The sequence below is a fragment of the Tenrec ecaudatus genome, chromosome 17 (genome assembly GCF_050624435.1).
Source record: "Tenrec ecaudatus isolate mTenEca1 chromosome 17, mTenEca1.hap1, whole genome shotgun sequence".
Lineage (NCBI taxonomy): Eukaryota > Metazoa > Chordata > Mammalia > Afrosoricida > Tenrecidae > Tenrec > Tenrec ecaudatus.
Window position 1 is genome coordinate 23,499,298 of NC_134546.1, and position 110,407 is coordinate 23,609,704.

Below are 110,407 nucleotides of genomic sequence, written 5' to 3' on the forward strand. Positions count from 1 at the left end.
CACCAACACTCCTCCCACTGTGGCCATCTTATGCAAGATCCAATACCTCTCCTCTGCCGATTCTGCCGCTGCCCCTTATCCACTCACGTTGTGCTGTCCCTGTCTCAAAAGCCCCTTCTATTTACCCATTCATTCCACGTTCACTCCCTGCTCCCGTTCTTCCTTTCCGTGAGGTCGCAGGAGTAGAGAGTCTGGTTAACGTCCATATTCCTTTCTCTCTCTATGATTTATCTGCTCTCAAGAAACATTTAGGATGCCTTCCTTCTGATCCAGACACTTATGTGTTGAAGAATTCATATATCTCACTCAGTCTTACGCTGTCACCTGCAATGACATTTATATATTCTCACCATTACTCTGTCCCCAGAAGACAGGGAGAGAGTCTGGGTAGCAACACAGCAGAGAGCCAATGAGATTCATGCCCCAAACTGGGGCAGACCCATGGGCTGTAATGCAGGCCCCCAACAGGACCCTAAGTGGAATTATCAAATCAGTCATGCGGACCACAAGCTTTGAGATGACAAGGTTTTGCATTTCATTGAGGGTTTGCAAACGGCAACTAATCAGGCAGATAGTTGTAACAGAATTAGATAAATCATTTAAAATCATAATGAAAATCCTGCCCAATTCCTATCACGTCTTTCAAAGACGCTTCTTAAATATACCAGAGTTGACCCTTCAACACCAGCTGGGACTACTTTAATTCAGTCACACTTCATTTCAGAGTCAGCTCCTGACTGTAAACGAAAGCTTAAAAGGTCGGAGCATGGTCCTCAGACCTCACAGCGAGACCTTCTAAACACAGCCTTCAAGGTTTTCAATAACAGGAAAGAACAAGCGAAAGTAGACAAGTTACAAACTTACAAAGCTAAATAGCAGATGCTAGCCAATGCCATACAGGGCAAAATGAGTGTATTCAAACCAATTCACATAGGTGAGCCACCTGGACCCTGTTTTAAATGTTCCCAAGGGGCACATTGGGCAGGAAAATGTCCCAATCCTCACAGCACACACCTCTCCGCCGAAGCCATGCCTACATTGCAGACAAGAAAGACTGACTGCCCCATCGGACAGAAAGTGGGTGAAACAGTCTCTCCTACAAGACCTCTGGAGCAACCTGCTCAAGACACCTTGTTATCAGGGCTCCTAGGCTTGGTGATGTATCAGGGGAAGCCAGCCCCTAACACATCATTAAAGGTCCGGTAGGCGCAATTGTACAGCAATAATAAGTCAAGATCATAGTAAAGTTACAGAGAGCATGAGAGATAGAAGTATTGAAATAAATGGAGTCAGACACGATTCATGGTTGTATGCTCACCTCAGCCCCGCTTGGTGGTCCACGTGGGGGGAAGAGAGCAATCTTTAATGCTAGCCCAGGATTTTTATATTATCTGGGGTCATGCAAGTCCCCTAATTACAGGTGAGTACAAACGTCACAGAAAGGGGTTGTGCTATAGGTAATACAGTAATGAGATGGGGTGGTCTAGGGACATACATGTAATAGGGAGAGGAGGGATTGGGGGCATACATGTGACAAGATGGGCGGATCATAGATATAGGATAGCAACTTAACTTTGGATGTCACAGAGTCAGTTTGGCCTGTTCCCTGACTCAACTGATAGAGACCATTATTGGTAGGGTGAGAACTCCGCTTGGTCGCAGGCCTCAGGGAGGAATAGTTTATTGTCCCCAGTAGCAGGGAGTGAGGCCTACCCTGTAGTCTATTGACTAACTGCCCTAGAGGACGACCCTGTAGTCTGGTGACTAACTGCCCTCGGGGAGGATGTCTGTAAGCATCTGACCTGTCCCCACAGTGATGGAAGACTGATGGTTCATAGGGTCTAAGCCCTCCACGGAGATCCCCAGCTCATGCCCAGGGTAACAATCACTGTCTCAGGTAAGCCCTTTTAGACACAGGGCCCACTTATTCTACGCTACCTGAACATTCAGGACAGGCTCCTTTAGCACCCAGCACTGTTGTGGTGGGTGGAGTGTCTCAACCCCTCATTACACAACCACGCTTAGGTCGCCTTGACAACGTCCAGGTCTCACTTCAGTTTCTAGTTATCCCAAAGTGTCCCATACCTCTACTGGGCAGAAATATTCTTATTAAATTAAAACCATTGATAACTTTGCATTTGTCAGGAGCCTCGCAGGTTCCACACTTGTTATTTCTCTTACAAATGGCAGCAGACACTGCCGCCTGTCTCTATCCGCCCCCCAAATGACTCTTAGTGTCCCAACACCCAACCCCAATTCCTTTCCTTTACCACCTGCTGTGGTTAATCAGTGTTTGGGATTCACCCAACCCTCAGTTGGTAGGCATCACAAGCCTAGTTCCTTTCTTACTATCCCTGTCAATAAAGGATCGCAAGATTTTTTTTAACCTTAATTTGGATAGCCTAATCAATTCCCTTACATTAATGTGAAGCTTAACTTCCTGGAGAATGCTCCTCCTTTGTTGAAAACAGTGTGGCAGATAGGCAGAGCTGTGGGTTGTGTCAAGTGTAACTTGAATTCTGCGCTTCGGGCCTTGTCTCATTGTTAGAAGAATGCAAACACGCATCAGAGTGCCAGGAAAAGGAAAAGGAGGGATCTGCTTATCCTTCTGGATCCCCATTCAATCTCCGCCAGAGGTGGCAGCCCGATCCATAAGAAAGAAATTCCGATGTGAAGAAAAAGCTGCCAAGTGCAAACCAATTTCCCGCCCCCTCCCCCCCCAGCCAGGGACAGCTAACACTGATAAAGCACCGAGCACTTACGTTTCTAGCGATGATTTCAATTACATTTGTCACCACTGACATGCTCATTGGGTTCCTATTTCTCATCTGCCCCTGCTAGAAACAGGTCCTGTCACATTTGGGAATGATTCTGTATGGAACCCCAGGCCCTTGGGGAAATGGGGTAGCCACGCATCCCAAGGAGGAAGGCGGAGAATTTCATTTCACCTTGGGCTTTGACGTGTTACATTTATGTGCAGGTGCCAGCCGTAGCTGTCTAACTCTTAGACCATGTGCTTGGAATAACTGGTTAAAGGTTAACAGCACTGACCATGGCTTCAATATGGTAGTTGGAAATGCATTTGCAGAAGATGAGAACTCCACCACCATGGAGGGAAAAGGAGATGTGGAAACCTGTAAAATCATGAGTAACAGATATTTTGAGGCCATTACACTCAAAAGGCTCAAATGTCAGGGACCACATGGAAAAGTTTTAAGACATGAGAGTGTCAGTGTCGCGGTCATTGATTGGGGGCCTCGTGGAAGATTTCTAACAATATGTTTTGAAGAATCTGATTTTGGATCATGTGAGAAAGTCAATAATTGCAAAGGGCGCAAATCACCTGATGATATTGTCACCATTGGGTCCAACTGATGGCGGGCCACAGGGAGGCCTTGCACCTCCTCGTCCTCATTTGTTAAAACCCAAAAAGGACCTGAACAGTGGGACCTATACTCCCGCTGCCAAACCTTTATTTAGTAGGATCTATAGGAAGCTTTGCTTCAGTGACCAGTCTAGTTATATATATACTTACCATAAAAACAAGACATGGTACGTAGTTTCCTGCGTAAGGCTGCCTTGTGTGTTCACTTGCATAATAGATGAAAATACGCTCACTGTCACGTGTTCTGATTGTAGATTGTGCAAAGCAGTTTCATTCCATCATAACTAAAACCGACTCCTTGATGATTCTATTCTAATCTATGATGACACCATAGGACAAAGTAAACTTCCTCCACAGTGGTTCTGAGACTGAAAATCTTCACGGAAGCAGCCTAAACCCTCTTCTATGGAGCAGCTGGTGGAGTAGAAAAGACAGTGTCGTTATCAGATCAATGATTAGCCCACCGCACCATCCATCCCATCAAACCAAAGTCTTCTGAGTCTGAATTCCAACATGGGGGAAAATTCCTCAAAAAAAATTTTTTTAAAGGAAGAAAAAAATTCCTCTTCCTCTGTGAACCTAAAATGCAAGTTATCCTCTTCCAAAGTACAGTGATGGAACAGGCAAAAAGTGCACATTTCGGGATAATAGACACCAGGTGAATGAAAAACCCACAAGAACAATTTACATTCAATCGCAAAGCTTGAGGATAACTCTCTCTTCTTTGTGATCATAGAACTTGTTACCATGCAGTCAATATGGCCTCATTGTGACCATTTAGGACTAACTCTTCACAGGAGTGGAAAGCCCCCTTCCTCCTGCAGGAGGCCACCTAAGGCCCACCTTACTATTTACCGAGCCATTAAGGTTATGTTAACCTATGGATTCCTTACTGTTTAACAATTTTGAGTCGGGACTTCTGTTAGTGGATCAAAGGCACACTAACCAAGACATTTACTCCATATTTATGCAGAGTCAGAACACAACCCTTGGAGTGATGTGGATGGGGATTGAAATGTCAACTTGTCACATAATAGTTATAGGACATTGTATATGTAGCGATACTCATATTTCTGAATTTAAATGTTCTATTCTTTTGTGTGTGTGGATAAGAAAGAGCTTTATATAGAGTAATTGTACATTAAGAAAGCATCCCAACCTAGTCCAGAGCAAGTCCGTAAGTCCAATATTAGCCCATATATCTGATACCAATCTATAAAGTCCTCTTTAGACTCATGAAACCCATACAATGATGCCGAATTCAGGAATATCACAAACCAGTGGGTTCAAAGTTTTGTGGATCCAGTGGTGGTGTAAGCATCTCAGCACTGGCAGGGGTCTCCACATGGCTTCTCTAGCTCCAAGGCTCTGGCTGCCATCAGCTTGTCTCCATGTCTCTTGTCAGCTGCAATGGCTCTCAGGGAGTGAGGAGAGGATTTTAAAGAAGTCCTTGTGGTGCTATTGGCTAAGTGCTGAACTGTTAGCCATAAAATCAGCAGTTCAAACCCACCAGCTGCAGGCAAGAAAGATGAAGCAATCCGCTCTTGTCAAGGTTTGCACTTCAGAAATCCTACACGTTGTCATGAGTCAGAACTGACTCAGTGGGACTCGATTTGGTTTAGAATCTGGATACCTTGCAAGGGTATTAAAGTATTAGGTGGTATAATAAGTAAATTACTTTACAATGTACCGAGGCATAGGCGAACTTCTAATTCATTTCCCTCCTGCAATTCCATATATACAAAGGTAAGTCAAAAAGTCTTACTACAAAATCATAGAAACCTTTATTAACAAAAATAATAAAACGCAAAGATTTTTTAAATGGACATTTATCCATCTAGGTCTCTACACTTCTGAAAGGAGTGTTTCCATTTCCTTAACCCTTAGTTTTTGATTCACACAACAGGAAATGGCAGCTTTGATCATCCCTGAGGACCTCAAATTGTGGGCCTTATCAATGTTCTTTCAGTTTGAGGAACAAGAAGTCTGAAAGGGCAAGATCAGGGTTGTAGGGTGGATGGGATAAGGTTTCCTTGGGGAATTATTGTAGTCTAACTACAGTCACCCTGTGTCCTTCAAGAAAATCTATCACATGACCCCAAATTTGGATTCCAATAAAAACAGATGGCATAGCCTGTGAGCTGACTTCACTACGATGAGTCTAACTGATTCAGCAAATGTCCCTAGTAACCACTGTCTTGATTGACCTTTTATCCAAAAGGCACTCTAATCAGACTGAGGCAAGTGTATTACTGAGAGAACTTGTCTACTGCCTGTCACTGGTCACACAAAAATGTTTGATCATGATTTATCGGGAATAAATCCATGCGTGTATTAACCGAAACACTAATAGCAAAAAATGTTACTTACTCTTCTAAATGAACAGTTAGATCCCAAGACCAATTCTGATTGTGTACAGCTGATAACAATTTCACCATTAAGGGTACTCAAACCAACTTGGTCACACACACACACACACACACACACACACACACACACACACACACACACACCTTGCCAGATGGCCAATTTTTACATTTCAAAGGATTTCAAATTATAACTGGTCGTATCAACAATTGTCATTAACCCCTAACTTTCCTTTGTTTTCCTATGCATAAAAGCTTATAACATGATAGAGACTATGCGACGCTGCTTAGTATATCCGTAACTGTGTTTTCCTGATTCAATTAAAAAAGAAATCTTCAATAAAATGTTTTGCTTTAATTTTGGCAGAGACTCCAATTGGCTCTTTGGTATTTATTGATATGAGAAGTGCAATTAAAAAGGATCTTTTTCAAATAACCTAGAAAAGTTGAGGACCCAGAATTCTAGTGCTTAGAGGAGCCCCTCAAAGCTTATCCGGATCCATGGACTCTGTCTTCCTGACGTAATAAGCTCTCTCAAATTCACACTCCATTGCTTTGCATAGAGTTCATTGAGATTTATTGAAAGGTCTAGTTTAGTTTTCTTTCAATAATTACCATCTTCTGCTCCACAGGAGAAAGATGAGGTTTTCTGCTCCTGTAAAGAGCTCCAGTCTCAGAAGCCCACAAGGGGCAGGTCTACCCTGTTCTGTAGGTCACGATGAGTCAGAATTAACTGGATGGCAGTGGATTTGGAATTTCTGATTTGGGGGCTCCATAAGGCATAAGAAGCCAAATGTTAGGAGTCAGTAAGTGAAAAGCCACGAGGCTGGCCGCCAGCCACAGAATGCAGTAAAAGACACCCATTACAAGGATAAGCCAGGTCAGAGGAAGCGGCAGGCTGGCCACCAATCATAAGACTACGCCTCCCACTACGCTTAGGCACAGCGGTTTAAGCAGTACAGTGTCCAAGTCCAATAGCATTCCATGTCAGCAATTTTTCAAGTTCAAGAGTCCTCCACTTTGAAAAATCCCAAACCTTCTCTGTAAATGGTAAATGTCAGATCTGGGAGAGTAAAATTTTTTGCAAATGTTTACTTGTGTGGGATATTAATAATATCGTTCTATAATTTCTGCGTCCTGTTGAGTCACTGTTCTTGGAATGGGCACCAGTCTGCTGGCCAGGTGGATGTCTTCTAAATTTGTGGGCATCGACGCGTGAGCATTTCCAGTGCTGCACTCCTTTGCTGAAACACTACAATTGATGTTTCCTCAAGTCCTGAAGTCTTGTTGCTACTCTGCAAATGTCCTCATTCCAGCTTGGACTTCTTTCTTTCACAACAGTGGTTCTGGATCACATGCTATTGGTTGACTGTCAACCAATAATTTTGCGATCAGTGACTGTGTATGCCGTTCTTCTTTTAATTCTTCCTGTATCAGTCGGTATTTTAACCACCGAATCCAATATTGTATTACAACTGGGGGCTTGAATTCTTTCCTCAAACTTTCCAGCTTGAAATATGCTGATTGGGTTCTCCCCTTTTGTTTTTCTAACTTTAGGTTTTCACACATTTCATTATATTGCTTTATGTTGTCTTCCTGAGCATCCCTTTGGAATTTTGTCTCTTGCTTCATCATTTCTTTCACTTGCTGATGTTATCCTTCTTTCTTTGTGTTTGTTTTGAGATGAACTTGTCTTTAGAGACTCCAAGCACATTTCAAATTTATTTTTCATCTTCTTTTTTTTAACAAGCAAACAAAAAATACCCAGACCACTATTTAGGTTTGAGGAATAAGGAATCTATATGGAATTAAAAAAGAAAAAAGAAACATGTATTTTACAAAGCCCATATAAAGAAATGAAATCAACAATAATATCCTATTAAATCTCCTATGTGTGGTTCATTTTCTTCTCCATGCCCTTCCTTCCTTCCTTCTCCTTCAACAACCCATTCCTCCACTCTTACCTCCTCACCCTGTCCCTGGCCTCTGTGTACATTTTATCGTTTGTTTGTTTGTTAAGAGGCTACATTTTCAAGAGCACGTTTCAGAGTCTCTTTTGACATCCACCGTGGTCTTTCTTTCCTGGCTTTTAAATGATCTTTTGATTTCTACATGTATGATGTCCTTGATCTCTGCCCACAACCCATCTGGTTGTATTTTGCTTCTTGTGGACTTGTTTGAAATGTTTGCAGTTTCAACCTGAACTTGCATATGAGAAATTGATGTCCATTTCATTCAATCCCTGATCTTGTTTGGTAAATCAAGTGAAACCATAATTGAATAATATTCTTGTTAGGTGCCATGTGATTGGTTTCAACTTTTGGGGACCATTTTCACAAGTTCTATGAGTGTACCCATTTTCCAGCCACTGTGTGCCTCGTTAGTACTGGCTCTCTATTAGGCACAATGTCCTTTGCTAGGTACTGGTTCCTTCTGATAATGTGTCTGAAGTAGGTGAAAGGGAGTCTTATGACCTCAATGCACATTAAAAAAAAGACTAATCTTTTATGGTTATGTATTTTTAGTACAACCATAGGACAAATGTTCCTTAATTTGTTAACTCTACTACCTTTTTCCTTCATTTCAACCATGCCCTTTAACTTGTTTATTTTTCATTTTGTCTTTTTTTTTAAGCAGTCATTTCCTCCTGTCAGTTCTAGGTATGCCACTTTATTTACTTTAATGAAAATAATTCTTTAATATCTGTCATCAGTTCCTAGGTTAAATATTTCATCTCACAATCTGAAGATTTGGTGGATTTCTTTTCTTTTTTTTTTGGTGACTCTGGCGGGACACGAATGGTGGATTTCTTAGAAGGGTGAAATAGCCAATGAAAACCAGGTGCTTTGCTATATAAATCAATGGGTTAAAGTGCTAAAGTGACTGGGTGTCCTGAGTTAGCACAGTACTCAGCTACTGCTTTTTGTCCTAGTGAAACTAGTCCAGATTCCACTCAAGATTAAGTGTCCTGGAAGTTTTTACAATTTAAAAAACTGGGAGGCTGTTACCCTACAGGTTAAATGGTTAAGAAGTTGAGAATCTTCAGTCCAGGCCCATTAGAAGGCCAGGTACTATTTTTTTAGACAAATTTAGAAAGCTGTTAATCCAGAAAATGAACTTGAGACTGGAATATAGTTCCGTGGGGCAGAAGATTGGATGAGAAGTATTGAGGTTTGTGTGTCCACAGAGTCTTAACTGGAATGGTGTTGCAGAAACATTATTTATTAAATTCCGTGGTGTTGCAGATGTTGGTTTGATGCACACTATTTCGTTATACATTATGTGTAGTTTACGTCTTATTCCATCATTTTCCAGAGGCATGAAGTATTTTTAAAAACTTGCTCCTATAACACAGCTAGCAAGCCTAAGGTGTATGTAAATGATAGACGGTAAGCAATGAGAGAATTCTTATCAGTTAGAATTTTGTAGTTTTAAGGAGCAGGAAACAATTGTGGCTACCTCAAATAGAAAAAGAAGGAGATATACATCCACGGAGAAGGCAAGAGAGGAAGGGAGAATGGAAGAAAAAGAAAGTGAGGGCCAGAAAATGGGAAGGAGGGAAAATATAATAGTAGTGACCAAGAACGCAGGCAGCTCCCAGCATCTCAGTGGGATGAATTTATGTGTCAGTTTTGTAGACTACTTAATGCTCCTCTACCTCCTATCCCAGTTCATTTTCACCAGAGGCCAATTCCTCGCAAAATCTGCCTGGCCCTATGTTTCCACTTCTGTGATCTGGATGGCAGACACCTGAGCATGAGGCTCATTAAAATACAGGGAGCAGAGGAGAGTAGACAGTTCCCCAGAAGGATAACTAACCGAGATTTTTTTTTAAGTCTGCATTCTTAAAGTATATCATGAACAAATAAGAATCCTTGTATTCCAACAGTAAGACTTTGGAAAAGATATATCTGACACCACCACCTCTCCTCCCCGCAGGGGGACAAACAACATAACGTGGGTGAAAGGAGACAGTGGACAGTGTAAGATATGAAAATAATAATAATTTATAATTTACCAGAGGTCCATGAGGGTGGGAGGGAAAAAGAGTAGCTGATACCAAGGGCTCAAGCAGCAAGAAAATATTTTGAAAATGATGATGGCAAAAAAAAAAAGGAAAGAAAATTTTGATGGCAACATATATGCAAATGTGTTTTATACAATTGAGGTATAGATTGTTTTAAGAGCTGTAAGAGCCCCCAATAAAATGATTTATTAAATATATGCATATTTCAAAGCAGCCAAAAATATCTGAACACGTACTAATTTAAACTTTCGGGATTCGTGACTTCATCCCACTGAAATATCTTCTTTGGTTTCGTTGACTTCAAATTTGCTTTTCTTAACAGAGATTGCAGAAGTATGTGTCCCATAACACTTTAATGTTCATTTGAAGTGTGTTTAAAATAAATCAATAAATTAAAAAACTTGCTTTTCTTTACTATTACTTTTCCTCGCAGGTAATATTTCTAATTCCCAGATTGATACGCATTGCTTCTTAGATGGCACTCAAAATAACGATGAAAGAAATACTAGTGAAGAAAACGATGACGTCGCGGGAGTATGAGCCCTAAGGACTTCAATAGCAGTGCCACCTTCCCTGGACCGGGAGCCAACGACCTGCGAAACGTGAGAGGTCCTACGAAAAGACACAGCCCCAAGGGCGTCGGAGTGCGAACTGCATGCTGGGAACTGCAGTTCGGCGGGGGACGGGCCGTGCCGCAGGCACTGCACACGCGCGTTAGAGGAAGCCCGGCCAACAAAGACGGCGGCGTGCGCGCGCGCGCGCGCCGGAGGCAGCCTAGAAAAAGCGTGCGCGTGCGTGGTAGCCGCGCTGCGCTACCAGGCGGCGGAGAGTACAGCGGGAGGGAGGGGCTGGCGTCAGACCGGCCGCTGGAGAAGAGGTTGTGCTCTTGGCCTAGGAAGGACGAGGGGGCGGAGCCGCGCGTGTGCAGGTGCCGAGCTCCAGGGACCGGCGGGCTCGCGGGCGTCCGTGGCCGTCGCTTCGGCCGCTGCCGTCGCCTGGTCGCCGTGGGTCTGCGGGAGGCGGGTTATGGCGGCGGCGGCAGTGGGGGCTGTGAATGAATTCTCCGGGCGGACGAGAGAAGAAAGGCTCCGGCGGCCGCAGCAGCCCGGTGCCTTCCAGGCCTCCGCCTCCCTGCCTGGCCCCCGCCCCTTCCGCCGCCCGGCCGGCCCCTTCGCCCCGGTCGCCGCATAAGCGAAACCTGTACTACTTCTCCTATCCGCTCTTCGTGGCGTTCGCCCTGCTGCGCTTGGTCGCCTTCCACCTGGGGCTCCTCGTCGTGTGGCTCTGCCAGCGCTTCTCCCGCGCCCTCATGGCCGCCAAGAGGAGCTCCAGGGCCCCGCCGGCGCCGGCCCCGGCCTCGCCCCCAGCGCCCGTCCCGGGCGGGGAGGCCGAGCGCGTCCGAGCCCTTCACAAGCAAGCCTTCGAGTACATCTCCCTGGCCTTGCGCATCGACGAGGACGAGAAAGGTAACGGGGCCGTGGGGAGGCTCGTGGGGAGGAGGCCGCGGAGCCAACGAGCGCGTCTCGGAGGGAGGGTCACACCTGCGTCCCTTTCCCGCGGGCGGGGGCGGTGGACCCGCCGATGGCTCTGCCCCTGGAGAGTGCTCTCCCGAAAGCCAGACCCGGGGCTTTCAGAATTCCCCGTCTCTCCCGCCCCGCTCGGGACGCCCCCAGCTGCCCACTTTGTCTCAGACACCCGCCTTCCCCACGCCTCTCTTCGAGACAGCCAGGCGTGCAGGTGACAAGTGACAGTTGTCCTAGAGTGACCACGCGGGTCGCTGTAAACAGCGGGCGGCCTCGGCAGGGCCAGGTTTCCAAAAGGCTTCGATAGCGAAGAAACCGTGCCTCGCTACGGGCTTTTCGTGGACACACTACTGAAGTTAAGTTTCAGTGAAGTCGACGACAAATGGTGACTTCATTTGGAAAGGAGCGACTGCTTACGACCCCGGCCGGCTTTGTTTGCATTATTTTTTTAAAGTTTCATGGCATTTTGTCAGTATAATTACATTGATCAAGTTGTAATTTAGCATGAAATTTTCTGCCTCTGCTTTTGTTGAGTTCAGTTGCATTCCACGGTGGCCTTCCTAAGTTTGGAAGCTCGAATGTTAACGGAATGGATAGGATAAACTTACGCACATACTAAATGATAGTAAAATTTCAAAAATACGTATTGTGGAGGCATCCATGGCTTAGTTACCTGGTGCTCTAACAGACATACTACAAGGGACTGATTTTTTAACAAGTAGCTTTGTTTTCTCACAGTGTAGGCAGCTGGCAATCCGAATTCAGGGCACATTAGGGAAAAGCTCTTTTACAGGTCAGTAAAAGCTCTTTTAGGTGAAGGTCCTTGTCTCTTCAGACTCTCTTCTGGCTTCACACTCTCCTTGTGCCAATGTGTCGATCTTCCCCGTTTCTTTTTTCTTTTGCTTTTTTAATCTCAAATCTGTCAAGAGATGGATTTAAAATATATCCTACACTAATCTTCCGTAGCATAACAAAGACAGCCCATTCCCAAACAGGAGCATAACACAGGCAGAGAGAGAGGTAAGATTTGCAGCACGTGTTTTTGAGCGACACCATTCAGTCTATAACAGTTACTCAGCTTTTCTTTATGATTAATAATTCACATTTTAGCTAGCCTGTGTGGCAGCAATGGTGCTATATTAGTTTTGCATGTACTTACTGTCTCATTTAATGCCCACAGTAACCTTGTGTGGTAAAGATGCTGTTACTATCAGCGTTTTATAGATGAAGAAACAGGCTGGAATGGTTAGAGCAGGTCTTTCCAAATATAGGCTAATAATTGCCAATGAAGTTTTTTTTTAATGGAAGTTGATAAGTGATGTTAGAAGAGTCAAAATACATAAAAAAAAAAAAAACACCTTTTAGTCTTCCCACCACTGTGGTGAGACTATGCTTTCCCACTAATTAAAAAAAAATCCTACTTTCCCACTTAGTCTGCCTCAATTAAGGAGCCCTGGTGTTACTCTGGATGGGATATTATAAGGTTGGTGGTTCAAACCTATCAGCTGCACCCGGGAGAAAGGTGGGGTTATCTGCTGCTTTCGAAAATCTGTACAAGGTTGCTGTGAGTCGGAATTGAAATAAGGGCAATGGGTTTTGGGTTTTAGTGACACTGTGGGTTAAACGGGAATTCTGGTGGCATACTGGTTATGCACTGGGCTGCTACCCTCCAGGCCAGTGGTTCAAAACCATCATCACCCTCTCCTTGGGCAAAAGTTCTTTAAAATGAGTTACAGTCTTGGAGACCTACCAGGGCAGGTCTACCCTGCCCTATGGGGTCACCATGAGTCAGAATTGACTTGGCAGTGAGTTTGATTTTTTTTTTTTGGAGTGGGTTAGGCACTGGTCTGCTAACCATTAAGTCAGCAGTTCAAACCCACTAGCCACTCTGAAGGAAAAAGTGAGGCTCTCTGCTCCTAGAAAGGTTTACATTCTCAAAAAACCCATTATAGGGTCACTGTGAGTCACAACGGGCTTGATGACCATGGAATTTGGCTTTTGGATTGTATGTTATAGTGACAAGAAGCCTTCTGCAGTTCATTTGTAGTGTGCCTCTACATTACCAGCTCTAGAAACTGTTTTGTTGCTGAAACCTATTTTCCTTTGGGGACCTAGGAGTGAGAAGTCAGTATAGGGAAAGAAGTGGACAGCCATCGTCATGTTGGAATTTAAAGGCAAACCTGAAGGTTTAGTATTAAAAGATGGAGATGTATTTAAGAATGGACGGTCTGCATTTATGGTTACGTATCTACGGAAGGAAGTTTGTTAATGGCTTTGTTCTCTGGGGATCTGGAACACTGGGGGATCTCTTGGGGAGGATTGAGAGGGACACCCCATTTCTTCCTGAGAGAAGCATTGTTTCAGTAGAGTTCTTGGAAGTTAATCCAGATAGTCGAGGGAATCCATTTTAATTGTGGATCCTTTTAATGGTTATTTTTGGAAGAGAAGGAACCGTGGGCAGTGTACGCTTTGGGCTGCTAATCAAGAAGTTAGCAATTTGACCTCACAGGCCGCTCAATGGAACAACGATGAGGCTTTCTGCTCCTGTGAAGATTTGCAGCCTTGAAAATCCAGAGGCAGTTCTGCTCTCTCCTAGAAGGAGAAGATCACTGTGAATTGGAATCTACTTTGATGACAGTGGGTTTAATCTTAGTTGATGAGAGTTGGGGTTGGGATGAGAGGTGAGCTCCAGGAAAATGTAGGTATTAAAAAATAATCCTGGGCTCGCTCTTGAAAGAAAAAGTTCCATGTGAAGAATACAAGACCAAAGTCGGATGCAGACCTTGATTTCATGTAGTATATATGATTTCACTTTTCTTTGAGTTGCGGTTAAATCCTCTTTAAGATATGTATATATATATATAAAACTTAACTGTTTTATTGACACATAATTCACATATCATACAATTCATTGGATTTTTTCATGATTAAGGGTTTATTAAGGAAGTTAATAGATTATTAGTTCAGGTAGAAATTCTCAAGACAAAGTTCCGTCAGTATATGTAAATAAGTTTTCAGGGCTGCTAATAAATACTCCAAGGGCATACCACTCTGCTGTAAGCCCAACCCAGAGACCCTCAGCTCCACTTCCATGGGTCAGCATGTCAAACTCCCCCATGTAAGTCCCTAGACTCTGGCCTAGAGGCTTCCATGCCACAAGTCAGCCTCCTGCACTTAGCTGTACTTGCTCCGTGGACTGGGAAGTCCACTACTCTGTCTCATGTATTTGATTCATGGTCCTGCTGTTGATGCTGATGTTCCTCTCCCATTCCTCTGAGGCCATGGCTTTGTTCTGGATCAAGGAGGTCCACAGTGCTAGGCTCTGGTGGTCTTTGCTAAAAATATTCACAGGTTCCCCACAGTAGTAGACAGAGTTCTCACCGTGATCTCCAAGACCTTCCAAGGTCCAATTTATTGGTTTTAATGCATTAAAAGAGTTGCTCAATCATCACAATTTTAAAATAAAATATATGTTTTTGAGTATAACTATTTTCAGTGAATTGTATTCCAAGTAGGAGGTTTCAAAAAGTTTTAGGAAAAACTCGTTATTTTTTTATTCCAATTTTTCCACTAACTTCTTGAAATCCCCTTGTATTTCACTCTTTTTTGACTGATGTTTATATTCACAGATACTTGTTTCTAAAATGAACATCAGAGTGAATTAGGACAGCTCTTTAGTTTTAATTCTAGAACTGGTGCCTTCTTATGCCAGATTAAATTAGTTCATACTGAAACAATTTACTCACTGCCATCAAGTCAATCTTGACAGGATGGAACGGCCCCTGTGAGTTTCTGAGACTAATCTTTACAGGAATAGAAAGTCCCATCCATCTTTGTCTTGAGGAAGCTACTCACTGGTGGTTTTAAAATGCTGACCTTGCAACACAGGGTTTCTAAACTGAAACAAATGAATCACTTATTTATAATTCTTTTAAAATGTAGTAAAACTGAGTTTACCTAGTCATAGGTTTCTTCCTATCACTTTTTAAAAATTCCCTTTAGCACATTGAAACTCTTTGTACTTTAGCCTTAATCTAGAACAGCGGTTCTCAACCTGTGGGTCGTGCCCCAAACAACTCTTTCACAGGGGTTGTGGATTCATAACAGTAGCAAATTACAGTGATAAACTAGCAATGAAAATAATTTTATGCTTGGGGGTCCCCCACAACATGAGGAACTGTATTAAAGGGTCGCGGCATTGAGAAGGTTGAAACCACTGATCTAGAAAGAGAGTGTTCTCATTTGAGGTCTGTTTATCTTTCAGCTATCCTTGACAATGCAGAATTTCATTCCAAGAGAATTAAATTCCTCCAATCTCACTTTATCCAAGTACATCTGAACAAATCAAATAAATTGTCCAGACCATTTTCAAAATTTTCCTAACTGGCAAGCCATTAGGCTCTAAGTTAAGGACTAGTGACATAGCTGCTCGCCTGACCTAGCCAAGAGCGCCCTGTAAACATTACAGCCTGGAAAACTCCATGGGACACTCTCACATTGTTTCTTGAAGTTGCTCTAAGTAGAATGATTGCATGGCATGTAACAGCATCCCTTGCGCTTGGCGTGGCTGATAAACGTACTGAAGCTTTCTCAGGTGAATAGGGCTACTTGAGGCTCTCAAGAAGCCCAACAAACCTCTGACACTGAGTCAGTTCTGACTCATAGCAACCTGACAACCCTATGGGACAGAGTAGAATGGCCTCCGTGGGTTTCTGAGACTGTGAATCTTAATGAGAGTAGAAAGCCTCATCTTTTCTCCTGTGGAGTTGTTGGTGAGTTCAAACTGCTGACCTTCTGGTTAGCAGCCCACTGGCACCAGGACTCCTAATTAATGGAAACAACTGATGCCTTGAAATGATGAAAACAGAATAAAGAATTAAGTCTTATTAAATAAAGTACCGTATAAATGTAGTTCATATAGTGACTTTATTTTGAATTCCATTGTTTATCATGACTCATCTTTGGCAGTGAATTTTTTGAAATGTCTTAATTTGTGTGAAACCAAGCTGTTTTAAATACAGAAGAATAGCACTGCAAATTCTGTTTACTTAAGTATATGAGGTCTATTATTAAAACAAATACTTTAGATAACAGGTGATGTGAACAGCTTTGTATTCTAGGTTTTATTTGTAAAATTAAAAAAAAATCAACCTTTTATCTGTTTTACTTTGTTAACCTTGTTAGTTTTCTGTTGTTTGTTTTTTCCTCTGTATGAAATCCAGGATAGGTAAATCTATAAAGACAGTAACTGGATTAATGGCCCCTTGGGGGTATGACAGGGAATGTTGGTGGGGGGAGTGGGGAGCGAGTAATGATGAGTACAATCTTGAAGCAAAAGTTTGAAAGTGGATTGTGGTGGTGACTGTACAACTCTTGATAAAATTGAACTACTGAATTGAACGATATGTGAATTGTATGCCAGCAAAATTTGGGGTGAGTGGACTTCCCCAGTGAGATGTGTTCTGACCCTTAAGTGACTAATGAATGTGTAGCATCAACCCTCTGTATCTACGGGTTCAAGGGTGGAGAATTCCACGAACCGCAGATGGAAAATGTTGGAGAGGTGGGCAGTGATGAAGCATTTAAGGATAAGACGCCAGACACCCAGACCTGCTGCAGTGGAGTAGATTGCAATTCCTGGTGGCCTCGTGTGTAGGGTTAGAAGTGCGACCTTGTGGAAGAAGCAGGTCATCAGGGTATGTTTGAGCCATCAACCTTTTTTGCCACCAATTTAAAATTAAAATTTTTTTGCCACCAATTTAAAATTTCTGGTTTTGGAAATGTAATCTGCAGCAATCCTATTGAGTACTGAATTAAATCGAATTTAAATTGCTCTACTATTTGATCCTTTTTGCAGTAAGGGTTGAGAATAGTCATGTCTTTTGCTGGCAGTCCACATACTACTTGCCTGAGTACATGCCAGGCAGCAGGCTATTTTACATGGCTTTCATTTAATCCTCACAACTATTTTTAGGTGAGGAAGCAGGGCTTTGATTAATTTAGGAGGTAGCAAATTATGGACAAGGATTTAAACCCAGCTTGTTTGGGTTTAAACACAGTTTGTGTAACTCAAAGTCATTGCCTTGGAGAAAGTGCAGACTTCTAGTCACCTCTGGCCCTTGTGGTTTTCCAAGACCAGGTATTTATGGGAATAGAAAGCCCAGTATTTTAGGAGCGAAGCTGCTGGTGGTTTTGAACTGTTGGCCATGCAGATTGTAGCCCAATGCATAACCACTACACCACCCTGTTTTTTTGTAGAAGACTGACTCATGGCAACCCATGTGTTACAGAGTAGAACCATTCTCCAGTTTTCTTCTTAAAGTGAATTTGTTGTGGTTGATAAGACTATAGCAGAACATACACTGATTGAACAATTTCTCCATGTAAAATTTGATGACATCAATTACATTCTTGAAGCTGTGCAATATTTTCACACTCCTTTTCTGAATTGTTCCTCCCCAGTTAACATGTCTTACTTAGTCTTTTGAGTTGCTCTTGTCAGTTTGATTCCCCGAGAGGGCTTTTAAGGGGTGATGTGTCTCATTATATCTCCAGGCCTTTCTTCCAAGGTGCTTCCTGGTGCACTGGAACTTTTAATCTTAGGTTTAACATCTCAGTGTATTCTCTGTGTTTGCACTATTTAGGGACATCTATTTGTGTAGGCATTCTGCTTCCTGTAGTATTGCCTTTAGGCTGTTTGTGAGATTTCGGTCTGCCCTCAGTGGCTAGTAATTTGGAGCCCATGCAAAGCATACCTGAGAGTGCCCCAGGGCTCCTCATGCAGAGGCTAAGAGGGAGTGTAAAGGGCCATTTACACGACATTACATTGCATTAGGTATTATCAGTTATCTAGAGATGAGTTAAAGTATGTGGAAGTATGTCAGATGCAAATACTATGCATTTTAGGTAACACATTTTCGGATTTTAGTGTCTGGTAGAGGTCCTGGAATCAACCTTCCACTGATACTGAGGAATAACTATATTCATGTTCATTTTCTATTTTTTCTTGTTTTCAAGGAGTTAACTAATTTTGTGGATTTTAATTTTGACTGCGAATATCCTTTGGAGATCGATCATTTATGGTAATTGATTTTTTTGAGGAGAAACAAATTGAAAGAGTGAACTCATGGTAGCTGAAGCAGGAAGACAAGTGAACAGACTCATAATTCTGTAACTTTTATTTTAAATATAGCTGGTTCTTTTTTATGATCTGGTAATGAGCCTTTTGTAGTATTTGGAGGAAAAATAGGAGTTTTTGTTTTTTTGTTAATAGCTGACTTTTTGAAAGAAATTAATGTGGTTTCTTATAGATAATAACATTCAATAATTCAATTATATCAAGCATATTTGTACAATTACTACCACAATCAATTTCAAAGCATTTCTTCTTGAACTCTTTGATATCAGCTCCCTTTTATTCTCTCTCCCTCCCACCCTCCCCCTCCGGAATCCTTATTATTCTTATTTATACATGATTGTTGTTGTTTGCCGTATCTTACCCCATCCAATATATTCATTCCCTACAATTCTGTTACCTGCTTCCCTTGAGTGGGGTTATCCAGTCATCCTTGCTATCAGCCCCCCTCCCCCACCTTTCCCGTATCCTCAGGAAATCATTACTCCCTGAACTGTTTCTCAAGGGTTATCTATCTTGGCTTTCATGCATTCAACGATCTTACTTATACTGAAAAGGAGGTTTTAACAGTGGTTCTTTGAGTTATCTGCAACTTGTCCTAACGTGTTTTGCATGGTTCCCGCAGCAAGACAAACCTGGGATATCCTGAGCTACTGGATATGGGGCAAGTTCTATAGGTGTGGTTCAGTGTTTGGGACTTGACAGTTACAGCTCGTATGTTGTATGAAAGAGAGCCAGCATCTCAGGATGTTGTAAGTTTTAGGATGGTTGGTTTCTTTTGTGTTGTTTCAGCTTATGAAAGGTTTCATAGGAATTTTCACTGTTAGATAGTGGAGCAAATCTATATCTATAACATATGACCCAACCAAATCCACTGCTGCCAAGTCTGTTCTGATAGAGTATTATAGGCTCCCGTAGTTTCTAAGGCTATACCTCTTTATGGAAACAGACTGCATTTTTCTTCTTCTGAGCAGCGGATGGATTCAAATTGCCAACCTTTTGGTTGACCTGCTTAGTGCTTAACCACTGCACGACCAGGATCCTTGAACATTTTAAATATATGTGCATATAATTATGTATAATATAAAATTTCAAACGGGTTAAAAATATTGCCATGTAATTTTTATACCTATATGATCAAACTCTTATTTAAACACAGTCAAGATTCTTGTGTGTAAACATCTATTTTCAGCAGATAGAAGATATCAGTACTATCAAATTTGTTATATTTTCTTTTGGTCTTATAAACACAGTTACCTGCCATGTAAAAATGATTTATTCCAGTTTTAATTTTCTTGGGTTTAAGGATTTTGTTCTAAAGTGTCTATGGTTAGTATAAGGAAGGAAAAACTCTACAGAATGGACATTTAAGTGATATTAAACTTTTCTAAAAGGATAACAATAAATACAAAACATACATTTTCAGATTTCCCCTAAAAAATACTCATTATAAGGGCACTACAGAGGCAAAAGGAGCTACTATTAAAGATTTTATTCTTCTGTTTCTAATTTTCTTAATTGCAGTATATATTTTAAATAATGTGGAATAAAGCTTAACCTTATAATCCCATTTGGTGATACCCCTCCCCCCCTGACCTATAATACTACAGCCAAGCCTGTGAAGATATTAATATGTTGATGAAGCCCCCTCCATTATTTTCTTTTTGAATATTATTTTTTTAATTTCTTCTTTTTATTTTTCTTTCTTTTTTTATTTGTTTTGATTTTGTTTCTTTCTTTCTTTTTTTTTTTTTTACAAACTCTTGTGTCGAGGGCCTTTTTGAATATTCTTAACTGCTTACATTAGCCACCTGTAGGATAAAACATCTTTTGCACTCTCAACATATCAACAGTTCATTCTGGTAAAAAAGGAAAGAAAAATGTCAAACCCAATGATTTTCTTGGGAGATGTGTAAGTGTTTTGCAGCAACATATATACAAATATATGTATATACATAAATTTATGCTGCTTCTGGATATTATTGTTGATTCGAACTCAGCAACACCAGAGTAGAACTGCCACATGGGGTTTTCTTGTCTGTAATCTTGTATTGGTGAAAGTTTGCACAGCAAATTCGGTTTTCTTTTATCCATTTATACGAACTGTTCTGTGACATTATTTACAACTTTCGTAGTGTGTCAGCATTTACAAGCTAATCTAGTATTTGGTTGAAAGGTGACTTGCAAAATTCCAAGTTGAAAGGTTATTTCTTTAGTTTCTGTTGGCCCGAAAGGTCTGGCCGTTTTAGGCATTTTCATGTTGTTCTGCATTGTTCTCCCATTCTGCATAGGACTTTGTACTGTGTCCCTGGTCAGAATGGTGGTCGTGGTAGCTGAAGAGGAGCTGAAGAGAGGTTCTAGCTCATGTGGACTACTCGTCTTCAGTGGACTAGTTTATTTCTCTGAGTCTTTGACTTACTTCATTCTCTTTTGTTTTATAAGAGTAGAGATTTATAGTTGTATCTTTGATGGCCACTTGAAAGCCTTTAAAAAATAATTTTATTGAGGGCTCTTAACAGCTCTTATAACAATCCATATATCAGTTATATCAAACGTATTTGTACATATGTTGCCATCATAATTTGAAAAACTTTTTCTTTCTGCTTCAGCCTTTGGTTTAGCTCCTCTTTTTTCCCCTCCCCGCCTCCCACCACATGGACCCCTGATAAATTCTAAGTTATTATTTTCATATCTTACACCATCCACTGTCTTCTTTCGCCTACATTTCTGTTGTTCATACCCCTAGGAGGTGGGTTATATATTGATCATTGTAGACAGTTCCCCTTTTCTCCTCCTCCCCCTCCCCACTCTTTCCCCACACCCTCACTACTCCCATTACTGTTCCTGTAGGGTTTATCTTTCCTGGATTATGTATGTCAAGAGCTCTTACCTGTACCATTGTACATGTTCCGGTCTTCCCGGATTTGTAAGGTAGAACTGTAGTAATGATAGTGGAGGGTGGGGGGAGCATTAAAGAACTAGATGAATGTATGTTCGGTTGGTGCGATGTTGCATCCTGGCTGACTTCTTTCTTCCTTGTAACCCTGCTGTGAGGGATGTCCCCTTGTTGACAGATGGGCTTTGAGTCTCCTGTTTGATGCCCATCATTTGCATCAATATATTTGTTTGTTTTGGGTCCTCTGATGCCTGTTACTTGATCCCATTGACACGTCATGATCACACAGGCTCATATGCTTCTTTCTTTTTTTAAATTTATTTTTAAGTTTTATTGTTTAAAAAAATTTTTTTTTATTCAGACTAATAGTGACCCTCTAGGACAGAGAAGAATTGTCCCTCTGTGCTTCTGAGGTTGTAACTTTTTTTTTTTTAGGGGCTCATACAACTCTTATCACAGTCCATGCATACATCAGTTGTGTAAAGCACATTTGTACATTCATTGCCCTCATCATTCTCAAACATTCGCTCTCCACTTAAGCTCCTGGCATCAGGTCCTCATTTTCCCCCTCCCTCCCCACTCTCCCTCCCTCATGAACTCTTTGATAATTTATAAATTATTATTTTGTCATATCTTGGATCATGTGCTTCTTTCATGTGGGCTTGTTGCTTCCCTGCTAGATGGCCACTTGTTTAACTTCAAGCCTTTAAGACCCCAGATGCGCTATCTTTTAATTTCCGGCCACCATCAGCATTCTTTACCATGTTTGCCTCTGCACCCATTTTGATTTCAGCAATTGTCTTGGGAAGGCGAGCCTCACAGAATGCCAGGTTATTAGAACAAAGTGTTCTTGCGTTGAGGGAGTACTTGAGTAGACAGCCAATGCCCGTCTGGTACCTTAATACTTAACATTTAAATATATGTGCATAGACCTATATCCCTATTAATATATTTATATATTTACATATATGCATTCCTATATTTGTACCTTTATAAATGTCTTTCTTTTACCTCCTAGCTCTCACTTGAAAACTTTTAAGGTCCCAAGACACTATTCAGCAAATAAGTTGTAGAACATTACCATGGTGAATGAAGGGGGAAATGCAGAGTGGAGGCCCAAAACCCATTTGTTGGCCATTGGAGACTCCCTCAGAGAGGGGTCTAGGGGAGGAGATGAGTCAGTCAGGGTACGGTGTGGCACCGATGAAGAATGCAGCTTTCCCCCAGATCCTGGATGCTTCCTCCCCCCAACTACCATGATCTGAATTCTACCTTGCAAGTCTGGATAGAGCAGAGGTTGTACACTGTTGCACGTGGGAACTGGAGGCACAGGTGGATGATACCTTCAGAACCAGGGGGTGAGGGGCGATACTGGGAGAGTAGAGGGTGAGTGGGTTGGAAAGGGGGAACTGATTACAAGGATCTACATGTGACTACCTTTCTGGGGGACAGACAACAGAGAAGGAGGTGAAGGGAGACGCCAGATAGGGCAAGATATGACAAAATAATAATCTATAAATTATCAAGGGCTCATGAGGGAGGGGGAAGAAAAAAAGAGGACCTGATGCAGGGGGCATAAGTGGAGAACAAATGCTTTGAAAATTATTAGGGCAAAGAATGTACAGATGTGCTTTATACAATTGATGTATGTATATGTATGGATTGTGATAAGAGTTGTATGAGCCCCTAATAAAATGTTAAAAAAATGTAGAACATTATTTTTATGATGAATTGTGTTGTGCTAGTTGATTAAGTTTCCCCAGAGATTGTTCCTAAGTGGTTTAGCTCAGTAAAGCAACCCTGCAAGTTGTTTGCATATGTCTGGGAATCCTTCATAAATGCATCCTTTCTCCTTTGGGCTTTGTTTTATTTATATGGATATACATATACATCCAATGCAAAAAATTCAATGAACAATTCCATTATCTCTTAATTTCCACCCCCACAAACTGTTTGAAACATCCTTTTATATGTAGCACAGGCAAGTATGTATATATACCTATTCCTACAAATATACATGCACATTTTACTCACATAGCCCTGTTTACACACATTTATGCATCCATATCTATCATGCTCTCTCTCACACATACCTACCCCAAAACATATTTGTTTTTGTTGTTGGAAAATTATGTATGTTACAGCATTTATGAAAATTATTTTAGTTTATCTCAGGTTGGACTGACTTCACCTATGTTCATATTTGACATTATCTTTCCCAAATAACAAATGTATGCTGTTTAGAAATTGAGTCTCTCCCTACCATCCCAGGTAACCATCAAAGAGCATAGTTTTCTGTTTGTTTATTCTTGACTTTTTATATCAGTGGGACTATGCAGTATTTGTAATTTTGTGATTGACTTATGTTTAAGTTAGCATAATGTGCTTCAGATTCATCCCTGATGTGGTTTTCAGACTCCTCATTATTCTCTATAGGGCAGAGTATCCCAACATGTTTTTTTAAAGATGGGATTTAAAGCCTTCCAAGTCAAACAGGAAAATAAGTCTTTATTTAGTTTTTTTTTTAAACTTAGTGCTAATTTTGATAGTTGGAAGTTGTTAGCAGAAAATTGTATGGGAAACGAGTTATATGTGGTTAAGGGACACTAAAGAGTGACTAAATAGTAAAGGCAGTAAGCCTTCTGACTGAAATCAACACAACTCAAGAGTGTAACGGCTGGAGGGATCAAACTTAGCCACCAAGGAGTCCACTGCATTCTTCCGTAACAAAGGTAATGTTGTAAAGCATTGCCTCATGCTCTGGTGCTGTCAGGTGCTAATGAGTGCATCGCAGCTCACAGGGTCTTCAGGTAACAAAATTGAACTGCCCCCTTTCCCCATTTTTTTCACTTTTTATTATGAATTGGGTGACATTTTGCAAATTTGCGGTACAATTCAGTTTTCCAGTCAGTAATTCATACACATTTTGTTTTATGTCATTGATTTTAATCTTCACGACGTAACACCACATTCTTATCCTTTTCCTTGTTTCTTCTTCCATTCTTCTTTCCCAACCCTTCCTGCCGCCTTATCGTTGTCCTTGGGTAAGTGCTGTGCACTTCATCTCAGATGGCTGCTTATTCTAAAAGGATGTGCCACTCGCCATGCACCGTATACTTCTGTCCCTCTTGGGTTTTGACTGCAATTTTTATGGGAGATTTCCAGATCTTCTCTTACAGCCATCTGAGTTCAAACTGACGTGCGCGCACACACACACACACACACACACATATATATATATAAAAGAATAGGTTTTTACAATGAGAAGGAAGATAACAGCTAATTAATCCACACAGCAGTAGAGAGGGCTCAGTTCAACTTAACATTCCTTGAACAGTTAATATACTGAAGGTCCTTCAACTCACAGGGGTTACCTGTCCAAGGTCAAGGAAGCAGACAGCAAAGTCTGCCCACAGGTAAGACAGGTAAAGTCCAGCAGGGCGGAGCTACAACAGTCAGTATCTAAAGAGCATAGCGAAACAGACCCTGATGAGGTCTTAAGCCAGTGGTTCTCAGCTGTGGGTCGAGACCCCTTTGGAGGTCTAACGACCCTTTCATAAGGGTCATCTGATTCATAACAGCAAAATTACAGTTATGAAGTATCAACTAAAGTAATTTTGTGTTTTGGGGTCACCACAGCATGAGGACCTGTATTAAAGGGCTGCAGCACTAGGAAGGTTGAGAACCACTGTCTCAAGCTCTAGAGATGGACAGGATCCACCAGCAGCGTGGTGAAGCAGGTCTCCAAGGAGCCTCAAGCTCTAGTGATGCAGAGCAAGGGACATGATCCACTGGTTGGCTTGGTCCACAGATAGCGCAGCACATGTTGGAGTCAAAGAACTAGCTCAAGCAGCAGCACGCTGGTCTGATCACCAGGGGGAAACAGAGACGGTGCTAGCCTTGGAAAGCATTTATCTTGGTCGCTCTCCATTCAGACTGCAACCTGATTGAACTCATGTTCCTCTGGAGGCCTAGTTGGCACAGTAAACCGTACTATCACAAGCCTCCTGAACACTGGGAGTTGAATTCCACTGGATGGTAGTGAGTTTGAGTTTTTTTGCCCCTGTAGCCACTAATAAATGCTGCTCTCTATACATTTGTCTGTTTCATATACAGTTGATACCTTGGTTGACGAGCTCAATTCGTGCAATATTACTTTTCAAATACGAAAAAGTTTGAGAACTGAACATATTTTTCCCATAAGAAATAATGGAAAACCAAAAAGTTGCTTCTGGGGCCCCAAACTTACACTTATAAATTAACTTTTCCCTGACTTTAAGTCACTGTGGTGCTCTTAGCCTCACACATCACACATACACCACTGCCATGGAGTTTCTGATTTAACCAAATTAACAGTAACTTTTAACTTCTTCTATGGACTGGGTTCTTTGTTTCTTTTTTCTCTTTGTTTCATAGTTACCAGTTTCACACTTTTCACTATGTTACACTCTGTAATCACATTTACCCCCCAAAATGTTGATAATGTCAACTTAGCCATGTTGTATTTTGCCACCAAATCACACAAGCGGTGACCTGATGCAAATTTTGCAATGATTTCTTTCCTTAACTCTATGATGGTTCTCAGTTTCCCCCCCTAGCATTACTGCTGGTCCTCATTATTTTCTTTGGAGTCATGGTTAGGATATTTTATACAAATAAAGTGCAACACATCCCAAAAAACTAACAAAAACCCTCCACCACAATGACTAATGTTTTAATGCAAACACTGTACCAGGGGAATTGTGCTGGGCAGAGTGGAGCTTTTGTAGTGTGCATTTTTTTTCCCACTAGGCAAGCATGGAGCAGTGCACCCAGTGGTGTAACCTGAGAAGGTTTTCTCTGGTCACAGTGAATTTTTCTTTAAAGTCTGTTTCATTTGAATCTGGTTTTTGTGATGACCGCTTTAAGAGAACAGCGTGCAGCTGTGGCATTTTTGCTGGGGGAAAATGCTGCAGAAACTGTTGTGATGTTGAACATAGCTTACAATGACAGCACTATGGGAAAAACTCAAGTGTATGAGTGGTTTTCTCATTTCAAAAAAGGTGAAATGTTCATTGATGACAACCTTGTTTTAGAGTCCATTAACTTCCTGAACAGACGAAAATGTCAACTTCTAGTGCATTTGGAGTTTGTTCCACCGATCAGCCTGTTAATCAAGCTTTCTATATAGAGGTTATGAAAAGATTGTGTAACAGTGTGCGACAAAAAACATGCCTGTTTTGTGGCAGACGAGGGACTGGTTTTGTCACCACCATAATGCATCTACCCACGTAAGCCATCTCAGTGAGCCAGTTTTGGCAAAAAAAACAGCATGCCTCTCTTACCCCACACGCCTTACTCACCTGACCTCACTCCTTGGGACTTCCTTTTGTTTCCATGAATGCAGAGGGACATGAAAAAACAGTGACTTGACAATGTAGAAGAGATGAAGAAAAAAAAAAAAAGGGAGATGCTGTCAGCCATCAAAACAGATGAATTTGAAAAATGTTACCAAGACTGGGATTGCAGATTTGACAAATGTTTTAAGTGTAATGGGGAATACGTTGAAGTTGATAAGGTTGTTTTGTAAAAAATTTAAATACATAGCTTTGAAAAAATTGTGTTTTTCATTTGTGTACCCCTGCGAATGATGGCTGAGTGAGTATATGCTTTGACTGAAGTGTCACCCTTTTTGTGTGTCTGCAATGAGAAGAGACAAGACACATGACTCACTCAGCCCACATGGGATTTTTTCAAGTCTACTTTTCATTTGATAGCGAGCAAAGTTGGAAACATGGAGCAGATATTTTTAAACTTTGCTGTTGGAGTAATGGAAAGTTTGGGCTTGGAGCTGTTTGACAGCCAAGGTGTCGCTGTAAATGGATTACACAGTATTTTCCCTTTTGGAATTGACTAATTAATTTAGTATGTTTTCAAGGTTTATTCGTGTTGGAGTATTTATTTATTGGATTTCATTTTTTTATGGCTGAATAGTATTTCATCATGGCTATTACACATTTTGTCTTGTTTGATAGACATTTTGGTTATTTCCACTTTGGGGGTATTTTGAATAGTGAACATTGGTGTATATAAGTGTCTGCTTGCACATCCACTTTCACATCTTCTGGGTATACACTTGGAGTTGAGATTGCTGGATCATATTGGTAGTTCTATTTTCACCTTTTTTAGAAACTACCAAATTTGTTTTCCACAGTAGTTGTACCATTTTGCATTTTCCATCTGCAGTGGATGAGGGTTTCGGTTTCTTCACATCCTCATACATACATACCTATTATTATGGTTTTTTGATCATAGCATCCTCGTGGGGGTGAAGTGGTATTTCATTATGGGTTTGATTTGTATCTCCCTCATCATTGGAAATAGAAGCTCTGGTGGTATAGTAGGCTGCTCATCACAAGGTCAGCAGTTTGAAACCACCAGCTGCTCTGAGGGAGAAAGACTAGTCTTTCTATTCTTCTATTAGAAACCCACAGGAGCAGTTCTGCCCTGCCCTGTGGGGTCACTAGGAGTCAGAACTGACTCAGTGGCAGTGAATTTTTTGAGTTAATGATTGGGAGGAACCTTGAGAATTAATGGTTAAATTCTTGGTTGCTGACTGGATGACTGGTAACTCGAACCTACCAACACTCTGGGAAAAAGATGTGGCAATCTACTTTTGTAAAGATTTACAGTCTCAGAAACCATAGGGGCAGTTCTGTAACATCAGTATGAGCCAGGATTTGACTGACAGCAGTGGGTTGTATTTTGGAGTGATTAAGGATTCTGGCCATCTTTTTTTTTTTTTCCAGCTTATACATTTAATCGGAGGATTTAGGTAGCTTCAGGGCTTTCTTTTCATGCATGATCTTCCCTGTAAGTAGTGCTCTCTCTGGGCTGAGGTGGCAGCATCTGTCGTGAGTCCCGGTTCCATTTGCAAAGGGAAAGCTCTCCTTCTGCCTGTGGTGTGACCTCAGAGGTTTATCTCCGCCAAGCTTCGGAGTCTTCCTCCACAGCATGCCGGCCCAATCCTTGACCACAGGGCTTCGAAGAAGTTGCCTGTTCCGTCCGGTTCCTTGTACCTCATCGATCGGAGTTAGGAGACAGAGCCGCCTGCAGTGTCCCAAATGACCTCTCAATGCCAAGGTCCCAAAAGGGAAGCAGATCTGGCCATCTTTTTGCATCTGTGTGTTGGCCATTTGTATGTCTTCTTTGGTGAAATATGCATTCAAATACTTTTTCCATTTTTGTTAATGCTCGTCTTTTAAGTGTTTGTTTAATCTTTGAATTATAAGAATTCTTAGTATTCTGCCTAGAAGACCTTTATCTAACATATTGTTTTGTAAATATTTTTTTCTGATCTTAGGCATGTCTTTCAATTTTCTTAATGCTCTTGAAGAGCATTTTTAATTTCAATTAAGTCTAATTTATTACATTTTGTCTCACAGTTTTGTAATTTTTATGTTCTATTTATAGAATTTCCATCTAATCCAAGATCACAAAATGTTGCCTATATTATTTTCTAGAAATTTTATATTGATCTGTTTTACATTTAGATCTCTGATGCATTTTAAGTTAATTTGCGTCTTCCTACTGATTAATGACATCAGTGCCATTTTCCATTGTTCTGTATAGTGGGGCTCCTGTTTGGTTGTTTGCTTGTGCATGTGTAGTTGATCTGTCATTTTTTGAAATGGCTATTCTTTTGTCCTTGCCTGGTTACTTTTGTAAAATCAGTTGACATTGTGTAGGTTTCATTGATCAATGTGTATTCTTTCTCCACATTGTAGTTTTAGGTAAGATTTATTGTGCCTTTTCTACTGACATACTATAACTTATAAGATTCTCATAATGCATTAACAACCTACACTTTAGTTACTTGATTAATTGCTGAGGCTGTGAATTTATTTTGTTACCAGGCACTCTGTTTGCCTACAGATACTGTACTAACTTTCTTCCAAACAGTTTTGTTCTATTAAAATATGTCAACCTACCTACCACTTTTTCATTTCACTTTTTATTAGAAAACACTAACAATTTTATTGTACAGATATAGTCAACTAATATATTTAAGTAACTGTATGAATCATAGAATCATACACTGCTGCTAGACATAGAAACTGATACAAACTCTTATTATTTTTGATATTTTAAATGGTTTATCTGTGACAATAATATTAACTTAAGATAATTTGAAGATCTAATGGAGAAATGTGGCATAAGTTTTTATCATGACAGATGCATAGGAATATGTTGTATATTTTGAGTTTTGAAGTGAAACCTCTCCCAGCCCATAGTTCAGAAAAAAAGTCCACCTGAAGTTTACTAATTCCCATGAAGCAAATTTAGTAACAGAGAGGTGAACTTGTCAGACTCCATTGTTTGGGATAGTGTGATGTGTGTGATGTGTGTCTGTTGGAAGGCTCTTCATACCTAGCTTAAGAACACTCACCTGTGCCTCTCCTATAGGCCAGAAGTGCCTGCCACTCTCAACCCCTCCAAACTCAGGACAAAGAGATGAAGTGTAAATTCCTTGGAATTAAGACAGTTTGGGGTCATCATTCTATATATCATATTTTTTTCTCTCTTCTGAGGTAATATTGTGGTGGGCAGTTTCAAGATTTAGTTCAAATTCACCTGAAATCTGCTACTCATATTTTGCAGACCAATTAAAAAAAAACAGGTATTTTTAAAAAATCATTTTATGAGGGGCTCACACAACTCTTGTCACAATCCACACATGCATCATTTGTGTAAAGCATATTTGTATATTCATTACCCTCATCATTCTCAAAATATTTGCTTTCCACTTATACCCCTGGCATCAGCTCCTCATTTTTACCCCTCCCTTCCTGCTCCCCCTCCCTCATGAACCCTTGATAATTTATAAATTATTATTCTGTCATATTTTTCCCTGTCCAACGTCTCCCTTCAGCAACTTTTCTGTTGTCCGTCCCCCAGGGAGGAGGTCACGTGTAGATCCTTGTAATCGGTTCCCCCTTTCCAACCCACCCTCCCTCTACCCTCCCAGTATGCCACTCACACCACTGGTCCTGAAGGGATCATCCGCCCTGGATTCCCTGTGTTTCCAGTTCCTATCTGTACCAGTGTACATGCTCTGGTCTAGTCAGATACTTTTTTTTAACTCTGAAACTAGCCCTTGTGCTGCAAAAGCATTGAAGACCATTCCATTAATTTTCTTCCATTTGTAACCCCTCGGACCAGTGTTCCTTCTGATAGGGCAGGAGGGAGACACCCACAGGGAAAAGCACAGTTGCAAGATATGACAAAATAATTTCCTGGTATGACGATGAATTTGGCTACAGCAACAGAGTGGTGGGCCTCATGGGCCACATGGCCTCCAAGGAGTAAGAGCCCCCTGAACCAGCAGCCCTAGCAACAGCACTGAAAGAAGGGAGCCCCTCAGCTGCTGGGGAGTCTTTGCCCCCAATTCAATCCCCCAACACACTGAGAATATTCCATCCAGACCCCCTGAAGGAAGGGGAGGGGCTTAGAGAGCTCAACCTTGTCATATACCATCAATAAAGTACACTGTACCCCCTCCCCCCAAAAAGAAAATCTTCACAACTGGACCCTTAGGTAACATTATGGATAAATAGAAAAAATTGAAGTTTTTAAGGATTTTGTCTTTCTTGGAATCATAGTCAATGTTCATGGAAGCAGTAGTCAAGAGATCAAACAATGCACTGTGTTAGGTAAATCTGCTGCACCAGACCTCTTTAAAGTATTGAAAAGCAAGGGTGTTACTGTGAAGACTAGGGTGCACCTGACCGATGACTCACAGGCATGTGAAAGTTGGACATTAAATAAGGAAGACTAAAGAATCGAGGCATTTGAATTGTGCTGGAGAAGGATATTGATAGTACCATGGACTGCTCAAAAGACAAACTGAACTATCTTGGAAGAAGTTCGGCTAGAGCGCTCCTTAGAGGTGAGAATGATGACCATATTGTCAGGACAGACCAGTCCCTGGAGACGGACATCATGTGTAGTCCGTGGAGGGCAGCGAAAAAGAGGCAGGCCCTCAGCAAGATGACACCATGGCTGGAAGAATGGGCTTAGGCATAGGAACAGTTTGGAGGATGGGCAAGACTGGGCTGTGCTTTGTTCTGTTGTGCATTGGGTGGCTGTGGGTCAGAACTAACAATGGCAACAGCATTGAATACTTATTCTGGACCAGGTATTGTGTAAATACTGGTGGTAAAAAATACTGATGACTTGAAACTAGTTTAATGATGACTTTTGGGGTGGGAAAATGCAGGAAGGAGTAGTATATACTTAAGAGATAGAGGACAAAAAATAAAAAGAGGACAGCGTGTTTTTTAATAATTTATTAGAGGCTCATAAAACTCTTATTACCATACATACATGAGTTGTGTCCAGCACATTCGTATATATGTTGCCATCATCTTCAAAACATCTGCCTTCTACTTGAGCCCTTAGTATCCACTCCGCATTTTCCCCCTCCCTCTCTGCTCCCCCTCCCCCCTGAACCCTTGATAATTTATAAATTATTATTTTGTCATTATCTCACACCATCCAATGTCTCTCTCACCCACTTCTCCACTGTCCATCTCCCGGGGAGGAGGTTATATGTAGACCTTATAATCTGTTCCTCCTTTCTCCCTCACCTTCCCTCCACCCTCCCTATATCACCACTCTCTCCACTGGTCCTGAGGGGTTCATCTGTCCTGGATTCCCTGTATTTCCAGTTCCTATCTGTGCCAGTGAACATCCTCCGGTTCAGCCGGATATGTAAGGTAGAATTGGGATTATGATAGTGGGGGGGAGGGGGGAGCATTCAAGAACTAGAGGGAAATTACATATTTCATCATTGCTATACTGCACCCTTACTGGCTTGTCTCCTTCCCTCAGCCCTTCTGCAAGGGGATGTCCAATTTCCCACAGATGGGCCCTGGGTCCTCACTCCGCACTCCCACTCATTCACAGTGCTATGATTTTTTTTTTGGTCTTTTGATGCCTGATATCTGATCCCTTCGATGCCTTGTGATCTCATAGGCTGGTATGCTTCTTCCATGTGGGCTTTGATGTTTCTCAGTTAGATAACCCCTTGTTTATCTTCCAGCCTATAGGACCCCAGATTCTATATATTTTGACAGCCGGGCACCGTCAGCTTTCTTCACCACATTTGCTTGTGCACCTGCTTGAGGACAGCATTTTTTAATTGTTCAGTGTGTTGTATTGATTTATTACAAGTCTTTCTAATCTGTTATCAAGAGACACAGTATTTTATTGGATTTGAAATTTCAAAGAAGAACATAGTCATTTTTATTTGACAGAATGGGCACATGAATTGGGAAGCAATGAAAAAATTCTTATCGATTATGTTTAATTTTTATATCCTTTTTTAACTTAGCGTGGATTGAGAATTAATGTTATACACCAGGCATTTGGTTCAAGGAAAATGTGTTACTAAATGTCACACTTGTAATCTCATGTACCAGTTCTCATGATGTAATAATCTGTTAAATAAAAGCTTACTATAGAAAGGCACCCAACAATGAACATATACATCAGATTTGAATACAATTAAACAGTGCCTCATCTCAGTGTTACTGAAATCATGTTAATACTTTAATTTTTAATTAGTAAATTATTTTCTTGGGGGCTCTTATAGATCTTATAACAATCCATACATCAATTGTATCAAACTAATTTGTATATATATTGAATACATTAATTTTCAGACCATTATTTCAAGATAAATTTCACCTAAGTAAACTTTCTTTCCCTAGCACAGCATTTCATTGGTTACAGATACCAATTTTGAGAGATGATAACCAAATAAAACCAAGTAAAGGGTCCACAACCCTAAAATTTAGGGAACTAACCCATGAAGACTGCATTTCCCCTCTTGGGGATGCTCAGCCTATGTTAAGATTGTAAAGACACTGAGAGATCCTACTACATTGTTTCTCAAACTTGTTTGGGGACAGCTCTACTTTTTATGTGCCACCTATCAACAGTAGACTTTGGGAAATAGTATACTTTCTACACTTGTGATATGTGCAATTAATTATTTCTGTTTTAAAGCAGGTCAGAAGGAGCAAGCCGTGGAATGGTATAAGAAAGGTATTGAGGAACTAGAAAAAGGAATAGCTGTCATAGTTACAGGACAAGGTAAGGTTATATTTGCTTAGCCATCTAAAATTATATTCACATGGGTGCCCTGAATTCAGATTAATTTGTCTTAATTAGTTTGTAATATTTTATTTTTCATTTATATTAAATATAGATTTTTTTCAATGTTATGTTTGTAGATTTACAAATAATGCTTTGTCACCTATAAAATGAAGGTGTAACCATATGTGCCCAAACTTGATTTGCTGTTGCAGATAATGGACTATTTCCATAAATTTGTGAATGTGTGTTAGAATTAGACCTGTCAGTTACTTACTTTGATACATATTTGGCGTAAAATTTATTTTTTATCATTTTATTAGGGGCTTATACAACTCTTACTACAATCCATACCTAGATCAATTGTGTAAAGCACATTTGTACATTCATTGCCCTCATCATTCTCAAAACATTTGTTCTCCACTTAAGTCCCTGGCATCACCTCCTCATTCCCCCCCCCCTCCCTGCTCTCCCCTAACCTCTTGAACCCTTGATAATTTATAAATTATTATTTTGTCATATCTTGCCCTGTTCGATGTCTCCCGTCACTTACTTTTCTGTTGTCCGACTCCCAGGGAGGAGGTCACATGTAGATCCTTGAAATCAATTCCTCCTTTCCAACCCACTCTCCTTCTACCCTCCCAGTATCACCACTCACACTACTGGTCCTGAAGGGATCATCCGCCCTGGATTCCCTGTGTTTCCAGTTCCTATCTGTACCAGTGTACATCCTTTGGTCTAGCCATATTTATAAGGTATAATTGGGATCATGATAGTGCGGGGGGAGGAAGCATTTAGGAACTAGAGGAAAGTTGTATGTTTCATCATTGCTACATCGCACCCCTGGCTGACTCATCTCCTCCCCGAGACATACTTGGCTTTTTAAAACCCCACACAGTTTTTCTTCATTTTTAGCTTTCTATTACTCAAAGTAAAAATTGAGTCTAATTTTACCTGGACATATAACACTAACACTTGATGCATGCTTTTGGCGCTCCTAAACATCATTGTAAGTACTTCATAAGTGTTGTATTCAATTTTTCCTGCAGTTTCATGTTCTGTAGAGGTTGTTGTTATACTTTCTTTTCAGTTAATTTGCTAAGTTACTAACTTATTTAGTAACTTCCTGGTTAACAAATGATTGAGTTAGGATTGGAGTCTAACTGTACTCTTGCTAAATCCTTATATATTAAGTTATGGATAATGTATACTTGGATACCACTTCAATTTACCATAGCAAGAATAAATTCAGAAGCAAAATTATATTATTTGAGATATAATATAATTATATTATTTAGGATTGTAGATATTTGTTGGCTGGATGACCACTTACTATCAGCTAATCTACAAAAATTAAATGTGCCCGATACTTACCCTCCTGCTTTTCTCTTTTCTTTTTATTTTGACTATTTGTTGAATCTTTTTAGCAGTATCACTAGTAGCATCATCAGAACCTGTACAGCTTTCAGAATAATAATGACAAGGATCAAGTTCTTGCTTCCCATGAGGTGGGAGAGAGGTTAGACATACCTCCACTCTCCAACCTTTAAGCAATTATGATACAAGCTTTCGTTCCCACCGTACTCTACTAGGTCTCAGTGGTCACAAAGAACTCACACAACACACTTTTAGTTAAGTGGTTTATTAAGAAATAGGGTGCAATTCAGGATCAGTCCTAATACACTACAGCTTAGAATCACAGATCAGACAGGCAAACACAGCTCTCTCAGCTCCTCTTGGACCTTGCAGCCCTTGTCTGAGTGTCATCAGGACGGGCTCTTCTTGGCTTTCTCAGGAGAAACTCCTGACTGGGCTTTGGTCTCTGTTACTAGAGGCTGCCTCTCCCATGGGGCCCTTTCCTGGCTTTTTGCCATTGGCTCTCTCTATCTCTTTTTTCCATCCTCAAGGCATGGCCATCCTACCAGGACCCAAACTGACCACTTTCCTCTTCATAGGTCACGGATACTTTATTTGCATAATAGGTGCTTTGGGGTTACAATTCACCTGGTTTACATAACCTGCTGACCAATCCCTATTAGATACATTTCAATCACAGGCCAGGCTATAGTTTAGGACCAGTCAAAAAGTATCAAACCAAGTTATTTACAATTTATCCATTTATTCTTTTCAGCACAGTATTCTCTAGCTTTTAGCCTTCCTTATAAAACAGCCAGAGGACCTGATGGTACTGTGGGTAAGGCTGGTCACCCAAAGCCTGTGGTTCACACTTACCAGCTCTCCATAGGAGCAATATAAGACCATAAAGATTTACAGTCCCAGAAGCTTACATAGATACAGCATGACTGTGGATTAGAATGGACTCAGGAGGAGTGGGCTTGGGTTTGGGGTTATAAAAGCCAAACAGAACAAGCAAATATGTGAGTCTGACTCTTTGAGACTTCATGAGGTTATGAACTCTATGGATTTTGCTAAAATATATTTGCTTTTATCAAATACATGAAAGAATAATTAGACGATAAATTGGATATAAGAAAAAATGGTATTTTATTCACCAAAAATGGCTTTGTATCATAAGAGAAAAAAACCAATGTCAAACTGTGAAACACTGTCTTCTGGCATTTAGAATTTTAATTTTTATCAAATAAGCTATCTTAGTCTTACTTAAGCATAGAAGTAACAGTATTATGTTTTGAGAATGATAAGGGCAACAAATGTGCTTAACACAATGGATGTATGTGTGGATTGTGTTAACAAGTATACAAGCCCCCAGTAAAATGATTTACAAATAAAAAAGTAAATGCCTAGAACATTTTTTTATAAAAAGGAAGAAGTAGCAGCATTAATATCTATGAGTAAACTTGTATATATATGGGCAATGACAAAGTATGTTCTGACTGCTTTCTGGCTTACGGCATTCACAAACTGACGCTGATTATAAAACATCTCATTAAAATTTTTTTTAATAAATAAAAATAAAAATTTTTAATGTGAAAAAAATCTCAGAATCTGTGGAATAAACTAGAAACACAGGAACTAAATAACACATCTGAGAACTCTGATTATGTGCTATAACATTTTTAGAATATGTTATTAAAGTCATATAGTTAAAAAACATTTGTTGTGAATTGGGGAGAGGTTTACAGAGGAAACAAGTTTTCTATTTAACAATCCCTAAACTTTTTGTTTCATGTCACTGATTGCAGGTTCTACAACATAATAGTACTTTTTCTACCTCCTTTCTCTGTTTCCATTTCTTTCTCTCCTAACCTTTCTGATATTTGTTTATCCCTGGACAAATGTTGCCTTTAATCACCAGTGGCTCCTTATCCTAAGGAGTGGATACCTGCCTGGGGTTATTGTTTCTCCCAGGGGTGAGTTCACGTCTAGAGCTAAGGGCCACAGTCTTGGGGAGTTCCATGCATTTCATTCTGAACAGAAAGATGGCCCTTTTTTATGATTTTAGATCTATTCTATATTTTTCACTCTTGCCAGGAGGACCTTATGATGTGTTATTCCTTTCAGAGCAGTTGGTTATGGTAACAGGGAACCATCTAATGCTTCTGTTCTTGGTTCATGTTTACTTAGTTTCTTTATAGTCGTTGACTCTACATAAAAGAAATTAGGTGATGTTTTGTCTTGAAACAGTATTAATCTAAGAAAAGTTAGATAATTAATTTTTTCTTTTTTTTTCAGGTGAACAGTGTGAAAGAGCAAGGCGACTTCAATCTAAAATGATGACTAATTTAGTTATGGCCAAGGATCGTTTACAGCTTCTAGGTATCACTTACTGTATTGTATAATCGGATATGAAATGTATTTGGAAAAATTCCTCAGTAAAACTTTAAGTTTAGAAGGGACTAGATTAGTTATCTTGAAAATATGACATAGGCTTTTTTCTTTTAACTTTTAGAAAAATTGTAATATATGAAAAAGTATGAGTATAATATAGTGAACTACTGATTGTATATTACCTATCTTTAAAAATTATTAACTCATGGACATTCTTATTTTATCTATGCCAGGAGTTAGCAAGCTACGTTTTCTGGGCAAAAAAATCAAGTTTTCTACCTGCTTTTATAAATACGTCTTATTGTTATGTTGGCACGTAGCCAACCTATTCCTTTACTGTTGTTTATGTCTGTTTTTACAATGCCGCGTCAAACTTACAGGTACTTCTCTATTCCTAGCTTAATTATTGTCTGGTCTTTGTAGAAAAACTTTGTTGCTCTGATCTGTATCCATTCTACTTCCCTACCCATTTTGTATTATTTTTAACCAAATTAATGACATTTTTAAATTCATAACTAATATTTGTAAATTATATGGACTCTTTCAAAGAAAACTTACCAAAGTACCATTATACACTTAAAAAATAAGCGCTCATTCCTTTTAATAATAAAAATGTAGGCTAAGACCACCAAGCATTATTGAAATTTCTAATAGTTACTACTTAATATTTTTAAAAACTATGTTTTTACTAGTTGTCATAAGAAGATCCATACGTTGTGAATGGCTGTTGTATTTTGTCTCTTTTCTGTGTCTGATGGTGGCTTTTCACATACTGTTCTCCTTGTAAATCGGTCATTGACAGCCTTCATCAGATTCACGGCCAACTTTTGTTTTGTAATGGCAGAACTGCTGGAAGTGGTTGTATGTTCTGCCGTTCGTAGCTCTTCCATAGGCTTGTTATGTGGACAGGAGTTGATGACCGATGCCTAATAACATCCTGCTGTCTTTGCTTCTGCACTCCTTAGAAAAGGAAAGAGAATCTTCTCATTGGCTGTTTGATGGTGGTGATGGTTACATTTTGTTGTTACAAAATCTAAAACAAAGTAGAACAAAATGTTCAACAAGGAATGCACTTGGTGGTTCTGCCATAGCTTGGTATAATGGAAATAGTGTAGTTGGCAGGCATGCTGACCTTTACTCATCTGTAGCTCTGTAATTGGAAGTCTGTTACTCAGTATGGCTGAGCAGCCTGTTGGCCAATTGTTACAGGAGGCTAACAGAAAATACTTACCTCATTATATTTTGTGAACACTGAATTACTGAAGGAACCTCACTTATAATAGGCACTCAAAAATGTTGTATTTTGTTCATCTCCATTACTGTAATTTTCCTTGTTTGTGAGGGAAAATACACACTCACTTAGACCTGTATTACAGTTGACCCGTGGGCAGCATAGGAGTTGAGATGCTGAGCTCAGCCCCAGCCTCACTCCCCTAATCTAAGATCCACACATACCTTGATTCCCCAAAACCTAACTACTAATAATCTAATATTGACCAGAAGACTTACCAATAACACAGTCAGTTAATTACATATTTTTATATGTTATATACATTACATACTGCAGCCACTTAAAGCTGTGTTTTCAATACAAGGTAAGAAAGAGAATTTTAAAAGGCAGAGGTTTTGGGTCTCCTGACAAGAAAGCTGCAGCAATGACCTTACAGCTTTTTCTCTCGCTCGCTTTTTACAATGGTCCATAAGCTGGATTCATTCTTGAAATGGTGGCCAAACTGCAAAGGCAAAATTTGCTAGAGATGAACTACTCAGGTGGAGATGATTAGCACCACACAACATGTTTAAAAAAATGCATAAAGGTGGACTTGTGTAGTTCCAGCCTGTGTTGTTCAAGGGTTAACTATGTGTATATGTCATTCTTTCATTTTGTATGATCTTTGTGTTTGTAGTGTATTTTTTCCCCTCTGCATTGTTTAAATAAACAACTGTGGTTGCTTACAGATGGCTAACAAGGCCGGGCTTCTGTGGCTACCAGGATTGTTGTCCTACTAAATAAAGATTTCTACATGCAACTTTCCTCTAGTTCCTAAATGCTTCCTTACCCCCACCCCCTGCCCACTATCACGATCCCAATTCTACTGGACACATCTGGCTAGACCAGAGCATGTACGCTGGTACAGATAGAAACTGGAAGCACAGGGAATCCAGGGCAGATGATCCCATCAGGACCAGTGGTGAGGGTGGACGGAGGGTGGGTTGGAAAGGAAGAACCGATTACAAGGATTTACATATAACCTCCTCCCTGGGGGACAGAAACAGAAAAGTGGGTGAAGGGAGACATTGGACAGTGAAAGATAGGACAAAATAATAATTTATAAATTATCAAATGTTCATGAGGGAGGGGGGGAGTGAGGAGGGAGGAGGAAAATGAGGAGCTAATGCCAAGGGCTTAAGTGGAGAGCAAAGGTTTTGAGAATGATGAGGGCAATGAATGTACAAATGTGCTGTACACAATTGATGTATGTATGGATTGAATAAGAATTGTATGAGCCCCTAATACAATGATTTTTTTTAAAAAGGTTTCTATTGTTGCATATAGAATGAAATATTATGCTGAAGACTGTTGTATTAAAATTAATGATGTAATCTAATTGATACTTTCATATTTTGAGCTAAATTTCCTATCATTCTACATATTAAATATCAAGTGATAAGTGCGATGATTCAAAATAAGTTTGATTTTAGAAAAAAATTTGGTAACATTTAAAATTGAAGAATTTTATTTGAAATTATGATATAAAACATTGACATGATCTCATCAATTATATTTTTTCTTTGAAAAAGACTAATTTTTAAAAGCTTTTCATATTAGGTGATGGTTTACTAAGCAGATCGTCAGTTTCTTAAAAAATTATTTTACTGCTCTTATCACAATCCATACATATATCCATGTGCAAAGCACATTTGTACATATGTTGCCATCATCATTTTCAAAACATTTTCTTTCAGTTTGAGCCCTTGTTATCAGCTCATTTAACCCCCCTCCCTCATCCTTTCTCCCTCATGACCCCTTGATAATTTATCTTTTTTTTTTTTCATGTCTTGCACTGACCACGGCCTCTCTTCACCCACTTCTCTGTTGTCTGTCCCCCCAGGGGGGTTGTGTTATATGTTGAACAGGCCCACAGGGGCAGTTCTGCTCTTTTCTATATGGTTGCTATAGGTCAGAAGTGACAGGATGGCCATGAAATACTAGGTAGCAAAACTAAGGTTTTAGTTTCTGTGTCTTTTTATTGTTGGAGAATAATTAATGCTGTTGTGAATTCTTGTTGCTTTTCACTGAAGAGTTAGTTGATGGAGACATTTAAAAAATCACTATTTGTTCTAATTTATGTCTTTCAACAACCCAAATTTGTGTCTGCCTCAGTGATTTTAAGAGTATTATCATGAAGAAAAATCAGATGACCTACCTGTTAGCTAGCAACACAAAGTTAGCTACAGGTATATTGTATCAGCCAATTCTAGGATACAAAAGCTCTGCAGTACTTTGTGCTCTGTGCAAAAAAGGTAACTGCTATTTAACCTGTCCCAAAGGTATATGTGCTTGTACCTTAAACCCAGTATGGCGCCTGCTTGTCTGGGCTCAGAAATAGAGTTAGTGTATATGTGCAATGGTCTTACACCTATTCATTGTAATGCAAGAGAAAAGAATTAGTTTTTCTTGCATCAGTCAGCACGATGAGGATGGTAAAAATGGAATTCCAGTTAGGAGCAAGGCAGAAAGTCACATTTACTGTTTAACCCTTTAGGTCCTCAGACTACTGGGACTAAATCAAATTAATATCACCAGAAACGAAGTGGTAGAGCATGGGATTTGTCTTCCAGCATGTAAAGTTATATGAGTGAGGGCAGAGAATGGAGTAGTAATAGACCCTCGGGGTCTTTTCAGATGTTAGACCTACAATTTGAGTTCTTGTGTTCTTGAACTGGGTGAAGTGTTCATAAACTCCTTTCTAGATTTTAATTGGTTGCTTTCTTAAATAAATAGCAATGCCATTACACCCAGAGTGTTTAATCATGAAAAGCACCCACCTCATGCTGTGTCCCCTTCTCTCCTGTTCAGAGACCCTGGCTGTCAGCAGTTTCTCTGGGTTCGTTTCCAGATAATCTTTGTATATATACGTGTTTATGTGTTTAAGCGCAAAAACACCAATATACTGTCTACACAGTTCTGTACTATGCTTATTCCACTCCACTTTTCTTGTCTGGTACTTGTTAGAATAGCTGAATTTGCTCTTATTGTAAGTGCTGTTCTTCTTTCCTGCAATGTCCTTTATTTGAATCTTTTAAATTCTTGCCAACCTCCTCTGTAAAGTCTTTGTTGTGGTTATATTTATACTTCGTAGTCTGTTTATAATTACTGTTGTTTTTGTAATAAATTTGTATTTTAAGTTGTCATCTAAATGAATGATCTGAATGGTAGAGAACATAGTCACTGGAAAAAATCTCCGTGGTACCCTTACACTCTAATGATTTGGACATATTTTTATATGCTTAACATAGCTTGTTAATTCCTATTGCTATTTTATGTCTGAATTTTTACTAATGATATTTCAAAAAATAATTTTCTATTAATTCAAAAACCCTTTATGTAAAAAATTTGCCTTGAAATAATTTTTAATTTTCTTATACTTTTTTTCATTATGCATACTTTTTCCTTTTTTGCTTATTTTTTCTTTTTATCCTCCTCTGTTGCATAGAGAAGCTGCAACCTGTTTTGCAATTTTCCAAATCACAAACGGACGTTTATAATGACAGTACTAACCTGACGTGCCGCAATGGACATCTTCAGTCAGGTAGGTTTAAGCTAACCTGTAAGAAAGCTTATAAGCAAACTGGAAGCAATTAATCTTTTATTTAACCTATAATGTTGATTTAATTTTATAATGGTAGGTTTAATAGTGTTTTGTTTGTTTGTTTTTAATAGGGCTGTGTTGAAAATGCAGTATTCCTATTGTTCATAAACCAATACCAAACTTACTACCATGGAGTCAATCTTGACTCAGCAGCCATCTAAGATAAAATAGAACCTCTAAATCTTTATGGGCGCAAACTGCACATCTTTCTATCATGCAGTGGCTGGTAGGTTCGAACGCCTAACCTCTTGTTTAGTAGCCAAGTACTTTAGCACAACATTACCAGGGCTCCCCAACCATGGTGTGTGTCAAAATTGTATAGTGATGCCAGAGGTCCTCTAACTTTAGAGGGTTACATGATCACCAGAAGCCCAAAGCTGATTTCTGTGAAGTGGAGGTCATACATATTTCTCCTTGCACTCTACTTCTCAGTAGGATTCAATAATTCATTGTAGTGGTCAGAGCAAGCTCACAGACAATACTTTGAATTATAGAGTCTATTAGGGAAGTTAACATGTTACAATTCAAGCTCAGAAATGTTTGGAATACAGCCCTGCAGTCATGAGTAAGTCTCAGTCATGTATGCAAGCATGCCTCTTCCTGACCCTCAGACCCTTGCCCTCTTGGATTGGTGTGACTTTGTTCCTGCTCTTTAGCTCTGGCTGATAAATGCCCAGAGCCAACCCACACTGCCAGCAAGGCTCCTCCCCGGAGTTAGTCCACTCTCACACTCTGCGTGTTGGGGAGCAAGGACGTAGTTTGTGGGCTACATCTGACCACCTCTAGCTTTAGTAGGGAGAAGAATACATTGCCACCCCAGCCACAGCAGAGGACAGAGAGCCTCTACCCTGCCAGCCCACTTTTTTCCTATTCTGATACCAACCATTCCTCCCATGGCACTCTGCTTCTCTGGCTGAACTAGATAAGTCATTACAGTGGCTGCTCACAGACAGTACAGTTGTGAGGGCTTCCTGGGGACGTTAACAAGTTACCTCAAGTCAGGATCATAAACCATTTAGGATGCAATCTGGTCCACAGCAGTGCTTTTCCTCATCTAGAAGCCAAGTCTTTCTCTGATCCTCAGCCTCTCCGTCACATGGTTCCAGGAAGCCCACCTGCCGTTCTGCCTCTCTCCTTCATGGTCTCTGAGCAGCTCCTCCACTCCGTCTCAGTGTGACTCCTTTGGTCTGCCTCTTGGTCGTTGTGCTGTGACCTCTGTTGCCTCGTCATTTCAGCCTGATCTCACTTGTACTCTGCTTGTGCGTTTTTCTCTCTTGATAGTCCTGGGATTTTGTTTCTTCTTGCTTTTGAGATGGCTCTTGTATATACAGGAATGGCCACCCAAGCTAACCATTCCCTTCTGTTTGTGTCTCACATACCCATTTTTGCATGGCCTCACCCAATCATTTGGTGGGAGTTTTAGGCACATAGATTAAAGAGCCATATTTAATTAATTTCATTTCAGCACATCTCTGCCAATGCCAAAAGCACTTCACTCTGCCAGTAAGCCTCTGCCTCAAGGCACTCAGCTTTCTCAGTCCTTGGGCCAGGAAGCCCACTATGCCGTCTCCCACCAGTTTCTGTTCTGCTGCTATCAGTTCTCTGCTGTGCTGGTTGCTACTTCTAAGTAGTTTGCACTATCTCTGGTGATTCAGCGCTCTCTTTTTCTGTTTTTTTTTCCTTCCCAACGCTCTTATCTCTAGGGTCTAGAAGGTTTTTGGTTTGGGCCCTGGCTCTTTTTTCTTGGTAGTTGTGAGGGGTCCTCTTCCTGCCCCTGGGATAGCCTGTTATGAGCCTAGTAGGAGTACAGAAGTTTCCAGTTTGTTTGTTAGAGCTTCATACAGCTTATTTGTATGCCCCACCCTCAGTCCAAGGTGTTGAATTCTAGCCCTGTAGGTTGACAAACTTAACATTTCCGTAAGTGCCTAGAGGCACCCCATTCTGCTAGCCCACCTCAGAGCACTTAGCTTTCCTTGCTCTCTCAGGCCAGGAAGCCCACCATGGACTCTCATGCTCTTGGCTCCACCACTGCTACCTTCTGGTGTCATGCTCTGTGACCCCTGGGTGGAGGAAGTAGAGCTCACAGGGATCTTGGGGGAGGCATTCCAAAGGACATATTCTACACCTTTCACTTGTTTCTTGGTGGTAGTGAGTGTCCCTTTCCAGGTCTGAGACTGCACATCCTAAAGAGAGCAGGATGACAAAACCGACCAGTCTCCGCAGTAGAGTTCGCAGTAGTATTCCCTGTTTGAGCGTTCTCACTCAGTCCTTCAGCCTGCGTTACTAAGGCTGTGGTTAGAAGAGCCACACTGTAGCATTTTGGAAGAAGAAGACAGTGCACCGCATGTAAGTGTGTAAAGTTTTCTGATTGAACAAATTTCTTACTTTAATAATTCTCAGAATAAATATAGTTGCCATTAGTCTGAATTGACTCGATGAGAGTGAGTTTGGTTTAGTTTTGGTTATCAGGATAAATCGTAAAAAGCTTTAACCCTAAAGAGTTTGTGTTCATTTTCTTTGATGTCTTGATGCTTTCTCGTGCTTTTCCATGTGCTAGGTTGCATGCAGGGGTGGGGGTGGGGAGACAAACTTTTTTTAGAATTTACAGCTAATTTTTTTCCCTACAGAAATACATTTTTCTTATTTCAAATCCCTAGTCATCTGTCCTTGTAACGCTGTTTTGTAGTTGCTGAGAGGTGTTGAGGTCGCAGCTGTTTGCAGGGCACTGATGACTACTAGGCATTGAGCTCTAGCTAATGAGATAGCATGCACAGGTTTCGTTGCTTCGTGTTAACATTTTTGGGCTGTTCACTTGGATGGGTTCATCAGTTTTCTTAGGAACTAGGAAAAAAGTCCACTTTTAACTACTATGTGTGTCTATAATGCAAAATTATTACACATGCAAAGGAAATGAGAACGTGTGATCCATGTAAAAGAACAAGCCTGTAGTAGGCAGTTGCCAGATAGGCTTCCAAGACCCTGTCTGCCAGCACTAAGCAAATGACCTCCAAAAACCGAGACCCAGGCACAGCCTGGGGTTCCATGGGCAGGAGGCTATGACAGGAAGCTGATGAACTTCATGATGTCTGGCCACAAAGGAATCTCTGCCTCCCTGGAATCAGACAACCTCTTCAAGTAGGTAGGGACCATCCGCGCAGTGGCCGGTACTGTCTCTGAAGACCTGAGGTGCAAGCTCTCCCTGGAGTTCCCCAGTGGCTACCCTTAACAGTGCACCCACAGTGAAGTTCCTCACCCCCTGCTACCACCCCAACCAACGTGGACACTCGGGTAATGTCTCCCTGGACATCCTGAAGGACAAGAGGTCCGCCCTGTGTGATGTCAGGACTATTCTCTCCATCCAGAGCCTTCTGGGAGAGCCCAGCATCGACAGCCCTTTGAACACACATGCTGCCAAACTCTGGAAAAAACTCACAGCCTCTAAGAAATACCGGCAGGAAACCTACTCAAAGCAAGTCTCAAGTTTCCATTTGCACCTTGTGATGATTATATTAAATAAACAATATTTGTGGTTGGCAAAGAAAAGCCATTAGTAGAAACAAATACCAAGATGTTGGGTTTAGGAGACAATAAGACCAAAAAAAGACATATTATAAATATATTCAGAGAATAAAAGAAAAGAGGGTTTCAGTTCATAAATAGAAAAATCTTAACACATAGCATCAACTAAACTGTAAGAATAATGGAAATCCTAGATTTGAAAGCTACATTTACTTAAAAAAGAACTGCTGATAGGCAAAACAGCTGATTAGAGATGGGAAAAGAAAAAGTTTGTGTCCTTGTACCTGTATCAATTAGAAATAACTAAATTCAAAGAAGGTAGTAGAAAATTATTAAAAAGTGCTTGCTTCGGCAGCACATATACTAAAATTGGAAGGATACAGAGGAGATTAGCGTGACCCCTGCACAAGGATGACATACAAATCCGTGAAGCATTCCACGTTATTTTTTTAATAAAATGATTAAAAAAACAATGCCTTAAAGGTCTGCAAGAAAATAAAGCTTTAGCATGTTTGTAGTTGGAATATAATAATAGGAGAGAAAGTAAGAATCACAGAAAATATTTGAAGGAATGATGTTGTAAATTCACGTTTAATAGAAGACAAGAATATACATATAAACCCATTCACAGACACAGCATAAAAATGGAAAAAAGGTAATCTTCACAGCAATTAGGGAAAAAAGACTATTAAACAGCAAAACAATAATTAATGTCAGAGCAGTAGCTCACTTATCAGAAACTAGATGCCACAAGACATTGCAAGTATATTTTCACAGTGCTTGAACAAAATGTGAATCAAACAATTCTATATTTGGTGGTGGAAAAAAAGGGTATTTCAGAACAATTAGGAGAAAATGGAGAGAATATATGACCAATAGATGGTACACTACAATAAATAATACATTTTTCAGGCTTAACAGACACTGAGATTGGAATTTAAATTTACAAGAAGATATAAAAATACTGAAAATTGGAGATAATGTGAATAAATATGAGTGGGATTTAAAAAGTTTAAGGGAAACAACTGTCTTGACTACAGTTTTCTGTGGACTTTTAAGTCCTCTTTCTTAGTAAAGAAAAATTGTTAAAAGTCATATTATTTAAAGCAGAGGCTATAATACATTGGTAGACTTCTAACATACTCATATACTAGATGAGAAAAGAGTACTAATTATTGGATGTATAAAAACATTCTAAGTGTTTTATAATTACTACAAGTCATGTAATATTCTTCAGAATATTGGTATAACCTAAATGTGTATATTCAGATTAACTACTAAGAAATAATGCAAGGCGGAGGGAGGGGAGAAAAAAAAAGAGGACCTGATGCAGAGGGCTTAAGTGGAGAGCAAATGCTTTGAGAGTGATTAGGGCAAAGAATGTACGGATGTGCTTTATGCAATTGATGTATGTATATGCGTGGATTGTGATAAGAGTTGTATGAGCCCCTAATAAAATGTTAAAAAAAATAATGCAAGGCAGGGAATCAATAGAGAGGTCTGAGGGGCCGAGCCGAATCCCAATTACATGGACAGCCTCTCCTGCCCACAGAAGAATCCACTTCAGAAGACAGCACTGAAGCTACAGCTCAGGGAGAGTGGTATGTCTGATCAGAGCACACGGGAGCAAATTAAGGGAGAGGAAACGAGAGTGGAACACATCCTGGCCCACCAAGCCCTGAGGATGATATTCCTGCTCAGAGCAGCCAATGCACAGAGAGGACCATAGGGCCGGCCCCACTACAAAACACGATGTCCCTCACTAACACATAGCGCTATGGGGAACAACGCTGGAGACACAGTCTGGGAATTGCTCCCAATCTGATCCCACCACCCTGAGGCAAAACACTAAGGGTATGCAAAAGAACAGCAAAGGGAACAGAGCAACGAAGACCCCAGTGAATACCAAAAACAAACTTTGGGGCCAAGGCATGGCACCCCATCAGACTTGACTGGAAAACACTCCTAAAGGTTAACAAATTGACCTGGAATTATTCGCAGGCTTTTCTTTTTTGTTGTTGTTGTTTTTTCTTGGTGGTAGTTGTTTTTTAGTTTTGCTCTGTCTTGTTTTTTGTGCATATTATTATCTAGATAAGATAGGTGGGATAAACAATCTGGAAGAGAAAACAATGGGATCAACTGTTCTGGGGGGACATGCGAGGGGGAGGCAGGGGAAAGGAAGTGGGTATTAACAAACCTAGGGACAAGGGAACAACAAGTGACCGAAAATTGATGGCAAGGAAGGGTGTAGGAGGCCTGGTAGAGCTTTATCCAGGGCAATGTAACTGAGAGGAATTACTGAAACCCAAGTGAGGGCTGAACATGATAGGGGACAAAAGGAAATAGAGGAAAGAACAAGGAGGCAGAGGGCATTTATAGAGGTCTAAATGTAGGCATGTACATATGTAGATATATTTTTGTATAACGATGGGGAAATAGATCTATGTGCGTATATTTATAGGTTTAGTATTAAGGTAGCAGATGGACATTGGGCCTCCACTCAAGTACTCCCTCAATGCAAGAATACTTGTTCTATTAAACTGACATTCCATGATGCTCCCTTTCCTGACACAATTGCTGAAGACAAAGTGAGTATTTGAGCAAATGTGAAGAAAGCTGATGATGCCTGGCTATCAAAAGATATAGTGTCTGGGGTCGTAAAGGCTTGAAGATAAACAAGTGGCTGTCTAGCTCATAAACAACAAAGCCCACATGGAAGAGGCACAGCAGCCTGTGTGATCAGAAAGTATTGATCAGGTGTCAGGCATCAAAGAACAAAAAATCATATCATTGTGAATGAGGGGGAGTGCGGAGTGGAAACCCAAAGCCCATCTGTAGGCAACTGGACATCCTCTTACAGAAGGGTTGCAGTGAGGAGATGAGCCAGTCAGGGTGCAGTATAGCACCAATGAAACGTATAACTTTCCTCTAGTTTTTAATGCTTCGCCCCCCCCCCCATTATCATGATCCCAATTCTACCTTACCAATCTGGCTTATCCAGAGTATGTACACTGGTGCAGATAAGAGCTGGAAACACAGGGAATCCAGAACAGATAAATCCCTCAGGACCAATAACGAGAGTAGCAATACCAGGAGGGTAAGGGTAAAGTGGGGAGAAAGGGGGAACTGATCACAATTTATCTATCTATCTATCTATCTATCTATCTATCTATCTATCTATCTATCTACCTATCTATATCCCATCCCTGGGGGACAGACAACAGTAAAGTGGGTGAAGGGTGACATCAGGTAGTGTAAGATGTGAAAAAATGATAATTTATAAACAAGGGATCATGAGGGGAGGAAGGGGAAAAATGAGCTGATACCAAGGGTTCAAGTATTTTGAGAATGATGATGGCAACAAATGTTCAAATGTGCTTGACACATGGATGTATGGATGGTTTGTCTTGTATGAGCCCCCAATAAAATAATTTTAAAAAATAATTCAAAGACATAGCAAGAAATACTAAAAACCATTTATGAACAGAGAACAGGGAAAGATAAAATATTTGAGAAAAAATAAACTTAAGTAAACCTATATCAATAATAATAAATTTAATATATTAAACATTTCCAATCAAATGGCAAGTTTGAGAAATTAAAAAACAAAACCCTAAAGCCAGGTTGTACATGTAGACCTTGTCAGATGAAACACACAGAAATAAAATTAACTATGTAGTAGAAGCTCAATATTGGCAGTCAAAGCAAGGCCAAGGGCTGATTAAGGAATAGACCATCAATTGCTGGTATGCAAATTCAGATTGAAGCTACTGAAACGATATAAAATAAAATATAAACTTGAGTGCATCATACTTGAAGTTAGAGAACATCTCAAGAAGATATCTGGCACAATGACTGGAGACCGGATGAGTTGTCAAAGGATTTCAGTAGTATCATGTGTAGAAAAGCAAAAGGTTATTAAAAAGATAAGAAAGAAAGAAAAGACCAATATGGATATAAAAATGACACTAAAAATTATGATTGCATGAAGATTAGCTAAAGTGAATATACAATTCATGAGGTAACAGAGCTGAACAGAAAATTTCTTATATGGAGCTGCCAAAAATTCAAGCCAGATTCTGTGGAGGACATGGCCCAGGGGATATCATTGCTGATGTCAGGTGGATCCTGGCTGAAAGCAGAGAACACCAGAAAGATGTGAAGTTGACTTTTTGCAAAGACATTCAGCTATGTAGACATAGCAAACTGTAGATAACTTGGTGAAGAATGGAAATTGCACAACACTTCATTGATCTATTAAGGAACCTGCACATAGATAAAGTGGCAATTGTTTCTATGGAAGAAGAAGTACAGCATGATTGAAAATCAAGAAAGCGTGTGTTGGGGTGTATCGTTCATCGTGTTGATCTGTAGGCTGAGTAAATAATCCCCAAAGCTGTTCTGTGTGAGAAAAACATGGCCGCTGGATTGGAGGAAGGCTTACTATTTTCTAACAGAGGATTTAAAGCACTTACTAGTGAAGATCAAGGTCAGACTTCAGTGTGAATTGTACCTCGGACCTCAACTCATGTATATGAGGCAAGTGAATGCTTATTTTCTCAAATAAGGAAAACAGAAGAAATGATGCATTTGAACTATGATGTTAGTCCAAAATGTTGAGAGTCCTGTGGGCAGCCAGAAGTACAAGGAGATCTATCTTGAAGTCAGCACAGTCAGTGTGCTTCTTGGAGGCAAGGATGGTGAGACTTGCTTTACATACTTTGGACATTGTAGAGTCTTCTAGGAGATGGATTGACCCCGTGGCTGCCACGGTGGGCTCAAGCAAAGCAGCACTTGATGTTGAAAGACCGTGCGGTGTTTCATTCTGTTGTGTGTGAGGTCACTATGATTTGGACCTGACTCAATAGCACCTAACAAAAACAGGAGATGTGGACTTTACATATTCTATAAATCAATTCTTACCAATGGATTAAAAATAAAAATGTATATAATGCAAACAGCATAAAAAAGCTCAAGTTGTTGTATTGGCTTCTGACGTAATGGACCAAGTATCACTAGAGAAAAAGCCTCTTATAACAAACACCAAACAAGTTAATGCACCAAAAAGAGGACAAACATTTTTTTAAATAAACAATTTATTAACACTATCAGTAGAAAACCAAAAATGTTTAGTAACTGAGGTTCAAGACATTTGAAGCTAATTTCATAGACTGGAGGTGAAATAGGTCTAAAATCATAATTGTAGATCTTAACACCCCTTTCTTTTAACCACTGATAACTAGATAAAAAATCAATAGGAATATAAAAGATTAGAACTGCACTGCCAGTCAGTGCAATCTAATTTGCATACTATACCTGGCAACTTGCACATTTCAACGTAGATCATATGCTGAGGCTTAAAGTAAAAGCCTCAGTGGGTTTGAATAGATAACTTTTTTTTATTGAAAAGATAACTTTTAATATATCTTCTTGACCAAACAGAATTATAATGAAAATCAACAACACTAAAAGGTCTCCCAAACTCAGTGCCATTGAGTCAGTACTGACAGCCTATAGGAAAGGGTAGAACTGCCTCTTTAGGTTTCCAGTGCTGTGAATTGTTTGTTTGTTTGGTTTTTAAACAAAAACATTTTAGCCATATGTTCAGTCTAGAAAACCAAACACTCAGAAACTACATACCTTCCGACCTTGGACTTCTACTCAAGCACTCCCTCAATGCATGAATACTTTCTTTTATTAAATTGGCATTCTATGATGCTCACTCTCCCGACACAACTGCTGAAGCCAAAGCGGGTGAACAAGTAAATGTGGTGAAGAAAGCTGATGGTGCCTGGCTATCAAAGGAGATAGTGTCTGGGGTCTTAAAGGCTTGAAGGTGAACAAGTGGCCATCTAGCTCAGAAGCAACAAAGCCCACATGGAAGAAGCACACCAGCCTGTGCGATCACGAGGTGCCAAAGGGACCAGGTATAGGCATCATGCAAAAAAAAAATGTGTATGTGTGTGTGTGTGTGTGTGTGTGTGTGTATGCCATAGTGAATGAAAGGGGAAGTGCAGAGTGGAGACCCAAGGCCCATTTGTCGGCCACTGGAGATCCCCTCATAGAGGGGTTTAGGAGACGAGATGGGTCAGTCAGGGTGTGATGTAGTACCGATGAAGAACACAGCTTTCCCCCAGATCCTGGGTGCTTCCTCCCCCAACTGCCATGATCCGAATTCTGCCTTGCAGGGCTGGATAGGGCAGAGGCTGTACACTGGTACATATGGGAGCTGGAGGCACAGGGAATCCAGGGTGGATGACACCTTCAGGTCCAGGGGTGTGAGGGGCGATGATGGGAGAGTGTAGGGTGAGTGGGCTGGAAAGGGGGAACTGATTATAAGGATCCACATGTGACCTCCTCCCTGGGAGATGGACGGCAGAGAAGGGGGGGGAAGGGAGACTCCGGATAGGGCAAGATATGACAAAATAACAATCTATAAATTATCAAGGGCTCATGAGGGAGGGGGGAGCGGGGAGGGAGGGGAAAAAAAAAGACCTGATGCAAGGGGCTTAAGTGGAGAGTAAATGCTTTGAGAATGATTGGGGCAGGGAATGTATGGATGTGCTTTATACAATTGATGTATGTATATGTATGGATGGTGATAAGAGTTGTATGAGCCCCTAATAAAATGTAAAAAAAAAAAAAAAAGAAACTACATACCTTCCAAGTAAGCAGAAGCATGCAACTGTATTCTTCATTCAAAGGCAGTCTTTTTGAAAAATCATTTTATTGGGGGCTCTTCCACCTCTTATCACAGTCCATACGTACTACAACATCCATTGTGTCAAGCACGTTTGTACATATGTTGCTATAATCATTTTCAAAACATTTTCTTCCTACTTGAGCCTTTGCTATCAGCTCATTCCCCCCGCCCCCACCGCATGAACCCTTGATAATTTATTAATTTTTTTTTTTTATGTCTTACACCGACTGCTGTCTCCCTTCGCCCACCTGGAGGGAGTTAATGTCCATCGTTGTGATCAGTTCACTGCTGTGAGCAGAAAGCACTGTCTTTTTGTGTTGGGACAGCTGATGGATTTGAATGCTAGGTAGCAGCCCAGTTTATAACCCCCTGTGCCATGAGGGCTCCTTAGTAAAGATCGTGATCAAGGTCGGGGGTGGCGGGGCTTTTTCCTGCTGGGCACAGACTTTTTACTTGAATGCAACCAGTTGCAAACTGCTCACTCAGAATTTTCTAGAGCAGTCTTTTCCTCTGCAGGTGTTCCCTTCAGATATAAAATTTCGGTTCTTCAAACACAGCTTTTCCCCAGATCCTGGATGCTTCCTCCCCCCCAACTACCATGATCCGAATTCTACCTTGCAGGGCTGGATAGGGCAGAGGCTGTACACTGGTACATATGAGGGCTGGAGGCACAGGGAATCCAGGGTGGATGATACCTTCAGGACCAAGGGTGTGAGGGACGATGCTGGGAGAGTGGAGGGCAAGTGGGTTGGAAAGGGGGAACTGATTACAGGGATCCACATGTGACCTCCTCCCTGGGAGAGGGACGGCAGAGAAGGGGGGAAGGGAGACTCCGGATAGGGCAAGATATGACAATATAGCGATGTATAAATTACCAAGGGCACATGAGGGAGGGGAGGGAGGGGGAAAAAAAAAGAGGACCTGATGCAAAGGGCTTAAGTAGAGAGCAAATGCTTTGAGAATGATTGGGGCAGGGAATGTATGGATGTGCTTTATACAATTGATGTATGTATATGTATGGACTGTGATAAGAGTTGTATGAGCCCCTAATAAATTGTTTAAAAAAAAAAATTTCGGTTCTTCAGCAGCCCTGGGTGAGGCTCCTTTATAAGTTCCTTTATAAGTCCTTATTCACCTTGACTTCAAACAAAAAGCCTTTTCTTTTCAGGCAATTCTTAACTCACTTTTTAGCATATATAATCATATATAGATTTATGGTACACTCATAAGCTGTTTAAATCATGATTAATGTCTTGTAATCATGGTTGGTTTTCTATAATACAGTACTGGGTAAGAAAAGTATTGAGTATCCAAAATAAAACCCCAAAACAAAACACAACTGCACTGCCTTGGAGCTGATGCTAACTCAGTGACCATTTAGGGCAGAATAGAACTGCTCTTGTGAGTTTCTATGACTGTTAACTCTTTGTGGGAGTAGAAAGCTCCATCTTTTCCCCTCAGCAGCAGTAGTGTCCTTGCTGACCTTGCAGTAACCACTGTGCTCTCAGAGCTCTTTTGAGTTTCAGTAGTGAAACCAACTAAACCTACCTTTAACCCTTTTAATAGAACACAAATACAATAATCTCTTGTCTACTCCTGGACTATATCTTTTTATATACATATAACCTGGATACTCTTGCCGGATAGTTCCCAAAGTCATTGGCCTCCAATGAGTGTCAGCCAGGCTTTCCCCCAGCCACTCCAGCAGCAGTTTTTCTCTTCTCAGCCACAGCATATCATTCCTTACGTCCATGACAAGCAGTTCTAGGCATCAAATGTTTTATGTTCTCTACTTAATTTCTCGGCTCTGATAGCCATTGAAATGGCTACAAAATTAATCTCTAAAGAGTTTGTTAAGAAAGTTAACAAGGTGCAATGCCAGTGAGAAACGCTCAGTATTGAGATGTTTACCAGGACAGTGGACTTAGTTTATGAGCTTTCATTTATTTTATAGTCTTGAAAATGGGTAATTTCATTATCTTTTCTTTCTCATGTATTTCGCAGCTTTATTTGATTAATATACTTTTTTATTAGTATACTTTTTTCCTTTTCTATAAATACTTTTATTTTTTCCCATTAACTCCTATGTAGCCATTCAATGTTTTTTTAAATAATTTTATTGGGGGCTCGTGCAATTACTATCATCCATCCATCCATCCATGTGTCAAGCACATTCATACATTTGTTGCCATCGTCATTCTCAAAACATTTGCTTTCTACTTGAGCCCTTAATATCAGCTCCTCATTTTCCCCCTCCCTCTCCACTCCCCCTACCTCATGAACCCTTCATCATTCGTAAGTTATTATTTTGTCACACTGTCTGACGTCTCCCTTCACCCACTTTTCTGTTGTCCATGTTATATGTAGATCTTTGTAATTGGTTCCCCCTTTCTACTCCACCTTCCCTCCACCTGCTAGGTATCACCACTTTCAGCACTGGCCCTGACTGGATCATTGGTCCTGGATTTCCTGTGTTTCCAGTTCCTGTCTGTACCAATGTACATCCTCTGGTCTGGCCAGATTTGTAGAGTAGAATCGGGATCATGATAGTGGGGAGAGGAAGCATTTAAGAACTAGAGGAAAGTTGTATGTTTCATCGTTGCTACCCTGCACCCTGACTTGCTCATCTCCTCCCCGCAACCCTTCAATAAAGGGGTGTCCAGTTGCCTACTGATGGGCTTTGGGTCTCCACTCTGCACTCACCCTCATTTACAATGATAGGATTTTTTGTTCTTTGATGCCTGATACCTCATCCCTTCGACACCTTGTGGTTACACAGGCTGGTGTGCTTCCATGTGGACTTTGTTGCTTCTGAGCTAGATAACCACTTGTTTATCTTCAAACCTTTAAAACTCCAGACGCTATATCTTTGGATAGCCGGGCACCATCAGCTTTCTTCACCATATTTGCTTATGCACACCTTTGTCTTCAGCGATCGTGTCGGGAAGGTGTTCATCATGGAATGCCAATTTAATAGAACAAAGTGTTGTTGCATTGAATAAGTACTTGAGTGGAGGTCCAATGTCTATCTGCTGCCTTAATACTAAACCTATAAATGTATGCACGTAGATCTATTTCCCCACCATCCTATATAAATATATTTACATATGTATATACCTGTATTTAGATCTCTGTAAATACCATTTGTCTCCTAGGTCTTTCCTCTATTTCCTTTAACTTTCCTCTTGTCCCACTATCATACTCAGCCTTCATTTGGTTTTGAGTAATTTCTCTCGATTACATTGCCCTTGTTGAATCCCTACCAGGCCGCTCAACCCTCCTTGCCACTAGTAGACTTTTTACATCCTCTTTATATCTCTAAAGATATTGTTTCTTATTAAGATGTATGTCGCTTAAAGAAAAGTTAGAATAATCCTGAGAAAAAGGCAAACCCAGATAATTGTAATTCTATCCCTGTGAATATTGTTGTATATATTTTTATTAAAATATTGACTTGAAATGTTTCTGTATTAAAACGAGACACATTATAAGCTTAATTGCTGTTTGATTAGACTTTCTTGCAAGTTGTATTGATTTTTTTATTTCTGTAAAGAAAATTTATCAGTGACAATATTTTGCACTGATAAATACTGATAAATTTTTGACAATTCTCTGACAATGATGGTTTTAATTTTTCTTTAATAGAAAGTGGAGCTGTTCCAAAAAGAAAAGACCCCTTAACACACCCTAGTAATTCACTGCCTCGTTCAAAGCCAGTTATGAAAACTGGATCCACAGGCCTTTCCGGCCATCACAGAGCACCTAGTTGCAGTGGGTTATCTATGGTTTCTGGAGCAAGACAAGGACCTGTTTCTACCACCACAGCTCATAAGGTATTTTAATTAAGTTTATTGAAAATACATAACATAAAAAAAGAAAAAAATACATAACATTAGATAATAGAAGAGAGTTTACAAAGTTAAGTAAAATTAAAGAATTCCACAAGGGCTATTTGATATTAAAAATTAATCTTACTTTGACTTCTTTTGGAACCTAATTAGGCTTTTTATCTAAGTTTACTTGTCCAGTCTGTTTCTATACAGTTGTGTCACATAACATACATTTTGGTAACATATAATAATGTGTGTCTCCTATCCCACAAGGTTATATTACATTTCAGATACAGCAAAGACAGCAGCTTTCCGCACATGTTTACTCCACGTGTATCTTGTATACAGAGTAATCGTGTTACCAGGCCTGTGTAGGTACAGTATATTTATAAGGGGCCTTCAAAAAGTTTGTAGAAGAATTCTGTTATTTTTTAATTCCGTTTTTCCACAGACTTTTTGAAGCTCTCTGATATAGCCTGTAATGTGTATGTCCTGATAGTCATAATAAAATGTATATTTTACTGACTTTTGTAGTGTCATACTATATTTTCTGACAGTATTTTACTGTGAACTTGGATATTTAAAATTTTGTGTATAAAGTATATGCTTCAACTTCTTGTCAGCATCATCTACGCTCATGTATTGGGCATATTTTGAGTATTGTAACATTTAATCTTTAAATTAAAAAAATAATACCATGAATTTCATCATGGCTTCAAAAAATGGAGAAAAACAAAACAGTGCTAGTGATAAGCAAAGAAGTGTTGATTTGAAAGTGAAACAAAAGATTTCCCATATTGCTTGACTATGTATATTATCTGGTGTTTGCACAACATCCACATTATCTAAAATCCATGTGATTATAATTACACATTATATTTTAAGTTTGTTATTCTCTGAATTCCTTAAATCTACTTAAATATTTTATAATTTAAAAGTACCTACAATTTAATTACAATTCTCTAAAAGATGAAAATACATGATTCAGGTGAGAAAAAATCAAAATAAAAGATGAAAATATATGATTGCCTGACATAATTTTTATTGTTATAGTAACTAAATCTCTCTGAATAAAATCCTCAATGAACATACCTAATGTTACTTCTGTAGTGAATACAATTTTACTTGAGGTAAAAATTGTGTGATATGTATTCTTTATCATCTTCATATTATAAAATTTTTAACTCTGTGAACTTTAAGGATAATTCGCTTTGAAAAGTATAAATGCTAGGTTGTTTTTCTCAATAATATTTTATATTTTTAAGGGTACTCCAAAAACAAATAGAACAAATAAATCTTCTACCCCTTCAACTGCTGCTCAGAAAAAGAAAGACTTGAAGAATTTTAGGAATGTGGACAGCAACCTTGCTAACCTTATACTGAATGAAATTGTGGACAAGTAAGTTCTGCTATTTAATGTGTTTTATTTTACTGGCTTTTAATTTTGTATTTTATAAAATGATCATGAGTACTGGATGATTCACACGGAGCCCTGGTTGTATAATGGTTAAATACTTGCTTGCTAACCAAGATGTGCTTCATATAATTGTCAGTGATTTGAACCCAGCTACTTTGCAGTTAAAAGATAATGGTAGTTTGCCTCTCTAAAGATTTTAGCCTTTGAAACTATATGAGACAGTTCTATTTTATTGGGTCCATAAGATTTTCAGTTAAGATAAATATTGATTTAATTATAGTTTCCAGTTAGATTACTTAACATAAAATGACCATCCCCCATAGGTCTGAGGAGGAACCTTAGGAGCAGCGTGGTTAAGGAATTCAGATGTGAAATGCAGGGTCAGGGTTTTGAACCCCTCAGCCCTCTGGGAGAAAAAGTCTGTGTAGATTTATACTCATGGGATGATTCTGTGCTGTCCTATACGGTTGCTATAAATTGGAATCTACTTGATGGCAGTGGATTTTTATCCAGTTAAAATTGACTTCATGTTGTAAAAAATAAAACATTTCTCCTGTGGAGCTCATTGAAGTTCTGTTTCTTAGTGGAACAGCTGTTAAATTTGATGATATAGCTGGGCAGGAGCTGGCAAAACAAGCATTACAAGAAATTGTTATTCTTCCTTCTCTGAGGCCTGAGGTAAGTACTTCATACTGTCCTTATAATGTTGTGCACGGCTGATCCCAACGTTATCAGAAAGGACATGTTTGATGTGTGCCGTTGCTAGTTGACACTGAGTCAGTTCCAACTCACAGTCACCCTGTGTGCAGCAGCGTGACACACTGCCACTCCCGCACCTCTTCACAGTTACATTTCATCCCGTTGTTACAACCACCCGGCCAGTCCATCTCGTCCAGGTGCCTCCCCTTTTCCACTGCCCGTCTGCTCTCCAAGCATGAGGCTGTTTTCCAGGGACTGCTCTCTCTTGAAAAAGTGTCCAAAGTAGGTGAGATGAAGTCTTGCCAACCTCACTTCTGAGAAGCATCCCGACTGTACTTCTTCTGAGACACATTTGATTGTTTAATTTATATAAAATAACAACATAATTTTTCAAGTAAAAATGCTAGTAATTGATATTAATCAATATAGGAAAGGAGAGTGAATATAAAATCTCCAATACCTAATCCATTTTCAACATTTCTGAAAATGTAGGTTGTTGGTGTTAGGGACTTTCCAGTCAACCACAATGCGCAGAGAACTTTTTCCCGGGGCTCCAGCGACTGGCCTTCCCACAGCCTGTCTCCAAGCGTGTTTCCCGAGGAGCCGCTGGTGGGTTCAAACTGCCAGTGAACTCTGCTTAGTAGTCAATCACTTAACTGTATCAAAGTAAGAGATTTTAAGTTAAGAGAGAGGAATCTGATTAGAAGAGAAATTAAACTAATTATTAATGTGTAATTTTGAAGAAAATTTTTAAAAATTAAGGTAATTAAATCATCCAAGTAGATGAAAAAGTATGTATTGATTGGAAAGACCAAATGTATCCCACATTTCTTTTTTAGTATTATTAAAAGATCATTTTATTGGAGGATCGTACAGCTCTTATAACAATCCATATATCAGTTATATCAAGCATATTTGTACATGTTGCCATCATTATTTTCTAGACATTTACTTTCTATTTGAGCTCTTGGTATCAGCTCATTTTTCCTTCCCACCTTTATCCCACATTTCTTTACTCATTAATGAACTTAAGCAATCTTGCAACTGTTTTTTTTTTTCGTGCTTAGCATGGTTCAAATACATGTGTTGTGTTTAGATTTCCTTTTTAGATAATGTTCTAGAGACTAAACCTGAAGACCCATGGTCTGGGTCAGTTATTTCTCCTTAATCATTCAATAATTCTCATATAATCTTCCCAACGTGTATCACTTTGAGAACCAGCTGTATTATAATATACTTACTTTGTTCTTACCTGTTTTAAGCAGCAATATACTTAATAACTAATTTGATATACTAAAAGTTTTGTTAATATTAAATAAAGTACTTAGAAAATTATTTTTAAAAATTCTCATGAAACAACCAAATTTATCTCATATCCACCTGAACCCATGTTTTGGAAATCAAATTACTGCTTTGTATGTTGGGTCTACTTTTGGGTAAAGTTATATAAAGTAGTAAATATAGTAGATTTATTATTGACTAAATTGATTATTGAAAGAGGATTCTTAGAGTTGTAGACCTGATTATTGAAAGAGAATTCTTAGAGTTGTAGACCTCAGAAGTATCTTCACAATCATCTAATCCAGCGGTTCTCAATCTGTGGGTCACGACCCCTTTAGGGGTCGGATGACCCTTTCACAGGGGTCACCCAATTCATAACAGTAGCAAAATGACAGTGATGAAGTAGCAATGGAAATAATGTTATGCCTAGGGCATCACCATAACATGAGGAACTATATTAAAGGGTCACAGCATTAGGAAAGTTGAGAACCACTGACCTAACCCATTTGTTGATTAATAAGAGAACTGAACAAAAATTATTCAAAATTATTGTTGAGTGGTGGTAGTCTTAAGAAATAAAATAAAAAATTATTTCTAAGATTAAAACTGTATCCTTATGTTAATACCTGCTACCTAGTTCTTTATTGTGGGCTTTAGTATTTATTAAGAACTATCCACTTTGTGGTAGAAAATGCCTATTGAATAATGGGGAAATAATAGAAAATATTTGGGCTATCTTAGAAAAGAGCATTCAGAATTTGCTTCCTATTAATTTTTTTCATTCATTCATTTCTCTATTATCCAAAGCATTTTATTAGGAACTAGTAATATTTGAGTTTTGTGGACTTGCCTAAATTGTTGATTTGATGCATAAACCAGAGTATATAGAATCCTTTGTTTAAGGGTTAGAAAGATGGTGCCCGGCTATCAAAAGATACAGTTCCTGGGGCCTTAAAGGCTTGAAGATAAACTAGCAGCTGTTTAGCTGAGAAGCAACAGTGTTCACATTGGAAGAAGCACAGCAGCCTGTGTGATCATGAGGTGTGGATAGGATCAGGTATCTGGCATCGAAGACCGAGAACAAAAAAATATATCATTGTGAATGAGGGGGAGACTAGACATTTGGAGATCCCTTTACAGAAGGGTCACAAGGAAGAGACAAGCCAATCAGGGTGCAGTATAGCACTGTTGAAACATGCAACTTTCCTCTAGCTCTTTAATGCCTCCTTCCCCTCACCCCCACTATCATGATCCCAATTCTACCTTACAAATCTGGTTAGAACAGAGGATGTACACAGGTACAGATAGGAACTGGAAACACGGAATCCAGAACAGATAAACCTCTCAGGACCAATATTGAGAGTAGCAATACCAGGAGGGGAAGGAGGGACAGACAACAGAAAAGTGGGTGAAGGGAGACATTGAAGTATGTAAGACGTGAAAAATAAATTTATAAATTATCAAGGGTTCTTGGGGGAGAGAGGGGAAAAATGAGAAGCTGATACCAAGGGCTCAAGTAGAAAGCAAATGTTTTGAAGATGATGATGGCAACATTTGTACAAATGTGCTTGACACAGTGGATGTATGTATGGATTGTGATAAGTTGTACAAGCCCCCAATAAAATGATTTTTAAAATTTAAAAAGTGAGGTAAATCTATCCTTAAAATTGCTTTTGAACATATTTTCATGATAATGTAAACATTTAATCAAGAAGCTGGAATACATATATGAAAATTTTAGTTGAAATGTACTTCAGATAACATCTAATAATGTGGCCTCAAGACCCAAGAGAGGGAATATGACTTTTTGCGCTCAGTTTTCAGCAGTAAACCCATAAAATGGGATTGTAAGGCAAAAAAAATTGCTTTTGTTCTTTCTAGTAAGAAGTTAGGATATATGGTAATTGGGGTTTTTTTTAACAATTTATTGGGGTTCATACAATTCTTATCACAGTTCATACATATACATACATCAATTGTATAAAGCACGTCTGTACAGTCTTTGCCCTAATCATTTTTTCTCCTCTTTTCTTTTTTTACGTTTTATTAGGGACTCATACAACTCTTATCACCATCCATACATATACATAACATCAATTTTATAAAGCACATCCATACACTCCCTGCCCCAATCATTCTCAAGGCATTTGCTCTCTACTTAAGCCCTTTGCATCAGGTCCTCTTTTTTTTTCCCCTCCCTCCTCTCCCCCCTCCCTCATGTGCCCTTGGTAATTTATACATAGTTATTTTGTCATATCTTGCCCTATCCGGAGTCTCCCTTCCCCCCTTCTCTGCTGTCCTTCTCCCAGGGAAGAGGTCACATGTGGATCCTTGTAATAAGTTCCCCCTTTCCAACCCACTTGCCCTCCACTCTCCCAGCATCGTCCCTCACACCCTTGGTCCTGAAGGTATCATCCACCCTGGATTCCCTGTGCCTCCAGCCCTCATATGTACCAGTGTACAGCCTCTGTCCTATCCAGCCCTGCAAGGTAGAATTCGGATCATGGTAGTTGGGGGGAGGAAGCATCCAGGATCTGGGGGAAAGCTGTGTTCTTCATCGGTACTACCTCACACCCTAATTAACCCATCTCCTCTCCTAAACCCCTCTATGAGGGCATCTCCATTGGCCGACATTTGGGCCTTGGGTCTCCACTCTGCACTTCCCCCTTCATTTAATATGGTATATATATATATATATACATATATACACATACATATACACATATATACACATACATACACACACTTACATCTTTTTTTTGCATGATGCCTTATACCTGGTCCCTTGGCACCTCGTGATCGCACTGGCCGGTGTGCTTCTTCCATGTGGGCTTTCTTGCTTCTGAGCTAGATGGCCGCTTGTTCACCTTCAAGCCTTTAAGACCCCAGACACTATCTCTTTTGATAGCCGGGCACCATCAGCTTTCTTCACCACATTTACTTGTTCACCCACTTTGGCTCCAGCCGTTGTTTCGGGAGAGTGAGCGTCATAGAGTTCCAATTTAATAAAAGAAGGTATTCATGCATTGAGGGAGTGTTTGAGTAGAGGCCCAAGGTCCTTCCGCCACCTTAATACTTGACCTATAAATATAGACACATTGATCTATTTCCCCATCCTCCTATATATATTTGCATGTACATGTCTTTGTCTAGACCTCCATGAATGCCCTTTGACTCCTAGCTCTTTCCTCCATCTCCCTTGACTTTCCTCCTGCCCTACTACCATGCTTCATCGCCACCTGGGCTAGAGTATACCTCTTCTCTAAGCATCCTTACCCTTGATCATTTCCCACTAGGCCTGCCACTCCCCCTTCTCTACCATTTGGGGTCCCATGCTTTTCCCTTGTCCCTGGGTTTGTTAACACCACTTCCTTACCCCCCCTACCCCCACACCCCATGTCCCCCCGGAACTGTCGGTCCCATTGTTTTTCCTCCAGATAGTTCATCCAGCCTGCCCTATTCAGACAGACCTGTGGAGACACTAACATGCACGAAAACAAGACAGAGGAAAACAAAGCAACAGTATACAGCCAGGCAACAAAACAACAAAAACAAACCACTGACAAAGAACAGAACAAAACAGTTCACAAGAGAAAAGCTTGTAGTTAGTTCAGGGATCGTTTGCTGGCCCTTAGGAGCATTTTCCAGTCTAGTCTGTTGGGACACCACGCCCTGGCCCCAAAGTCCACTTTCAGCATTCCCTGGGGACCTTGCCACTCCATTCCCTTGCTGTCCCACTGCACTCCCCCAGTGATTTGCCTCGGTGTGGTGGGATCAGGTCAGGTGCAATTCCCACACTGTGTCTCCGGTGCTGTCCCCTGTATCGCCCTTAGTCACTGAGGGGCATCATGTCTCATAGTAGGGCCAGCCATGTTGTTCTCTCTGTGGACTGGCTGCTCTACTCAGGAACATCATCATCACGGCCTGGTGGGCCAGGCTGTGCTCCGCTCTCTCCTCCTGCCCCTTCATCTTCTCCCGTGTGCTCTGATCAGATATGTTCATCTCCCGCATGAACCGTGATGGATTTAACTATTGGTATTCTAGAAATTGAGTGATAGACTGGGACTTAGTTACTATGGGTTGAGTCATATGAAACAACTATGTTTTTCTCTCGGTTACCTATTAAAACTACTGTTTTTTTTCTGTTTAAACAATATCTTTCAAAAGCTCAAAGATCACCAGATTTATTATAAGATCATAGGTGATAACTCTTGCTGCATCCATTTAATATTATACATTCTAAATATTTCTACATCTCTGGGTTTTTTAAACATTGAAGATATTTATTAGCAGAAAATGATTGACCACCTAGTATAGTATTACTGTGAATCAGACAAGGTTAATCTTCTAAAGATTATGAAACTAGACCCAGAATAGTAATCATTCTTAAGAAAAGCTATCACAGGAAGTTCCAGAAGCAATGAATAAACAAATAAAGCAACAAAAAAATACATATTGGCTAGAATTTCCATGACGTATACCTCTTTTAAATTTATCTCTGTGACCAGGCACTTGGATGATCACTGCTCTGAATGGCAACCCCTTTGTAACAGAAACATCCAAGCATCCTTCAAGTCGAAAAACCAAGACAGCCATTTTTAAAGGACAAAAATATTTTAACAGCCTTTTTGGGTGTTCATCCTAAAAATACAGAAATGTTTCCTTAATCCTTCTTATTTAATGCTTCCCCAAGACGCCTCCTATGCCTGGATTGTATCTCTGAATCTGGATACTGCAGTCTAATTTCTCTAGGCCATAGAAACTGCCTCCTTTGTGGTGGAGGAGTACTTGCTTGGCTGATTTTGGTGGAAAGAAGCATGGGTTGAGTTGTTCCTCATATCAATTTTCAGTCAGTCCCTCTCGTTGGCATCCCTGCCTCCAGGTCCTGAGTCTTTCCCAGGCGGTTTGGCTCACATTAGCTTGCTTTTGTTTTCAGATGTCTTTCACAAGCAGCCACTTGGTTTATGCATTGCCACCTCTGCTAAATAATGTATGCCCCTTTATCAACTAGTCATCTTTCAAGGATTTATTGTATCTTTTATCTCATCTTATTATTTATGATTTGAATATATTTTTTACTTATTTACTATTATTTTGCTGTAACTTCTAAAAGAAATAGAGAATCTGCAGCCAATTAAGCCGACCGTCCTCCTCCTAGTGGGGGCCGGTGTGCAATGGCTGCAAACAGCAAGCCCCCTCGGTAGTGTATGCAGCCTATTGGTACGTATAGGCTGCCCTAAGGGACCTTGGAGACAACCTTTTGCTGCTTTTCGATGCCTCTGACCTGACTAATTTCTGCTCTCCCTAAACTAGGCTTCAAACTGGGATGTGAGGTGCTTTAGGGAAACCTCAAGGCACTGTGGCTAGAGTCCACATTGGCCAGGTTATCGTGTCCATCCGCACCAAGCTTCAAAACAAGGAGCATGTGATTGAGGCCTTATGCAGGGCCAAATTCAAGTTCCCTGGGCGCCAGAAGGTCCACATCTCTAAGAAGTGGGGCTTCACCAAGTTTAATGCTGATGAGTTTGAGGATATGGTGGCTGAGAAGCACCTCATCCCAGATGGCTGTGGAGTCAAATACATCCCTAACCATGGCCCCTTGGACAAGTGGCGGGCCCTGCATTCATGAAGGCCTTGGTAGACCTGTGCTACCTCTCATACCCACCAAATAAAAATTGAACTTCCTGATAAAAAAAAGAGGAAAATACTTGTGCTCGATCTGTTTTATTAATCAGTCGGCTTTCACTTGGAGCACTGATAATTTGGTTTTATTTCCTTTTGTTTTCTTCTTATTTTACAATTAGATTAGTATTTTGATTCTGTGTTTTCTTTAAAGCCCTGGGCAGCTCTTTTTTGAAAAATGGTTTCTTCTCCTTAAAGTGTTTTTTAGATGATAATACTCAAAATATATGGGAACCAATATCTCCAGAGCTATAGTTGTGAATATAAGTGTGTATTTTTAAGTTGTTCACAGGTCTTAGAGCTCCTGCCAGAGGATTGTTACTCTTTGGTCCCCCTGGAAATGGAAAAACAATGCTGGTAAGAATTCTTTACAAGTTTGAGTATTCTTTTGAGACTGTTAGAGTAATAGTGTATCAGGAAAATAATATAAACCTCTCTAAATTCACTATTTATGACCTGCTTCTTAAAAAAATCAGGCTTTTAAGTTTTAAACTAGTTTTTATTAAGATAAACTTGCTAGAAAACCATTTTATTCAGTAGTATATATGGTGTTGGTTAAATTTAGCTATGTAATTTAAAATGTTGTTCTAAGTAAAATAATGACATTTTTTACATCTTCCGAAACCCACGGGGCCGTTCCAGCCTGTCGGTTTAGAGTCACTGTGCGTCAGGGTCGACTTGGTAGCAGTGAGTTTTTAACTTTAGAGAGTTGTGGTTTATAACTACTACAGTGAGCCGGTGGTTCTGAACATCTTTCTACTCTCTTGATTTCTGATTATCTTAACAGCCTTATTTAAACAATCAACCGTAACATTTTTTTAAGTGTCCTATTGTCAAAAGTTTTCTACAGGGTCCTATGCCGCTCTCTCTCTTGCATAGCTCATCTAAAAGAAAACGTAAGTCAGGGAAAGTTATGTTCCCTGAAAGGTTAAAAGGCTGTTTACCTTTCTGTAACTGAGAAAAGAAGAGTCCCGGTGTTTTTAACCTCTTACTGCCCCCTTTCTCTAAGAAAACAATTGCATGAAAAAAGCACAACTATTTCTAGAACCTTTCCTCTGTGCTAGGAAGAAAACATGCTGATTGCCATATGGGAATTAATGTTATCTCTTACATTTTCAGAGTATCTTCTTTAGTACTTACTTAGGTCAAATGTGGTTATCTTTAAAACAAGTTACTGAACTAATGAAATGTTTACTCTTGTGATTTTCAAGGCTAAAGCCGTAGCTGCAGAGTCCAATGCAACTTTCTTTAATATAAGTGCTGCAAGTTTAACATCAAAATATGTGAGTATGCTCTGTCAGTGTGGCCATAACTTACGCTCTCAGTGGTATTGTTAAGTGCTAATATTTTTCGAGGAAAATCTGTGAATTTGCACGTATTCATTAGATAGGATGAATTTGCACGTATTCATTAGATAGGATTAGCAGTATTCCAGGTAGCAAATGGTGTGCATTTTCATTGGTGGTGGTGGTGGTGGTTAGGTGCTGTTGAATTGTTTCTGGCTCGTGGCAACCCTGTCTACAGCAGAGCAAACCACTGCAAGCTCATCCACCATCCTCACAACTGTTCAGTGTGAGCCCATTGTTGTAGCCGCTGTGTCAATGCATTTCAGTGAGGGCCGTCCTCCTTTTCACTGACCCCTCTGCTTTACCAAACATAGTGTTTCTCTCCAGGAGCTGCTCTTTCCTGGTAAAATGTCGAGTATCTTTGTTAGGCTCTTCTAGAATTTGGCTTGCATTGTCAAACATCTTCACATTTCTTTTAAGCTTTATGAAGAAAGTGGCTTTTATCTCAGATAACCACCAAATATAGTTACTGGAAAATAATTTTTAAATCATTTTATTGGGGGCTCTTACAACTCTTGTTACAATCCATACACCAATTGTATCTGACATATTCGTACATATATTCCATCGTTCTTTTCTAGACAGTTACTTCCCATTGAACTCTTGGGATCAGCTCCTCTTTTTTTCCCTCTTCGCCCCCCCCCCACCTGCCCCAGCCCTTTGGCCCCTTGCTAAATTGTAGATTGTTAATTATTTTCAGTTCTTGCACCGACCACTGTCTCCTTTCCCCTCTGGTTTCTGTTGTTCTTCCCCCTGGATGGGGGTGTGTGGCTGTGTGTCATTCATTGATATCGGTGCTCCCCTCCCTCCCTCCTTCTCCCTACCCTTTTGGTGTCTTTATTCCCATTTCCTGCTCCTAGGTACCATGTGTTGTGAGTTTTACCTCTTTTCTATACCTACATATATGTTTCCATCTAGTCTAGATTGGGAAGCGGTACTGGGGTCATGATAATGGAGGGGTGAGGAGGCATCAAGGGATCAGAGGTATATCATATGATCCATCGGTGCTCTACTGCACCCTGATTGACCCATCCCCTCCCTGCAGCCCTTCTGTGGGGGGATGTTCCATTGTCCATAGATGGGTTTTGGGTCTTTGCTCCAACCCGCCTCCATTCTCACCAGTGCATTTTTGTTTGTTGTGAATCTTCTGATGCCCCTTGCCCGGTCTCCATGATACTTCATGATCGCACCGGCTGGTGTGCTTATTCCATGTGGGCTTGTTTCTTCATAGTCGGATGACCGCTTGCTTAAATTCAAGCCTTTAAGACCCCAGACACTATCTCTTTCAATAGCCGACACCATCCTCTGTCTTCACCACATCTGCTTATGTACCCATTTAGTCTTCAGTGATCGTGTAGGGGGCGGTCGGAGGGAGGTGAGCATCACAGAATGCCAATGTGTTAGAACAAAGTGTTCTTGTATTGAGGGAAGGTATGAGCCCAGGCCCAAGGCCCATCTGCAGCCTCAGTGTATTGCCTTATACATAGGTCAATATCACTGTTGTTATGGATTAATGTACTTACATAAGTGCACGCCTCAATTAATCTCCATATCTATGCCTTTGCTTCCTAGAGCTTGCCTGTTTCCTTTTGCCTCCTCCTGCCCCGCCATCACTTTCCCTCTTCTTCTACCTCTTAGTACTTCCTTTCCACTAGCTTGGTGTTGCTCTAATAGTCACAGGATCTCTACCATCTGCTAGATGCTGGTTCCACTTCTCTAGTTGTTCCCCTTCTCCCCCCTCCTTCTTCCTTCTCTACCTTCTGGGGCCATTGGCCCCATTGCATACTGGAAAAGAATTAATAGTGAACTGAAACTCAGTCTTTCTGGCTAACTGAATTAAAATATTACATAAGAATGTTTCCTTATTTTTATAGTAGAGTTTAGTTTTCTTTTTCAATCCGCTTTCTAGTGACCCTAGAGTGTTAATTCAAAGATAGGTTCAGTCCGGTTGTGGAAAGGGCAGCCCTATCTATAGGGCTTACAGAGGATAATTTGTGCAGGGGGTGGGGGAGTGTAATTTGGCTGATATGTAGAACTAGGGGGCAAAACATACGTGCTGCAAAGCGGTGATGTTGACAGTTTCTGCAGGCACTGTACTGTCTTTTTTCCCTTAGTTGCTCAGTGATATTCTGCCTGCATCTCTCTTATCAAAAACTTATTTAAACTGAAATACAAATATCTGAAAAGAGAGAAGTTGGAAGTGCTGACATTTGGTGCACTGAAATGAAGGGGTGGTTGGTTACCAGAAGTTGGTGAGCTGAAGGCCTCCGTGAAAGTCTCAAAGAGGAGGTTTTGGGTTGTAAGTTTACTGTGGCCTCTTCCTTTGCAGAGACAGGCACTTGATTTTAAAAAGTTTTATTGGGATATTAGTCATCTACCATACAATTCAGTAGTTGGATCAAGAAGGGTTGTATACCGTCTCTACTCAAATATAAGCTGAAGCCTCTAATTTAAAATTCTTAAAGGCTAGACTGTCTTGTCTAATTGTAAAATCAGGGGCCTCGGCTTATATTCGAGTATATGTGGTAAGCATCACCACAAACAGTTTTAGAACATTTTATTCTTTCTTGTGCTTTTTGCTATTAGCTCCCCTTTTCCCCATTTCCTCTCAGTGTTCCTTGCCAGACCCTCAATTAACCATGTACAGTAAATATGTACTGCCTCTGTAGATTTTATATACAGATTTCATATACAGAAAGACACGTAGAAGCAAAGAAACAGCTTTGCGCAGTGGCAACATCATAGCCAATGAGGTTTACCTGAGGCGCGAATATTGCTAATTGAAAAAAAAAAGAAACAAAAACTAACAATAACAAAATTGAAAAAAACTCAATAGAATAGAAAGCAGAAAGTATTAAAAACTAGAACAAATTTAAAATATATCAAAGGGGAGATGAAATGATTGTGAAATTTTAGCCTAACTACATGCATTATTAATGTGCTCCTTATGAGAGCAAGCTATTCACACCCTTGGTCTGTGGTCAGAGGGGATTTTCCAGAGGGTTAGTCCACTTGTTTCCCCTTCCTTTTTTTTTTTTTAATGGAAATGGGCCAAAAGGGAGAATAAATAAAGAATTCTGTTTTAACCTAACTATATCTAGTATAATCATCTTTACAGTGCTCTCTGTCTGATAACAAGACTATTTACATCCCTCAGATACGGAACCCCTCCAGAATTCACTGGAGGCTTAAACTGTGTCTGGACCCTGCAGATGGATTCTGGACTTCAACTGTGATCTCAATACTTCTACAAACTAGGTGTTCACAATTGACGCACATCCTCTCCTTCAGATTTGGACTCTTATTATTTACATTCCTTGGATTACACAGTCTGGTGTGCTTCTTCCCTGTAGACTTAGTTGACACTTCAGTTAGCTGGCAACTTGTGTGGAAAAAAGGCTTAAGCCCCTAGATGCTCTTTGTTCCTGATAGCTGGGCACTATGTAGTTATTTCACCACACTTTGCTCTAGCACCCATACCTTCAGTGATCTCTGCTTGAGCATGAGTAACAAGCAGGGCCATGTCATAAAAACTGTTCTTAAATTGCTACAATTAAGTGTAAGCCCCAAATCCATTCATTTATCTATACTTTTTTTAATGTGTCATGGTAACCTTATAAATGTCATTTTCCTTTATGCTAAATAATGTTCCCAATCATCTTCCTGGGGCATATGGTAATTCTATTGATAGTGTCATTAATTTAGGCAATAGTATAGAATTTAAAACACAGTTGAGAAAAAGCAGGTTATACATATAATAGGCACTAGATTTTATCCTCACACTACAAACGGATCTGTGCCTTGGAACAAACATAAAATCAGACTACTTTGATTTGCATAATCAGTGTATTCTGCCCTTAGGTGTACAGTGATAGGAGGAACCAACGGTTAATATTATTTTCTGAGAAATGGATTACAGAAACTCGACATAATTTTGCTGCAGTGTGAGTTTTCCTTGTAGTAAAATACCCTCCAATGTGTGCTAGAGCTAGCGCACCACTGCAGCCACTGTCCTTGACCCCTCCTCTGGACAGCTCTTCAGATGTGCTCTTTCCTCCCATAGGCCTTTGCACATGGACTTTCTCCTGCCAGAAACTTCTTACTAATATTAATAGATGTGTTATGGCTTTTCCTTATTTTCCAAACTATACTGTTTACTATTCTTCATAACACCATTTACCTCTCCTTTATATACTCATTAAAGCTGCCATTTAAATTTACTGATTTATGATAAAATAATAATTATTTATAAACTATCAAGGGTTTGGGGGAAGTGGGGAGCAGGGAGGGAGGAGAAAATGAGGAGCTGATGCCAGGGGCTCAGGTGGAGAGTGGGTGTTTTGAGATTGGTGATGGCAATATATGTACAAATGTGCTGGATGCAAATGATGTATGTACAGATTGTAAAAAGAGTTGTATGAGCCCCTAATAAAATGATTTTTAAAAGTTCACTGATTTACCTAATCTAAGGAGTCCCAGCGGTCTTGTGCGTTGGCTGCTAAGCCCAGGTTGGCACCCACAGGGCTGCAGGGGAAAGAGGAGGCTGTCTGCTGCTGTAAAGATGACCACCCAGGCAACCTCCTGGGCAGGTCTACTTTGTGGCACACCATTAGTGTGTGTGTGGGAATCTACCCCATGGCAGCGGGGTTTATTATCCCATATCACCATCACTCCCAGTGGAAGACAGTCTATGAGGGCAGCAATTATGCCTATTTTCCCCTCACCTCTTTATTCAGGTTATCTTGGCCAGCACTCAATGGTTCTTAGGTATTAAATAAATATTTGAATTATCATATAAGATGTAGGGTGTAGCTCTTATACTTCCATTTTATGAGGGAACTTAATACAGAGGATAAGCAATTTTCTTAGGATCCCATAACACCCCCAAACCAAAAACCAAGCTCATTGCTATTAACTTGATTCTGATTTCTAGTCACCTCTCAGGACAAAGGAGAATTGCCCATAGGTTTCCTAGATTGTAGTCTTCATGGGAGCAAATCACCAGTTTGTCTCTAACAGAATAACTAGTGGGTTCAAACTGCTGTCCTTTGTGTTAGCAGCTGAATGTTTAATCTCTGTGCTACCAAGGTCCCCTCACAAAGTTAATACACTCTCGTTATAACTGCCTAGGTCAAGAAATAGAATGTTTCCTGTACCTCTCCCATCCCTTCAGGCCCCACGAAACACTACTCGCCCCCAAATAACAACTAGACTACTATCATCATAAGTAAAACTAACCTACCTTTCAACTTTATACAACTATAATCACACAAGGTTTATTTTTAGTCTGATTTCTTTCTTTTTTAGTTATTATTTTTAATTTTTTTAGTCTGACTTCTTTCATCAAGATTATATTTGTGAGATTCCTTCAGATTGTTGCAATATAGTGGCATAATTTTCCACAAACAGATTTAGTTTTCATATATTAGAACTGTAGCCTGTTTATGATTCATTACTTCATCTAATACATCAGAAATAAATAGCATGTTGCCTAGTCCTTTGTAGTTTGCAAAGTGTGTTTCCACAGTACTCCAAAAAGTTCATAAAGTTACGCCCTCGGCACAGCACATCAGTACTCTTCTGGATTAAAAAAAAAAATCACTCAGTAGCTGGGGGAGGGAGAGGAAAGGTGAGGAGTTGATACCAAGGTTCAAGTAGAAAGCCAATGTTTTGAGAATGATGATGGCAACAAATGTACAAATGTGCTTGACACAGTGGATGTATGTATGGATTGTGCCCCAATAAGATGATTTTTTAAAATCACTTAATAGCAAAGTATTTTTGTTTCATTGTTTTTTGTAAATTTATTTTCCTTTTCCTTTAAAAAATTTTTAAGCCCTCCTGAATGGAGCTCTGGTGGCATAATGTGTAACATACTGGGTTGGTAACTGAAAGGTCAGCAGTTTGAACCCACCAGCCACTCCAAGGGAGAAAGATGAGGTTTTTCTGTCCCCCTAAAGAGTTACTGCCTTGGAAACCCACAGGGGCGGAGCTGCTCTGTTCTGCAGCATCACTGCGAATTGAAATATGCTCACTAGTTGTAAGTTTTTGAGTTATGGTTCTGAATAAATATATTTTTTTATGGTTCTGAATTTTGCCCTTGGATAAATGCTGCTCTTTTGATTTCATGGTCGATTCTAAGGTTGTGCATGCCTCACTAGTGTTATTGTTTGTTCCCCATTGAAAATAAAAAATTGTATTAAAATATTTTAACATAGTACTTAACATATTCTCAATACTGTAACTAAAATTAGCTATTAAATGATCATTGTTTTATGATCACATTCTCCTATGTGAGATTTTACCAATAAACTCATTATTAAAGAAGCCTTATTTACATTTTCATACGCACTGTATAGTATAATGGGAAGTGCTGTCTCAAAAGTTGGATGTGGATTCCAACCTAATTTTTCACTTGCTCAAGAAGGTAACGTGATTACTTTAGCACTGCCTTCATCTCTAATGAATGCTAATGAGATTTTTATAACTGTTATCCAAAGCATCATGACCCTTTAATAACATGATTGAGTGCAGCAGTTCTCAACCTGTGGGTCGTAACCCCTTTCGAGGTCAAATCACACCCTGTTCATTACAGTAGCAAAATTACAGTTATGAAGTAGCAATGAAAACATTTTACGATTGGGGGATCACTGCCACATGAGGAACTGTATTAAAAGGTCGTGGCATTAGCACCACTGATAGTGCATAGAATAGGCATATATTTTTGTTGTTTTTTAATCATTTTCTTGGGGGCTTGTACAACTGTTAACACAATCCATCCATCCATTGTGTCAAGCACATTTCTACATTTGTTGCCGTCATTCTCAAAACATTAGCTTTCTACTTGAGCTCCTCATTTTCCCCCTTCCTTCCTACCCCCGCATGAACCCTTGATAATTTATAAATTATTACTATTTTGTCATGTCTTACACTGTCCAATATCTCCTTTCACCTACTTTTTTGTTATCTGTCTCCCAAGGAAGAGGTTATATATAGATCCTTGTAATTGGTTTCTTCTTTCCACCCCACCTTCCCTCCACCCTCCCGTTATCGCCATTCTCACCACTGGTCCTGAGGGGGTTCATCTGCCCTGGATTCCCTGTATTTCCAGTTCCTATCTGTACCAGCACACATCCTCTGGTATAGCTGGATTTGTAAGGTAGAATTGGGATCATGATAGTGGGGGATTGAGGGAGAAGCATTAAAGAACTAGAGGAAAGTCATGTTGCATCTGCACAGACTGTCTAATCTCCTTCCCACAACCCTTCTGTAAGGGAGTGTCCAGTTGCCTACAGATGGGCTTTGGGTCTCCACTCTGCACCTCACCTCATTCACAATGATAGGATTTTCTGTGCTTTGATGCCTGATGCCTGATCCCATCATCACCTCATGATCACACAGGCTGGTATGCTCTTCCATGTGGGCCTTGTTGCTTCTCAGCTAGATGGCTGTTTGTTTGTCTTCAAGCCTTTTAAGGCCCCAGATGCTTTATCTTTTGATAGCCGGGCGCCATCAGCTTTCTTCACCATTTTTGCTTATGTACCTGCTTTGTCTTCAGCAATCATGTGGAGAAGGTGAGCATCATGAAATGCCAGTTTAATAGGACAAAGTGTTCTTGCATTGAGGGAGTACTTGAGTGGGGGCCCAATGTCCATCTGCTACCTTAATACTAAACCTATAAATATATGCACATAGATCTATTTCCCCATCATCATTTGTAAATAATTTATATATGTACATGTCTGTATTTAGACCTCTATAAATGCCCTTTTTTCCCCTCTATTTCCTCTTACTTTCCTCTTGTCCCACTATCATGCTCAACTTTCATTTGGGTTTCAGTAATTCCTCTTGGTTACATTGCTCTTGATCAAGCCCTACCAGGCCTCTTACACCCTCCTCAACACTGAATTTGGATCACTTGTTGTTTCCTTGGCCCTGGGTTAACACCACTTCCTTTCCCCCACCTCCCCTTCTCTTATGTCTCACCCCTCCCCAGAACCCTTGGTCCTGTTGTTTTCTTCTCCAGATTGTTTATCCAGGCTATCTTGTTAGAATAACCTGCAGAGATAATAATATGCATGAAAACAAGACAGAGGGAAACAAAGCAAAACAACAACAAAAAGAAAAGCCTATAAGTAGTTCCAGGTCTGTTTGTTGACCTTTAGGAGTGTTTTCTGCTCCAGTTTGGTGGGGTGCCACACTCTGGCCCCAAAGTCTATTTTAGGTACTTCCTCGGGACTTCCTTGCTCTGCTCCCCTTGTTCTGTTGCACACACTAACGTTTTGCCTTGATGTGGTGGGGTCAGATCGGTTGCATTTCCTACACTGTGTCTCCAGTGTTGTACCCTGTAGGGTTGTGGATCAGTGAGGGACATCATGTCTCATAGTGGGGCCAGCCATATGATCCTCTCTGTGCAGGGATATTGGCCTCAAGGCTTGGTGAGCCAGGATGTGCTCCACTCTCTCTTCATCCCCTTTCATTTGCTCCCATGTGCTCTGATCAGACATGTCCCTCTCCCTGAGCTGTAGCTTCAGTGCTGTCCTCTGAAGTAAACTCTTCTGGGGGGAGGGGTGGCTGTCCACATAGATGGGATTTGGGCCAGCCCCGCAGGACAGGCATATTATGGTGTTTGTAGAACCCAGGGATGCTTTGAGAAGTGTGCATAGATCTCCTGAACTACCTCAGAAGATTTTCATATTACTAACACTGGAATTGTGAGGATGGGTGTTCTAGGTGTTCTTAACAGGGCAAGTTTTGCTTAGGCACAAACTTTACAACTGAATTGTTTCCACAAATATACTGTGCAATCTAAGACTGAAGAAATATGTGGGCCTCTCTTCCTTTCTTCTAGTCGTTCCTCATCTCACTAGTTGTGCTCCAATGTATTCGATTCTGAACCCTTTTGACTGCAGTGCAAAACAAACATACATTTCATTGTTAAAGTACCTACCTAGCTGTATTAAAGTATTAGCATAGAATCTGTTCACTAACATCACAAAGCTGTGGTTCTCAACCTGTGGGTCCCGACCCCTTTGTGGGATGGAATGATCCTTTCATAGGGGTTGTCCAATTCATAACAGTAGCAAAATGACAGTTAATAAGTAGCAATGAAAATAATGTTAAGGTTGCCCGTTCCCACAGCATCAGGAACTGTATTAAAGCATTGAGGCATTAGGACCGTTGAGAAACACTGTCATAAAGTATCCACTGAGTTGGAAAAAAACATTTCTTTTCTCCAAAATGCCCAAACTGTCAGTTGCTGAATAAAGGGACATTCTGATCCTAGGTTCTTGACTGGCAACCTATGAAATGAAAAAGCTGAATAAGGTTTATTTGCCTAGTGATGCTGCCTGATGCTCTGTTTCAGGTGGGAGAAGGAGAGAAACTGGTGCGAGCTCTTTTTGCTGTGGCTCGAGAACTTCAACCTTCTATCATTTTTATAGGTGAGAGCCTGCTTTCCCGAAGCTGAGTATTCATGAAATTCTCCTTTCTCAGTGTGGGAGGTGGTGCAGTGGCTGCGCACCGTACTGCTCGGTGCAGTGGCTGCGCACCGTACTGCTCGGCCAGCAGTTCAGAGCCGCTCCGCAGGAGGAAAATGGGGCTTTCCACTGCCACAAAGACTTCGACGTGACATTCACACTTGGCCTCTCTTATAGAGGTGCTATGAATTGCCATCAACTTGATGGTAGTGAATTTGGTAGTGTTTTGGGGTTTTTTGAGTTTATGATAGGAAAGATGATTCAGAAGGAAAGTTTAAAAGATCATGGTTAAATACCGTCTAATAATAGAGTGATAAATACTATCTAACTTAGAGTGATAAAGATTAAAATCACTCAATTTGACTTTAAGTAAAAATCTTACCCTATTTCTTTTTTTAAACAGCTTTATTAGTACTTTTCCCATATTAAACAACTCAATCAGTCATATCAAGAAAAGTTTTACCCTTGTCATATTTAATTCTAGAGCAGTTCCTCCTTTGTCATTATTATTCATATAACTTTTTTCTAATTGTGGCAAAAATCTACACAAACGAACATTCTCCAATTCCACACCTTATGCTTTGATAATGCAGTGTCGTTGATAATAGTCCTGGTGCCATGCAGCACTGTTAGTTTCCTATCTGAATTACTCCGCCATTGGCATGAATGCAGTGCCTCGTACGCAGCAGCTCTTTCCCTGCGCCCGTAACCATTGGTCAGGTTTGGCTTCCCTCCTCTTCCTTCTAGATGAAGTTGATAGCCTTTTGTGTGAGAGGAGAGAAGGAGAACATGATGCCAGCAGACGTCTAAAAACTGAATTTCTCATAGAATTCGATGGGGTATGTAGTTTTTTTTATGTAATTGCATTTTTCTATCGATGAAGAAAGCATATTTTTATATGTGTATATATAAATATGTACATATATATGTATATTTATATCCCTACTACATGACCCAAATTAGTTTTCGAAAGTGTTAACTGCATGTGTTGGCATTTGTCCCTCAAAGGTGCAGTCTGCTGGAGATGACAGAGTGCTTGTAATGGGTGCAACGAACAGACCACAGGAGCTTGACGAGGCTGTTCTCAGGTAGGGCTCCGTCTTACCGAGGCCCTGGCTCTTACACCCATCTCTCTCGTTTCCATTGCCTTCATTCTCAATATTAAGAATAAAGTGCAACTTTTTGTATATATCCTCTAGTCTCTTACCATTCATACATGTTTTTGAGGAAAGGGCCAGGATATCAGGATAACTAGTCTTTACTGTTTGATTTTAAGCAAATTACTCAGTTGTTCTCATCTGGGTTCAGTTATCTTTAAACTAAGTCTCTTGAGAAGCTCCTAAAGGCAGGGTTAACGAGAACTGTTCTTTCTTGCCTGTTTGAACAAATAAGTTGACTTCATATTGTAAAGACAGCTTGACTCTATAAGATTATGGGCCCTGAGGAACTCACAGCAATGCACAGCTTTGCTTCTAGGATTGGGAATGAAAATGCAAAAGCCTGAAGCCAGCTTGTTTTTTTTTAAAAAAAACATTTATAGATCATTTAAAGTTTTTGTATTACAATAATTTGAATTTTCAACCAATGAATTCTAGTTGTTTGATGAATATGTTCAAATTGACTTGTATTTGTTTTTTTAAGGATATGCTGATCTATAGAGTGTTTGAAAGTGCCTTTACTTTGGAAACATTATTTTGAATACTCTTTAATGTGTTTCTAAGTCATCATTCTGGGTTTTTCCTTCACACAAATTATACAATGAGTTGAATTTTTTTGTCTTTATCTGTGATTTCCTTTCTAATCCTTTTAAAATCCTCTATCTCTTTATTTTGTGTTTTCCGTAGTTTGTCATCCCTAATTCATACTGGCGTGGTATGCAGTCTCTTTTCTGCTACTTTTGTTGTAGCCCTTGTTGTAGTTCCAGTTTTCATTTTTATTGCTTTTCTGACCTTCCGCTTTTGTATTTCAGTGAACTCATTTCACAGACAACTTTGTTTTCCCTCATTAATAAAATAAAAATACCTTATGGTCACAATTTTAATTTGATCAATTTGAATGTGCATGTTTTTTATTTTATTTATTTTATGCACCTCCTCACACCCCCCTATTTTGTGCAACAGGATAGCTTTAAATCACCCCTGTGTTTTTCCTTTTCTTACATACTATTTGCATTTGAATAAAGGGACCTTTGAAAAATCTTACTTTTGGAAGGAACAGAGAAGTAAGCTAGTGAGTAGATAGCTTGAGTTCATAGTGCCCCATGGCTGTCTCGGGCTAGCAGGCCATCTCTCGGACTCATAGTGAAGCCCTCTCCGACAGAAAAGGATACATGTGTGTCTTCTTCAGCTAAGAAAGATTGCTTACTACCACACTACTTGACATCTTGCCAGACTTTGCTAGATGCCTTCTTTCACTGATGATTGTTTTAAAATTGTCTTTGTTCATCCAAGCCTTCCTTTCGATTGATTCCCATGCTGTCAGCTAGGGTTCACCTGAGCTACAGAGCCCAGACTCCCAGGCTTGCTCTTTTATTCTTCACGGTGGGTATGCAGTTCCTTTTCCTTTGGGAAACTGATCACTGCCAGCCATACTTGTGATCTGCTGTGGCAGACCATTTGTGGATAATTTTTGGTAGCCCTTAAGGAGCTCTGGTGGCATTTTCGATGGCACTGTTGGGTAAGCGTGGAACTGCTAACCTCAAGGCCAACATTCAAATCCACCTGTCCCTCTGGAGGAGAAAGGTGAGAGTAAGGTAAACATTCACAGCCTCAGGAATCCTATACAGCTGTGTACCCCAAAGTGTGCAGTACCATCTCATGGTGGGGCTCAAAACGTAGATACTTAAAGTTTATCTTGAATTATGGGCACAAACGTTCCAAATGCAAGGTGGGGGAAGGGAGTGCTGAATTTTTTATGCCAAGGGGGCAGTAGGCCAAATAATTTTAGAAATCTGATCTATCTGGGGGTCAGTATGAGTCAAAGTCATGTCAGCAGCGGTGGTTTGTGTTTGTGGGTGTCGTGGAGCCCTGGTGGCCTGATGGGTTCCCACTGGCTGCTAAGCACGGGGTCAGCAGTTGGAACCCCTTACCTGCTCCACCGGGAGAGCATGAGGCTTCCTGCTGGCAGAGAGTCCTCACCCGCCCTGTGTGCTCGCTCGCTTGCTCGCTCGCTGTGAATCACAGTGGCCGTGGGGTAGTGCTTGACCAGGCTCAGTGAGTGTGGGGTGTTTTTTTAGTTAAATAGTTCTTCATAGACTTTCATTCCAGTTTGTAAATGTTATCTAGTTTGTTGCTGCTTAAGTTTACATTTCTTTTCTCCTTGTTCATTTTTGGTTATTTTCAGGTATAAAACAACAATACTCTTTATACCATGCAAGGGTTATTATTATTTGGAAACACATATAATGCAAATGATTAATTCTGATGATACTAAATTATGTATTTTTAACCAGCAGCTGCATTTGACCACAATTTAAAAAATAAAAAGCTCAGACATAGAGGAAAGCATACAAAAACATTAACTAGGTTTAAAGGAATACTTCCAAACATGTTTTAATATTGGTGACTGCTAAGTGCACTCTAGTGCATTTAACTGAAAGCCTTTTTTCCTTTCTCCTTAAAATCATCTGCTACTTGAGCTGAGTTAATTGCCTGTAAATTCAAAATACTCTTAATAATCTTGAATCTTTTTTTTAACAGGCGTTTCATTAAACGGGTATATGTATCTTTACCAAACGAGGAGGTATGTATCTTGGTTTGAATTTTTTTTTATTTAAAGGTATAAACAAGAAGTACTACCTTGACAATTAAATCTTAATCCTTACTCTAGCGACTTTAGAAAACAGTATGGTAATTTCTTAAAAAGATAAAAATAGACTTACTATAAAATCCAGTAATTTCACTCCTAAGAATCTACCCAAGAAAAAGAAATATATATGTCCACAAAAAGACATGGATAAGACTTTTTATTGCGGCATTATTAATAATAGCCCAAAGTGGAAATGACTTAAAGTGTTCATCACTTGTTCTAGTGAAATACTATTTGGTAATAAAACAGAGTGAGCTGTGTATACATGATATAATATAGAGATGCCTGAAAACATAATACTGGCAAAACAATAAGTGCCCAACAATGAATGAATACATAAACTGTACTATATACACACAGTGATATGCTAAGCAGTGTTAAAGATTGTGAACAATCTGTGGGAAAACCTTGTAACAGAGCTGAGCCTGTAGGACATTATATGGAATCAAATTGGACAATCACAAAAGGAAAAATATTGTATGAGACTGACCAAAAAACGTCAAGATACGGTTTATACATAGAAACATTGTTTGATCATTATCATGGATGAGAAGGGATAGGAGGAGAAATCACTGGAGAGTGGACAGACCAAGCTGGGTGAAAGGGAAGGCAATGTACAGTAAGGAAGATGAGCATACAGTGCCCAAGGCAAAAGAAGACTCGGGGTGAAAACTGTTACAGACACACTCCTGCAATAGCAGTAATAACAGTCATTTATTAGTTAATATATTGATAGAAAAATGAACAAAACCGTATTACATATGGGGCTTCATCTATGAATATGTATATATATATTTATATAATATATTTACACCATATATACTGGAATATAAGCTGACCTGAGTATATGCCGAGGTACCTAATTATTACCTGGGAAATCAGAAAAACTGACTGACTCGAGTATAAGCCTCGGGTGGGAAATGCAGGATGTGAATTAACACAGACCAGAGGGAAGAGATGGAGCGCAGTCACAGACACATCCTTACCAGTTCAGCTGCCGGTGTAAGTGAATCACTATGGGTGCTTCTGCGAATTGGAGCCGTCCTCGTCATGGGACGGCTCTGATTGGTTAGATGTGAGTAAACAAACATTCAAAGCCCTGCAGTGTCAGTGGGGCTTTGAATGAACAGCGGAGGAACGGCAATCACCGGCGAGATGTTACACCTCACTGGAGTACCACTGACCCATGTATCACACTTTTTGTGCTGAAAAACTCGGCTTATACATGAGTATATACGGCAGGTTTGACAAAGGATATTTCAACTTAAGTACTTGTGCATGCTGTGACTATATGTGTATCTGTAGGCACCCTTGGTGGTGCTGTCAGGGAAACATTAGGCTGCTAACTGCAAAGTAGATGCCACAGCGCATTAACAACTGAGGGGGGAAATGAAACATACCCCTTTTGTAAAGATTTACAGCCTCAGAAACCCTATGTAGAGTGGCTGTGGGTCAAAATTGACTAGCTGGAAGTGGGTTTTGTTTTGGTGGGGTGAAGGTCGTTAGCATACAGGGTACAAAAGTATGAAAATGCCTTAGCCATAACCAAGCACCTTGACAGACTGAGTCACTGGCCTTCGGGACTTAGACTATGGTCTCTGGACATCTAGGTCAATGTAACAGTTCACCAAGGCAGCATTCTACAGCCTTCTTTAGGGAATAGTGGCTGGGGTCTTAAAAGCTCGTGAGTGGCCATATAAGATTTAACTATTGATATCTCCCCATCTGGAGCAAAGAAGAGTGAAGAAAATCAAAGACTCAAAGAAGCAATTAGTTCAAAGGACTCATGGACAGCATAAACCACAACCTCCACTAGAATGAGCCCAGAAGAACCAGATGATGCCTAACCACAATTATCGACCGCTCAGATCAGGGTCACAGTGCTAGGATGTGGACATATTAGGAGAAAATTGTAGGATCAATTCAAAATAAAAAAAGACCTAACTTACTGGTCTATGGAGACTAGTGAACTTCCAACACTACGATCCTTAGACATCCTTCAAACCTGGAACTGTACCTGCCCCAGGGAATTATCTTTCAGTCAAACCGTGGATAGGCCTATAGAGTGAACAAGTTCAGAATAATCAGCCTTCTTAGACCAAAAGAGCAGCAGTATCATTGGCCAAAAACAAAGTTGAGAAGACAGAGAGTGGCAGAAAAGATGGACAAATGGAAATGGGAAACCCAGGAAGAAAGTTAAATTGAGGGGGGGGTTGCAACTAATGTTAAAAAGCAAATGTATTGTTGGGAATGTTGATGGCAACATACGTAAAGTGTGCCTGATACTGTTGGATGATGGGTTGTGACAAGATTTGTAAGAGCACCCCAATAAAATAATTAATTTTTAAAAAGTAAAGCCCCCAAATCCAAACCCACTGCCATGGATTCAGTTCTGACTCATAGAAACTCATAGGGCTCCATCAAGGCGGGGGGCGGGGCAAAAAAACACCCCATAAATGTCTATCTAGTCATTGACTGTGGAACTCGTGCAATACTAGCTTACACCCAAATTGCAGTAAAGTATCAAAACAGCAAAAACAAAACCATACCCAGTTAAAATCAGATATAAAAGATTACATATACAATTATATTTATATGAAATGTTCAGAAAGAATGAATTTATAGAGCTGTACAGTAGAGCATTGGTGTCCTAGGACTGGGGTTTGTCACAGTAATTGTAAATAGGAATTGGTAATGGGAATATTTTAAAACTAGATGGTGATGGTTATACCAGTCTATAAATGTACTAAAAATTGTTGAGTTACGTGTTTATAAACTGAATTTCCACAACATACTACTTCATACATCTATAAAATTAGTTTTTTAAAAGTGTCAATCTTGCCTTACGGGTATCCTTGATAACAGTAGCCACAAACTAGGTTGTGCCTTACTTATTTTCTTTTTAAATTCGCTCAGGAACTTTAAAATAACGGAATTTTTAAACCACATTTAGCAAAACAGAGGAGCTAAGGTTCCAAATTGTGTGTTGTGTTAAATTATATAGCTAGTGAGTTACAGTAGGATTTTGAACCTGGTTCCAAAGTTCACCGAGCTGTATCAACTCCAATAAGTAAGTTTAATGATTGTGCAAAATGAATATTTATGAATGCATACATGAGAGAGCTTAAAAATGTTTGTGAAAAATGGAACAACAAAAAAAGAAATTTTTCCACGAACTTTTCGAAGGCCCCTGTATATCATGCTCACATTTTCTGTACCTGTGCTTGCTAGTTTAATGTAAACATTAATCATTCTCATCACTAATAGTCTAGGAAGAAGGAAGAGAGCTTCCCTAGTGTTCGATTGTTCTTACCTGTTCTTGTAAAACCGTGCTAAAGTCGTTTTCTGTTTTAGTTGGCACTTCTGTTACTTAAAAAGACACACGAAACCTTTAGTGATAGTCCTTGGTGACAGTGAATTGAATTGGTCACTTTTTTAATCATTTTTTAGGGGTTCATACAACTCTTATCACAATCCATACATAACATCAATTGTGTCAAGCACATTTGTACATATGTTGCCATCATCTTTCTCAAAACACCTTTCTACTTGAGCCCTTGATATCAGCTCATTTTCCCCCTCCCCCCCATTCTCCCCTCCTTCCTGAACCCTTGATAAATTATTACTATTTTGTCATCTTACACCATCTGACATCTTCTCTCCCACTTCTCCGCTGCCCGTCCCCCAGGGAGGAGGTTATATGTATACCTTGTATCAGTTCCCCCTTTCTCCCTCACCTTCCCTCCACCCTCCTAATATGGCCACTCTCACCACTGGTCCTGAGGGGTTCCTCTGTCCTGGATTCCCTGTGTTTCCAGTTCCTATCTGTGCCAGTGAACATCCTCCGGTACAGCCAGATATGTAAAGTAGAATTGGGATCATGATAGTGGGGGGGGAGCATTCAAGAACTAGAAGAAAATTGTATATTTCATCATTGCTATATTGCACCCGGACTGGCTCATCTCCTCTCCGCAGCCCTCCGGCAAGGGGATTGTTCAATTTCCCACAGATGGAACCTGGGTCCCCACTCCGCATGACCCCTCATTCACAATGCTATGATTTTTTTCGTCTTTGATGCCTGATATCTGATCTCTTGATGCCTTGTGATCTCACAGGCTGGTGTGCTTCTTCCATGTAGGCTTTGTTGTTTCTCAGTTAGATGGCCCCTTGTTTATCTTCCAGCCTATAGGACCCCAGATTCTATATATTTTGACAGCTGCAACCGTCAGCTTTCTGCACTGAATTGGTCATTCTTATAAGAGCAAAATATTAAAAAATAAATAATTTTTTAAGACCAAAAAATTATGTCCTTTGAGTTCCCATAACACCCAGAACAATTATCATTATTCCCGGCATCTTCAGCTCTTAGTATTTTAAAATGCCCAGTCACTGTTACTTTGTAAAAAGCAAAGATGGCTTTTCCAAGTTTATTCTTGTGTGGGTATGTTATTAAGCTAGTTTATAGGACTGATTCTTTAATTTTTCTTTTCAGACAAGACTACTTTTGCTTAAAAATTTGTTATGCAAACAAGGAAGCCCATTGACCCAAAAAGAACTAGCACAACTTGCTAGGTGAGTAATTTGATTTGGTTTATGTTACTTTTTCTTTTTAGTATTCTTTTTCTGCTTTTTAAAAGTAAACTGAAGTATAAAGTGAGTTACTGATTAGAAAATTAGTCTCATCTTCTAATGCCTTTATTTCCTTTATTGCCTCTTATACATGGAGGGCTTCTAAAAGCTTTTGGGAAAATGAAATTGAAGATTTTTTTCATGAATTTTTTGAAGTCCCCTCCACAACGTATCCTGAATTAAATTGTGTCCTCCCACAGAAATATATATCAACTTGGCTAGGCCATGATTCTTATTTTCTTGTCAGTTTTATAATGATGGAGTATGGCAGTTATGTAAAAATCATCTCATGTTGTAAACTGATGTAATCAACCAATCAGTTATAAGGGTTAAAGTGGGATGCAATACTTAGATCACAGTCCTGATCCAATCAATGTGAGGAGTTGTTTCACTGGACTATGGCCAACCTCACCTTTTATCTTAAAAGAGATAAAAGGGGAGAAGAGAATCCTTAATACCAATAGGAAAGAAGACCTTCCTAGACCCAAGACACCAGATCTCCAAGGAATGTGGGCCCACTGACATTGAGAGGAGACTGGACCTTTCACGAGAGCCGTCAGAGATAATGTCTTCCCCTAGACCTGGTAACCCTGAATGAAGACTTCTCACATATTGAACTGTGAGAAACTAGGTTCTGTTTGGTAGCGCCATCCACTTGTGCTGCCTGTGTTCCAGAAGCACTACATAACTAAAGATTTAGCACCAAATGAGTGTTGCTCTACCAGATACCTGAAGTGCAGAAACAGTTTTGAAGTTGGAACAGTTTCTAGGTGCCTAATAATAAGAATTTTGATTGCCATGAACAAACTGTTGGAATTATGTCTGTGAAATTTTGACAAATTTACTAAGATCTCAGCAGGAAATGAGAGTTGTAACACCAGAGTTGCCATAGATATCAAGAAATAGCTCAGAAATGGAAACAGACCAGGAAACTGGTGCAGGTTGACATGGGCTCCAGCCCACAGAGAAAGAGAATGGAGTGCCTTTTATAAGGAGGCTCCTGGCCAAGGGTGCCTCTGGGCACTTGGTGATAGAACTAAAAAGATTTGACACTGTTGAATTCTTTATCTGGGCAGAGGCTGGGCCAGCCCCAAAGGCCCAGGGGTCAGAAAGGCCATGCTGCCTGCAAGGTCAGCATGGTGCTTAGTCCATGGTGTGGTTCACTAAGAAGGGTTGGGTGGAAACATTCATAGTGTCTACCCAGGAACATAAAATCAAGTCTATTGTCTCCCTCGGTCCTCTCCCATCATTGTTTAGCATCCCTTCCCAAGGCGAGGTTGCTCCTCCCCAATCTCCCACCATTTTCACCAACGGAAACATCAGTGTCTCCTCCAAAATAAAGATGCTTCCCTCACCCCTCACCTGGTCTTGACTTGATTTTTCCAGCAAGGTTCTCCTCCATTCCTGTGGAGGACCCATTGCTTTGTCCCAGCCTTGTCTCAGTGTTGCATAGAATCAAGTGGATGGTTCCCCCTTTCCCCTGCTCTTGAAGGAGTGACCCAGACAATATGAGGTCTCCTTCCGGTTATTCTTGTGAAGTGTGCATAAGGGAGGTGATGTACAGAGAACAGAGGATTCTTTTCAAATATAACTTACTTAGTTCTGCTGGGGTTTGGACTTGCTTGGTTCCCATTATCCCATTTCCCTCCCACTTCTCCCACTTGTGGTGTAGTATTATGTAACCATTCCATCAGTATACTTTACAAGCTGATAATTTACATCCTAGATTTTACAGTTTCACAGATAATGAATTTCACCCCAGGAAAGAATTTGGATTTGGACATACATAGTGAATGAGGGGGGGAGTGCAGAGTAGAGACCCAAAGCCCATTTGTGGGCAACTGGACATCCCCTTACAGAAGGGCCTCTGGGAGGAGATGAGCCAATCAGGGTGCAATGTAGCAACGATGAAACATACTACTTTCCTCTAGTTCCTAAGTGCTTTGTCCTCCCCACTATCATGATCCCAATTCTGCCTTACAAATCTGACCAGACCAGAGAATGTACACTGTTACAGATAGGAACGGCAAACACAGGGAATCCAGGGCGGATGATCCCTTCTGGAAGCGATACTGGGAGGGTAGAAGAAGGGTGGGTTAGAAAGGGGGAACCGATTACAAGGATCTACAAGTGACCTCCTCCCTGGGGGACAGACAACAGAAAAGTAGGTAAAGGGAGACGTCGGACAGGGCAAGATATGACAAAATAATAATTTATAAATTATCAAGGGTTCATGAGGGATGGGGGGAGCAGGGAGGGAGGGGGGAAAGTGAGGAGCTGATGCCAGGGCTTAAGTGGAGAGCAAATGTTTTGAGAATGATGAGGGCAATGAATGTGCAAATGTGCTTTATGCAATTGATTTATGTATGGATTGTGATAAGAGTTGTGCGAATCCCTAATAAAACGATTTAAAAAAAGAAGAAGAATTTGGATTTGGAGTCATTTTAAGATTTGGGGGATTTTGGTGGGATGAATGTGTTTTGTGTGTGGCAAGTACAGAGATTTGGAAGGACCAAAAGGTGGAATGTCATACTTTGAAGCCTGTCTCCCGCCCCCCAAATTATATGCCAGCTTGGACTTGCTAATGCGATGGCTTCCCTTTGACGTGATCTGATGAGTGAATCTACAGTGTTGCTGCTGTTATCAAGCTCATCGTTTGCAACTGCTGACACTTTTTTCCCAATTTCCAGGAATTGTCAGAGTATCTTGATTGCATATGTGATCGATTTCAGAATGTAGAATTTGATGAAAATCTTTGTCTTTTTTTTGTTGACATTTTAGTGGTTGGTCCATAAAAATTGAGAATTGTGGTTTTTTGACCACATATCACCAGTGCAACCATTGGCTTATAGTTATTTCCTTTCCAGATGATGATATGTGCGGTTTAATGGCGCCCCTGGCAGTCAGGGTCCTGCAAGGAATGGTTCTCAGGAAGAGAATATGAGCATATGTTGGGCACCTTTCTTTGGAACGGGTACTTCTGTGAATCTCTTCCAGTCACTTGGCCAAGTAGCTGTCTCCCAAATTTCCTGGCATAAATGAATCTGTGTTTCCAGTGCTTCATCAGTTTGTTGAAGAAACATTTCAACTGGTATTCCATCCATTCCTAGAGCCTTGTTTTGGGCTAATGTTGTCAGTGCAACTTTAACTTCTTCCTTCAGCACCATTGATTCATGCTCATTTACTACCTCCTAAAAATGGTGGAATGTCGACTAGTTATTTGTGGTATAGTGACTCTCTGTAGCAGTACACTGACAGGGAGGTGCCAGAAGTTGGGGCTAGCACTTGACATAAGGAACATCACTGCTGATGTCAGGTGGATCTTGGCCCAAAGCAAAGAATACCAGAAAGATGTTTACTTGTGTTCTATTGACTGGGCCAAGGCACTTGACTGTGTGGATCTTCACAAACTGTAGCCTTGAGGAGCATGGGAATGTCAGAATTCATAACTTGTACATGGATCAAGAGGCAGTTCCGCAAACAGAACAAAGGGAAACTGCCTAGTTTAAAATTAGGAATTGTTTCACAGGCTTGTATTTTCTCCATCATACTTATTCTATCTATATTCTGAGCAAATAACACAGAGAACATGGGTTACACGAAGAATGTGGTATCAAGATTCAGGGAAGGCTTATTAACCTGTGATATGCAGATGATATAACCTTGCTTGCTGCAAGTGAGGAGAACTTGAAGCACTTGCTGATGAAGATCAAGGATTGTAATCTTCGGTATAGATTACAACTCAATGTAAAGAAGCTCAAAATTGTCACAACTGGACCAATAGGTAACATCATGATAAATGGAGAAAATGTTGAAAGTTGTCAAGGGCTTTTCCTGTGGGAGCCGCCGGGTAGAGAGGAGCGTGGCCTTCTCTCTTCGCCATGGCGTGCGCTCGTCCACTGATATCAGTGTACTCTGAAAAGGGAGAATCATCTGGCAAAAATGTTACTTTGCCAGCTGTGTTCAAGGCTCCCATCCGACCAGATATCGTGAATTTTGTTCACACCAACCTGCGCAAGAACAACCGGCAGCCCTATGCTGTCAGCGAATTGGCAGGTCATCAGACCAGTGCTGAGTCTTGGGGCACTGGCCGAGCCGTGGCGAGAATTCCTAGAGTCCGGGGTGGTGGGACTCACCGCTCTGGCCAAGGTGCTTTTGGAAATATGTGTCGTGGAGGTCGCATGTTTGCACCAACCAAAACCTGGCGCCGTTGGCATCGGAGAGTGAACACAACTCAGAAGCGCTACGCCATCTGTTCGGCCCTGGCTGCCTCTGCTTTGCCCGCCCTCGTCATGTCTAAAGGTCATCGTATTGAGGAAGTTCCTGAACTTCCTTTGGTGGTCGAAGACAAAGTAGAAAGCTACAAGAAGACCAAAGAGGCAGTTTTGCTTCTTAAGAAACTTAAGGCCTGGAATGATATCAAGAAGGTCTATGCCTCTCAGAGAATGAGAGCGGGCAAGGGCAAAATGAGGAACCGTCGGCGGATCCAGCGCAGGGGACCATGCATTATCTTCAACGAAGACAATGGTATCATCAAGGCCTTCAGGAACATCCCTGGAATTACTCTGCTCAATGTCAGCAAACTGAACGTTTTGAAACTTGCTCCTGGTGGGCACGTGGGGCGTTTCTGCATTTGGACTGAAGGTGCCTTTCGCAAGTTGGATGAGCTGTATGGCACCTGGAGGAAAGCCGCCTCCCTGAAGAGCAACTATAACCTCCCCATGCACAAGATGATCAACACAGACCTTAGCAGAATCTTGAAAAGCCCTGAGATTCAAAGAGCCCTCCGAGCACCACGCAAGAAGATTCATCGCAGAGTCCTGAAGAAGAACCCACTGAACAATCTGAGAATTATGTTGAAGCTCAATCCCTACGCAAAGACCATGCGCAGGAACACCGTTCTCCGCCAAGCCCGCAACCACAAGCTCAGGGTGGCTAAGGCGGAAGCAGCATTAGAGGTCAAATCTGATGAGAAGGGAGCTCCTAGCAAGAAGCCCCTGGTGGGGAAGAAAGGGGGCAAGAAAGCAACCATGGTGAAGAAGCCGAAAAAGCCTGTGGCAGGAAAGAAGGCTGCAGCTAGCAAGAAGCCTGCTGCTGAGAAGAAGCAGCCAGCAGAGAAGAAGCCCGCTGCATAAACACTTCCATGTGATGTCCTGGGAAGTTGTCTTTGGACAGCTTATTCTGAATAAAGACCTGCTGGAAACGGCAGTGGGAGACAAAAAAAAAAAAAAAAAAAAAGAAAGTTGTCAAGGATTGTGTCTTGCGTGGATCCATGATTGTTTTTTATCGAAGCAGATCACAAGATGAGTTGCATTATGTAAATCTGTTGCATGAGACCTCTTCAGACTGTTGAAAAGCAAGGTTGGTACCTTGACAGCACAGATGCATCTGGACCAGGCCATGCTATTTTCAATCGCCTCATATGTACTTGAGAGTTGGCCATTGGATAAGGAAGACCTAAGAAGTGTCTATTCATTTGAATTGTGGAGTTGGAGAAGATTATTGAAAGTGCCACAGACTGCTAAAAGGATAAACTGATCTGTATTAAAGGAAATATGGGCAGAGTGCTCCTTTGAGACTTCACCTTACATCCTTTTACTGTCAGGTGATACTAGTTTCTGGAAGAGGGACCTTGTGTTTGGAAAAGTAGAGAGGCGATGAAAAAGGGGAAGTCTCTCAATGAGATGGATTGACACGGTGGCTTTAACAGTGGCCTCGAGCATAGGGACAATGGTGAGAATGGTGCAGGACCTGGCAGTGTTTTGTACTGCTGTGCATATAGTTGCTGTGAGCTGGAACCCACTTGTGGCACTTAACCACAAACAAGGAACACACGTTGAATTGTTTTTGGCAAATGGGCCTTTCTTTGCCCTTATGTCAAACATAGCAAGCTCTTTTCATGACGAGAAAGTCAAATAGTTTTTATCTTAGAACATGAGGATTTAAAATTTGCAAAGATGAAAATAATTTGTTGTTCCTCCTCCTCCTTCCCAGAATGACTGATGGATACTCAGGAAGTGATCTAACAGCTTTAGCAAAAGATGCAGCACTGGGGCCTATCCGAGGTAAGTATATAAGAGCCTGAAATAATTACACGATTTATTTACCACTATTGATCAATCTTTTGTTTTAGTAGGAAAGCAATAGAGCTGTCTAATACTGGAAAACTTGGTACAAAAGAATCTCTCTATTAATCAAAAAACCTAAACTAATACAATTGAGTTGATTTTATAATAGTGCTACAGGAGAGTACAACTGCCCATTAAGATTCCCACGGCTGTAAGTATTATGGAAGCATACTGCCACCGTCCTCTCCAACGTAGATTCTCACCACTGACTTCGGCGGCCTGGTGCCTTATCCATTGTGCTGCGAGGGTTTCTGGTTTCTGTACTAGGGAGAGCTGACTTTTTCTTAGACATTTGTGATTTCTGTTGTAGTGGCTGCTATTTTCCTCCCTCCCTCTTCCCTTTTTATTCTTCATCAGAGCCCTTTAGAAATGTGAGAAAATCTTTCCTAGCTTATAGACCATTACAAAACCCGGCCACACGCTAATGGCCTGTAATCGTTATTTTATACACTTGGTAATAGGTAAGCAGCAGAAAACTCAGAGGAGGAGAAAAAACCAAATTTTTTAAAACAAGGAAATGTTCTCAAAATTTCCTACTTTTTTCCTTTCAGTATCCTAATTCCAGTTGAAAATAAATATGAAAAAAGTTCATGGAAAAGTAGAATGAAAAAATATACATAGAATTTTTACATAAACTTTTTGAAGCCCCCAGTATGTCCAAGGAAACTTGGAAATGTCTACTTTTGTATGTATCTTTGTTGATCTTGAGATACCATCATTGATTATTTTTAGGCTAGGTTATATTGAACTATGATACTACTTTAGCATAGATGTTTTTCACCGTCAGCATGGGCAGTGAATAGACAATACTCTCAAGTATTGCCTTACATTGCCAGGGTTTGCATAAGTGTTTGAGGGCCAAGAATCAGAATTAGCAGGTAACTAACTGGTGGAGACATTCCTTCACTCTTCAAATTGTTCCCCATCTCTAACTCCAGCTGTCGCTTCCAAAGCACTCTCTATTAGAATGTCATTAGTATTTTCTATTATACTTCTCTAAGTTCTAATAGTTATTGCAAATAGCAGAATTCAGACAAAATTCACTATTAAAGGAATTTTAAAGAAGTTAACAAGTTGTAATGCCAGTGAAAATTGCTTGAGGTTGAGTTATTTATCAAAACATGTTTCTAAATTCTATCAAGAGTGTTATTAAATGCCCGGACGGCATTTCCCTCTGCGATAGGTCTTAATCTGAACGCATTCTGCTTAAGCTCCATAGCTGAGCCCACCCATCTCCCCGATGTAAGTGCCCACAGGCACCCCATTGAGTAAGCCTCAGCTTGAAGGCACCCAGCTCCTCTTCTGTGGGTCAGCAAGTCCAACATCCCCTCTTAAGTGCTCCGAGGCACTCCCCTGTGCTACATGCCCAGCCTCCTGCACAAAACACTCATCGTTACTTGCTCTGTGGGGTGGGAAGTCCACCACTCTGCTCCATGCTCTTGATACTAGAAGGTTCTGCTGCTGCTTTTCCGATGGTGCAGGTGTCATGTGGATCCAGGAGGCTCACTGCACAGGGATCTCGGATCCAGGGACACACTGTACTCCTGGGTCTTCCTAGTAATAAGATCCCACCTCCTGCTTCTCAGAGGGTTCGTTTTATGTACATACAGGAGTTTCATGTACAGTCCGCGAGTCCAGTTCACAATTACTCAATGTATGAATCCTATCAGTAACTTCCCTCCTCTTGGTACCAGACCTGTGCAGCAAAAAGTTATTTGGCAGGAGTTACAGGACTAGAAAAGCCACATTAAATTTACTGCCCCTGCATCTACCTCTGCTGTGTTTGATAGTCCATTATAGGATACTTATTAGGGAAGTAACATATGACTACAACTTTGGATCAGGATCAACTTAGAAATAACAGAAATAAATTGGGATCAGGATGAGGTGGGTGTAGAATCAGGCGCACTCCCAGGCACCCAAGGTGGAGAGCACATTTAGGGGATTTCTGTTGCAGAACAGCGTCCAGCCCTGCCCCCAACGGCCCTGCTTTTGGTTGTGCATGCTCGCCTCTTAGCTGTGTGGCCCCCACTGCTGTTGGCCTCTCCACTATTGACTTTTCTGGTATTAACTGGCCCATCTCACAGGGTACAGCAGCTTACTCAATTCTGCTGCCTTTCCAAGAGCTTTCTGCCACCACCATTGGCTCCATCATGTGGCCTCTTCCAGACTGTCACCATTGTCAGTGTTACAGCTCTTGACCCCATGCTTTAGGATGCTTCTCCCCTCCCCTCTCTAGTATTCTTTGCTCCTTGCTGCTAAAAACCTCTGTCTCTTGACTGGTTGCATAAAGCAAATTCCCTGTCAGTTTCAAACCACGGCTGGCCCAGTAGGACCACAAACTGAGCAATGCTCTCAGTGAACTAACTGCAAGACACACGATCCTGGTAGGTGGATTTTCCTGCCACTAGTTTTGTAGTTAGTGACCAGTCTTTTGCAAAGTGCATAAAATAGGTCAGGCACAGTACAGACAGTGGCCAGGGTTCCAAGGAAAGTATCAGTCATCAAGTTGTTTATATCTTACTCAGGAAATGGCTATCAGCCCAAGCAATCACCTGGGTCAAAGCAACAAACCTGAGCCCCCCCCCACTCAATTTGCTTCTCCAAGAATTGGAGCAAAAGTGGTTGCTTAGGGCTTCACGAATGCACGCACTCACCTCACTGCCCCGCATCCTGAAACACAGGCTAGAACTACCCCTGTGGGTTTCTAAGACAAAGTCTTAGGGTAGTAGAAAGCCGCCTTTTTCCCATGCCGTAGGGCTTTGCGGTAGGGGTATGGCGGATATCACGCTATTTTTATAAAGAATCAAAGCAACAGCCTACACAGAAGAACTCCTTTCACCACAGGTAAAAAGACTCCTGTTTCACTGACTGATGATCGAGTGGAACATGGAACTTGTAGCCTCCAGAAAACTTTTAAAATTTTCTTTTTTCTTTCAAGAAAATATAGACAAATGCAATTGAATAAGAAAGATATTTTAATTTGTTTTATAAGTCTACATAATATAAATGATGAAGAACTGCTTTGGAGAGTGATAAGCAATCATGAAGATGGATTTTGAAACTATGCATGAAGCATTTTTAGTCAAACTGCTTTCAGGAAAATGATGAGGCTTTCTACTCCAGGAAAGAGTGTTAGTCTTGGAAACCCACAGGGACAATTCTACCCTGCCCTACAAGGCTGTTATGAGTTGGCATTGACTCATTGTCAGTCAGTCAAACTGCTTGGTACTAGCAGTTGTGCCTCTTTTTTTAGTCATTGGAGGCACTGAATGCAATAGCTTATCCCTCACGTTGGTAGGAATATCTCGACATGCCACACACCACTGGACCCCTAAAATTTTACTGAGGGGAGGGTACCTGAATCTTCGTTGGGTTAATTTCCCAGCCCCTTGTATGCAGATATTGTACCAATGAATCTAGAGTCTTTGATACATCCTCCTTAGTGGATCTAATCAGCATAATGTCATCAATGTAATGGACCAGTATGACATTTTATAGAATAGACAGGTGGTCAAGGTTATCTAGTTCATATAGTGAACACAGAATAAAGGATTTTTATTTTTCACAGCATTTAACTATCATTCTGAAACAAGCATTGTTTTTAAAAATTAATGCTATTTGTAAAGAATATATCACATTTAAAAATTTCATTTTAATTTGTAAACACTATTCTCCTCAAACTATATTTTAAAAAACCTTGGATGATTCCCAGATAATTATCATAAGGGAACAGTATTCTAAGTATTTATCAATTATATTTTTATATATATTTTCCTTTAATGACTTTATCAAAATTAGTTTTATGGAATGATTTATAATAGCTGAAACATGCTATTGGATAATTGTGCTCTTTTCCTCTTCAGCAGAAAAAGCTTATGATCTCTCTTTTTTTTTTAACATACTTGACTTTTGCATTTTGTATTTATATTTTACAGAACTGAAACCAGAGCAGGTGAAGAATATGTCTGCCAGTGAGGTATTACTATTTTACAATGATCTTTTCTTAGGTTGAGTCCAGTATTCTATAAGTCTTGTCTGGATTCTTTTTGTTTTTGTTTTTTATTCTTCCATGTTATTATTTGATTAGAAATAACAAAATTAATTATGTTCAAAGTATGGAAGCCTATGAAACTATCCCCATTAATACTGTTCTATATAATACATATTTTATATAGTCTAATTTATTTTCAATTAAGTCACAGTATGTAAATTAAATAAAAGAAAATTATGGGAAAGGTAAGGATTTTATACATTCTAAAAATAATCTTCCAGGACATTGGGCCTCCACACAAGTACTCCCTCAATGCAAGAATATTTTCTTCTATTAAATTGGCATTCTATGATGCTCACCTTCCCAACACAACCGCTGAAGACAGAGTGGGTGAATAAGCAAATGTGGTGAAGAAAGCTGATGGTGCCCCGGCTATCAAAAGATACAGCGTCTAGGGTCTTAAAAGCTTGAGGGTAAACAAGCGGCCATCTAGCTCAGAAGCAACAAAGCCCACATGGAAGAAGCACACCAGCCTGTGTGATCACGAGGTGTCGAAGGGATCAGGTATAAGGCATCATAAGAACAAAAAAAAAAAATCTTAAAATAGTGAATAAGGGGGAAGTGCAAAGTGCAGACCCAAAGCCCATTTGTCGGCCACTGGAGATCCCCTTGCAGAGGTGTCTAGGGGAGGAGAGGAGCCAGTCAAGGTGCGATGTAGCACCAATGAAAAGTACAACTTTCTTCTAGTTCCTAAATGCTTCCTTCTTCTCCCACCCCTACCCCCACACACACTATCATGATCCTAATTTTACCTTGCACGTCTGGCTTGACCAGAGGATGTACACTGGTACAGATAGGAACTGGAAACACAGGAAATCCAGGGTAGATGATCCTTTCAGGACCAGTGGTGTGAGTGGTGATACTGGGAGGGTGGAGGAAGAGTGGATTGGAAAGAGGGAACCAATTACAAGGCTCTATCTACATGTGACCTCCTCCCTGTGGGGACGACAACAGAAAAGTGGGTGAAGGGAGACATTGGACAGGGCAAGATATGAGAAAACAATAATTTATAAATTATCAAGGGTTCATGAGGGAGGGGAAGCGGGAAGGGAGGGGAAAAAAAGAGGACCTGATGCCAGGGGCTTAAGTGAAGGGCAAATGTTTTGAGAATGATGAGGTCAATGAATGTACAGATGTGCTTTACACAATTGATGTATGTATGGATTGTGATAAGAGTTGTATTAGCCCCTAATAAAACGATTAAAAATAATAATCTGCCATTGTAGATTATGTCGAGCCTCTAGGAGAGTTCATAGAACTCAGAAAAGTTACTCTATCCACAGTTAGGATTTATTACAGCAAAAGGACACATTAAAGTAGAAAAGAAAAAGAAGCAGCTAGAGTCCAGGAGAAGCCAGATGTGAGCTTCTAGACCGGTTCTCTTTTGATTGAGTTTCTTGACAGTGCTTCGTTTTCCCAGTAAAAGTCTATGTCAACTTAGACAAAGTATTGCTAAACAAGGATGCTCACTTGAACCTTAGTAACCAAGGCTTATATTGGAAGTCAGTCATACAGATTAGGAGCGTGAGCATTTCTCTTGAATGTGTACCATTGTGGCCCAAGGCCACCACCACAGATTACAACATTCAGTTAAACTGATTGCGCTTCCCGGAGGTGACGTTCAGTTCAGGCCATGGATGTTCTCTCTTAGAACCATGGCCCAATTTATCTGTAACTTGGTGAATGCTGCTGTGACTTCCTGAAAGGAAGCCTCAATGGGCCACATGCTGGCACTCCTGCTGAGATCCCTGCAGCTAGTCAGAGCCGGGGACAGTCCAACAGAAACATGGGTGAAAGGAGACAGTGTAGTATAAGTTATGAGAACAGTAATAATTTATAAACTATCAAGGGTTCACGAGGGAGAGAGGGTGAGGAGAGGGGAAAAAGGAACTGATACCAAGGGCTCAAGTAGAAAGAAACTTCTTGAAAATGATGATGGTAACATGTACAAATTTGCTTGATATAATTAATGTATAGATTATTAGAAGAGCCCCCAATAAAATGATTTATAAAACGCAAACAAAGAAATATTAACATAAAATGAGTGTGTTCAAATGCAAAGTGACAGTAAATTTTTTTTTGAGGCTTCAAAATGAACTTGTAGCTGTCTGATTCGGGTATCTTGTACATTGACTATAAGCAACTACAATGCTTAAAACCTTTGTGTCAACAAAATCAACAAAAAATATTTTATAAAAAAAAATTTTATGTTTCTTAGAAATTTCCTCCCACTTTGGTGCATAGCTACCGTTACTTTTAAAAATCATGTTTAAAATTTAAGACTTAAATCTCCTTTTTTCTGATTTTTAGCTTCCATTTTAATCTCACACTTTTCCTTATTTGGGGGATATACATATATATCTCCCCAAACCAAACCCACTATTATCAGATTGATTCCACCTAAAGCAAACTTTAGAGGTTTTAAGATTATGAATCTTTACAGATACAGATAGCGGAGAGTTGGTAAGTTTGAACCATCCACGTCCTTGAAGTTAGTAGCCCCATGCCTAACCCACACGGTGACCAGGGCTCCCATGTACATACACACAAACACATGACTTGATTCCAAATCAGAGCAACCCTCTATGGGTTTTCCAAGGGTGTAACCCTAAGGGGAGAAGATAGCTACATCTTTCATGGAGGCTGGTAGTTTGTTTCTTTCTTTTGTAGTTTTCTTGATATAGTAACCACATGTCATACACTTCCATAGTCAGTTGCTTTTTAAAAGAGATGTGTATACATCATCACAATCTGTTCAAATGCTACCTTACCCCTGTTTGCTGCTTCTCGCTTTCATTGTTGCTCCTCAAATCCCTTGCTCACACACACCCTCATGTCCCAAAGAAGCCATTGCATCAATTATTGTCTGTGTATCCACTCTTGTGCTTCATAAACTGGGAAACCCAACAGAAAAAAATAAAAAACAAAATAGCAAGAAGAAAATAATTTAAAGATTAAAATAAAGAAAAGACCACCAAAAGTATTTAAAAAGCCAGATAAGTAGGAGGCAAAAGATATTTATTTAGGTATAAATATAGGCGTGTATATATGTAAATAATATGAAACAACAGGGATATAGGTCAATGTACATATATTTAGATGTTAAATATCAGGGTAGCAGATGGATATTAGGCCTCTACTCAAGTCCTGCCTAAATGTGAGAACATTTTGTTCTAATAACCTGGCATTCTGTGATGTTCACCTTCCCGACACAATCGCTGAAGTCAAAATGAGAGCAAAAGCAAATGTGGTGAAGAAAGCTGATGGTGTCCTGGCTGTTAGACGATATAGCAGCTGGGGACTTAAAGGCTTGAAGTTAAACAAGGCCACCTCACACAGAAGCAACAAAACCCACATGGAAGAAACACACCAGCCTGTCTGATCACCGGCATTGAAAGAACAGATATCAGGCATGAGAGGACCCAAAACAAATGATCAAATTGAATGAGGAAGGTCGGAGTGGAGACCCAAGGCCCATCTGTAGACAGTTGGACATCCCCTCACAGAAGGGTCGGGTCACAAGAAATGACGAGCCAGCCAGCATCAATGAAACACAACATTCCTCTAGTTCTTTAACTCTTCCTCCCCTCTATTATTTGTGTGTATTTCTCTTTTTTTAATCATTTTATTGGGGCTCTTACAGCTCTTACAACAGTCCATACATAATTGTATCAAGCACATTCGTACATATGTTGCCTTCATTTCCAAACATTTTCTTTCTACCTGAGCCCTTTGTGTCAGCTCCTCTTTTTTGTTTTTAATTGGGAGCTTGTACAACTCTCATCACAATCCATACATACATTCATTGTGTCAAGCACATTTTACATTTGTTGTCGTCATCCTCAAAACATTTGCTTTCTACTTGAGCCCATGTTATCTATCAGCTCCTCTTTCACTCCCTCCCTGCTTCCTCTCCCTCAGGAAGCCTTGGTAATTTATAAGTTATTGTTATTTTGTCATGTATTACACTGTCTGATATCTCCTTTCACCCACTTTTCTGTTGTCCATCCCCCAGAGAAGGGGTTATATGGAAATCTGTGATTGATTCCCCCTTTCTATCCCACCTACTCTCTACCCTCCTAGCTTCGCCACTCCTGAGGGGTTCATCTGTCCTGGATTCCCTGTGTTTCCAGTTCTATCTGTACCAGTGTACGTCCTCTGGTCTAGCCGGATTTGTAAAGTAGAATTGGGATCATGATAGTGGGGAGGGATTGGGGGAGGAAGCATTTAGGAACTAGAGGAAAGTTGTATGTTTCATCATTGCTACCCTGCACGCACCCTACTTGCTTGTCTCCTCCTCATGACCCTTTTGTAAGGGGATGTCCAGTTGCTTACTGATGGGCTTTGGGTCTCTACTCTGCACAACCCCCTAATTCACAATGATGATTTTTTTGCTCTGAATTTTTTATGCCTGTTACTTGATCCCATTGACACCTCGTGATTACATGGGTTGGTGTGCTTCTTCCATGTGGGCTTTGTTGCTTCTGAGCTAGATGGCCGCTGATTTATTTTCAAGCCTTTAAGACCCCAGACACTATATCTTTTGATAGTTGGGCACCATCAGCTTTCTTCACCACATTTGCTTATGCACCTGCTCTGTCTTCAGCAATCGTGGTGGGAAGGTGAGCATCATGGAATGCAAGTTTAATAGAACAAGATATTCTTGCATTGAGGGAGTAATTGAGTGGAGGCCCAATGTCCATCTGCTGCCTTAATTCTAAACCTATAAATATATGCACGTAGATCTATTTCCCCATCATAAATATATTTACATATGTACATGCTTGTATTTAGACTTCTATAAATGCCCTATGACTCCTAGTTCTTTCCTCTATTTCCTTTGACTTCCCTCTTGTCCACTATCATGCTCAGCCTTCATTTGGGTTTCAGTAATTCTTCTTGGTTACATTGCCCTTGATCAAGTCCTACCAGGCCTCCTAAACCCTCCTGGCCACCAATTTTGGATCACTTGTTGTTCCCTTGTCCATGGGTTTGTTAACACCCACTTCCTTTCACCCACCTGACCCTCTCCCATGTCCCTCCAGAACCGTTGATCCCATTGTTTTCTCCTCCAGATTGCTTATTCTGCCTGTCTTATTTAGATAGACCTGCAGACATAATAATATGCACAAAAACAAGACAGAGCAAAACAAAACAACAAAAAACCAATGACACCCCCCCCCAAAAAAAAGCCTTTAAATAGTTCAAGGTCTGTTTGCTGACCTTAGGAGTGTTTTCCAGAAGCTGGTAGTTCTGAACCACTGACCTTGAGGTTAGCAGTCCAACACTTACCAAGCAGGATATTTATATAATCTTATTCTTCCTAAAGTATCTTGTGTGTTTTTAATATTTTAGGTATAATTTGTCACAAAATCCCATAAATAAATTATTTTTAAGTGTTCTTAAGGTCATAGAATAAAGCTACTATTTTAGTCTGAGAAAGAAAGCATTGTACATGACTGACTTCTCTTCACACAACTCCCCTCCCTCTTCCTTGCATCAGGGCAGATAAAGTTCAAATCTTAGTACTTTGGCCAGCTAGTTGAACTAAAAAGCCCTTTTATTTGGGGGCCTATAAATTTGGCCCTTGGCAAGGTCATATGCAATAAGGAACATAGGGCTATGGTCAGCAACAGTAGTTAAACCACCAAATAGCAAATGTATTCCAACCAGTAGTTTGCAAATTCCAAATCTACTTAAATGTCCCATATACATTTATTATTTCAAAGGTTCTGTGTCAAGACTCCTAGCACAGCTTATTAGTTGGGCTCTCTGCTCCAGTAGTACCAAGGCAATGATGTCAAGGTTCAGTTGATGGAGAATTTGCTCTCAATCTCACTCCTAAGTCATTGATTGGATTCGTTTTCTTTAACACTTGTTGGGCTGAATGCCTCCGTTGTCATTGGCAGTGGCATGGGGATGTCCTCAGTTCCTTGTCACATAACCTCTCCAACATGGCAGTTTGCTTCATCAAAACAAGCGAACTGAGAAGGCAAGAGAGAAAGCAGGAAGATGAATATCCTAGTTTTTATAACCTAGTCTTAGAGTTGACAACCTATTACTTCTGGTGATTATTCTTGGTTAGAAGCTAATCGCTAGCTCTAGCCTACACTTAAGTGTAAGGGAATCTACTAAAGGGAATTACAAAAGGTAGGAAGTACTGGGAGATACATAAATCAGAAGCTGACTACTATATCCATAACCAAATACACAAACATTTTAATACTTAGAGTCAAAATTGGTCTATAAAATCTGATTTTAAATTGAGATGAATCCTTTCAACATACTTTCATAACTTCAAAAAGCATTATTGCTTATATTGTGGGCTTTTCTGATGTATAATAATATATAAAATATACTTAAATGGTTTTCGTCATAAGAATACACTCGTGTGGTACTATATTAATAAACAGCAGCATGATTTCTTTTGCTCATTGTTAGATTACTACTGTGTATGAGTTGATAATTTGTATTGTCTTTTTTTTTAATCTAGATGAGAAATATTCGATTATCTGATTTTACTGAATCCTTAAAGAAAATAAAACGCAGCGTGAGCCCTCAAAACTTAGAAGCATACATACGTTGGAACAAGGACTTTGGAGATACCACCGTTTAAACATCAACCTGCAAAACCCTCCAGAACATTTTAGTTACCAAGACATACATGGTCTGCAATGAGCAGTTAGATACCAGCTACAGAAAATCAACCTAAGTTTACAGGACTTTTCAGTCTTACAATTATTTATGCACTAAACTTGAAGGTGAACCAGAAAGCAAATTTAAATAGAGTATGCATTGCGAATTGAGTATTTTACTGCTTAGGCCTCCTCACCTCGATGGTCATGGTTTTCTCAATGGGCACTGTGAGAGCACATTAAAAACGAATTTTGGTCTTCTCTACTGATTAAATTGTTATGTAAATAGTAATGTGTATATTGTTTTGCAGAGGGAAAGTATTCCAGGGACAGTGAATGGTAGAAGACACAAACCTTTTGTTTGTCTTTTGACATCTTAAAGTATTCACAGTCTCCCTATTTTCCGAGCCCTATTGGTGTGGTATTACCAGGTGGACTGCTAACTGCAGGCTCTGCAGTCTGAAACCACCAGTGGCTCCATGGGAGGAAGACGGGGGCTCTCTAGGCCTCGGAAGCAGTTCCCGCCATGAGACCTCCCAGGGGCAGTTCTATCCTGCCCTGCATGGTGGTCACTGTGAGTCAGTCTTAACTGAATGGCAATGATTTCTATGGGGTTTTTTTTGTTACTGTTGTCTTAACTCTGATGATTGGATTGCCAAATATTAGAAATGTCATTATTTTTTCTTGTCTTTTTACAACTTCAGAGTGCCAAACAAAAACTTTTTTCCTGTGTCATGTAGGAGAGACTATTTTAAGGACCTTTTCTCCTTCGTAAATATGCATACATTAAAAAATTGTTTTATTCTTGTCTTTCTACCAAACAATTTAGAAAACCGCTATGATAGCAACAAGGCGAATCTAGTAAATAGCAAAGGAGAAGAGTTGAACACTTGAGTTGCTTTGCTACATAATCTGTAGACCAGTCTTCATGTGCCCTCAGTGTTTTTATTTCATTTGTCAGAAACCTATTGTAGACTGTTAACTTATTTCTAATAGGATTTATTTTCTGCTGGAATTACTCTTAGTTCTGAAAAGTGGGCAGCCTCTCTAAAAGTGGTTCTAGTGCAGTGGTTCTCAACCTGTGGGTCTTGACCCCTTTCACAGAGGTGGCCCGATTCATAACAGTTAAAAATTACAGTTATGAAGTAGTAAGGAACATAATTTTATGGTTGGGGGGATCACCACAACACAAGGAACTATATGAAAGAGTCGTGGCATGAGGAAGGTTGAGAACCACCGCCCTAGTGCAAGAGAAGAAAAACACGGAGTGAAGGCATTTCTAATTTACTTATTTCTTACTGTTTACAATAATAAGCCAGTGGAACTACCAAATTTAGTTCTTAATAATTATTAGTCTCCAATGAAACTTTAAAAGTACTGAATTTTTATAGGTGTCTTGTCCTCACTTTATTAACTCAAAAGTAGCTCTAGTTTGTCAGTTTGTTCTTGCTCACTGTCCCCCACACCACCCCACCCCATCTCCCACAGATGTACAGTAATTGTTTCTTGTTTATGTATATATGCTTGGTTTTTATTATAAATATGTCACTGTAGCAATTAGACATGCATATTATGGCCTTTTAAATATTTTAATAAAGGCAATTGAATATTTGCCTTTAGTTTACTGGGTAAAAGTTTGTTTACAGAACTTTTCTTTGGTGCTTAAGGGATGTTATAAAAACTTTATGGTTGGAAAATGCCATGGGTGAAAATGTCATTTAGGAAAACACTTTTTATTTTGTCACAATAAGAACTAATTACAAATTTGCCCCTACTAGATAAGAATTTTATAAAAACAGACCTTACTATTTTGTTCCTGTGCTTGTTAAAAAATTTAAGTAGAGAAGATCTCTGATTTCTTAAGATAATGCACTGTTTGTAGCCCTAAATTAAGTCATGTATCTTCTCAGCATGACTTGAGAACTCCTTAAATAATTAAAATGAGATTTCAGAGAAATACAAAAGAAAAAATTTAACCAGAGCTATGCATATTTTAGATTGAGGAATACCTTTTTTAACATCTCAAACAGCATCATTTATAAAATACTAACAATGAAAGGTTGGAAAGAGTATATACATGATGACAAAAACTAGGAAAATCTCAAAATTCAGTAAAGCTTACGATTTCATTTTGTGGTTTCATTTTGAGAGGATTAAGATGACTAGGACCTGGAGAAGCTTTCCAACTATTAAAGGTATTATGTGTTTTCAGATCAACTTTTAAGATGTAATTGAATTTAAAAATATCTGTCTACAGTAATTTCATATCGCTCATTTTTATTTGAAAAGGTTTTTGATGGTAAAGAGTTCAAACGTTAAAGTCAAGTTAATGTCATAAGCATTGAGTCAAGTTATATTACTACATCCATCCATCTATCCATATATAGCAGTTACTTTTCTTCCGTGATCAAATCTGAAATTGAATGTAGTGCTAGAGAACTGTTCTCTGTGACTTCCTGTGACCCGATATTATTTTAAGTTAGTTTCTTTGATATAAGAGCCATGAAAATGAAATGATATCATAGGAAGTAAGGAATTGCTTTGGTCCTTTTCAATAAAGATAGAAGTTGCTTAAGTTTTCTGACAATAATAGCCTTACATTGTGACCTTTTAGATAACTCCGTTAAGCCCCAAGTCACAGTACTTCCTACAATGCTGAAACGTTTCGCGTTCGTGTGCCCTTAATTTGTAATCTGGCAAGAGTTTTGTAAACTAAAACTTGTTAATAAAGTTTGGTCGAAGAGAAAGAATAAAAATCTCCAGATAAAGAGTCTGCCCATGGAGGCAATTGGATCTCTGACTTGCAGATTCCCTCTGTGCTCGAGAGGAATGGGAGGAAAAGCAGATATTAGAATTCTTACTAAATAAATACACAGCAGTCTTTGTTTATAGTGTAAAACTCTTTATATTTTGTACAAGAACTAATTCTTTGGATAGAATGACGCATTTACAGTTTGTTTTTGAACTGAGTCGTTGGATTTTCCTTTAAATACTTGTCTCAGTTTTATTTTGGCCTTTTGTACTTTGCTTGGAAAGAAATTAATTAAAGGATTCAGTTGTATGAAAAGGGTTTTTGATTTTTCCTAATGAATTGGAAATAAATTATAAGATTTATTTTGTGTTTAATGTTTTTATTAAATCTTTTGAGATATCGGGGCTTCCTGTTCTGTTAACACCGGAGTAGTTTTTATTAGACTACTCTTCCCAAAAACAATGATAAATTCTGAAGATAATATTAAAATTAATTATTAGAAAGTACTAGAGAGCAGACTAAAACTATGGAATCCAATCCTTGAAAGAAGGCAAGTATATTATAAGAGAGATCTACATTAATTGATTTTTGCCCGAAGGTTAATTTACAGCGTGTGCAGCTCACTTGGAAATAGAATTTTAGCAGAATGCGTCAGTTGGGTGGCCTGGAGAGAGAGTTTGAGCTTCCTTTGATGGAAATTTTGAAAAGGACAAAGCATCAGAGACAGAACAAGCTCAAGCTTCTGCCCACAAATTAAGATTTTGGTGGACGCCAAAACTGTATATAAGTACAGTGTGATCTTTGCAACCAGGAGAAAGCTGTTCCTGAAGTCAACTGATCAGAGATCTAAAGCAGCAGTTCTCAACCAGTGGATCATGACCCCTTTGGGGGTTGAACAACCCTTTCACAGGGGTTGCCTAATTCATAACAGTATCAAAATTACAGTTATGAAGTAGCAATAGAAATAATTTTATGGTTGGGGGAGAGGAGTCACTACACAAGAGGAACTGTATTACAGGGTCATAGCATTAGGATGTTTGAGAACCACTGCCCTAAAGGGAGATACTTTGGAGTTCAAGTTTCACTGTTAGGCTGTAGTGTGTGTCCCACTCTAAAAGATGTGTCCACCTGGAACCTGTGAATGTGACCTTATTTGAGAAAAGGGTTTTATCAGATATAATTAGGTTAAAGGGTCTCAAAATAACATCTTCGTCCAATGAAAGGTGCCCTTAACTGAGAAGAAACTATAGAAGGATGCTTTATAAAGAAATGAGCAGAGATTGGAGTTCAGCCTGAAACAGGAATGCCTGGGGATGTCAGAAGGAAAAATTCTGCTACAGAAGGGAGTCCAGTCCTGCTAACACTGATGTGGGGCATCTGCCCTCCAGAACTGGCAGATTGAATTTTTGTAGCTGAAAGCCACTTGGTGTGTTTCTATGTTACAGTCTCAGGAAACATCCCAGCCCCAAACCAAACTTAGACCAGCTAACACTAGCTTGATAGTGACTCAACACCTCTGTTTCAGAGTAGAATTGCACATGGGGCTTCCAATGTAACTCTTCGGAAGTTGGTCAGGTATTTCTGCAAGGCACCTCTGAATGAATTTTGACCACCACCCCCATTTTAGTTGGTCTCAAAGCACTTAACTATTTGTGCCACCCAGGGACTCAAGAAACTAATGGAAGGGACTTGTAAATGTTTATGCATCATACATTCAAATTCAGGGCCAACCCTTAGAGGTAAGAACGTCTCTAGGACGAAGGACTATGCTTTAGGACTAAGGGTAAAATGTACAGAAGCTCACCGTGACAGCTTGAAGTCAGACCTCCACAAGTTCGGGTTAGCCATTAGTTATTTAACAGAAAACCAGAACAAAATACAATATGCAAAAGAAACTAGCCCTAGAAAGAATTAGGTGATATTTAATCAATAGAAAACATGGAAGAAGCATAGAATTCCTTTATGTTGGAATGAGCAGAAAAGAATTTCAAAATTTTATGTTCCAAGAATTTACAGTAAAAATGTCAGTCTAGGTTGATAAGAGAAACAAATCCAGACACATTTATGTCACAGAGAACAAAGAGTAATTGTATTTTAAGAAAACTTCCCAGGCTGGTTCACGTCCATAAGTCCAATTTTAGCCCATATGCCAAATACCAGCTGGTAAATTCCTCTTCAAACTTACACAACACGTGACGCTGAGTGCAGGAAGATCACAGGCCAATGAGTGGAAAGTTGTGGATCCAGTAGTGGTGGAAGCATCTTAGCACTGGCTTGGGTCTCCCCATGGCTCCACAAACTCCAAGCCTCTGACTGCCATCAGCATAGCTCCATGTAGCTTGTCAACAGGAATGTCTCACAGGGCTACTAAGTGTTTCCCACCTCCAAGGAAGAAGACAAAAGGTCCCAGAATCCTCAGGAGACGTCCTTACCCACACAGAGGCCTCCTTGGCTGTGACCCGATTGACAGACTAGACTCCACCCCTTCGCAAGTTCACAGATCATGTTACTACCACAGAGACAATAGATGAAGGTGTAAATTTTCAGCAAAACAACTAACCACCAAAAGGTCCTCAAACGGTGTGTTTGTGTACTGTAGAGAAACAAATCCACAGAAACTCATGTATGAGAGAGCTTTATATAAAGGTTAAGTTCACATCAAGAAAACATCCCAACTCAGTGCTGCCCAAGCCCACAAATCCAACATTAACCCATATGTCTAACACCAATCCACAAAGTCCACCATCTCACAAAATACATGCAATGATGGCTGACTGCAGGAGGAAAGCCGAATCAGTGGATGTGTAAGCATCTCAGCACTGGCAGGTTTCTCCACACGACTGCTCCAGCACCCAGGGCTGCATTGGGGTAGGTCCATGCAGCTTCTCTCACTGATGTTATGCAGGAAGTGAGCCTTGCCAGCTGAATCAGGGAACTGGCTAAGGCAACTGCACCCTGGTCTGACCATCAGAAAGCAAGAAACCTGAGAACTTGAAAGGCGAGGCTCACCAAGCCATTTATCTCTCCGCCTTTCAATTAACCCCACATGTGTTTATCAGCCAGGTTGGCACAATAAACTAACCACCTCAAACAGGCAGTTGATTTTCATTAAATGCACCAAGATATAATCATTGGGGGAAAGACGGTCTTCAACAAATGTGCTGGGAAAACTAGATAGCCACATGCCAAAGAATGAGATCAACTCATGTATCAAATACCCAAAGTAACACAGATAAAGGGAGATTTGGCTTGGGTGTGGCCATGAATTCTCAACTCTTGACATCAAAAGCACAGACAATAAAAATAAATAGAACAGCAGTTCTCAACCTGTGGGTCACAGCCCCTTTGGGGGTCAAAGGACCCTTAGAGGTCTCATTCATGACAGTAGCAAAATTACAGTTATGAAGTAGTAATGAAAATAATTTTATGGTTTGGGTCACCATATGAACTGTATTAAAGGGTTGCAGCACTAGGAAGGTTGAGAACCACTGAAAGAACTTCATCAGAAATCTTAAAACCTTGTGACTCTGAGGAAAGGGCATGGAGCCACATCTTAACCTCCTCCTAATACACAGGGGGAAGGAGAACAGAGATCCACCCTAGCGAAAGGCCAGTTCCCACAGAGCAGAGGTAGACTTGCCTCTGCCCTCCAACTTCCTCTCCTCAACTCTGACTCCAGCTGTCCTTGCCCTGGCGCCCTGGCGCTCTGCTGCTCTGCTGTGTCTGGTCGTCTGTTGCAGCAGAAACCTCTCGGTTAGCAACCACACGTTTGAATCAACACCACCAGGGCTCCTTAGCATAATAATAGTTAACCTAAAAATCTATATCACGTTAAAGTATCCTTCAAAAGTATTAATATGAAGTTTCAAATAACTGAAAACTTCAGAATTTTTTTGCTGGTAGCTTGCCATGATTGGAAATGCTTTAAGAAATTTTTGAGGTTAAAGGAAAATAATGGTTCTAGAACAATAATGCCACCAGACTCAATTAAAGCAAAGAGGTGTATTGAGAAAGAGGTAACGAGTTGAACCAGGAAAGAGAGTCCCCAAAGGGAGACTAAGTGCTCCAACAAATTAGAAGGAGAGGTAAGCTTTAACACAGAAAAGTGGGAGAAGGGAATACAGGACCACAATCACGGAAGACCTAAATTAAGTATTGCCTCAAGACAACAGCAAGTTGAAAAATTACATTGTTGGCTACTCCACCCCATAACAGATATTCCAGAACAACCTAGCCAAGGATTCTCTCAAATATCTACACAAATGAGGGAAGTTGAAAAGTATTGCTACAGGATCTTAGTCCACACATGCACAAGCTTACTAAAACGTGTTTAAACGTACTGCCGTGATCAGTAGATGACCACAGACAAGGTTTCTTAGTAATATACTTGTCTAGTTCCAAAATAAACACAAATTCACTGCCATGGAGTCAGTGCTGACTCATAGCCATCCCCTGTGGTATCTGACTCTCATTGTTTATAGGAGTAGAAAGCCCAGTCTTTCTACCTTGGAGCTGCTGGTGGTTTTGAATTTTGGACCATTTGGATCCCAGCCCAATGTGTAACCACTATACTACCTGGGCAACTACTTAGCCTCATTGGTTTCTCAAAAAAAGAAAGAAAAGGTCCAATCAAAATAGTGCCTTCTCAATAGATCTGTTGGACTATTTCAGTTCAAGGCAGAGAAGAATGGCTGTGGAAACTCTTTTTTTTTAATTCCAAGGCCATAATCTTGATCAATTTTCTTGACGAACACAGGACAATCATGAGGACTTAGCATGAAATGTTTAAAGCAAGTAGAAAACTTCATTGGTGAAGGAAAAACCAGGAAAGTTGCACAAAGCAATTTCTCCCATCATAACAATGCAGCTGTTCTTTAGTCTGCGGTAGAATGAGTTATCCTGAAGAATCTCATTGGGAAACCTGACTCCATCTACCTTACAGCCTTGATTGATTTTTATTCCCCCTCTTCAGTCTTCTTTCTGTTCCTCAAACTCAAGAACATTTCAAAAGAATATTATTTTGGTCCCTCTAGAGAAACTTTGGACTGCATTGATCATAAAGAGTGGATAATTTGTGAAAAAAGGGAATTGCAGAACACTTATTTGTGCTCATGTGAAACCAGTACACAGACCAATAAGCAGTCATTCTAGCAGAACAAAGTGATACTGGGTTTTTCAATCAGAAAAGGTGTATGTCAGGGTTACATCGTTCCACCATACAGAGCAAGCAAAGCTGAGTGTTTGGGGGCCGGGAAGCTGGTTTGTGGAGTGGCGTACCCCTGGGCATTTAACTGGAGCAGCTGTATTTGCTGACCCTTGGAGCTGAAGCAGAATGACGTCAGGCTAAGGTGTATAGCAAAGTGGCATACCCTTTGGACATTTATTGGCAACCCTAAAAGAGCTTTGTAACATTGTCTGAGCAGGGCCAATGTTAGGCCAAGAAGCTGAGGGCCAGAGAGACCTGCTGGTGGACTCAACAGAAAAGAAACTGATAGCAGATGGACATTGGGCCTCCTCATGCATAATCCCCCAATACAATAGCACCTCGCCCTGCTAAACAGTCATTGCAGGATACCCATCTTCCCGACATGATCACTGAAGACAGACGTGTGTGTAAGCAAATGTGGTGAAGAAAGCTGATGGTGCCCGGCTATCAAAAAGATATAGCGTCTGGGGTCTTAAAGGCTTGAAGGCAAATAAGCGGCCATCTAGCTCAGAAGCAACAAAACCCACAGAGAAGAAGCACACGGCCTAAGCGAACACAAGGTGTTGAATGGACCATGTAGCAGATACAAAGGAACAAAAACAATCATTGTGTGATCACCTTCCTCACATAATCGCTGAAGACGAAAGTGTGCATAAGCAAGTGTGGTGAAGAAGGCGGATGTTGCCCGGCTACTGAGAGATATAGCATCTGGGGACTTAAAGGGTTGAAAGCAAACAAGCGGCCATCTAGCCCAGAAGCAACCGAGCCCACACGGAAGCAGCACACCAACATAGGTGACCGTGAAGGTCAGAGGAGACCAGGTCTCCAACAACAAAGGTGGGGTGGTGGTGAGAATCACATCACCGTGAAAGAGGGGGAGTGCGTGATGGGGACCCAATGCCCATCTGTAGACAGCTGGACACCCCTTCCAGAGGGGTAGGGTGGAGGAGATGGGCCACTCAGGGTTCAGTGTAGCAACAATGAAACTCAAAACCTTCCTCTAGTTCCTGAACGCTTCCTCCCCTCCCAATCATCATGACCCCAATTCTACCTTGCCTTGCGGACCTGGTTATACCAGAGGATGTACAGCGGTGCAGTGGGGATCTGGAGGCACAGGGAATCTAGGACAGATGAACCCCTCAACAC

General features: G+C 40.2%; 1 protein-coding gene, 2 non-coding genes and 2 pseudogenes across 4 annotated transcripts; all 5 read left to right on the plus strand.

The window, feature by feature from the left end:
• Positions 1 to 10,593: 10,593 nt before the first annotated feature.
• On the plus strand, positions 10,594 to 104,417 carry SPAST (spastin). Of its 2 annotated transcripts, none has more exons than XM_075535337.1 (17): positions 10,594 to 11,244; positions 33,384 to 33,470; positions 37,125 to 37,208; positions 41,939 to 42,034; positions 55,962 to 56,149; positions 57,412 to 57,545; positions 58,148 to 58,241; positions 65,508 to 65,582; positions 66,437 to 66,508; positions 75,939 to 76,014; positions 76,798 to 76,889; positions 77,059 to 77,138; positions 79,749 to 79,791; positions 84,350 to 84,429; positions 90,481 to 90,551; positions 94,553 to 94,593; positions 101,162 to 104,417. In XM_075535337.1, the coding sequence occupies exons 1-17, from the start codon at positions 10,833 to 10,835 to the stop codon at positions 101,282 to 101,284; spliced, it is 1,848 nt and encodes a 615-aa protein (XP_075391452.1). In that variant the 5' UTR covers positions 10,594 to 10,832; the 3' UTR covers positions 101,285 to 104,417. The 2 variants fall into 2 exon arrangements, with proteins under 2 accessions (XP_075391452.1, XP_075391453.1); XM_075535338.1 differs by having other exon boundaries at positions 33,387 to 33,470.
• Positions 45,953 to 46,059, plus strand: LOC142431132 (U6 spliceosomal RNA). Its single transcript, XR_012780699.1, has one exon. It is a non-coding gene; the product is annotated as a U6 spliceosomal RNA (small nuclear RNA).
• LOC142431184 (small nucleolar RNA SNORA70) lies at positions 64,668 to 64,801 on the plus strand. The gene has a single exon (XR_012780731.1). It is a non-coding gene; the product is annotated as a small nucleolar RNA SNORA70 (small nucleolar RNA).
• LOC142431116 (U4 spliceosomal RNA) lies at positions 69,291 to 69,373 on the plus strand (annotated as a pseudogene).
• On the plus strand, positions 88,321 to 89,728 carry LOC142430257 (large ribosomal subunit protein uL4 pseudogene; annotated as a pseudogene).
• Positions 104,418 to 110,407: the final 5,990 nt, after the last annotated feature.

What these genes read in the sequence shown, in the direction of transcription:
- SPAST (XM_075535337.1), top strand. Translation starts at nt 10,833, where the DNA reads ATGAATTCTCCGGGCGGACGAGAGAAGAAAGGCTCCGGCGGCCGCAGC. An exon ending in TATCTTTACCAAACGAGGAG is followed by an intron (nt 79,792 to 84,349) that starts GTATGTATCTTG and finishes TTTTCTTTTCAG; the next exon opens with ACAAGACTACTTTTGCTTAA. An exon ending in AGCACTGGGGCCTATCCGAG is followed by an intron (nt 90,552 to 94,552) that starts GTAAGTATATAA and finishes TATATTTTACAG; the next exon opens with AACTGAAACCAGAGCAGGTG.